This window comes from Zalophus californianus, chromosome 2 (genome assembly GCF_009762305.2).
Source record: "Zalophus californianus isolate mZalCal1 chromosome 2, mZalCal1.pri.v2, whole genome shotgun sequence".
NCBI lineage: Eukaryota > Metazoa > Chordata > Mammalia > Carnivora > Otariidae > Zalophus > Zalophus californianus.
The window spans coordinates 86,425,306-86,547,932 of record NC_045596.1 but is presented as its reverse complement, the minus strand read 5'-3'; the positions used below and the strand labels follow the sequence as shown (position 1 = coordinate 86,547,932).

Below are 122,627 nucleotides of genomic sequence, written 5' to 3'. Positions count from 1 at the left end.
TAAAATAAAAACTTTTTAAAAATGTAAGCATAATTACTTTAAGAACATAATTGAACATATATATATATATTTGGAACCAATATAGGGAAAAATTAAATATTTAAAAGCTTTATTAATATGGCAGAGGCAAGGGAATTTTTTTAATGAAACAAAGAATAAATACAATAAACAGAACAATAAAATAAGGTGATGGATAAAATTCCGAGTGTATCAGTACTCAAAGGGTACTAAAATGGAAATTTGCTTATTAAAGACGGAAATGATTACCTAGCTACTAGAAAAAAAAATGCTACAAGCTCCCTGTAGGATGCATATTGGGGGAAAAATCAACAACAAAGAATGGTTGATTACAGAGGAATGGAAAGTATATACACCAACCAAATTCTAATCAAAAGAAAGGTGATGGACTTCTGTTTTGGCAACTTAACATTTATTTAACCTGTAAAATTTTCTGCTACAAAATATCTGAAATTGCTAGATAAAGTATTATGAACATCATTTTATTTTATTTTATTTATGTTTTTAGAGCAGGGGAGGGGCGAAGGAAGAGGAAGAGAGAGCAGGTTAAGCAGATTCCACACCCATTTCAGAGCCCAGCTCAGGGCTCGATCTCACCACCCTGAGAACATGACCTGAGTCGAAATCGAGTTGGACGCTTAACCAACTGAGCCACCCAGGTGCCCCAAACATCATTTTAAATATATAGCTCTGTTTACAAGAAATACTCAGGAGCTTACAAAACAAGGAATAAGGAATAAAAAGCCACATGGTAAAATATGTGGCTCTCCCTGGACAAATCATTCTTCATCACCAATAACCAAAGAACTTGAGTTTCAGTCAGGTGAAAAGCTTAAATTCAATAAAGAAGGAGAGCTGGCGTACAGATTTGAAAACCCCACCATCTCACACAGAGCTAGAAACTAGAAGAGCCACACCCATTAGCACAGGGAGACAAACTAAAAGCTGATCAGTGTTTGGCCTGGACTCTGAACTGGAGTTTTCAAAGTCTCCCTTGAGAAACTGAAATTTCAGTTTACCCTCAAGCAAAGCTGGGGTTAACCTGAGAAATTAACATAAACTCTATCCAGGTGGCAATGCCCTCCCAAGGCCAAACGGGAGCAAATGTAAGACTATGTAAGACTTCTCTGGGAGTTTATGATGCTCCATACAGGACTGCCACAGAGATGCCCTACTTTAAATGAGGTCAGTCTTTTCACTGCTTCAAAGTTCAAAGATTTGAACTAGAGAGTTCAAATCTCTCTAGTACCCAGAACCCAGAAATTCTTCAACTCTACCAGGATCTCTGATTCATTGATCCTATCAGCTTCTCATGACCCCTCACCCCCTAGATATCCCAGTCACTCCTCTCCTTACCTGGCTTGAATCCCATGGGCAGACATTAAAATTAGGTATATACTGTTGACTGCATTGCCTCTTTCTGCCTTTAAGGTATTTGCTGGGCAGAACAGTGACCCTATTAAATCCACTTGTCTTCTCTGCACCTGCATGCTGCAGCTGAACATGGCTGAGAATAACACTGAAACATTGACTGGTCTCACTTTAAGATCATGATCTAGAACCTCAAGTGGCCCTTCGTACTACCAAGGAATCAAACTACACATCCCTAGCCATTCTCCATTCTTCCTCTCTTCTACACCAATGTTCTGTACCTTCTCTCTTCTAAAACCCTCAACACCTTCTCTCCCATCCTCTCAGATGATGACTTTGCTTCCTACTTCTCTGAAAGAATTGAGACAGTCAGAGAAACATTTCCACACACTTCCATCATCCTATCTATTCACACTTGTCAGATTAGCAGCCTTCTTTCTTCTCCATGTAGGTGACAGTTCGAACCCTTACTAACCCTTCGAATTACACACTAGACTCCATCTCCTTCTGATTATTTGAAGGCATAACTTCAGTAATCTTCCCTTTCCTCTCCTACACATCATTTTTTCTCTGTTCAGGGCCACTTTAAGTAACAAATATGATGCTGTCATTCCCATCTTAGAACACACACACACACACACACGAAAAGATCTCTTGACCTCAATTACTCCTCCAGATCCTGACCCATTTTTCTGAACTTTTGCAGTTAGACTCCTAGAAAAAAAAAAAATGTTTATTCTCACTGACTCCAATTCTCCTCTTACTATCAAACTTTTGATCCATCCTCTCCATCCTAACTATTCTTGTGGTTAGTTGTGGTCTCCCTATAACTAAATCCAAGAGTTGATTTTCAGTTCACATCCTACATTACCTAACTACAACATTTGATGCAAGTGGCCATTCCCACCTTCTGGAAACATAATCCACTGAACTCCAGGATTCCACTGTCTCTTGATTCTTCTCTTATCTCTCTGGCTTCTCCTTTTTGTCTTCCTTGCTAATCCTCCCTCTTTTACAGCCAACCACTCAACATTGGACTGCCCCAAGACTCTCTTTGGACTTTATTTGTACACACTCTCATAGAGATGTCCTCCAGTCTGTGGCTTACCATCATCTATATGCCATGACTCCCAGTTTTCAATCCCTAGCTTGGGCCTCTCCTGTGGATTCCATACTTACATACCAGCTGGTCCTTTTGAAATCTGCACTTGGAGGTCTAACAGACATCTCAAACTTAACATGTCCAATACTGAACTCCTCATCCCCCACCAAAAAAGCATAGCCTATGTGGTTACCTAATAGAAATTCCGTATGTAAAGTGGCCAGGCCACAAATTTTGAAGGCGTTTTTGACTCTTCTTTTCCGTCATACAGTACATCCAGTCTTCAGGGAATTTAATGGCTCTACCTTCAGGATAATTTATTTATTTATTTATTTATTTATTTATTTATTTATTTATTTGAGAGAGGGAGCACAAGCGAGGGGAGGGGCAGAGGGAAAAGGACAAGTAGACTCCTCACTGAACAGGGAGCCTGAACGCGCGGCTTGGTCCCAGGACCCTAAGATCATGCATGACCTGAGCCAAAGTCAGATGCTTAACTGAGCCACCCAGGTGCCCCTATAATTTTTATTTAATCAATTTTTATAATCTCTACTGGTTCCACTTTGGTTCAAGCCTTCATCATCTTTCACCTAGATAACTGCTGTAATTTCCTAAATGCCCTCCATGTTTCCACTGTTGGCCCCTTTAATCTATTTTCAAATAATATTCAAAGTCAATGTCCCCTTATTATGTCTTACAAAGCCCCACACAATCTGCCTACCCATTACACCCTCTACATTCTCTGACTTAAACAACTTTCCCCAAATTCTCTTTTCTACAGTCACACTGGCCTCCTTACTGTTCCTTGGAGATGCCAGTGATGCTTCCTCACGAAGTCTTGAAAAAACTCTTCTGGAGAGCCATGTGGCTCACTTTCTCACCTCTTTTAAGTCTCTGCTCAAAGACCTGCTCAAATACCTCTACACCCAATGTGGGTCTTGAACTCTCAACCCCTAGATCAAGAGTCCCTTGCTTTACAGACTGAGCCAGCCAGGTGTCTCTCAAATTCCATTTTTTTCAATGAAGCCAAACATAGCAGCTCATTTATTTTGCAACCACTCCCATCATTACTGTGGAACTAACAAATCCACTTGCTCTGCTCTATATTTTTTCTATTTTAAATCTAAAATTAGAGAGTATTTGGGATTTTAAGTTATAGAATAATTGAATAGAGACAACAAAAGCAGTTTTAAACTGATTAAAGACACAAAATAAGGGGGAGAAAACCAAATGCAAAGAATAAGAAAAGTGGTATAGTGTTATGAATGTCAGACATAATAGCATTTTATTATATAAGCATAAATAGGGAAAAAAATTCCACATAAAAATAAAAGAAACAATCCAACAAGATCATACTACATGAACTTGTCTGCACCAAACAGTATAGTTTTGAACAATTAAAAGCAAATATGTGCATAATCATAGGAAAATATTAAAAATTACACAATCATGGAAAGATTTTTATACATTTCTATTAAAGAAAAATTCATCAGGGAGATGAAAAGTTAGTTAGGATATGGAAGAGCCAAACAACAAAATTATCAGGTTTTATTGTATTTTTATATATTCTCTCTATTTTATATACTATTTATATTATATAATATTCTCATATATTTATTTATGCTATTTAAATTATATTAAATATATCTATATATTGATATTAATAGAATACAGTAATGTGCCAAATATTATATTACATCTATGCTATTTATATATATTTCTACATATTTACCTTAATAGAAAACCATGCACCCAAAAATAGCATACATGCATGGATCATTTTTTAAATTGCCACATACAAGACCGTAAACTGTTTTTTCAAAAAATTGATAAGATGCTTACCATAGTGTTCAATTTCAATGCAATTAAATATTTTTAAAGCTAAAAGTCCTGCTTAAATTTTGAAAATTAAATGTGGAAAACTTAAAAAAATAATCTATACAAATTTGTATGGGATAAAGAAAAAAAAAACAATGCAAAATACAACTGATATTGAAAATATTAGCTGTCATATCTTATGGAGTGCAGGTAAACTATTTCTAAGGATAAAATTTATAATGTTAAATACATTTCTTTAAAAACATCAGAAACATTTAAAATAAATTAGTTAGGCATTCAAATAAAACTATAAAAATAACAGTGAAAATAATTAGAAGGAAATAATTTTTTTAAATATAAGAACAAAAATTAATGAATAATGGATCAACCTTTAAAAAGTTGATCAATAAAACCAATACATTGTTTAAATATTAATAAAAATAAATTATTTAATACAACTAATCAAAAGAATGAAGAAGCCACAAATAAACAACTGTAGGAAAAAATGAAAAAGATGTTTTTAGTCAAAGAAAGCACACTGAACAACCCTATGCTAATAAATTTGAAAATGTTCAAATTTTATTTTTTTCTAGAAAATACATATGATTAAAACTGATTCAAAAAATTGATTCAAGAAGAAATAAGGTATAGGGGCTTCTGGCTCAGTAGGTTAGGCATCTGACTCTTGATTTCAGCTCCAGTCATGATCTCGGGGTCATGAGATTAAACCCTGTGTGGAGCCCTGCACTGGGTGTGGAGCCTGCTTAAGATTTTCTCCCTTCTGCCTTCTCCTTCTGCCTGTCCTTTCTTCTCTCTCCTTCTGCTCGCCCCTCACTCCACTTGCATGTGTACTCTCTCTCTCCAAAAAAAAGAAATAAGGTATAAATACCAATAGCCATTAAAAAATCAAATCAGTAGTAAAAAAATATCTCTTCCGAAAATGAAACAAGGCAATGATGGTCTTACAGGTGATTTTTACCAAGTCTTTGAGAAAAAAGATGTTCTACATCTTGTTTTTAAACTTTTTAAAGAGTAGAAAAAGAAGGAAAATTACTTTGGTTACAGAAACTGTCTGAAGACAGTTCCAGAAAAAAGATGACTCAGCAATCTCAGTTATGAATGTAAATGCAAAATTCCTAAATAAAGTATTAGCAAATACATGTCGGTTGTTTATAACTAACAGTGATAATACATCATGACCAAGCAGGGTTTTCTGAGGGATGAAATGATATCTAAACATCAGAGTTTATCAGGGGCGCCTTGGTGGCTCAGTTGGTTAAGCAGCTGCTTTTGGCTCAGGTCATGATCCCAGGGTCCTGGGATTGATTCCCGCATCAGGTTCCCTGCTCAGCAGGGGAGTCTGCTTGTCCCTCTTCCTCTGCGCCCTACCTTCCGTCCGGCTCGTGCTTTCTCTCACACACACTCTCTCTCTCTCTCAAACAAATAAATAAAATCTTTAAACATCAGAGTTTATCAATATATTGCCCCTCATTAACACATGAAAAGGAGAAAAGACAAAAAAACATTTTAATTGAGCAGGAAGAGTATTTATTGGACTATATTGGATAATCATTTATGCTAAACTAAAACCAGAAGAGAGCTTCTTTAATTTGTTTAAAAAAAAAGTGTCTACCAAAAAAACTTAAACACTGTAATTACGGTGAAACTTTATAAGCATTTTTTTTAAACCAGAATGACTGAAAAATTATCCGAAACTTAGAAATAGGCAAAAGAGAATAGTAGATGCTCTTTTAGTGCAGAACTGGGTTCACACATTTGGTTGATTTTTCTATTGGCTATGCTCTTTTATGGTTGTATAGATGCAAAGGTTAACTTGTAGACATTTGTCTAGTGCAGATGAAAGTAATTTCTGTCTAGTGACAATTATAACCCCAGAGTATGGTTTATGCTCTGTAGGATGTTATAGTTCTGGATATAACCCAGCAATCTTATCCTAAAATTCCTTTATTAAAATGTCTATAAGTAACTTAACTCTAAATATAATGTATCCTGGTTCCCTCATTCATTAATCAGTTGAATAAAATCCTTGGCATGTATCCATTCTCTATGTGCATGAGAGTCATGATTTACCCTTTTGACAAATACTCTTTAACAAGAACAAGTCAAGGATGGCTGTTATCACTGCTTCTATTCATCTTATACGAGAAGATGTAAATAAATAACTAGTAAAAATGAATAATATGTCTAAGTATTAGGACAAAAGAAAAAAACTTGTGATTTTCAGGTGATATGATTCTCCAAAAAATTTAAATTAATTTTAATTTGCTAAATACAAAACTGACATAGAAAAGTTAATAGTCTTACTGTATACTTAGCAATAATGATTATAAAAAGTAATTTGGAAAGATACAGTTTACAAAAGCAGGAACAACCAAAACTGTACCTAGGAATAAACCTATTAGAAGGTGTGTAAGATCTCTTTAGAGAAAATTACAAAATATTATTGAAAGATTTGAAAAAGACCTAACTACATTACAAGATATATGATGCCAATAAATAGGAATACTGAATATCAGAAAGGTGCTTATCCTCTGAATTATTCTGTAAGTTAAATTAAATTTCATTAAAATCCTACTAGGATATTTCTTTGTGGAAATTGATTGATTCTAAAATTTATATGGGACAATTAAGCATAAAGAATATCCAAGGGGTGACTGGATGGCTCAGTCAATTAAACGTCTGTCTGTCTTCAGCTCAGGTCATGATCTTAGGGTCCTGGGATCGAGCCTTATGTCAGGCTCCCTGCTCAGCAAAGAGTCTGCTTCTCCCTCTCCCTCTGCCTCCTCCCCCTCGTTCATGCTGTCTCTCTCTCTCTCAAATAAAGAAATAAAATATTCTTTTAAGAAAAAAAGAATATGCAAGACAATTTTTAAGGACTTGTCTTACCAGATATCAATAGGATATCATAAAACTTATAAGACAATGTGACATTGGCTCAGAGACAAACAAATATATTAGTGGAATAGAATAAGGAGTCCAGAAATAGGAAGCATATAAGGAATTTGATGTATCATAGAGGAAGCATTACAGGCCAAAGAGAAAAGGATGTGATTGATTGATTATATGAAAAAAATTAATTTCCCTAAATTACACCTTAAGGAAAAATAAATTTCAGGTGGATTAAAGATTTAAATGTGAAAAATAAAACTTTGAAATTATTAGGTTTGTGAAAAAGGAGAATGTATTTATTACATTGAAGTAGGGGTGAAAAGTAACTAAGACAAGAAAAAATGACTACTGTACAATGAAGAACTTCTAAATAGTAAAAATTACCATAAACATATCTAAAAGATAATTGTCAGACAAGGAAAAGACATTCACAACATAAAAAATGAAGGATTGATATCAAACATATATAATAAGTTATTACATGTAAATAGAAAAATGATTTAAAAATCTACCCTCCCTCCCCCAAACCAGAGTAGACAACAGGTAATGGATATGATAAGGTAAGTCACTGAAATCGTAGAAAACATACTGATTTTTTTTTTAAGATTTTATTTATTCATTTGAGACACAGAGATAGAGAGAGAGCATGAGCAGGGAGAGAAGCAGAGGGAGAGGGAGAAGCAGGCTCCCCATTGAGCCAGGAGCCTGATGTGGGGCTTGATCCCAGTACCCTGGGATCATGATTCAGCAGAAGGCAGATGCTTAACCATCTGAGCCACCCAGGCACCCAGAAGAACATATTGATTATAAAATATATAAAAAGATAGTCATGTCAGGAGTAATCTGCACAAGTGTTGAAATGATAATGAAGTAACATTTTGCATTCATCAGATCATCAAAAATATAAACATTCTAATAATTCCAATGTTAGCAATGGTATGGACTAATTACTCTTTTAGATTTTTGGTGAAAGTATAAATTGACACAAGGTATAAATTGGAACATCTACTTTGGAAGGCAATTTTATAATACATAAAAATTTGAAAATTTGTAGAAGGGAGTTTGGCAATATCCCGTACATTTGAAAGTGTGCATACCCCGTTACCAGCAATTTCTTGTTTAGGCTTGTTATCATAGAAGACTTCTCACAGGAGACATTAACAGGTATTTATTGAAGTATTGTTTAATAGTGAAAACTGGAACCAATGCAAATATCCAGTAACAGGTGACTGCATAAATAAGATATGGTATCTTCCCACGATGAAAACCTATAAAGCAGTTAGGATGAATGAGGTAGATCCATAAGAATGAATACTGGTAAATGTCAAGAACACATATGTTGAGTGTCAAAAGTAGGTTGCTAAATGTGAAATACAGTCTAATTCTTTCTGCATACATTTTTAAAACTATACAAAACAATACTATTTTAAAAAACTTGGTTTGCCCATTTGGTAGACAATGATACTATTTGTTTCTCAATAAAAAGAGGAAATTGGCGATTATGGAGGATACGCAATATAAATAATTTGTTTATTGCAGGTGGCGTATACATGGATCCGAATGCTTTTGTGAATTTTTATGATAAAAATAGAATAAATGGATGAAGGAAAACTGCATAATAAGTGCAAGTTAAGAAATCGAATCATGTAAGGTCTCTTGATAGCATCATTTCTTCTCACACATTCAACAAATATCTGAGATGTTTAGACTTCCCTGGCACTGAACTGCATAGGTATAGACTGGCATAAAGGATAGATAAAATTCCTGTTTGAATTTTTAAAAGGATACAGACAAGTAAATTAATAATCACAACACCACAAGAAAAGTGTCAGTATAGAGAAGCCCATAGTACTTATGCAGTACTTAAGAGGACCACTGCGGGGGCGCCTCGGTGGCTCAGTTGTTGGGCGTGTGCCTTCAGCTCAGGTCATGATCCCAGGGTTCTGGGATCGAGTCCCGCATCGGACTCCCCGCTCAGCGGGGAAGCCTGCTTCTCCCTCTCCCACTCCCCCTGCTTGTGTTCCCTCTCTCGCTGTGTCTCTCTCTGTCAAATAAATAAAAATCTTTAAAAAAAATAAAATAAAAAAAAGAGGACCACTGTGTTGGTTAGGATACCTTTGGGTATAAGTAACAGAAACTTGCTTAAACAATTGCAGGGATGTATTAGTTCAAATAACTTGTAAATTTAAAGGGAGATCGGGGTAGATTCGATTCAGCCGCTAAAAAACATTATCCTACAGCAAATTTTCCTTCCTCAATTCTGCAATCCCTGGGGGTCAGTCTAATTTCATTCTACTGTTGGCTCCCCCTTGTGGTGTCCAGTGGTTACCAAGTACTCAAAGTTTAGTGTTTCCCTTGTTCATGAACAGGGAGACACAGAAGCCTTTTTGAAAGAAATGAGGAAACCTCTTTCTTTAGAAGGCTCTAGCAAATCTCTTTTTCTGAGGGCATTTGTACTCCTGGGCAAAGTGAAAGCTTTTAATTAAGATCTGCATCTCCACAGATGATCAACTCACAAAACATTCAACAGGATATCAAAAAGCTCAATGTTTATAAGGAACAAAGTACTCTATATAAATATTAGCAAATACATACTAATTTATTCACTTGTTTTCTAAATTTGCAGCTTTTTTTCTGGAAGTATTGTCTTGAGTTCTCAGATGTAGCTTTTTAAATATTTCTCATTTTGAAAGTTATAATCACAAAATATATACTGTTTTATTACTTGGAAATTTACAGTTATTTGATAGAAATCAAATATGTAAGCAAGAATATTTTTATCATAAATATGAAATCATAGTTAAATGAAAGATGGGATAATAAAGTACTGGGGGGGATATATGGTTAAGTCATTTCATAACTTGGTATGAAATGGTATCTAGGCCTGACACAAAAATCAGAAACTATAAGAAAGGTAAATTTAACTACATAGAAAATAAAATATCTGTACAGTTGACCCTTGAGCAACATGTGGATTACGATCACTGACTAGTTGAAAATCCGCATATAACTTTTGACTACCTAAAAACTTACCCATTAAGAGCCTACTATTGACCAGAAGCCTTACTGATAACGTAAACAGTTGACTAACACATATTTTGTATGCCATATGTATTATGTACTATATTCTTACAATAGAGTAAGCTAGAGAAAAGAAAATATTAAGAAAGTCATAAGAGGGGGCACCTGGGTGGCTCAGTTATTTAAGCATCTGCCTTCAGCTCAGGTCATGATCTCAGGGTCCTGGGATCGAGTCCGGCATTGGGCTCCCTGCTCAGCAAGGAGTCTGTTTCCTCTCCCTCTGCCCCTCCCCACTGTTCATTCTTGCTCTCTCTCTCTCTCTCAAAAAAATAAATAAAATCTTAAAAAAAAAGCCATAAGGAAAATACATTTACAGTACTGTACTGTATTTATTGAAAAGAATCCACATAAAAGTAGACTCATATAGTTAAATCCATGTTGCTCAATGGTCAACTATACATAAAAAATACTCTAAATAAGGTAGATACAGAAACAATGAACTGGGAATTAATATTTACTATATATATATGATTGACAGGCTATTTGCCATAAATTACAAGAAATACTAAAAATCAATATCAAATAACTAAATAGAATAAGAAAGGGCAAAGGTCATAAAATATAATCCATAGGAAAAAAAGTATAAATAACCAGAAACATATGAAAAGAAGTTCCATCTGACTACAAAAGAAAGAAATGCAAATTCAAACAATGAGATATTTTTCTTGGAAAAGATTAAAATGAGTGATGATGCCAGTGATGGAAACAGACCATTTTAGGAGGTGGGAGTATGAGTTAACACACCTCACTGAAAGCAGCTGGAAATACCTATTTAAAGTAAAGTCAATTTCAGAATTAAATATTGATAACTTTTGGTTCTGATATTTTAAGAATTTTTCCTGAAGAAATAGTTGCACAGTTGTAGAAAGATATATGTACGTAAGTATTCATTGCAACTCTGTTTCATGTAAAAAATTGGAAACCACCTAATTGTCTATCAATTTAAATCTAGTTAAAAAGCATGTAGCAGTCATCTTTTGAATATCACACTATCGCTAAAATAAAATGTTACATCTGTACATATTGAAAGATAACAGATAAGTGATTTTTTAATTGCCAAAATATATATAAACTGATCACATTTTTGTAAAATACGTGATATTAATCTTGACATATATTTTTTAAAAATCCAAAAGAGTGTACATCAAAGAAAACCTGTAATTATCTCTTGGGAGTGGAACTATGGAAAAGTAACCTTCAATTTTGTATATTCTATATTGCTTAGGTATTTTACAGTAGGCATATAACTTTTTGTTACCAGAAAAATACACAAGAGTTATATATCTAAAAATATGTACTACATAATTTTTCAAGACAGATATCAATACTGTTAAATAACTATTATTGATGTATTTACCTGACATTCCAGTGACACCTAGTAGAGTAACTCAAAATTGTTTAAAAGTTCATTTCAAGTTATTAGCTAGGTGTTATATTAGTAGACAATATGTGGAGTGTTAGTAAAGAATAGTAGAAAGATTTACATGAAGGGATAAAGCAATAAAAATGGAATATTGAAGAATGGTGATTACTTGGGAAAGGGTAATGGCTAGAGAATGTGACATTCGCAGTTCTTTGTAACATCCATGTTCAGTACACCATATTTTGCTTTGTGGTTGCAATAATCTGATGATTCTCAAAAATGTATAAAATTCAGCACAAATCATCCTCTGTGATTCTCTCTGATCACTACCAATGACCCATATTTCTTGTATCAAATAGAAAAAAGAGTTTTATTTAATGACAGATATCACAGAAAACCAAAACTAGCTGGGTACCGCTCCCTGCCCCACCCCCAGAAACAAACAAACAAACACAAAAACTTGATCCTTTTTTCCTCTTTCATCAATCTTTGATTTAGTGCCTGGGGCTGAGAATCCAGAGATAAATTATGTGTGAACATGCCTTCTTGGGAACTTGAACTCTAGATGAGAAGACAAACAAATGAATATTTAAAACACACACACACACACACACACACACACACACGCACAAAGAAAATAGAAATACATTTCAATACATTGAAATTAGGTGTCAGTTAAGGCAGAGTCTAAATAAGATTCTTTGTCCTGGGTGTGTTTAAAAATAAAGCTGGCCTCCCTGTAATTAAGGGTGGAGATTATATGTCACTTTTGTGCATATTTTCATTCTGTGACAAAATGCTTAATGTGGTTGTCGTCCCTTACTTATATATGTTAGCGTGAATACACTTAAGGAAACTGGAGTTTGGAACTTTTGTGAAGGCCCCAGAAAGAGAATACTGTACATGGTGCAAGAGTTAAGAGGATCAAGTCCAGGAGTGATGGGGGATGTCTCCGTGAGTGGTGGGACCACAGGGGACCCAGGTACACTGAGTGGTTGACATTGCAAACTTCTCTAGATCTGACAATTCTGACCTAGCAGTTGGTTGAGCTTTGAGGAAAAATATTTCAGCCTGGATATAAACTAAAAAGTGATGACCTTGGTGCTCAGCATTGACCCCCTGGGGCCTGGCCATCAAACTAACCCGAGCAGGTTGTTCCCGTGGTATATGCCAGTGACCGAACAAATCTTCAACTGATGACAGCATGAGCTGATAAGAATAAATAGCATGAGTGAGTTGGAGTGTGGGCTACACACCTCTCTGAGGTGCTTGGATAACTAGGGGTGACAGAGACTGATAAGCATGTGGAGACTTGGGGATTGCTTGCAAAAATAAAACAATGTGATCACATTTGCAAACTGGTTGCATGCTTGAAGAGTGTTCAAATAATGGCAGAAGTGGGCAGCCGGAGAATAAGGGGATAACAGTGGAGTGAAGAGTTTTGAACTAAGAGTTGGGAGATTTGGGATTAAATATTGCATTTTTCAGTACCCTTATGCCCGTTTAAAGATGAAGGACTAGAAGCTCAGAAAGTTAACTAAGTCAACCTAAGAAACCCAGCTTCTGAGTGGCAGGAATGGGATTGAAATCCAAATTGCTGTATGACTCAACTGGTATTTCTCACTGTGTATGTCCAACTGCCTTCTTGATATATTCCCCTGAAATTTAACAGACATCCTAAACTGGACTAGACAAAAGAGAGCTTTGGATTTCTCTGCCTGCCCTCCAAATTCAATTATCCACAATTTTCTCAGTCTCAATTATGGTATCTACATATCCATCCGGTTGCTCAGTCTCCAAACTTAAGAGTCATCCTGATTCTACTCTTTAAACACAACCTCATTGAATTCATCAGTAGGTTTTATAAGCTCTATCTCCAAAATATATCCTGCCATTAATATTGTTCAGCCATCATTTTTTGCCCAGACTGTGGCAATAACCTCTAAATTGGTTTTCTAGCAGAACAAATCTTTCAAATAGTGACATCATGTACTTCTGAGAACTCCCGCCTCCTTAATAGTCCATCCTCCATACAGAAGCCAAAGTGAGTTTTCTAAAGTATGATTCAGATCATGTCACACTTCAGTTTAATATCTTAATTTCTTTTTTTATTTTTTATTAACATATAATGTATTATTTGTTTCAGTAGTATACACTTCAGTTTAAAATCACCCAATGCCTTTTTTTTTTACAACCAGAAAAAATCCACTATCCTTCTACTGCCCACCCGCCCTACATGATGAGATCATTGCTGATTTATTTGTCGTCATTCTCCTGCCCCCTGTGTTCCCTTTTGTTTCAAATTCTCCACTTCCATTGGCCTTGCTGCCTCTTAGACACACCAGCTCCTTTCTATCTCAGGGCCTTGGCATTTGCTTTTCCTTATGTGTGGATTGTTTTCCCCCCCGGATCTCCATGTGTCTGCCTCCTCCTCCTCATTCAAGTCTAACTCAAATGTAACTACCTAGAAGTGACTGCCTTAGTTAAAGCAACCCCCTTACTCTGAATGGCATTTCTACATCTTATCTTCTTAGTTCTTCGCACTTGTTGAAATCCCTACAAGAGATTAAAAGTTCATCGAAGACATGGACTCTGTTTTATATACTTCAGTATTCCACTGCCTTGAATACCGCCTGTGCATACTTGGTGTTTAATAAATATTTACTGAGTGACTGTATTAATGGGTCATTTGCATCCTATGATAGTCTCTCAGAAGTGATGAACAAATTTGTCAAACAATAGAATGTTTCCTTTCTAAATAATGGTAAGTTGTGAGAAACCCTCTGTTGGACTAATATCTATGGGAATTCCACTAAGCTTGCCTGTGATTGTTCAGAACTAGGAGAAAACAAACATGGGAACACATAATACCATATCACTCAAATTGCTACTTAGATTACAACCATATCAATACTTAGGTCTTGTAGTAAAGTCCCCCAGCACCAAGAATAAATCACAACTTTATAACAACTTTCATGATTTGAAAGGTCAGGATCTTTTACTTCATTTCAAAGTCAGAGCCCCAGAACACTAAGACTGAGAACTCTAGAAAACCTTCTCCGGAATTCCAAGTGAAATACGCTGTTCACACTCTACGTTTGTAACAATTTACTGAAGTTCATAATTTTTTCCACACTTCACTTTCATATGAGGTTAGGCTGAGCAAGGAGTCACCAGCTTTATTATTTTCTTGAATTCAGAAACAAAAGAAATGGAAGTTGTTGCAGCAATTGCTGCCGTAATGGATTAAGCCAATGTATGTATGTATGTGTGTATATATACACACACATACATATACACACACACATATATATTTTAAAGATTTATTTATTCATTTTAAAGAGAGAAAGAGAGAGCATGGGAGGAGGGGCAGAATGAGAGGGAGAGAGAAACTCCAGTAGACTCTGTGCTGAGCACAGAGCCCCACGTGGGGTTTGATTTCAGAACCCTGAGATTACGACCTGAGACAAAACCAAGAGTCCACCATTTAACCTACTGTACCACCCAGGTGCCCCCCAACTTATATTCTTAATAGACCCTCTGTTTTTGATTTTTGAGACACTCTCCTAATCTACATACATTATACTCTCTTCCTGTCTTCTTTACCATGCTGATTTCCACAGCACCTGCTAGTAGTGGAAATACAAGATAGCGTTTGGGAGTCGTAGAAAGTGAGATGAGAAGGACAAGGCTGGACTAAGTCTTGGGGACTGAAGGATCTAGCCATGCTAAGGAACTTGGACTTATTATGAGGCCTTATTTTTTTTGGGGGGGTGGGGGAAGGATAAAAAGAAGAGAAGGGAAAGAAGAGAAGAGAAAGAAAAGGGACTCTTGCTTGCCTGATGGTTCATTCTAGCCGCTATCCGATTTCTCTCCCTCTTTTTGCTGCCACGCCTCTCAAATGAGTCCTTTATCCTGAGACCTATGTAACAGGATATTAAAGTATTTTCTCGGTTTGGGGTTAGATTGTAAACTGAGAACAAAATGTTCTATTACCCAAAAACTATATAAAGAAAACCTTTATATAAGAGAAGACTCTTTCTTCAAACCAAGGGCTGACTCAGAAGAGGCAATCTAAAAATTAACTGAGGGTTCTAGAGGGGAGGGGGGTGGGAGGAGGGGTTAGCCCGGTGGTGGGTAGGAAGGAGGGCACTGCGTGGAGCACTGGGTGTTATATGCAAACAGTGAATCGTGGAACACTGCACCAAAAACTAATGATGTAATGTGTGGTGACTAACATAACATAATAAAATAAAATTAAAAAAAAAAAACGAATCAGGTGATTCAGCCTTAACCTACCTTGAAGATATTTTAAGGGGAAGTTTGTAAATTAATGGACATGGCTAAGTAGTACTACTTAGAGGGATAAATGTGACAGATTGAATATACAAATGGACAATGACCAGACCATGTATGTCAAAAGAATTCCAACACACATCCTCTGCAGCGGTCGAAAGCCAAACCACAACCTCTGTAGCAATCGGATAGAACAGTTAGGACTTGGTCAATGACTGCCAGCTTCCCTATTTTTTGCCCCAGCTTCCAACTCGGGACCAGCCAGAAAAAGCCAAATATGCTTCTCAAACCCATCATCTAAGAGGCTCTGATCTAGTTAGCTCTCCTCCAACTTCCCCACGCCAACACCTGCAACCAGAGCACACCTGAATGCTTTCCTTTCTTAATACTCAAGCTTTCCTACTCCCCTGACTGCCTTTGAGTCTCCGCCAAATGAAAATGACGGTCCTGACTCCCTTCCAGTAGAGGCTCTGATGACACAGCTTCAGTTCTTACTTAGCTTATCTTCTTTTATTTCCAGATCTTTGCTATGACATTTCCCCTTCCCCTGCCTGGGGACAGAACAAGGTTGCTTGGCCCTTACCTATAGCCAAAAGCCCTGGGGACTGACACTTTATTCAATTCCAACAGATGTTGAAAGGGGAGGTGGGCTGAAGGGAGCTGGGATGGCTGAGGAAAGAAGAAAGAACAAAGAGGAGACACTTTGGTAGGGCAGGGATGAAGGCAAATCACAGGGGCCAAGTGTGGGTCACTTGGGCTGTCTTGAAAGGGACTCTCCCGAGATAACTTCCTAGGAAGGTGAGCTGACCCCAACTGAAGGTCTCTTAAAAACAAAGAAAATCACCCAATGAGAGAAAACATTAGCTTTTTGGCAGGCCAAATGGCAAAAACTATAGGAGCTCAATCACAGTGTTTCTGCCTTTTGATTCTTTTCCCTCCAACCATAGCATCTCTGAAAAAGCCATGGGCAGCACAATGAGTAGGAAAGTAATAAAATTTTCTTATCCTCTCAAATTTGGATTATTTCAAATATTATTATTGGATTATTTCTTTATGCAAACATATATATATATTTTTTTGCCAAGGCTTTTGAAAGAATCACTCAAAAAACTACCTTGGATTTCTTTTGCTATGACACTCTTCTTGGTTAAATAATAAGTAAAGAAGCTTTCTATAGGATATTAAAAGTTCAATATTAGAGATAAATTTGACCAGTCTGCTCTCTCCCCTTGAGTTGTAGTTCTAGTGCAACACTCCTCTCAAATTGTGAACCTGCTTTGGGAGACCAAAAATAACTTGTAATTTTGAAAAAAGGTCTGTGATTTGCTCCCTGGGCCATCCATTAAACCTCTACTGATACCAGAAAAGAAAAAAATGTTTCACTAGAGTTCCATTGGGAACCTTTGACTAGGTAGCCCTTCAAGATTTCTCATTTTTCTCACCTTACACACCACCCAGGAGGCAGGCCTCCCCTTTTGTAATTCATTGTGAGTTCATGTCCCCATTCCTATCTTTCCCTACCACTCTTCCCATTCTATTCCTGGAACTTCCATCTCCTAATAACCACAACCACATACAACTTCAGAGGTTTTACAAAACAACCTGCTTGCCTTAACTTGGCCATTGTTCCAAGCTACCCTCTTCCTTATGGCTTTTTCAGGTTGAAAGCTCTACATTCTCCTACTTGCTACATGTTTCAGAAATACTGGATTATGGAGCATTTTTCTTCCCTCCTCACAAGTTTTCACCATTATATTTATCCAGCTACACTGTCCAGTATAGTAGCCTCTTGCCACATGTGGCTACTGAGCACCTACTACCTGGCTCATCCAAACTGAGATACACTATAAGTGTAAAAAACACCCCAAATTTTGAAGACCTAGCATGAAAAAAGCATTAAAATATATCATTGATCATTTTTATGTTGATTGCATATTGAAATGAAAATTATTTGGGTATATTAAGTTAAATTAACTATATTACTAAAATTAATTTTATTTATTTTTAGCATTTAAAATGTGGCAATAAGAAAATTTTAGATTACTTGTGCAGTTCGCGTCATATTTCCATTAGAAAGAGATGGGGATTACATAACCTTACTAAAAGAAGAAAAACTTCCGTGATTACTTATTTCATGTACTCTGGGGCTGCTGTGTAGTAGGCATTGATCTTGGTACTGGCGAGGTAGCAGTGAGTAAAGTCGTCGTCATCATGGAGCTAACACTATTGTGACAGGAGACAAACAACATGTACACTAGCAAGTACATACAAAATCAGCAGGATATGGATAGTGCTGTGGTAAAAAGAGGAGGGAATGCTGTCGGTGAGGGGAAGAGTTAAAAGAAAGCACCAAGGAAGTAGGGAGAGCTTGGGTGTGTGTGTGGAGGGGGGGCATTGTATCATGTAGGGCATTGGAAGGACTTTGGTTTTTACTTCAGATGAGATGAAAAACCAACGGAGAAGTTTGAACAGACGAGTGATCTTATCTCATTTCTATTTTAAAAAGATGACTCCTTAAAAAAAAGGGATTGGGGGGGGCGCCTGGGTGGCTCAGTCGGTTAAGCATCTGCCTTCGGCTCAGGTCACGATCCCAGGGTCCTGGAATCAAGTGTCATGTTGGGTTCCTTGCTCAGCAGGGAGTCTGCTCGTCCCTCTGCCCCTCCCCCTGCTCGTGCTCCCTCTCTCTCAGATAAAGGAAGTATTTTTTTAAAAAAATAAAAGGATGACTCCTGCTGTCACATTGAAAAGGGAGTGGTGACCGATAAGGACTGATGAAAAGGAGACTACTATGTTAGCACAGCCAGAAGTGGATAGCAGCTGGACAACAATGGGGAGTGACAGGGTGGGGGGTTGGAATTACGGATATATGTTGAAGATACAAGCACTAGGATTTGCTGGAGGATTGGATATGGGAAATGGGAAGTAAAAAGGAGCCAAAGAAGATTCCGAAGCATTGGCTTGGGCAACTGGCAGGCCATTTGCTGAGAAAGAATATGTTGTGAGCAGTGGAGGAGGGAATTGGTAGTTGATTGTTCATGTGAGGGGCAAACACCAGGTGCTAATATCCACAAGAAGGAGGTAGAGACTATTTGCCTAAATATGTCAGGGAAGGTTCCATTGTGTACATGTTTTTAAGCTTGCCTTAATTTATAGATGAAGTTTTCACAGATGAGAGAGAAAGGAGTGCCCTTCCCTTTAAGCAGGAAGAGCAAAGGCAAAGGAAATGGAATGCTATTGTTTGCAACGGTGATTGTTGTAATTTGGTTGCAACATATGCAACTGTTGCAAATTGCAGAGAAATAGGCTTAGAAAAGTGGGATGGAGCAAGATGGTGACAGCCTTGGATGTTCAGTTAGTTTAGACTTGACTTGACTTTTGAGAGTCTATGACTCTCAAAAGACAGCCCACTAACTCTAAAATAAGATGTATATAGCCTACTTTCTCTCCTTTGGGCCTCTTTTGGCATTAAGAATTATACACAGTCTCAAAACGTTAATTTCATTCATTTCCACATTTTTATTGAGCCTACTATGTGTCAGACATTGTTTGAAGCACCAAGGATCTGGTACCTAAATGCCTCCTTCTCTGTAGGTAGAATGCCCTTAATGACGGTGAAAGGAGTTAGGTTTTCAGTTACATGGGGAGATGCTAAAAGTTGCATGTTAAGTTTCTGATCACGCATCAACAGAAAGGAGAAAATATTACTACAAATGTGCAACAAGAGACTCCTGGAGTGAAACACAAGACAAGGTTTTATGGAGCACAGTTTGGAAAAATCATGCTCCTTTGGAGCAACACTATTAATCACTCACAGAGACTTAGCCATAAGTAGCCAGAATAAAGAGACCTACTTTTGATGAATATTGGTACCTCCCTCTCCGCCCCCTCCAGCATTCTCCTGATCAGTAAGATTCATTCTATAGAAGTCAGTGAGCAAGATAACATTCATGGCTTCCAGAATAGAAAATCAAATAGCAAGCTTGTTGGAGGACACCAGTCCCTATTTGGAGAACTAAATTTGTTACAGACATAATTTTATCCCTATCTCTACCTCCCTCATCCTTGCCCCCTACTACAAAATAAGTCAAAACCCAGCAAGCCAAGCTGCAGGGATTGGTGATAAATAATTTCCTTTATACTTGGTCAGCAGGCTCCTCAGGCAGGATTGGGGCTCTGGAAAGAGAATATAAATATTTATTTTCTTCCCACAGGCACTCCTATCTGAGAAACAAAAATCAAAAGACTATTCAGTTTTCTGAGGAGAAAAATGCTTATCCATTAGTTTTGTTTTTGGTGATGTCTGGTGTCTTGGTCCATTCAGGTTGCTAAAACAAAATAACACAGGGGCGCCTGGGTGGCTCAATTGTTAAGCGTCTGCCTTCGGCTCAGGTCATGACCCCAGGATCCTGGGATCGAGCCCTGCATCGGGCTCCCTGCTCAGCGGGAAGCCTGCTTCTCCCTCTCCCACTCCCTCTGTTTGTGTTCCCTCTCTCACTGTCTCTCTCTGTCAAATAAATAAATAAAATCTTAAAAAAAACACACACACAAAATACCACAGACTGGGTAGTTTATAAACAACATAACAGATATATCTACAAACAGATTTTTATTTCTCACAGTTCTGGCCACTGGGAGTTCAAGATTGAGGTGTTAGCATGGTCACATTCTGGAGAAAGCCCTCTTCCTGGGTCATAGCTGGTACCTTCTCACTGTGTCCTCACATGGAGGAAAGGGCTAGCAAGCTCTCTGGGGCTTCTTTTATAAAGGCACTAATCCCACTCATGAGGGCTTCACCCTCATGACCTAAGCACCTCCCAAAGCCTTCACCTCCAAATACCATCACATCAGGCATTAGGATTTCAACAAATGAGTTTTGGGGTGACACAAACATTCGTCTGTAGTGGCCAGTGACTTTTGAAAGAGGGCACACCATCATGAGAACTCTTCCAAACAATTAAAATCACTAAGAAAAGAAATGGTGAAAGGGCTGAAATGAAGAGTAATTTCAACCTTATGAGGGAAAAAAAGAATTCATTAGACAAATCATTCTCCTCTTCTGAAATAAGGAGCTGATTATAGACAGGGGCCCTTAGGATTCACGTTAGTTTACCCAGTGCAAGGTGGTTACATGTGGGAGGGTGATCCCTGATTTTACTGATGGTGACAGAGGTTTGGCAAGGTCAAAGGTTTGGGGCTCTGAACACACTAAACTCTCACATTGTTTGAATCAGAGGCATCTACTTGCTTTCTAGGGAGTTAGGACTCTTAGTTGCAAGTGACAGAAATGTAACTGAAATGTGAACAATAAAGAGGATTTGTAGGCAGGGTACTGGTGAATCTCCCAGAGCCAGTGAAAGATTAAGCAATCACCTCTCCAAAAGACAGGGATTAGTGCAGCTCCAGGAATTCCAGTAACTGGAACCATCAACTCTCCCTCTGTGCTTCCTGCTCTTTCTGCTTCTCACTGTTGCAGACAGGTTTCTTCATATTGTAGAGTGGTGGGGACATGGCTCTAGATTCATATATGTATTACGTACTGCTCCAGTTTTGACAATCCCGGGGAAGGTCTCTGACTGGCCTAACTTGAGTTGTGAACCCGTGTTTAGCCTTCCCTAGCCACGGAGACAAGACCACACAGCTTCCTTCAGACCATATGCTAGAGTGGGAGGGGGCACAGAAGAATCAGTCCTTAAAGAAGAGGAGTATCAAAGACTGACTACTGGGGAGATCCCTATAAGCCAAGTGATCACACCAATTAATGTCTACTACATCTATTTCCTGAAGAACCTCCAGATTTTTTCTGACTGGAGGAAACTTACCTTTCCAGGCTGAGATAATTCTAATACTCAGGGAAGAGGAGAAGAAAACTCTTTTGGGGTTCTAAAGAAACACCTGTAATACCTGTAAAACCTGAGTTTTAGACTATCCCCAAATGGTCCCATCCAACTCACAGTGAAAGGAATAAGGCAGGAGAGTTGGATCCCGGCTGAGCCACTGGCAACCTGAAGACTTCATTATCTGCTCTTCACCCACCTCTTGGAGAACTAACCAGAGTGGCAAATATTTCCTCAGAGGCAGATCAGAAAAATCTGTCTGTTATTTATAACATCTACTGCTTTCCTAAGAGGGGGAGGGCGAGGAGTGTGATATCAGAGTCTGATAGCTCGAAGGCCTTTTGTTTACTTGTTACTTTCATGGTTGGGAATGTAGGACTTTCAATGTTTTTAAGGACCAGCTATGTCCTTGTGGTTCCTTTGCTCAATATTTCCTTCAATTCTACGCAATATCTTGTCAACTAATTGCCATTTTTTCTTAGATTAGTTTAGGTTGTATTCCTATCACTTATAACAAAAGCATAGAACTAAGACCATGGATTATCTCATTCAGTTCTTTCAGCAATCTTTTGTGGTAGGTACTATTATTCCCTTTACACAGACGAGGAAACCAAGTTTAGAGAGGTTCAAATCTTGCCCAGATCAGCAGCTTATGAATAACAAAGACTGGACTCACACCCCAGCTAACCTCAGCCTTCCCTAGCCATGGAGACAAGACCACACAGCTTCCTTTGGACCATATACTAAGGTGGGAGGGGGCACAGATACTTGGGTGGCTTCTAAAACAGAGGATTAGTGAATTATGACTATAAGATAAAGAATGACTTTTCAAAGAACAAATTAGGACTTATGCATAGTAATAAGTATTTTTTTTTTTGCTTGTCTAAAGAGGATATATATTTTTCAAAGATGTTCAGTGTATTGGTTAACCATCATGCAAAACAAATCATCCCAAAATTCAATGACATGAAACAATAACGATTTATTATTTTTCATGCATCTACAGAAGGACTGAGGGTCAGCTGATCTAGGCTGGGCTCAGTTGAGGTAGCTCTAGATCATATGTCATTGGCTTCCTCAGACCAGTGGACTGGCCATAACCAAGGCATAGTCTTCTCATGTTGATGGCAGAGAACAACCCCAAATATGGAAGCTCATTTTATGCCTCTACTTGTGTTATATTTACTAATATACTTTAGGCCAAAAGAAATCACATAGCTGAACTGACAGTCAAGGGGGTCGTCAAATATACTCTGCCTCAAGGAGCTGCAAAGACACATGGGAAGGGCATGGAGACAGAAGGGATGAAGAATTTGGAGCGATTAATGCCATCTACCACACAGACGGTTATCACAAATGATTTTTCTTAGTGACAGTGTTCTGGTTAATTATCATGGTGGATTAGAAGCTCAGAAAAGGCTCACCTAATGGTTCTGGCTCATGCATCTTCTCAAACAGCTGCAGTCAGTTGATGGCTGGAGCGGAACAGAACGAACTTTGAAGTGGATGGGTGCTGCCTGGTATCTCGCTCTCAGAGACTTACCATGTGATCTTTTGACATGGGTAAATTTGGGCTTCCTCACGACATGCTGACCTTAGGGCACATGGACTGCTAACTTTTAAAACAAGGTTTAAGAGCAACTAGCCTAGGTCATGAAGTTGAAGCAAGCCTTGGAATTTCTGTAACTTCACTTCTGCCACGGTATTCCATTAGTTACAAGTGAGTCACAGCCTGCCTAGACTCAAAGGGAGGAGTAGTGGATTTTACTTCTTGACAGAGGTGTGGCAAACTTCTAGAGCACATGGAATGGAGATTTTAGTTTAGAAAATATAATCTGCCACAGGCAGTATGATTGAGCAGAAAATTGGACCTGTCTTCTAGCTCTGGTTTGCTGTTTACTAGCTACGTAACTTTAGACATTATCTGATCTGATATTTAATATAAATATCAAATGAATGAATGAATGGCATAGAATGACTTCTTCAGGCTTCAGTTTCTTTCCCTGGGACTAATAATACCTAAGGAAAGTCATGAAGAATCAATGAGATGAAAGGATTGAAGATGTTTTGAAAATTTGAAAGGGCAAACTTCTGTGGGTATTATCTTTTTTTTCAGAGCCTATGGCATTCTTTTTGGAATATTCTCAGTAATGTCAAATCTTTGTCATCTGAATAATTTGGTTTTTGGAAAGATGTGAAGGTCATTTCGAGTAGGAAAAGGACATATGATTTCACTGGGTAATAACATTTTGGGGTCTAAAATGAGATATCATTATAACATGATGAGACTGATATTTTTAAAGTGGCTGGTAACCTGGTCTGGATGACATTTCCAAGAAAACATTACTGGAAGTGTTTTGGTAGAAGGCAGGGGAATTGAAATAACCGTATGACAGCTGCAAATGCAGGATAAATACTCATTTGAGTGTTTAAGAATGGGATTAAATGCTTTATCATCTCTCTTGCCCAGTGTCTGAGGAAAGACTCAAGCTTCATTTCTGGGATGGGGAAATTTGAATTTTACTGGTGGTCAGTTAAAAGAAAAGCCAACAGGGATTAAGTGAGATAATTATATTGATAGCTAAGGACCAGCTGTAGAATTCCAAAAGTCATGAGAAAAGCACTTTCAATTGTCACTTTTATATTTATCTTTTACAGTTCAATTACCAAGATATTATTTTTTATGTACACATTTTTTTTTCTTTTCGTAATCTTGGAGACAGCTAAAGGGAAGTTATTTTGTTTTACTTTCCTTGAAGTTTTCTTTTATTTTCAAAAAATAAATGATTTCTTAGTCCTTGAAACAAAGATAATTAAAAAGAAGGAAACTGGGTGCCTGGGTGGCTCAGTTGGTTAAGCGACTGCCTTCGGCTCAGGTCATGATCCTGGAGTTCCAGGATCGAGTCCCGCATTGGGCTCCCTGCTCAGCGGGGAGTCTGCTTCTCCCTCTGACCCTCCCTCCTCTCATGTGCTCTGTCTCTCTCTCTCATTCTCTCTCTCAAATAAATAAATAAAATCTTAAAAAAAAAAGAAGGAAAGTGATTTCAGCAAATGGAGCTAATCAGTACCAGCATTTTCTTTCTTAAAGGCATATGGTAGTGGTTGTTCTTCTCTAGGGAAACCTCATGTGATAAAGTGGATAGCACTGTGACATCAAAACCAGCAAAAAAGAGTCTTAGCAGACTAGTTAGGTAATTTTGATATTATTTTCATTCGGAGTAAAGCTTAGGGGAAAAAAGTGTTTTAAAGGAGAGAAAATGTAAAACAATAAGATAAAAAGTGAAATTATATATAATAAATAATATTCCACATAAGCTATATAAATAGGATACATATATTTTATAAATATACACACTAGTATTAGGTCAGAGCTTTTATATAAGTAGTATACTTATATAAAGTATAAGTATATATCCTAATATATATATATGTGTATGTACTAGAATTATGCACAGGATTAACATTCTAGCTGATTGCATACTCTCCTAAAAAGATCGCTAAAGACCATTATATACCCACTCAATTCTTGTCAAACCTGAAAGGCAGTGAATAGCTACCAGAGATACTTGAGTGGCTTATGGTCTCTTTGACTTTGTGGGCAAGGCCTCCATCTTTTTTCTGTTGCCCATTCCCCTTTGCCCTTCTTCAGATGGGGCAAGCCTCAGTCCTAGGCAGCTCAGACAGCCCACATGTCACTGCTCATCGAGAGGCTGGCTTCTCCGGTAGATAAAAAGGATCTTGTTGGCAGCAGCCTGATATGCAGTTTTGAGCCCCAACCGGTCTCTTATGAGAAGTGCTGGTGAACACAGGACCCATTAATCACTGATAACCAAAGCTGGTTTCCATAGCATGAATAGGACATGTAATTGCTTCTTCCTTGCTCCAGGTCCTTCAAGAGTACACATCCTAAGCTCTAGGACACCTCTCCTTGGGGCGCTTCTAACCCGAGAGCCAGATAGGTCTGAGGAGAGTTATTTATTACATAAAATTTATTATCTCCAATTATGACTACTGCCATCAGTCATTAAATTTTTGCCAAAGCAATGCACAACAAAGCTAAAGGCTTCTCATTCTAGTTTGCCTTTTTCTTATTGTTAACAGTGGTTGAGTATATTTTTACATGTTTATTGATAACTTGTGATTTTTCTGTGACTTGCCCACTTTTGTCTCCCACTCGGTTTTTTATTCGGATATTTTTGTTTTTATTGATTTGTAAAGCTTCTCATAAAACCGAATATTGTGATATCCATGGAGAGGGACCACTCAGATCCCCTTCAAGGAGGAACTTGTTCCCCAGCTGCCAGGAGCACCGTTAGCAGAAAGCCATCAACTGTTAGTCTCTTCGGGGATGGCATCAGCTGCAGAGCCACCTTGCCCAAGATCACACCCTCTACCATAACGGCTAACATCCGTATGTAATAGAGGACTGATGTAATAGAGGAAAGGCTATAAGGATCCAGGCATTCTGGCCCATTAGAAGCAATTCTGATAGGCCATTTTACCTCCAGACCTCCCTGTGTGGTCAGCTAAAGCTGTTGTTTGGGTCTGCATTGCAACTGGACTTTTCCCTCAGCCAACTCCTGAGTCCTTCCCCTGCCTTCCACAGGGATTGATCCTAGGAGTATTTTCTAAAAAAAAATATTCTGTCTCAGATTCTGCTTCCTGGAGAATCCAATCTGTGAAAAATATATATTTTATATTGCAGCAAATATTTTCTTAGAAAATTTTCTCAAGCAAATTTTGCCTCAGGACCTTTGCACATTCTTTTCCCTACGTCATTTTCCCCTTGGCTCTCTCCTACTTCCTTAGGTATCAGCTAAGATGTCATGTCCTTACCAAGGCCTCCCCTGATCTTCAGCCTAAATCAAGTCTTATTATTTTCTGTCATGGCTTCTTATATTTTCTTTCACAGCACTTATCTCAGATTTTAATCTTATCAATAGATTTATTTGATTATTTGTTGAATGCCTGAATCCTTTACCAGACTACAAACTCCATGAGGGCAAATATGTTTAAAAATGTTTTTTCATCATTCTTTATTCAGTTACTATCATAGTTCCTGACATATAGTACATCTTTAGTAAATTTTAGTTCAGTGAATGAAGGGATGAATAAAGCGGTGAAGGCAAGAATGAGTTCTCTCTCTAAAAACATGATTTTCAAACAAGGAAAACTCCTTGGCTACTGGGTTTCTAACACAAACATCACCAGTTGAAATTATGAAACTGTTCTTCATTCTTTTTTGGGGTCCTGAAATTCTTCTGTGGTGTGGGCCTGAGGTTTGGTTATAAATTAATCCTGTCCATATTTTCTTGCAATGGAATCCTTGAAATTTATTTCAAGGGATTGCCTTTGGAATCCAAGGTTCTTTTGAATGCAGTTTTAAAACCATTATTCTGTGTAATTAGAATATTATAAATGAGGGAAAAAATAGGAGTTCTATGGTTAAACCATTTAAAAACAAAATTAATTCCCACTGCTCAAGGCCTAAAGGGAAAATCTAGAAAGTGGGCAGAGAAAATGGGTTGTCTCATTAGATTTTGTTCAGGACCTATTATTACCAATTTAGTAGCTCACCCTTGAATTGGATTAGAGTATTACCATGATTACTATATTTATAATATTACAAGGGATTTATAATGTGTCATTTGCAGCTGAAATTTCTCATGATTATTTTAGCCTAGAAGCAGTAATAATACTTAATCAAGCAAAACTTTCTATTTTTTATGCCATTTAACAATGTGTAGTTAAATCACATGTGATTCTTGTATGATGGATGAATTTTATTACATCCAATTTTGTAACTAGCCAGAAAGACTGAAAGCTTAATACCAAATGTATTCTGCATATCATTGGGACTTGGTTAAAGACAACTTGGTTGTCCTCTTTCCTTCTTTTAAGAGATATATGGGCCTCAGAACATGGACTTATTGTCACATATATACCTATAATCATTCAGAAAAGAATTTCTACATGCTAACAACAACTTTTTTTTTCCCCAGACAAGGGGGAATAAAACTAATTTCTCATCTTTCAACCAATCATTTTTCTATTGGGTGAGTCTGCTTCCTGGGTCATTTGTTTCATCAAAACTTGGATCAAAATATCTTTTAAAATCAGGAAGAAAAACATTTTATAAAATAAGTAAAGGACAGATAGATCTCTTATCTGTTCCTCAATCATGACAGTCTTTTTTTTTTAAGATTTTATTTATTTATTTTTCACAGAGAGACAGAGAGCACAAGCAGGGGGAGTGGCAGGCAGAGGGAGAAGCAGGCTCCCCGCTGAGCAGAGAGCCCCAGGCAGGGCTCCGTCCCAGGACCTGGGGCGGAAGGCAGATATTTAACCAATTGAGCCACCCAAGTGCCCCAATCATGACAGCCTTTTTTTTTTTTTTTAAGGATTTTATTTATTTTATTTGAGAGAGAGAGAGAGGTAGCAAGAGAGAGCAGGAGCAGGGAGGAGAGGGAGAAGAAGGCTCCCCGCTGAGCAGGGAGCCTGACTCAGGGCTTGATCCCAGAACCCTGGGATCTTGACCTGAGTTGAAGGCAGCCATTTAACCTGAGCCACCCAGGCGCCCCCAATCATGACAGTCTTAAAGAGAAATCCAGAACACCAACATACCTTTTTCTTTGTCCTTTATTCTTCTGTTCAGCTCTTAGCCATCCAACAAAGTACTTCTAAGGACAGCAGGGAAAGAATATATACCCCTTCCCTTTACTAGGTGTTTACCACCAGGGGTTCTAAGGGAGGATTTAGGGGGTCAGTAAACTTGGATTTTAAAAAAAGATTGCATCTTTATTTTCACTTACTTCTAACTAACATTTAGCATTTATAAATCTAGGCAACAAACCCTACAGCAGTGTGAGTACTATCTATGCCTTTATTCTCCAGGAGAAATGATATATAATTGTTATTTCATTTTCCCAATGTTACAGGTGTCTCTCATTTACATCCATCACTACTTCAAAATGATGGTAGTTATTAGATCTGCTGCTGGATCTAGTCACTTAATGCCTCAGTGAAGAAGCAAGTGTGTTATTAGATCACAGCATTTTTTCCCCCAAAGTATTTTTGTAGATATATTTCAGTATAGTTGGTTTGCTCTTTAACAATGTATTTTAAGTATTTACCAACATAACTTTGAGAAGTGTTTTATAGGCTTCATAAGGCTGCTAAATGGGGTCCATAGAACAGAAAGGGTCAAGAACTCCTAATGCAGTTATTTTCAAAGTTATTAGACTTAACTTTCCCTTTCTTTAAGAATTGAGGTGAAATTCACATAACGTGCAATTAACCATTTTAGAGTGTACAAGTCAGTGGCATCTAGTGCAGTCACGATATTGTGCAATCACCACCTCTATAGTTTCAAAACATTTTCATCACCTCAGAAAAACACCCCACATCCTTTAAGGAATCATTCCCCGTTGCTCCCTTGCCCCATTCTTCTAACAACTGCTAATTTTTTCCCTGTCTTTACAGATTTGCCTAGTCTGGATATATATCATATATATATCATATAAAAGGAAATCATACAACATGTGACTTTTTGTGCCTAGCATCTTTTGCCTAGCATTAATGCTGTTGATGTCCATCCAAGAATGTATCAGAACTTCATTTCTTCTTATGGATGAATGGATAAACTAAATTTTTCTTTTAATAAGAAGTCTTTTGTGTTACTCTCCTGAAATGAAATTGATAGATAATAAAACCTACTACACATAATTTCAAAAAATCAGTGTAATAATTATAAAGAAAACACAAAAGAAAAATAATTTGTAATAAAATTATGTGTATTTCAATATGAAAATGCTCAGGCACTAGTACTAAAGATATATTAAATAGTCATATGCTTGCATCCATATACAGAATCACCATGAATTAAGAGCGATAAATGTAGATTAATACAGTGTATAGTATCAGAGTCTTAAATACCATGCATGTATCTTAAAACAATGTAAAAAAATTCTTTGTGTTCTATATGAAATGTCATTAGTTTTTGGGCTGACATAATTTTTTATTTATTTTTATTTTTTTTAAGATTTTATTTATTTATTTGAGAGAGAGAGAGAATGAGAGATAGAAAGCACGAGAGGGAAGAGGGTCAGAGGGAGAAGCAGACTCCCTGCTGAGCAGGGAGCCCGATGCGGGACTTGATCCCGGGACTCCAGGATCATGGCCTGAGCCGAAGGCAGTCGCTTAACCAACTGAGCCACCCAGGCGCCCTGACATAGTTTTTTAGAAAACAGATTTTACACTTACATGAAAGTCTGATGGGACATTTCAGAGCAATGAAGAACACGGGACAACACTTCCTTGGGTAGGGTTGTCTTATGTGTTGTAGCATGTGTATCACTAAATGGCAGTAATGCTCCTTGATCACTGTGACATCAGAAAACACCCTGGCAATTTCAAAAAGGCCTCTTTGGGGGCAGTAGTGACCCACAGAGAACATGTGACCCAAAGTTTACTCCCTGAATCTTGACATTTCTCTGAAGACTCATGTTTTATCCCTAAAATTAAATGCATGTCTGTTTTCTGTGATACAAAGGAAGTGTTCCTGTTTGAATATATATGTAACTCTCATGTATCTGAATTGCATGGGGGCCAGTCTGAGTATACTACATCTTCCTAAAGCACAAGTCTAACTCCAAGAGCCTTCAGGGGTAACATAGATGTCCCTGTAAGCTTCAAAGGAAGTCTTCACCTACAGCAAAACTTCATTACAATCCATTTTCAAACTCTGTTCTTTTTACAAAGTCCCTCTTTTTCCCCACCCAAATATCTGTCCTTCAGCTTTTCCAGCCAGACTGGCTTCAGATCTTTCCACAGTTCTCTGTAAATCTTGTGCCTTAGCACACTCCACCAAACAGAAAAATCATTACACAGTAAAATCCTGTGATCAAGTTTCCTGGTCCCTCCCTCCAGAGGGGTGCAGACTCTTCTAGGAGGTATCTTGATATTTGTTTCCTTTTGTTGTTTCCTGGTAGAACAAGGCATTTGGGCACCTGGGATTTCATTTTTGAGGCTTCTGGGCTTTAGGAACAGACTTTAGGAACACACGGGCCCTGGAATCTGCCCTCTGCAGCCCAGCCCCTGGCTTGTTCTAATGCTCAAGCCAAGCCGCTGTGATATTGACACCCCACAGTGCTTTTCTCCAAGTAGTTGCTTAAAAATTGCTTTAAAACAAACAGATTTGTTCTCAGGGACTCTTCTGAGAGTGGAAAGTCAGGTAAAGAACATTGAAACTATGTCACTTCAGAAAAAAAAAAATATACAATTTGCTGTTAGGCATCCTAAAGGCTGAACCACCAAGAGTGAGGTTGCAGAGCCCGGCCGCCATTTGCTCTTGGTCAGGTGGTGAGAGGTGTCAGGCCCAGTGGGAAATTCTTTTTCACTTGGACCAAATATATAGTATACTTTCTTGATTCAAGATACCGGCGCTATGTCCTAATATTTGAGTTGAACAATCTCCTTGAGAATTTTCATAAAAACATCCTGCTGAATTACATACAAGTGTGGATCTGGCAGATATATCTGATATTTGTGAAATATGAAGAGAAAATGATTACCAGTGAACTATTGCCTATTCAGAAGCCCATCCTATCTATATTGAGAAGCCTTCAAAGTGGGAGCTAAAATTTGTTGCTCTTTAATAGCTGTATATCTCGGGAAAAAAATGTGTATTTCCAAGTAGGTATTCAGTAAGTCTTCAGAAAAGGACCTCTGAGCATTTAAGCTTTTCAATTAAGATAATGGAGTTGGGGGTGGTGAAAGAGGTGGGTAAAATTATTTAAGGTAAAAATTAGATAGGACACTTGCTTAAAAATAAAATGATACAAAAATGCCCAATAACAATAAGGAAGGGTATGCAGGATCTCTAGAAGAGCAAAATTGTCCATGGGATGCCCACAGGTGAACCTACTTCCACCTAACATAAAATGATTAATGATTTTGCAGACTAGCCTACAAATGTACCATTTTATGCCCAAGCTAAAGCAACAAAAATTCAAGTTAAGAGCAAACGTTATAAATACTAAAGGTACTAATGACACTCTTATAGGCATTATTAGTTAGGAAGTTAAAATAAAACATGATTTTCATTAGATGATAAAGAAAAATACAGTTAATAACAAAAGAAATTATATATTTTCTTAAATTACCACGCTAGATATTGTTTCAAAGTTTTTGAGATGTCAAGTCTCCTGGAGTCATTTTTATTTTGTAGAGCAGATTTAGGTTCACAGCAAAACTGAGCAGACGGTACAGAGGCTTCCCTTTTACTCTCTACCCCACACACATGCACAGTATCCCCCACTATCAATAACCTTCATCAGAGTGGTACATTTGTTAAAATCAAACCTACATTGATGCATTATTGTGACCTAAATTCCTTAGTTTACATTGGTATTCACTCTTGGGGTTGATATTCTATGCATCTTGACAAATGTATAATTGTTACAGAAACCCAAGTTCAGCTAGCTACCTGTTGCTCAGAAAGCCAATACTTAAGATACGAGTTTTCATTGGAAAGGAATATGAGCTTTATTCAAGACACTGGCCACCTGGGGAGAAGGCAGACTCCATCCAGTGGCCAACTCTGAGGCTTCTGAGGGCCCCAGGGGTTTTACAGGAGTTTAGGGCAGTTAACATTTGTACAGACTCAATGGTACAAGCTACAGACATTATCTGAGTGCTTGGAGGTTGTGCCTGGGGGGTCTGATTTCTGTTTTGTGATGTGCAGAGGTGCTCTAATTCTTTCTATGAAAGAATGCATGATCTACAAAGAAAGGTTAATTAATCACGCAGGTTAAGGGAGCTTGCTAAGGCTGGAAGGCCACTAGGTTGGCTGGAGGGGCTGAGGTGGCTTCATAATGACATGTAGCCATCATTACAGAATCATACAGACCAGTTTCACTGCCCTAAAAATCCTCTGTGCCCCACCTGTTCATTTCTCCCCCCACTCCCAATCTCTGAAACCACTGATCTTTTTACCGTCTTCATAGTTTTGTCTTTTCCAGAATTTATACATTTGGAATCATATAATATGTGGCCTTTTCAGATTGGCTTCTTTCACTTAGTAATATGCATTTAAAGTGTTTGCATGTCTTTTCATGGCTTGATAGCTCATTTCCTTTTTAGCACTGTCTGGATGGACCCTTATTTATTATTATTATTATTATTATTATTATTTTGGACCACAGTTTATTTGCCCATTCACCTCTTGAAGGACATCTTGGTTGCTTCCCAGTTTGGGTAATTATGAATAAAGCTGCTATAAACATCCATGTGCAGGTTTTGTGTGGACATAAGTTTTCAGTTCATTTTGATAAATACCAAGGAGCATGACTATTGGGTTGTACGGTAAGGTAAGAGTATGTTTAGTTTTCTAAGAAACTGCCAAACTGTCTTCCAAAGGTGCTGTAGCATTTTCCATTCCCGTGAGCAATTAATGAGAGTTCCTGTTGCTCCACCTCTTGGAAGCATTTGGTGTTGTCAGTGTTTTGGATATTAGCCATTTTGAGTGTAGTGATATCTCATTGCTGCTTAATTTGCATCTCCCCAATGACAAATGATGTGGAGTATCTTTTCATCTGCTAATTTCCCATCTGTATCTCATCTATGGTCAGGTGTCTCTCGGAGCTTTTCCCTATATTTTAAATTGGGTCATTTATTTTTTTGTTGTTGAGTTTTTAGAGTTCTCTGTGTATATTTTGGATACCGGTTCTTTATTAGGTAAGAGTTTTGCAAAAATTTCCTTCCAGTCTGCTTAACATTTCAACTAAAATTCTCTTTTAATATCATTTCAGTTGGTTTTTATAGTTGAACTTACTACATATTCTTTCTTACTAATAGAAGTAACTTAATTTAAGTACTTCATAAGTAATAGTTCATGTAATATTTTCACAACATTTTGAATGAAATTATATAGGTAGTAAAGAGGGGCTTTCAATTAGTGAGAATTTCTTCTAACATATTTTCTATGAAAGAAGAAAATGAAGATTAGAATTAAATTCAGCTGGGAGAGAAAACAGAAACAAACAAACAAAAAGAATACTAGTGGCTAAACAAGATAGATATTTATTTTTCTTTCATGTAGAAGTTCAAAGGTATGTATTCTGGAGCTGTCTGGCCACTTGGCTCCACAAAGTCCTTTGGGGTGCAAGCTTCTTTCAGCTCAAAGTTCCATTCATCAAGGGCATGGCCCTTATCTTCATGGACAATGTAGTATCCAAGTTCTAAATAACAGAATGTAAGAAATGATGAAGAGGAAGAGATAAAGGATGAGCTAACTGCCTCTCTCTCTTCCCCACCCCAGCTTTATTAAGATATAATTGACATTTAAGGTTGTGTAAGTTTAAGGTGTACAGTGTGATGACTCGATGCATGTAATACTGTAAAATCATTACCAAAATAATGTTAATTAATAGCTTCATCACCTGACATGATTACCTTTTTTGCATGTATGTGGGGTGAGAATATTTAAGATCTATTCTCTTAGCATGACTATAGTCACCATGATGTACAGTACATCCCTAGAACTTACAACTGGAAATTTGTACCTTTTGACCAATATCTCCCTATTTCTTCTACCCTCTAGTCCCTGGCAACTACTACTCTACTCTGTTTCTATGAATTCAGCTTTTCTTTCTTACTTTCTTTTTTTTTTTTTAATAGTCCGCATATAAGTGAGATCATGCAGTATTTGTCTTTCTCTGTCTGACTTATTTCACTCACTCTAATGCCCTCAAGTTCCCTCCATGTTGTTACAAATGGCAGGATTTCCTTCTTTCCCATGACTGAATAAAATTCTGTTGCATAGATACACCAGATCTTCCTAAGGAATGTTCCTAGATGTCCCATTGGTGGACTTTAGTTACATGGTCACACCTATTGTAAGGAAAGCTGGAAAGTACAGTTTTTATTTGGAAAAGTCAAAAATTCTCCCGCTATAAAAGAAGGGGAGTACTGATGCTGGGGGGGACAACTAATAGGCTCTGTCACCCACAAACTTATTTAATCACTTTGCAGTATCTCGCACTACTTTGTTCTTTCTTTCTTTTACCCATTTTTAAAATTAGATTGTTTATTTCTTATCTTTCATTTTTAAGAGTTTTTTGTATATTTTGGTGACAGTACTTTATCAGATATATCTTTTGCAAATATTTTCTCTGATCTGCAGCTTCTCTTACTCTCTTGAGGTATCATCACTTTTACAAAAATAAGTATATGAATACACAACAGCATTTAATATATTTCAAGATCTAAAGTTCACAGACAAAAATCCTGTTGTTTTGTTGCATTGTCATGATAATAACTTTGTTCTTCAGTAGAGTAATAGTCAATATTTAAGTGAGAAATGATCTGGAACTTTGACGTGTATGTAGAAGGAAAATCCGTGGCTCACAAACAGAGGATGAACAGGAACTCTAGGTAACATTTAGAAATACTTTTGTAACATTTATTTGATAATATGACAAATGTTTTAAATGTTTGGTAGCAGGAAAATATTTTCAAAGTTGTCCTTTAGTTAAAGTATTCAAAAAGCCAGTGAAATATTTTGTGTCTCCCTGAACAGATAAATTAGTAAATGTTCAAAATTATTTTAAAATTCTCCTTACTTTTGTTGAATCCTACTATATTTCATGGCCCAGCCCCTAAAGTTAGCCATTAGCTAGTAAGTGTGAGCAATGGCAATTAGCAGATTTTTAACTTTGTTTATTTATCATGTTATAGGTAAGGAGAACAATTAATTTTAGAGACATATGCTGCTTTTACAAAATATCACACATAAATGACTACTCCACAATTCCAAAATAATTTTATTTCCTAACAGGATAATCTAGCATTTCAGAAAATGACAACTCTATCCAAGTTAGATTTAGTGTTACACTTACCAATGCTAAAAGAAGAAACAGAATTGGGATTCACTAATTATCTAATTTTTCTCTAGCTCCAACTCCTATCTCTACCACAGTTTCATAGCTGTGGGAGATGCTGGTTTTGTGCCACTTTTAATGAAAGACTTTTGCTTTAGTTGTCAGCCTTCTCAGGGATGGACTTTTCTGCTTTGTCCATGTCATGCCCTTTCTAGGGAAACCCATATCTGATCACTGGGGTTATAAAGGCCCAGTGATTTTGGCCCTATCCCGGACAACTCTAGCTTAAGCTCTAGAATATTCTGCTGGGTTTGGTCTTACTCTAAGAATCTGTAGATCATTAGAAATTAGCCCACAACATTGTCTCAGTAGGGTTTATTTTATTGAAACATCTGAACTTCGAAGGTGAATAGAACAATTAAGCTTTTATTTTCCTACACGAGGAAATAAAATTATATAGCCACTATGATACATGCACAAAAGAAATCCCCCCGCCCACCTTTATGGGAGAGTCTGCCTTACAGTTTAGCCTAATCAAGATTACACATTACAAATCCTCCACTGTCGACAAAAACATTTTAGGATCTGCAATCTAAGTAGAATCTAAGGGGTTACTGACAATATCTCCTACGATCCTTTCTGGAAATTGGATAGACCAGGCTCTTAATTTTAACTGTCATGAAATAATTGGCAAAATTGAAAGAACCCAGGTGCCTAGTTGGGAATAATGTGAACCTAGTTCACAGTTGGAGTAGAAATATGTAGAATTCTCACAGACCTTTCCAAGGAAGTTGGACTATATAGGGAAAGAAAATGACATTTGTGGCAGACAAATGTCTCGTTGTCCTCCAATATTCATTTTTTCTTTTTCTGTAGTAGTATGGCATCTAGTTTCTATTTGGGCCTCTGCTGACCCAGAAAAATCAGCTGCTAGTTTATAGTTAGTTGTGGCCAGTAGACCAAGTGCTGCCCAACACAATGCAAGTAAAAGTAGGGTTACAGTTTCTGGGATGTGTTCTTAAGGGAAGGAGCACACCCTTCTTTTCTTTTTCTTTCTTTCTTGATTGCTTGCTTGCTAGGTGAAATGAGGATGTGATGGTTGGAGCTGTAGCAGCCATTCTGAACTATGGGGGTAACCTTAGCAGTGGAAATCAAACATAAGAGCAACAAGACAGAAATAACTTGGTTCTCTCACATGGGAGATCCCTGTATCACCTACCTCCAGACATTTATGTTGATCAAAATCCTGACCACCATCTAGATATAAGTACTATTCTCTCTATATAAAGTTATATGATGGCTATAGAGCCATCTTAGTAAGATTTCTGCTGGCAGATTTTTGTAAGTAAAAGTTTGTTCCAACCAATTTTAAAAAATCTTGTCTATCTTGTTAACATTAAGAACCGGAAGATGTAATTTGTAGCTATGGAACAGAGAGAGGCAGAAACTAGTTTAGACTAGAATCAGATCCATAATCATGACTTAATTGATATAAATTAATTAATATAATCTTTGCAGGGGGGCACCTGGGCGGCTCAGTCGTTAAGCGTCTGCCTTCGGCTCAGGTCATGAACCCAGGGTCCTCGGATCGAGTCCCGCATTGGGCTCCCTGCTCAGCAGGAAGCCTGCTTCTCCCTCTCCCACTCCCCCTGCTTGTGTTCCTTCTCTTGCTTTGTCTCTCTCTCTCTCTGTCAAGTAAATAAATAAAATCTTTAAAAAATATATATATATATAATCTTTGCAAAGACGTTTGTCTTTTAGTTGTAAGAGTCAGATTTTAAGTTAGAGTTATATTTTTCATGAATTTATGTATTCATTGTGCATATTAACATTTCACTGAGAAGCCAATTTTTATTACAGAACTTTAAGAGATTATTTAAAACAGGCCTCCTCTTTTAATTAAAACCATTTCACTTAGTTTTTGCAGAGAGCATGTCAACTTTTTTTGCCTCTTTCTGTAAAATTGCTACTATTTTTGCTTTCACTTTTAGACTGAATAACAGATATTTAATTTTCTTTAAAAGTTTTAATTTCTAATGAAAAAAATCTTTTTTACTGCTTTCTTCTGGATTCTCTCATTCTGATTTATTGTGAGAATTAAACTTCATATTGACTGGAGGTCATTGGTGATCTCAGAAGGTGGAGGAAGCTCATTTGAATTGAGATGGGGAAAGAATATGAAGTGGAGATACTTTTCTGGAAAGTGGATAAACAGAATTTCTTATGCCAATAGAAAAATCTGGTAAAAGGGACTTCCAGGAGCAATTTAACTCCACAACAAAGGAGCCATTATTATATGCTGGGCATGCTGCTACATCCTGCAAGGATACTAAATCTTAATTCCTGGGTGTTTGGCTCATTAACAATCCATTGGGTTGGTTGGGGTGAAATAAAGAACATGATAGGTTCACAAACATATAGGTACGGTACCAAGTGCCATTGTAGAAGTGAAAATGTAAGAAAAGAAAGGATAAATCACTTCTAGTTGTGTAAAATAGGAAAGGCCTCACGGAGGAAATAGCATTCGAAGAAGTTACCTATTTGTTGCTGTTGTTGTTCTATAAATCAGTGTCAAGGTAAAATCTTCACAAGGAGTTCTGTTCATGTCTTATGATGTTTGTGTATGTGTGTAATGCTTGTCTTCTACATTGGACGGTATCTAGAGCAGTGTCTGGCATAGAATAACCGCTCAATTTTATATCATTATAATAAAAATAATATGATAGTAAATATTAACCGTATGAGTGAAGTAGTGAATGCATATTTGCATTAATAAGTGGCCGTGAGCTCCTCAGGGGTGGTGGATGTTATCTTGCTCATCTTTGAACCTCGGCCTCGCTTTGGAGAGCGCGCGTCACTGTCAATTCGCTGGGCGTTTTGTTTTCTCTGATCGGTCTCCAGGGCGGGCCCGAGACGGGCTGGGGCGGGGATCTAACTCCAAGCCCCGGAAGGGAGTGATGGCTCCGGCCAGTAGGGGGCACCGGCGCGCAGCTGGGCCAGGGTCCCCCAGCGCCGCCCTGCGCGGAGCCCGACTGCCGTCGACGCCATGCGTGCGCTGCTGCCGCTCCTGCGCACCGGCTGGGCCTGGCGCGCGGGGTCCCCCGCAGCCGCCCGCTTGCCCCGGGGAAAGAGTGCAGGGCCGGGGCCGCACCGCGCCATGGCCTTCTACCGCACGGAGGAGCGCGGCCAGCCCTACTCCCCCGATTACCGCCTCTTCTTCAGTAAGTAGCTCGAGGGGCCCCCGGCGGGCGGCGCACCAGGGGGAGGCTCGGGGTGGGGCCTGTGCGGTCCGCGCGGCCTCCTCCCTCCTTCCTTCAGGCTTGCGGTGGTGGCGGAACAGGCCAGGCCACCTCCCCGCATGCGGGGGGCCCGCGCCGAGGCACCGGAGCTGCCAGCGAGGGGGCGGCGCACTGAGCCCCCGAACGCGGAGCGCAGAGACGCAGGGTGATGGGCGGCCGGCGGAGCCGCGCTGAGTCCCCCTGGGCGAGGCCAACCGCCCTCCCCCAGCGGCGGTAGACGCTCAGGGGCGCCCGCCGTCAGCGCGCGGCGGCCCCGCAGCCTTAGGCCAGGCCCTGCCGCGACTCAGGGTTCTGGTAAGTTCGTTGTGCGAGGGAAGGGCAGAGTCCGCTGCCGGCCGGCTCTCTCGGTGGGCGTAACCACGCTCCTCCTAGTGAGGGCCGCCTACAGTTGGAAAGGCGGGCAGAACTTTGGAGATGCCTAGTCCAGTGGATCTTTTTTGGGGGGGGGGGGATAGGGTTGGGGGGACTCTGGCGAAGGATCTCCCAGAAGCATGAATTTATATTCACAAGTGTGCACTTTGAATGCGATGCTCGATTAAGAGCCTAGTTGGCTCCGGCTAGCCCTGTCTTCTCACATTGAGCAAGCCCCAGAGGGCGAAGCGAATTGCCGGGCCCTGAGCTGGCCGGCTAAGTCAGAAAACGACCCAAGTCTCCGTTATTCTCATTTTTCTTTGCACCCACATATTTCACTGTGTAGGTGAAAATAGGGAGGTTGGTTGAGTTGCCTTCATGCCTCATTGACTTCCGAGCCGTGAGGGGGAGTAGTACCTTTTTTGTAAAGGCCTTGCCTTTCCGCCCGTCTCTAAAGAGCACCAGCTTTGGAAGCCTTCAGATCTAAGCTCGAATCCTGGGTTTTTTAGCTCTTAGCTCCGTGACCCCGGAGGAGTTTCTTAACCTGCTACGCCTTGTTTTTTCTTATCTGTAAAACAGGGCGGTAAGAATTTCGTGATAAAGTGTATATAAAATGATTAGTCACACAGTCTGCAATATAAATTATTATAAATAATATCTGTAATCATTATTGATATCTGTAATTTATAAAATGTTTACACGTATCTTACATGAACTTAGGGTCGAAGAGTATTTTATGGGAGAGAAAACTGAGTTAGTTTAGTTCTTGGATTATGATGCAACTGATACTAAAATAGCTATATTCTTCAAAATTGGTTGCTTTTTTTTGTTTTTCCTCTGTGCTGCATATTCTTTCCCATCCTTGCTTAGTCAAGATTCATCAGGTGGAGAGGAACCCTTAACAGGAAGTCCCAAATTTTGAGTGGATTGTGTTCCAAAAGGTTATGTATGATGTGATGATTTGGGGCACAGTTTTCTATAGAGTGTTATGAAATGGCAGTTAGGTTTTTGAGCAGATAAAAGCTTGTCTAAACGCATAACATGGTGAAAATATTCTAGATTTGCAGTAAGCACGGTAGTAATAGACCAAGAAAGTCAATAAATATTTATGAAGTGTGCTAGATACAGTTAGCCATGGCACTGAGGAGATTTGAGTTACGAGCCCTGCTCTCAAGAGAGTCATGATGTCAGTATAGGTAATTAGGGAAAAATATAAAAACACTGAAAAATATTTTACTTGAATGTTAACTGAGAAAACGTGGTCTCAAGGAGCCTGGGGCATATGGGATAGTTGACAGAGCATAGGCTTTGAAATGGACTCCTAGGCCTTCATCCTGACTCTGCCCTGTGCTCTCACTGTGTGTGATTTGGGCAGGTGATTCCTTCCATTTTTACAGGGCGTTTTTTTTTTAGCTGTGGTATAATACAGTTGACCCAGCAGTGATCTTCAAGGTTCTTCTTGGTGCTGATCTTCCTTGAAGGCATTGGATAAATAGTAGATATTTTAACATTCTCTACTGGGACAGGGCCTCTATAAGGTATTTCCAAGGCTATATTGGCCTTACGCTGTGGTTTCTTTCTTTAGCTACAAGTGTATTCAGACTCAACGATTTTTCTATAACTAGAATGCCAAAAATGTCTTTTTTTTCCACTGAGTTAGGATAAATGATAAAAAAGAAAAGAAAAGGTTTTACTGAGGTAAATGGGCAAGAACTGGAAGAGTGTGGTTTGGGAGAGGGGGCCAGGTGGTGAGATACTGAGTGGAAGGTATGTCAGGTTAAACAGTTCCTGATCTAAAACGCCAGGTGGCATCCTTGGCCCAGGACTGTTTGCTGCTTGCTGGCAAGGGTAGGGCAAAGTGAAAGGAAGCCCCTTTCGGGTAAGGGAGTAAGAGGAAAACAGTGAACAAATTGCTTCTTATAAAAATGGTCTCAAATTGGGTATTTTGAGCGTTGGCAGTGTCTACATGCAGTACTAGCGTGTAGTTTTACGTCACTTCAAAGAAAAACATGAGTGTAACACTACTTGGCTGAAAAGTGTTATTCAGCATTATTACAGTGGAATCATTTCCCACATTTCCAAATATATCCCAGTCCTCTAAAATACTACTGCACTGGGAGGTAGACCATTTTTGAGCTTCATTTCTGTAAATGGTTTCTCTGTACTGCCATTCAGAAGAATCAGAATAAATGATAGGTTTAATATTTTTTTTTTCCTTTTAATTAGTGTCAGACTTTGTAGAAACAGTACAGAAGTGAGACGGGATGATATGGGGGAAAGAACATCCTGGCAGGAATCATCAGTTCTTGGTACCAGCCCTGGCCCTTTATTAACTTTTTCTGTGGCCTTGACTGAGTCATTTAACTTACTTGTATCTCAATTTTATTACACCATGGAAAGAGGAGATGGGAATAGATGGTCATTTCCAAACTGTGCTGAGTTGAACACAAACATACCTTAGTATATTATTAGGTTTTCTTTAAACAAAGCACTTCATGGTTTAATAAATGAGCAGAACACTTCCCATTTTATCACCTTCTTGGAGAGTCACAGTGTGCATATTAAAGTTCTGGGAAATTCTGATATAAAGTAACTTGTCCTAAACTTCTGAACCCCAGAGCCCTTATTTTTCAGAACATTGGTTAACATCTTAGTGACTCTAGAGTTTCATGGAATTCAGCTGGGGAAGCACTGGGTGAGGTAATTTCTGAAACTTCCAAAAGCAAGTGTGTCAAAGAAACAGTTCTAGACTAGCAGTCAAAACACTTAGATTGTAGGCCTAGCTTGACTGTCTGGGGCATCAGTTGACATCCCTCAGCTCAATTTCTCCCATCTGCAAAATAGGGATAGTACTAATGATATTACAGAATTGCTGTGGCAGTTAAATGAGATCAGGTGTGTAAGATTATCAGTGTGTCACACGTGACACATGGTAAATATTTAATATATGTTATTTCTTTTTTCTTTTTGACTTCAAGACATAAGACCAAAATTCTTGTCATATTCTGTGAAGGGTGAAAATAACAGGAGAAGCAGATTCCCTGCTGAGTGAGGAGCCCCAGGCAGGGCTCAGTCTCACAACCCTGAGATCATGACCTGAGCCGAAATTAGGAGTCAGAGGCTCAACCAACTGAGCCACCCAGGCACCCCCCCCTAGGTCTTAGTTTTAATGGATATTGCTCTGCAGTCTTTTGATTGTGAAATCATAATGAGGTTAGACTTGTTTATGTGGGACCAAAGACAGCACTGCAAGTCAATATTCCTTGGATAGCCTGCATTTCTTTGTTTTGTTAATAACCTGAAAATTCATGGGCCACCTGGGTGGCTCAGTGGTTTGAGCCTCTGACTCTTGAAATCATTGATACTGGCTCAGGTCATGATCTCAGGGTCTTGAGATGGAGCCTTGCTTAAGATTGTCTCTCTGTCCCTCTGCCTTTCCCCTGCTTGCACACAATCTCACAAAAAAAAAAAAAAATTATTTTTGTTTTTTTATGTTTTCTCAAAGATGAGTAGAAGCTATGCTTTTCATAGTTTGCATTTTGTTACTATGGGATGGGTGACTGATTCACTTAGAGTCACTGTGCTGTAGGTAATTTATGTTGCTTTTATTTAGAATAAAAATGAATCATACAGTTCTTTAACAATGAATTTGTTTTATCATTCATAGGATATCATTTGAGGAGTAGGTGATGGGATGTGTCATTGACTCTACCATACATTTGGACTTAAGAAAATGTCCTGTGAATAATCCACACAATATGTGTTTGAGTCTTAAATATTTGTTCTTGTAACCTTTTTTTAAGTTGGCTTATATCATAGAATTTGAATTATATAGAGGTCATATAGAACATCATGGTTATTGTTTGAATATTGAATATTGAATATTGAAAAATTATTTGTATTTATTTGGTGCTTGTCATTGCTAAAGCTTCCAGTAAGAATCTCTATAAATGGTTTAGTAATAGTATACACCAGATAGCATACAGGTAGCTATTTGGTGTATACACATATTATCAAATACAGGTTTTGTACTCCATTCAACTTTCTCACTTGCTAATACCATTAATAAACTTTGGTCCTAATACAACTTGCTGTTATGAGAGAAAAACATAGGTAATTTACAAACTAATAGAATAAAATCTCATTTCAGTCTAGTTGAAGGGAAAGTTTTGACACAGTTTGGCCATGTCCAGTATATATTGATGGGCCTGAGACAATTCATTAGTTTATTATTTTTGACAAAGCAAAATACTGAGACAAAGTGGCAGGGTGACTACAGTTGTTTGTCTGATCTGCCGCTTAGTGAATATTCTATTAGAGTAATAGTAAGTGAATAAAAAAGGAGAATCCTAAAACAACAAATAAGGAGGACCCATCAGAGCTGGAGATTTCAAAATATTTATAGAACATAAAAAGTTGGAGGTATGGTTATTGATGAAACAGCTTGGAGGAAGTCCCAGCGTGTAAGTGTATGTGCTGAGGGGTGTATAGACTAAAAAGAAGCCAAACTGCTGTGCAGAACCTCGGAGTGGTTGTGGGTATGTGGACGTGAGAGCAGGAAGTGGAGGTTAACACAGGGGGGTTGATGTAAGTTTTATTATGGAATAGCACACAGGTGTTTTCATAGAGGCTTGGGACTTGTGGAATGGGCTGGTTGGTTTCTTCTACAGAAATTGAAGAAAGTGGAGGGACGTAGAACACCCCGCTGGTGTTGCTGCCCCAGCAGAGCCCTCTGCATTCTCACTTAGGAAGCCCCCAGTGTAATGGCCCACTTCTTACCCCTGTGTCTCCACGGGAAGCTGACCCTTCAACAAGCCTTTCCTGTGTACACATCAGTCTTTCTAGTCTCTTACTCTTAAATATCAACCAGATTGTCAAAGATCATCTTCAGTCAGGCTTTCACTCCTACTACTATTGCTGCTACTCTACCAAACTCTTTTGTCAAAAGGAGACTTGCATGTGACAAATACAATGATCAGTTTTAAGTTCTTACGTGAATGATCAACAGAACTTTTCACAGTCGATCTTTTGTCTTCCTTGAAACTTTTTTTTTTTTCTTTTTGTCTCTGGGACAACACTCTCTTTGATTTTGATGGCTTCTCCAGCAGTCTCCTTTGCTGGATCCTTGGATTTCTGAACTTTTGAAATGCCCCAGGGCTCAGTACTTAGCCCACATCTCTGTTCTCTTTCCAGGGCTAGGGTTGGCTAATGTTTCCCGTGTAGGGCCCCGATAGTAAATAGTAGGCTTTGCAGGCCGTAGGTTCTCTGCCACAACTACTTAACTCCGCCTTTGTAGCACAAAAGTAACCAGAGAGAGTAAAAGTATGAATATGGATTTGTTCCAAGAAAACTTTATTTACACAAATAAAAACAGGCCATGGGCCAAAGTTTGCTGACTGTAGCTGTTGCTCGAGGTGATCCGGTTCAGCCCCATGGCTTTAGATACCATCTGTGCCTCCCAGATTTGCAACAGCCTGAATCTCTCTCTCTTTTTTTTTTTATAAAGATTTTATTTATCTGACAGAAAGAGAGACAGGGAGAGAAGGAACACAGGCAGGGGGAGTGGGAGAGGGAGAAGCAGGCTTCCCACAGAGCAGGGAGCCCGATGCGGGGCTTGATCCCAGGACCCTGGGATCATGACCTGAGCCGAAGGCAGACGCTTAACTGACTGAGCCACCCAGGTGCCCGCAGCCTGAATCTCCACCTTCTTTAACTTGAGATTGACACATCCAGTAAACATATTCTCTCTTCCCACCTAAATGTCTCAGAGACATCTCAAGGTTAGCATTCCTCTGCCCACTGGGTTGTTTCTTTCTTTCCTCACATCTGTAACCAATAACTCAACAATCATTCTTGGTGCCTTTGTTACTCTTAACCCCACTTCTAATTCAGTACTTTCTCACTTCAGCTGTGCTTTTGAAATGTATCCAGAAGACAGTTACTTCTCTCCGCTTCCACCCTTGCCACTTTATCCATCTTCCACCTGACCAATTGTAGTAGCCTCCTGATTCTACCCCCTCCTGCCACCCTGATTCCCCTGTAGTCTGCTTTCCACACAGAAGTCACCTTGATCCTTTAAAATGTAAGTCAGATCATGTCCAGGCTCTGCTCCAAACTCCAGTGGCTTTTCATTTCGCTCAAAATAAATTTCAAATATTCACCACAGTATACAAGGTCCTGTGTGACTAATACTGGACTTCCTCCCTGAATCTGTCACCTGCCACGCTTCCTTTTGATCAGTGTGTTCCGGCCATCCTGGCCTCCTTGCACTGTTCCTCCCTAGACATCTGCTTCCTCACTTTATTTTGGTCTGTGCTGAAGTGTTACCTATCAGTGAGATCTTCCCTGACCTTTCCATTTGAATTTTGTCTCTTCCCTTATTCATTCCTTTCTTGCTCTCATTTCTTTTCCTTTATGGTGCGTATTGTACCCAATATAGTAAGAACATACTCTATACCTGCCCCCCCCACTAAAATATAAATTCCATAAGAACAGGGAATTTGTATACCCAGGACTTAATGTGTTCAGTAAATATTGAATGAATGAATTTAAGGAAATCTTATAAATTAAGTAGAAAAAAAGAAGTAGAAGAGAATTTGACTTTTAAAAAGTCCAGTGAGTGTCCTCTGAGATTTTAGAAGCTCTTGTATCCGTTAAAAAGGAAGAGGAAGCTATGAAGAAAACATAATCACAGGCATATTAAAATATTGCAATTGTAAAGACAAAGAACTCAGGAGAAGGTGTAGTGAGACAGATGGTGATCTGTTGTTTTAAGCCACCAGGTTTGTGATCATTTGTTATGGCAGTCCTGGAAAACTAATACAGAAAAGTTAGAATATAAGGTAAAGAAACCTACCAGAAAAGTTAGAATATAAGGTAAAGAAATCTACAGAAAGTAGAAAAAGATGTCAAAGAGATAGAAAAATGAGGTAGAGGAGACATGGAGGTTTAATCTAGGAAGTCCAATATTTGATTAACATGAGTGCCAGAAGGAATGGAGAGGTAATTATCAAAGAGATAGTAGAAGAGATCTAAGAATTTAAGGACCCTAGTGTTCTGAGTCCCAGACATACTGCAAAATCTCAGAAAACTGAGGCTTTTATAAAGAAGATCCTGAAAGTCTTGGGGCACAGGGCAGGGGAGGGAGGGAGAACAGGTCACCTTAAAGGAATGAGAATCAAACTGGTATTTGACTTATGAGCACAAAAGAATACTTAAAGCCTTCAAGATCCTGAGAGAAAATAACTTTCCTCCTAGAACTTACCCAGGCAACCATCAATCTAGGGTGAAGACCAAATAAGGACATTTCAGACATTTAAGGACTTGGGAAATTTACCTCATATGCATCCTTTCTTACAGAACACAAATTAGGGATATGCTCCTGCAAAACAAGAAAGTAAACCAAAAAAGATGAATGCATGGGATCCAGAAAACAGATCTGAGCTGGAGACCAAAGAAGCAAAGTCTTAGGATGCCAAAGAATCATCTCGTCCATGTTGCAGCAAGAGGATAGAGATTTCCAAAGGGAGCTGTTTGTGTGTAGAGAGAATTCCATAGTCTTTGTGGAATCTGTGAGACATTTGAATAATTTATAGAAATGATTATGACTGACAATGGAAGAAACATGATTAGAAGTACAAGTCAAAACAGAAGCTGAACAGGAGAAGAAATTTAATTATAACATTATACTTGGCTAAAAATCAATACATAGACAATGCTTTTCAAACTTACTTCAGTGTAAGAAGTGTTCGTGGGTCCTTGCTCAAAATCTAGGTATCCAGATTCCTCTTAAGATTCTGATTCCCTAGGTATGGGAGGTCCAGAGAACTGTTTAACATACACTCCAAGTTTTTCCTATCCTTAGAAAAATTTTGGAACTATACTAATAGGAAGAGCATAGAAAATTCAGTGTGATTATAGAACATTTATCCACCTTGAAATGAAAAAATAAAAGTGCAAAAGATAAAAAGGAGAGAGAAGGATGAGGGGACTGAAGTAAAAAGCCAGTTAGTACAGTCAAATATTGTATGTGTTTGGTGGAACAGGGACTAAAGCTATAAATTGTTAAGATTGGTCAGTAGAGAATTTGAGAGGAATAGGTTGGGGGTCAAATGAACTAAACTTATCTCTTAGAATTGGAATCAGTAGATAATCTCTAAAATTGATAAGGTAAAAACTAATCATACAAATATATTATTTGGAGAGATGTAGATAATCACTAGACCTCAGGTAAGTTAAAGAGGTGAAAAATTTTGCTCTGACAGTGGATCTGGATTGGAGAGAGGTGGAGATTGATAGAGGTTTTTAACCATGTACATAAATTGCTTTGTTTAAACAGCAAAACAGGTATTTTAAAAAGCAAATTGGTGGCAGCAACTTGGTTTCAAATCTAAAGACACGACCAGTCTGAGCTTCGAATAATGAGGTTCTGACTCAGGATTTATTACTGATTTATTCTGAGCCTCTGAGAAAGCGCTGTCTATACCGTGTGCTTCAGCTCTGTCGTCTTCATAGAGTGGTACATGTTGCTCCAGTGCTTGCCGCATATACCACATCTCTCTATGACTCGTATGTAAAATACAGATTACCCGTTTCATTTTGTAGAGGATCAGGATAAACAGCACTTATCTATACATCTACCTTTGGAGAGTCTTAACACTCTTTATATGGAGCATGCTAGCAATCTACCTTTGGAGAGTCTTAACACTCTTTATATGGAGCATACTAGCATACTAATAGCACTGACCCTAGAAAACTTAATGGGTTCTCATCCTGTCTTCACTAGATCAATGATTTGCTTGCTTTCTTTTTTTTTTATTATTATGTTACGTTAATCACCATACATTACATCATTATGTTTTTGATGTAGTGTTCCATGATTCGTTGTTTGCGTATAACACGCAGTGCTCCGTGCAGAACGTGCCCTCTTTCATACCCATCACCAGGCTAACCCATCCCCCCACCCCCCACTCCTCTAGAACCCTCAGTTTGTTTCTCAGAGTCCATAGTCTCTCATGGTTCGTCTCCCCTCTGATTTCCCCCCCTTCATTCTTCCCTTCCTGCTATCTTTTTTTTTTCTTTTTTTACATATAATGTATTATTTGTTTCAGAGGTACAGGTCTGTGATTCAACAGTCTTGCACAATTCACAGCACTCACCATAGCACATACTCTCCCCAGTGTCCATCACCCAGCCGTCCCATCCCTCCCACCCAATGATTAGCTTTCTGATTATGCCAAGAGGACTCCTTTGCCTTTATACTTACTGGATGATGCTGATGCGGATGATGTAGTACATGCCCTATCTGGGCTGTGGCCATACCTCACTTTTTAGCACTTTTGTATTCCGGCATCTACTACATTACCTTTTCAAACTAAATTACATATTGCTAATGGAAAAAAAATGAGAAAATTAAGTTTCAGAGAAATTGAGTGACTTTATCAAGCTCAGTAACTAGAAGTCAGGCAGGCTCTTGGTCTCTGTATTCATTGCTCTGTGTGAGTTTTTGGTATATTGCCCATCAAAGCTCATTATCTGACATCTAAAGCCATATTTATTTTTACTGTTGCAGATATAATTCTATTCTTTTTTCTTCATTAGTACATTTTTATCTATACAATTTTGTGACCCAGATGGCTTCTAGTAGGTATTGGTTATCTGAGTCAGACCATTCACTCACTAATACTCTTTTTACTTTCCAAGATGACAATTAGATAACAACTTAAACCCATGTATTGGCATTACCATAGTCTTTGAATATCATGTTTAGATCCCGATTTAAAGAGATAGCTACCTCAGCACACTTCATAAATCTTTAGCTTTTAGAGATCACAGCTTAGGCTGGTCCCATTTTTTCCTCAGGCTTGAGTAACATGCTTTCATCCTAAATCTTACTAAGTTTGTTGGGGCTTGTCTCCAGTTAACAAGAACATTGGAGCTTTAGAGAAATTTAACACCAAATCAATGTGTTAGAGGTATCATTTATTCTTAATTACAAAGGCAGGCCAACTATTCTGTCAAATTTCCTATACTTCCATAATTGTAATAATGAAGTTCCCTGGTTTACTCAGCTGCCGGAATTCTTAAAGCTGAGATTATTGTTAATTCCCATCACAGTGATAGGTCCCAAATGTAATAATTGACATAATCTTCCAAAGGATTGTATTTTTCTCAAAACTACGTTGTCTTTGTGACTTAAAGCTGAGAAAAGAATCACAGATTGGTGACTGTTCATTGGAACAAGAGCAAACATTTATACTTTAATACATATTTTTCTTAACCTATTTTTTTTGCTTCATATTTTTAAACTTATATACGGTAAAATTCAGTCCTTTTTTGTGAACAGTTCTGAGTTTAGATAGAATATAGATTCGTTTAAACACCATCACGATCAAGACACAGAACAATCCATCACTCCTTAACAGTTTGCATGTGGTCTCTCAAGTCACCTTCACCCTCTACCCTCAACTCCTGGCAGTCACTTCTCTGCTCCTAATGCCTGTAGTTTTGCCTTTTCCAGAATGTCATCCAAATGGAATTGTTTAAGTCTAGCTTTTTTCACTTGGCATGATACATTTTAGGTTTATCCATTTTGTTGTGTGTATCAGTAGTTCATTCTTTTTTATTGGTTACTAATATATCATTGAGCAAAATACCATTATATGGGTGTAGCAGTGTTCATTTATCCATTTACTATTTGTGCATTTAGTTTGCTTCCAGTTTTTGGTGATTTTGAATAAAGCCACCTGTAAACATTCACTTAGAAGTTTTCCGGTAAACATTAGTTTTCATTTTTCTTGGTCAAATACTTATTAACAGTAGGATTTCTGGGTCAAATGTTTAACTTTATAAGAAAATGCCAAACTATTTTCCAAAGTGGCTATATCATTTTCAATTCCCACTGCCATATCTTAATAGAAAATAAATGTTACCCATTTAAGTATCTATTACTTATAGAAAAGTAAATAATCATGCAGCAAACTGATAATTTTGTTCTTGCGTTGCTCCTGGATGATTTTAAATTCAGGCAGAGAATTTGAAGTTTGATCTGGTATGCCAAAGGTTTTTTTTTTTAAGGTGCATTTTTTAAAAAACTAATGAAAAAGAACTTTGTAGATCATAGCAAGATTGTATATACTTTGCCACTTGTGTGCTCTTTCTCTTTATCCTACCCTGTGAATGGGTCCTTCAGGAGTTACCTTGTTCCCAAAGTGGGAAAAGAAAAATTTCATGAACTGCTTGGAGGGAAAAATGAAATAGTAATAGAGATATATTTATTGAATGCCTACTAAATTCTAGGTACTTCCTGGATGCTGGGGACCCAGTGGAGAGTATAGCAGAATAAACAAAAGCAAACAACAAAACCTTCCTTGGAGAACTTTAGTAATAAGTGCTAAGGAAACCTACACAACACGAGAAGAAGAAATTCTATTTTGGTGAAGTGAGGGCCATTGTTAAGTTACCTGCTTCTAATTTTAGTGGGCTGAAGCATGGCTTGTGTTTGTTTAAATAAACTGTATTTTGAAATAATTTTAGATTTGGTGAAGCTGCAAAGATTGTACACAATTCCGATATATCTCTTTCCAAGCTTCCCCTAATGTTAACATCTCTCATTACCGATGTGCATTTGTTAAAACTAAGAAACCAACATTGGTACCTACTATTAACTCCTCATTTTATTTGGGAATCACTAGTTTGTCCACTAGTGTCATTTTTCTGTTCCAGGATCCAGTTCAAGGTACCACATGGCACTTAGTCGTTATATTTCCTTACTGTCCTCCAGTCTCACAATTTCTCAGTATTTCCTTGTTTGTTTTATGAGCTTGAGACTTTTGAAGAGTATTGGTTAGGTATTGTATAGAATGTCCCTCAGTTTGGATGTGTCTGCTGACTTTCTTGTGATGAGACCGGGGTTATGGCTTTGGGGGAAAAATACAACAGAAGTGAAGTACCTTTCTCATCACAGCGTATCAGGAGGTGCATGGTATCAACATGACTTTTCACTGGTGATGTTAACCTTGATCACTTGGCTAAGGGTACTGTTTGCCAAGCTTCTCTACTGTAATGTTACTGTTTTTCCCTTTCTGTGTTCTATTCTTTGGAAGTGAGCACTAAGTCCAGTCTATGCTCAGGAGTAGCAGAGTAAGCTTTACTTCTTGGAGGGGGACATCTATCTATATTGCCTGGAATTTTTCTATAAGGAAGGTTTGTCTTTTCTCCCTCGTTTATTTATTTATACAATCATTTGTATTAGTGTGGTCTCTGTATATATTTATTTTATCCTTTAGCTTGTAATCAAATAGTCTATTATCTGTTGCTCAGTTTGTTCCAGCTTTGGCCTTTGGGAGCTCTTACAGATTGGCTGCATTTCCTTTTCACGTATCGCCAGCCTTTTGTTTCTTTCAGCACTTGGTTGATTGTTGGTACTACAGGACCCATCAGGTTTATCTTGTATATTCTTTGTCCCAGCCTTAGAATCAGCCCCTTCTTTAAAAAGCTCTAGTTCTTTTTTATTGGAGAATGGTATTTGAAAACCAAAATTTGGATGCTGAGTGTACTCGTCGTTGCTATTGGGCTGTCAGCCAGTCCATGTTTTATTTTGTTAAAATATTTTTAAAGTCTAAATCTGAAAATTATGCCAAAGAGGTAGCAGGCCAGAAATAAAACATACCCTGACTTAGGAAATTATAAACTGAAAAAATTTTATGGCTCTATTAAGCCCAGCTTTTGGAAATAGATGCGTTCCAATAAAAGTGCATATTAAGTTGTTTTTTATTTAAGATTTTATTGAAAACTAAAATTAAAATATTTAAAATATGCATTTCAGTATGCAATGAAGATGAGACAGTTTCTATTATTAAAGTTCCTTTTTGTTTTAAGCTTACCCTAATATAAGCATCCTTATCACTGAGTGGGAACCAGTAATTTGTTTCTTTCCTTTTAATTGAGTAGAACATTTAAATCTTTGTTCATGTGAATTGTATAGGCAGAAATTGGGAATTCTGTTGCTAGGTTTCTCCTAGCAATCTCCCTTCTCCTAGGGAAATTGACATCAGTTTTAATCCAATCACTTATTAATGAATCTCTTCAAAAGTGAGATTTTTCATATTTGGGTGATAGTTTCAGACATTTTTCTGCTTTGGATGTTTTAAGCTACAGAGATAAGTCCAGTTGACCCTTGAACAAGGCAGGGTTAGGGGCACCTACCCACCACACAGTCGAAGATCTGTGTACAACTTCTGACTCCTTAAAAACTTAACTACTAATAGCTTATGTTGACCAGGAGTCTTACCAATAGCATAAACAGTCAATTAACAGCATTTTTGTATGTTATATGCATTATGTACTGTATTCTTAGAATTAAGTAAACTAGAGAAAAGAAAATGTTATTAAGAAAATCATAAGGGATGGGGCGCCTGGGTGGCTCAGTTGTTAAGCGTCTGCCTTGGGATCAAGTCATGATCCCAGGGTCCTGGGATTGAGCCCCGCATCGGGCTCCCTGCTCGGCGGGAAGCCTGCTTCTCCCTCTCCCACTTCCCCTGCTTGTGTCCCTTCTCTCTCTCTCTGTCAAATAAATAAATAAACTCTTTAAAAAAAAAAATCATGAGAGAAAATACGTTTACAGTACTGTATTGTATCTAAAAAAAAATCCATGTATAAGTGGACTCATGAAGTTCAAACTTACGCTGTTCAAGCGTCAACTGTAAATTATTTTGGCAAACCAAAATATGGTTTATGTGGTATGTATTCTCTTTGGTCATCATGTTGGGGCAAATTTTAAAAGTTGAATTAAACTTTAAATTTGGAGTTAAGGTTAATTTGAAAAATCTTTAAGCACTTTTTTAAAAAGTTTAAAAGTGGATAAGGATATAATTGTTCTGAAGAATGGGATAGTCTAATGCTTTAATTCTGTATTTTTATTTTTGTTTTTTTCCTTTGCAGAGAATGTAGCTGGTCACTACATTTCCCCCTTTCATGATATTCCTCTGAAGGTGGACTCAACAGAGGTATTGTTTTAACTTGCTTTGGGGGTGAATATATATACTTCTAATATCACAAAATGCTTTTTGGAAGCATCTCAAGGAAAGAATGCGGTTGGAAGTCAAGAAGGACAACAGAGTTGTCATAACAGGATTGTAAGCCTCTTTCATGAATTAGAATTAGTATGAGAATAGGATCCTTCCAGGAGGAAGATTATGGAACACTGATGTGGGATTTGTGCTGCTTCCAGCCCTTCAGAAGACTGGACTCTCAATATCATGGCAAACAGGGAGAATAATAGTGAAGATTTATTGAATGCTCATGGTGCTTATCCAGACACTGTGCTCAGAGCTTGACTTGCATTTTCTGAGTGGCTAGGGCTACTGTTATTACCCTTACTTTGTGAATGAGGTCCAGTGCTTTGCCCATGACCACAAATCTGTTGTCTGTAGTGGGAGGTGGGATATGAATTTAGGTGCTCTAACTCCAAAGGTTGCATTCTTAATTGCTCTTGTGTAATCCTTCCAGCTCATTAATTCTAAGTAGTATTCAGCTACAGGACAGAAGAGAAGGAAGCCAAAGAGCAGAAAAGAACTCGTGTGTGTGTGTGTGTGTGTGTGTGTGTGTGTGTGTGTGTGTGTGTGTGTGTGTGTGTGAAAAGAACTCTGTGTGTGTGTGTGTGTGTGTGTGTGTGTGTGTGTGTTCCCCCCAGAAAAGAACTCCCGTGTGTGTGTGTGTGTTCCCCCCAGAAAAGAACTCCCGTGTGTGTGTGTGTGTGTGTGTGTGTGTGTGTGTGTGTGTGTTCCCCCCAGAAAAGAACTCCCGTGTGTGTGTGTGTGTGTGTTCCCCCCAGAAAAGAACTCCCGTGTGTGTGTGTGTGTTCCCCCCAGAAAAGAACTCCCGTGTGTGTGTGTGTGTGTGTGTGTGTTCCCCCCATGTGTTTTGTTCTGTTTTGGCCAATGAACAGTCCAACCCAAATATCTCATGTCTCCTAACACCTCTCCTTGCTTTGGGCCAGAAGTGCATGCATTCATTTATTCATTTATTAATTTATTCTTTCAATAAACAATCATTGCAGCATTATGAACTAGACAGCATTCCAGGCACTAGGGTTGCAATGGTGAATTAGATAGATGTGAGATCTAGTTCACACTCAACTGGAGGAGACAGACAACCAGAAAACAAGTCAACAATAATGTTAAGTGCTATAAAACTAGAATAGGGTAATGAAAGAAGGAGGGGTTGGTTGGTGCTTCTTCATGTGGGGGTGTACCATGACAAAATCTGTTTACTTAGCAAAATAATAATATTTTTGGGAATCATGGAGTAGGTAGGGGTGGAGCTGGAGCAGAGTGGACTAGAAACATCCCAGTGGGCATGATATTCTGCCTAAGGAGAATAGGGTTTGGGGAATGTGAGATTGGGGTTAGGCAAAGGTGAGAGTGGGGCAGGGCGAAATAAGCAGGATAAGCCAGTAAATTCTGGGCATGTGGAGATTGGTACACACAGTGGTTGTGTGGATAGGTTTCCCCCATCCTCAGCCATGATGGTTGCACCTTGTACTTTGGGATGTGGTATTTTTTCCTCCATTAGTGGCTTTTTTGGTGTGTAAAAGTTACATAGAAGTGTGAGCATTTGTGAATGGCATAATTTTTCTTCCCAACCCATCACATACTCAGTTTTAATTTGAAAGTGCTTGATGGAGGCATAGTAATCACACCTTGGTGGAATTTACAGGCAGGAGGTGCAGCTGAGTACTTTCATGGCTTGTTAGTCACGGTCCCTAGAGTTTCATTTCAATAATGAAATGACTGTTTTAAGTGTAATCATTGGAAACTGACAGTCTTTCCTTAAAGACCAAACAGAGCCTTTGATTGTTTTATAAAAACTAGGAAAATATACTTGAAAGAGATCTAGCTTTTCTGATTATTTTATGAAACACTTTAATGCTCATGCACTGGGGATGCAAATGCTGAGAGAAAAGGAACTGGGCATTTGGTAGGTTCTCTGTTGAATCAGGTTTCTGGGCAGCCTTTATAGTGGAACGTTTCTGTAGTAGGCTTCCTTTCACTGCTTTGCAATGCCGCTGTATTCTTTGCTGAAATATTAAAATTACAAATACCATCTTTTCTTTTATAGGAAAATGGCATTCCTACAAAGAGAGCACGAAATGATGAATATGAGGTATATCTCTAAAGGTTTTTATTTTTGTGAGTCACTTCTGTTGTCCATTAAAGACCTTGATGATAGTGCGTTTGTAAAATGCTTCCAGAGTTTTCTCCCCTACAAGGTTTTTGTGTGCATTCTTTTTTTTTTCCTTCTGGTATCTGTTTAAGGCAGCTAGGGATGATCTTACTGTTTCACCTTTTTTTCAACTTTTTTTTTAAATTTATTTATTTGTTAGAGAGAGAAAGCACAGCAGGGGAAGCAGCAGGCAGAGGGAGAAGCAGGCTCCCCGCTGAGCAAGGAGCCCGATGTGGGACTCGATCCCAGGATTCTGGGATCATGACCTGAGCCAAAGGCAGACGCTTAACCAGCTGAGCCACCCAGGCATCCCTCACTTTTTTTCTTGTAAAATATACCTAAAATAAAATTTACCATTTATTGCACAGTTTTTAAAGTGTACAGTTCAGTGTAATTATAATACTTTCACTTGTGCAGCCATCACCACCATTCATTGCCAGAACTTCTTCATCTTCCCAGACTGAAACTCTGCCCAGTAAACACTAACTCTCCATTCTCTGCTCTGCCCAGCCCCTGGTAACTACTATTCTACTTTGTTTATGAATCTGACTACTCTAGGAACCTCCTTACCATTTCATTTTATAAGTGAAGAACCAGAGAGAATCAGGAAATGAACCCAGATTTTAGTAGCAAGTTATTTATCATGGTAGATAATCTAAAGTAAAGGTACTTTATGAAAATTGGTCAGTTTATCATTTTTTTTATTTTAAGGGAAAAGGTGGTTTGAGAGGCTGTTTTAGAATTCAGGAACAAGTCATTTGGGGATAGAGGAGAAACAAAGTTATACCAGCTATACACTAAAATAAATGTGTTCTAAATATATCTTTTAAATATGTGACTGGCAAACCTTTAATAGTTCTTGACTTAGGACCTGAACATTTGATTGATGCCTGTCATCCCATCTCATGCTGTTGATGCCTTTTTATCTTGCTGATACCAGTTTTTTCTGCCACCTTCCTCAGCCTTCTTTTCCCTTTAACCTTATTTCCATTTTTTCTCTACTCCAACTAAAACTTAGGACCCCAGCCTTTGAATCTACTTCCAGAAATAGCTGCGAGTGCTGTTTAATCCCTACCAGCTTTGCCTGCCATCCATATTGTATTTTCTTAAATTGGTGTCTGTTAAAATGGTCCTTAAACCGTCTATGTTGGAATAACATAGAACACTTGTTAAAATTTCAGATTCCAGGGCTTATTCCGTATCTACTAAATCAGAATCTGCTTGATGGGGACTGGTTAGTCCACATATTTAACAAGTGTTTCAGGGCATCCTCTACACACTGAAGTTTGAGAACCACTGCCTTAGATGGGAGTGAATAGATACTGATGGCTTCGAGACTTTGTGTATTATCCTAGAAATAGTTTTTTTTTCCGGCGGAAAAAATGTATTCTGAGTCCATACAGCCAACTTAAAATTTAATTCTTAGAACATGGATCATATGTCAGAGACTGCCTGATTTGAGTCTATAGTTTGTGTGTTTATTTATTTATAATTCTCTCCCATTTTTTTCCAACCCCAAGCCCTTGGCAACAACTTTTCTACTCTCTGTTTCTGCGAGTTTGTTCCTTCTCTCTCTCTCGCTCTTTCTTTTTCTTTCTTTCCTCTCCCCTTTCCCTTCCCCATCCCTTCCCTTTTCTCTTTCTTTCTTTCTTCCTTCCTTTCTTTCCTTCCTTCCTCCCTCCCTCCCTTCCTTCCTTCCAGATAAAAGAGGTACAATGCAGTATTTGTCTTTCTCTGGCTTATTTCAGTGAGAATAATGCCCTAACAGTCTTTCTCATGGCTGAATAATATTCCATTGTATATATTAAGCATATCTTCTTTATCTTTTCATCCAATTACGGACATTTAGATTGTTTCTGTATCTTGGCTATTGTGAATAATGCTGCAATGACCATGAGAGTGCAGATATCTCTTCAACATCCAGTTTTCATTGTCTTTTTTTTTTAAAGATATTATTTATTTATTTGACAGAGAGCAGGAGAGCACAAGCAGGGGGAGCGGCAGGCAGAGGGAGAGGGAGAAGCAGGCTTCCTGCTGAGCAGGGAGAGGAACGCGAGGCTCCGTCTCAGCACCCCGGGATCATGACCTGAGCCAAAGGCAGATGTTTAACCTCCTGAGCCACCCAGGCGCTCCTCATTTTCTTTGGATAAATATCCAGAAGTGGGGTTGCTGGATTATATAATAGCTTTGTTTTTCTTTTTTTGAAAAAACTGCAATTCTGTTTTCTGTAGTGACTGCAGCAATTTACATTCCCACCAACTATGCACAAGCATTCCCCTTTTTTCACATTCTCACCAACACTTGTTATTTCTTGTCTTTTAATGATGACAACCATTCCAGCAGGTGTGAGGTGATAACCTCATTGTGGTTTGATTTGCATTTTACTGGTAATTGTGATATTGAGCACCTTTTCATGTACCTTTTGACTATGTCTCTTGGAAAACCATCCATCCAGTTCCTCTACCCATTTTTTTTTTAAGATTACTTATTGTAGGGGCGCCTGGGTGGCTCAGTCGTTAAGCGTCCGCCTTCAGCTCAGGTCATGATCCCAGGGTCCTGGGATCGAGCCCCACATCGGGCTCCCTGCTCAGCGGGGAGCCTGCTTCTCCCTTTCCCACTCCCCCTGCTTGTATTCCTGCTCTCGCTGTTTCTCTCTCTGTCAAATAAATAAAATCTTTAAAAAAAAAATTAGAGAGAAAGAGGGTGTGCATGCATGTGCTCACATAAATGGTGGGAGGGGCAGAGGGAGAGAGTCTCAAGCAGACTCCCTGCTGAGTGCAGAGCCTGCCGCCAGGCTCATTCTCAGGACCCTTGAGATCATGACCTGAGCAGAAACCAAGTCAGTCACTTAACTGACTGAGCCGCCCAGGGGCCCCCCCCGCCCATTTCTTAATCAGATTTTTTTTTTTCTATTGAGTTGCATGAGTTCTTTGTGCTTTGGGTATTTATCCGTATCAGATATATGACTTACAAATATTTTTTCCCATTTATAGGTTACCTTTTTATGTTGTTAATTGTTCCCTTTGCTGTGCAGAGGTTTTTAGTTTGATGGTTTAGCTTGTTTATTTTTGCTTTTGTTGCCTTTGCTGTCCAAAGTTTATTTGATCTTTTAAGAGTTAGAGGAAAGAAGGGTGATTTCCTCCCATTTTTTCCCAAAGTATATAAAATTTACTGACTTTTTTCATGTCTTAATGAGTTTTTCTTTTTGGTTTTGCAATAAAAATAGAAGGGAAAAGTGGAGAGAAAGAAAACCCCTGAAGGAGGAGGTAAATGGTTCTTGCTCGTACTGAGCTTTCTTACTTGAAATATGTCCCCTCGTATCTTTGTGATTTTCCAGTAAATTTCAGCAGACCATTACTGGTTTATAATTAACAGTAATCTTAGGAGAACAAGACTAACATTGGCTTTAAAAAATTACAGGCAATATGCATTTTAGCTGGAGAGAAGAAAAGCAGGCTGGAGATTGGCTCTTCATAGATCAGGAACAAGTGATGAAGGAGAGATGGTTTGCAGGCTTAGAATTCAAACCTTATCTTTTGTTCTTTTGGCCTATTTCAAGTCTCTGTGAGTGGTTTTGGTAGGTGTCATTGTGTAAAACAGTTGTGACTAGCCTGGTCTTCTCTGTCACCTCTTGAGGATTCATCTGTATGCATTTGTTCTCTTATAGCCAGGCTTTCAGGGATGAATAAATTATGTGAACATCTGCCATTTACTTAGGTTTTTCTTTTTAACAGCTACTTGAGACATATTTAAGCAGGTGCTGGGGTACCTCATAAAGGAGTATAGAAAATGAAACATAACAGCAAGACTGTGTATAAGTTGCTAAGATAGGTATGAGACATACTTCTAAGGAGCAGTTGTTGAGAACTCATTCTTGGCTTTGTTCTTTATCTGATTATGGATATGTATTTCTGTCATTGGTAAACTTTAGTCTTAACTAGAAAACAACCGTCATTACTTTTGTGGCTCAATTTATATTTATATTTAATTGTGTAAATGGCATTCTTTGAATTAATAGCGTACATGTTTCACCAAGCCCCCAGATATTGTTTAGCAGTGCTGTAAGCCAGAGGTTTGCAACTCTGGCTGCATTTTAAAATTGCTTACAGAGCTTTTAAAAATAAGCAGTGCCCTGGCTCCATCCTAAAACTATTGAGTTTTATCTATCAATGATAGATACAAACTATCAAGTATGTGGGAGGTGGGCTCTAGGAAACCTTTTTTTTTTTTAATCGATCAAAGCTCTCCTGTTGATTTTGATGCATAGCACAATTGAGAATAAGTATATTTAATCACTGCTTTCTCAGATGATCTGTGCTAAAGGATTAGTTTTTTGGTTTATTTCTGATCTGTTGTGAACTGATACTTTTAAAAATACAATAAAAATGAATTATTAGGGAAGTGTAATCAACAGACCTAAAAATGACTCTGTCAAATTGCTATAAATGTTTCTAAATGAACCAGTAGCAATGGACTTACAGATTAGCTCTGGTTCTTGGCCACACTTGGTGTAGCCCTGTTACATTGCTTTCCTATGGTAAGTTGTTAGTTACTGATATCCAAGTGGCATGCAAGTCAACTTTAACCTTGAGACTTCCTCTTTGTAAGGCCTAAACTATAGGAAATTATAGACTTGTATTCCTAAGTACTGTAGACAATTATTTTTACTTACCATTGACCTAGAGTCTCTTTTGCTTTAAATACTGTGCAAAGTTCAAAAATGATAAAAAAAAAAAAAGCAGTGGTCCTTTTGTAACTTTAGGGAATCAGAAATCCTAGATAAGCTAAGTGTAGAAAGGCATCAGTCTGACTCTTTTTAAACTTGATACTTACCTATGCCAAAAGCCTTAATTTTACATTATGATCATAATAACTTGTCTTTAAATATTGCTTTGTGATTTTCAAAATATTTTACTTCATAATTTTTTGTGTATTTTCATTTAAATTATATAATTGATCTTTATTACAACCTTGTGAAGTGAGTAGGACAGATTATTGCACTTACTTTACAGGTTGGAAAAATGAGACTTTAGCTTACATGATGGACCCTGTCTCTCACTTCTGTTTTAGTTGGAAAATAAAAATTGAAACAGGTTCCCTGACTCCATTCTAGTTCTGTTGCTACACTGCGAAGGTGAAATATAGCAACTTCTATCAGTGCAGTAGTGTTCATGTGACATGATGGCTTAAATCCTGCTGTGGTGTAGACAACTTCTCTAATTTTTCCGAAGAAATTTAAGGCATATGCAGATGTATGATGTAGTCTCCACACGTTTTTGTGGGGAAAGAAACTGCAGCAGTTTTGCACAAGAGATAACTGATAAAGAATAGGTAAAACTTTCAAAATTACCTGTTTTTTGTGTTTTGTTTTGTTTTTTTTTAACTGCAGAATTTGTTTAATATGGTTGTAGAGGTACCTCGGTGGACAAATGCTAAAATGGAGGTATGGATATATTCTTTTACTATCAAGTGGAAATTATAATTAATGATATAAAAATTTTGTTTGGCAGTATTTTGAAGTTGGGATGGTTGACAAACTTCTTTATGGTAAAAACAATTGAAAACATTTTTGTGAACTTTGAATCTAATTCTCAAATAGCACAATATTATTCAAGGCTGAATTTACACTTTAAAAAAGAGTGTTTTCCATTTTTGTCTCTCTGGTTTGTTATACACATATTTATTTAATTTTCTTTGACTCCTCTGTCTTTGAAAAGAACAAACATTTTCAAGGTTTATTTAAACAGATTCTGAGATGTATTTTGTTCACAGATATAATTGAAACGTATTTATTTGGGACTGATGGCAAGTTTAGTTTCTAAGCACTAACCTGTCCTTTAGATTTTACTGTACCAGAAATGAAAGCATTTTCCTGGCCAACTCTTGATTTGTAAGTGCTATCTGAGGGCATCTGCTGTTCCCCTGGTTACCTTTTTTTTTTTATCTTTTCCTTGAGATATGAGCCTATCAGGAACTTCCCTTTTGCTCTTCAGAATTTTTATTGTTCCATCTTCAGTTAGGTAAGATTCCTTATAGTTCTGAGTGTAATTTAATTTATGGCACTTAGTTTCTTTAGTTATTTAAGTCTTATCCTGTAGCTTTGGGTGTGATGGCAAGTATTATTTCAAGTATTTTATTTTTTTAAAAGATCCTATTTATGTATTTATTTGAGAGAGAGAACGTGCAAGCACCCACGTACATGCACTCAAGAGAGCACATGCAGGCGGGATGAAGGGCAGAGGGAGAGGAGAGAATCTCAAGCAGACTCCTCGCGGGGCTCAGTCTCAGGATACTGAGATCATGACCTGAGCTGAAATCAAGAGCTGGGCACTTAACTGACTGAGCTACCCCAGACACCCCTCAAGTATTTTAATTAAGGATTGTTATATAATAGATGTATGTTTTTCAGGATTTATGTTTAGAGAATTGCCAGTAATTTCACCAGGTCCTAGTAGCATTTTTTGGTTAATAATAGGGAAAAGTAAAAGAAATAGATTCTTTTTTTGGTCTTCCTTCAGAATATTTCAGCATTCTGGCTACTTTCTATCTCAGGTAATAGAATCAAGAATCTGTGAGATTCTACCTAATTTAAGCAGTGTTTATTCATTCAAAAATGGCTTCAGTTATACTTTATGGGATGATTTTTTTTTTTTTTTTTGCAAGGTAGTCTGAGTATATTTGATAGAAAGGTAACTGAAATGAAATGACTCGGTGAAAATCTTTAAGTTAAACTTATTATCATAAGATTGATGGTAAGACACCCAAATTAGTATCAAAAAGCAAGTAGGTTAATCTTTATCCTTTTGCCATTTCAGTCATTCTGTTATTTGTGCTAGAAATGAGTGCATATATAATAGAGTGCCTAAATATATAATCCGATGTTTTCAGACATTTTTTTCTTACACAGTACTTATAAAGTAGAAATAAGAGCTTAATTTATCTTAAAGTATCTTTTTTTTTAAATTTTTTTATTATCTTAAAGTATCTTTGATCACTAAGTTGGAACATAAATATTTAGCCTGATAATAGCAGACAGATTTAAAATACACAATTTGAATATAGGATTAATCATTGCTCATCCTCCTCTCCCCTTTTTTCCGTGACCTGCTTAGATTGCCACGAAGGAGCCGTTGAATCCCATTAAACAAGATACGAAGGATGGCAAGCTACGCTTTGTGGCGAATATCTTTCCTCACAAGGGTTATATCTGGAATTATGGTGCCCTCCCACAGGTAACATTTTTGTTATAATGGTAAAACTTCTCTGTCTTCTAAAATATTGCCTTGTAAATCCTGTGAACTGTTTGAATTTAAATTGGTTCTGAGGGCATGTCAGTTTGAGAGATTGGTAAATTTAAAATTTTTTAATGTGGAGTTTTATTGTAGCAATAAATTTTTTTTCAAACTCTATATATGTCTGTACTCAAGTTCTTGGAGTTAGGCATATAGAATACTTATATTTGGCATTTGAACACATTTCTTTTTCTGGGCTTGGCAGTTAAGAGTCAGTGGAAAATGTTTTACCTGCTTTATCTTCAGTCATTCCTTTGAATGTGACAAGTTATGTTTTTATATATATTCATGTATGATAGCATCCTATCTTATCCCTTTTTGTTTTCTTCTCATGTTTCCTCACCCCGGGGAAATGGAATCTCCTTCCAGATTATTTAGTGAGTGAAAAAACTCAGAGTACGCAGAATCAAAAGTCTAGGTTTAGGAGACATGGAGAAGCATCTGTCTTTAATGATTATAAAAGACATCCTATTAGACCATCTATCTGGATATTTAAGTTTTATATTTTATTTTATTAATTTTAATATTTTGCATGAAATTCCAAAATGCTTTTGGGGAAATAACTGAGAAAAAGGAGTCTGGCTTTATCCCACTCAAAAAAAAAAAAAAGCTGCCCATGTAGAATAAATATTTACAGGAAAAGAAGAAAGAAAATTGTTTTCTAAGGGGTCAGCCTGCCTTTGATGCATTTAGACCACCCACATGGATACATTCTTGGTTAAAACATACACTTCTAAAATGATGTACTAAGAATGAGAATGTCTGTTGAAATAATGAAGGCAGGTGTTCTGACTCCCCAGGTGCCTAAGTAGACATTCTGTTTGACCTAGCAGTAAAAGGGTAAAAAAACAGTTTTTTTAAGCTTAGGGGATTGTTCGTAGGAGAGGATGTATGGATGAGGGGAAGGCCGAAGAAGCAGTTGGATTGGAGTAAGACAAAAACAGCGACGTATAAAGTAGAGTAGGCAGGGGATAAACTAAAGTTCATATATTTGTTTATTTCATGAAACATTTATTAAGGATTTTTGTGCTAGGCAGTGTATAGGTGTTGGATATGCAAAGAAAAATGATATACATACATAAGATCAAGGCAGCATAGTAAGTGACTGAGAATGTGGGTTTTGGAGCAGATTGCACTTACTAGTAATGTGACCTTGGGTCAGTTACTTTGTCCTTCTGTGCCTCACTTTCTTCCTCTGTTAAATAGAGATGATAAAGTACCTAGTGCATATGGTCATGTTGAAGTTAAATTATTGCACAGTGATCTTAGAAGAGTGCCATGAGAATAGTGATCACATTATTATAGCTACTGGTACTTTTATTATATGGTCTTCCCTCTGAAGGAATTTAGAGGGGGTTATCAACAACTAAACCACTGGTTACCATGGAGCATGATAAGTTTACTAATTCATCTACTAATTCTGAGCTTTTGTAGTTTTTCTATCTAAAGTCTTGACAAATTTTGTACTCCTATGGATGTGTTTGAATTTTCAAGGTGCCCCTACCTACTATTACAGTAGTCTGTTAGGTACAGTAGTTTTACTGTAGACTCTAGCAGTCTCTTAATGCATCCTGAACTATTGCCTACCGAAATTTAATAACCATCTAGCATCCAAAATAGCATTTTAAAACTTAAATCTACTAATGTTTTGCTCATATGAGAACCTCTTAAGTGGTTTCCTATTGTCAAAAGGATAAAATATAATATTCTTTTTTTAAAAAGATTTCATTTATTTATTTGAGAGAGAGAGCGCACAAGTGGGGGGTGGGGAAGAGGGAGAAACAGACTGCCCGCTGAACAGGGAGTCTGATGTGGGGCTCGATCCCAGGACCCTGGGATCATGATCTGAGCTGAAGGCAGATGCTTAACTGACTGAGCCACCCAGGCGCCTCAGAATATAATATTCTTAGCATGGCTCCTTAACCCTGACTAATCTGGTCTCTGCTTCCTGTTCTAGCCTCCTTTTACAGCAATTGTCTTTCCTTGCTTCCCTTCCACCACAGTGACTTCTTTAGTGTTTCTAATTTCCCTTGTTTCTATACCGAGGCATCACAGAGCTGTTCCTTCAGTACATACTATATCAGTGCCTGATGTTTGCCAGGCAATGTTGTAAGTACTGGAGGTAAAGTAGTGATAAGAATGACAAAAATCCTTCTGGGTCTTTTATTCTGGACAGAGTGACCGACAAAAAAAAGAGTAATAAAGTGTGTAGTGTGTCAAATGGTGGTAAGTGTGTTGGAGAACAGTAAAGCAGGGAATGGGACTAGGATATATTGGGAATGTTGCAATTTTGGTAAGGAGAAGCCCTCTGTGAGAAGGGGTTATTTGAGTGAAGACCTTCAGGAAGTGAGGGGACAAGTTCCATGCACTTCTGGGGGAATCCAACAAGAAACAGGAAGTGTGAAGGTTCCGAGATGGAAGTAGGCCTAGTGTTTGAGTAACGGAAAGACCAGTGTGGCTAGAATGGACGTGAGGAGGAGGAAATAGACCTGTAGTCTCTCTGCCATTTTTAACCGGAAATCTTTACCATCTTTTTAAAGTGTGTGTGTTAGTCTAAAGCAAAAGAATACACTAGATTGCATAGAAGTTATTTACCAAACAATAAGTGAACTGACTTAATGTTTAAGAAAAATTGAAATTAGGCCAGTTGTTTATGGGAAAGGATAATTGTACCTAATGTCTTTTCGCTTCATTGTCACTATCAAGACAGAATAAGTCTGTTAAAATGATAGCCAGCTCCTGGTCCCGTTTATATTTTTTATTTCATCTCCAGCTTCTCATCCTTCTTTTGCTCCCTCACTCCCACACTGGCCTTCTCACGATTACTCTTGTTCTCCAGGTACACTCAGGCTGCAGGTCTTCATCTTTATATGTCCTCCAGCTTGGAACAGGTTTTGCCAGAAATGCACATGGCTTACCTCCTTAAATGTTTGGTCATAAATCACCTTCTTCATGATGCCTGCCCTGAAAATCCTTTAGAATTTTAACCCTGCCTCCTGCTTCCCTACTTTTATTTTTTTCCCTTTTTTATAGAACCTACCAACTTCTAACGTGTTCTGTGATTTAGTTACTTATTATGTTTATTGTTAATTTCTTCCAGCTAGAATGCAGACTCCAGGAGGACAGGGATTCTGTCTTTATTGTTCATTGACGTCTTCCAGCTAACTGCCTACCTTAGTACCTGGCACGGTGTTGGTGATTAACAAATATTTGGGGAATGAATGCATGTGTGTATTACATTTGTTTCATATGTGTGTGTGGGTATTAGATTTTGCTGTTTTCTTATGATTTGTCCTGTAACAGAGGGACATTTGTTCAGAACAGTTACCAAGCCAACCGTGCTTGGAAGAACATTAAGCAGCAGAGGATTGCTTAAGTAGCAGTCTTTCTTCCTCAGCTCGTGATTTGTCAGTGTGCTGTCATTATTTCAGATCTTTAGCTGTCTAGACTGTTAAACCTTAATAACTTTTCCCTTCCTAGCAGTAATGCCTTCTGCAAAGTTTGGGTTTGGCCTAAGCAAAAATTTTCTTTGCTCCCCCCTGGTTATATTTCCTGGTATAGTGGATTACTCAGTGTTATATCTTCTGAGTGAATATTTAGAAGACCCATTAATGTTAACGGACTGGATAATGTTAAAGGACTAGAATCACAAAATTTAAGATTTCTTTAATCTTTTATTATTTTTTGTAATGCGACATTTTTTTTAATTGAAGTATAGTTGACACACAATGTTATATTACTTTCAGCTGCACAACGTAGGGATTGGACAACTCTGTAGTTTATGCTACACTCACCACAAGTGTAGCTACCATCTCTTACCACACAACACTATTACAGTACCATTGACTATATTCCCTATGCTGTGCTTTTATCCCTGTGACTTACTCATTCCATAACTGGAAGCCTGTCCCTCCTCCTCCCCTTCATCCATTTTGCCAACCTTCTGCCTTCCCCCTAAGATTTCTTCAGTCTTAATGTAATACTGTTGTGTTTTTATTTTGAACTTCATTATAAATTTGGTTCATTGACCGCACGTAGCATTTAGTACCACTTATTAGCTTTATAACCTGGGACCAGTGACTAAATCTCTTGAGGCCTATTTGTACATCTATATCTTCATACCACCTACCCCACAAGATTCTTGTCAGTATTGAATGAGATAATCCGAGCAGTGTTTAGCCCCATAATGAGTTCTCAGTGATGTTTTCTCGACGGTGACACTGCTGGCACTGATGCTAGCTGCTAATAGTGAGACGACTGGCAGTGGCTTTTGCTCCACATGAATCTGTTAAAAGTATAGGTAGTGGCTAGGTGGATCCTCATTCCCTTGACTTGGTTATAGGAATCCTGATTAATCAGGAAGTAGTTCTCAAGAAGCACCTGTGTATACAGCTCTGTACAATTCAGTTTTTTTTTTTTTTACCTAAGGACCAGAGCATGGTGATTACAGATGTATTGATTAATATTTGTAGATTGTAAGGCAATGATCTCAAACACCTGCACAAGGATGAGAAAGATTTGTTTTAGGCTAGATCAGTAATCTGTGTATTCTGATTGATTTATTTTCATAGCTTTATAGCCATTCTTTGTGTGAGATTAACATTATTTATATTTCTATTGATAGTTTCTCTCTTTTTTATGCTTTTCCTGGGTCCATGCTAAAGTTTTTCTTTATACATAGCATATATAGGTATGTACTAGTAGGCATATACCTATGAGTCAGATTGCTTAATTGTGAGCTCCACACTTTTTTTTAACTCTACTAGGTATGCCCAAATTGCTTACAAAAGAAATTGTAACAATATACACTCCTGCCAGCAGTATATAGTGTTCCAGGTGCCTTACATCCTCACCAGTACAGTTGACCCTTGATCATGAGTTTGAACTGCATGGGTTTGAATCCAGTTATATACAGATTTTTACGGTACAGTACAGTAAATGTATTTTCTCTTCCTTATGATTTTCTTGATAACATTTTCTTTTCTCTAGCTTACTTTAAGAATACAATATATAATGCATGTAGCATACAAAATATGTGCTGTTCATATAATTGATAAGGCTTCCTGTCAACAGTAGGTTGTTAGTAGTTAAGTTTTTGGGAGAGTCAAAAGTTACACTCAGATTTTCAACTGTGTAGGGGTTCAGTATTCCTAACCCCAAGTTGTTCGAGGGTCAGCTGTATTTGGCATTAATCAGATTTTTAGGTTTTTGACATAGTGTCTCATTATAGTTTTAATTTTTATTTTTCTGATCAGACTAGGTATCTTTTCATATATTTATAAGTTATTCATGTTTCCTCTTTGAATTACCTGTTCCTGTCTTTGGCCCATTTTGTATTGGGTTGCACTTTTTCTTACTTACTTGTAGAAGTTATTTCTAAATTTTGAATGCTAATCTTTTTCTTACTTTTGTGAAGCAAATATTAAGATTTGGAATTTTCCTCTTGTGGATATGGAGCTTTTTTAGTTGTTCCTCTGGCTAGCTATCCAGTTAAAGCTCCACAAGGGGGCGTAATCAAAGTTCTAAATTTGTCAAGATTTCCTCTCCTGGTGCTTGCTTAAAATTATACTATATTTTCAAGTTAAGTTAGAAGTCATTTAGCATGAATCTCTTTTGTAATCACAGTGGAGGCCTGTGCATAAAGTATTAAAGGCGGGACTGGAACTAGAACCATTCTGGTGTTTCTGCTGTAAGGGAAATCATGAAGAACTTGCCGTAAAAGTATCAAGATTGTATAGCTTAAGAATTTTGCGCTTCTGTACTTACTTCCTTGACAGGAGGAATAAATTGGTAGATAATATTGAAAGTGGAGTTCTGAGAGGAATATAGACCAACCAATTAATAAATGAGAAATACCCACCAAAACCAAATGAAGTATAGCTTATATGAAGACTGTTTTTGCCTCAGTTCAAGGAAGGAGTTTCTTAAAATTACTGCTGATCAAAATGGACTAAGTTATCTCATGAATTTGTAAGCCTCCTTTTCATTGGTAGTATTCACGTGGATGATGAATGACCACTAACAGTCTTAGAACTCAGGGCTGGGACATATCTAGCAATTGTCTTATATAGGCCATTTTTTTTAATGGGTGAGGAAACTGAGATCTGGATGTTTTGGCCAAGGTAGTTTGTGATGGAGGTAGAACTACAGTCTAGGCATCTCCCTTTAGGTCAGAATGACTTTAGCTAACACATTTGTCCCCTTCTGAGGGTGGGAGTAAAGTTAAGGGAAATTCAAGAGAGGCTTCTTGAATCAGGAAGGAAGAACCTCTCAGATATTTTCTGATTCTGCTTCTAGGTTTTCTTATCTCAGTCTTATCTCAGTCCCATCTTGGTTTCTCCAGCACATCAAGATTAATTTTGTAGCATTTATGACAAATGCTGTACCATTTACTAACTTGACATTCTCCACAGTGTTGACTGTCTCCTGTTCATCTCTGTTCCTAACTTCTGGCCCAGAGTAGGTACTCAATAATATTTGCTGTGTGAATGGCTGCCTACTTAGGAGATTCTGTGAGTAAGAGAAGGTATTTAAAAGAAGAGAACCATGAGATAGAATAAGGTTATATCTGGAAGTAATTGCCATTCGGTTGCTGTCGTTATCAAAACTTGGGCATCATAACATAATGATGAATACCTTGAGTTCTCATCCCATTGCCACCATTTAGAAAATGTGAGCATTGGGCAAATTTAAATTCTGTGTACTTCAGTTTATTTGTCTATAAAATGGGGTCAACAATGGTACCTTCCTCATGGGGTATAGGTGTGTGTGTGTGTGTGTGTGTGTGTGTGTGTGTGTGTGTGTGTGTGTGTGTGTGTGTGTTTCACTTAGAAAGTGTCTCTCCCCTGTAACCAGTATGTAAAGTTAACAATTATGTTTATTCTTCTTATATTTTATTATTAATATTAGTATTTGAGGTAGTGAAATGTAGATTTACTGATTTTTTTTTTCAAGGTGGGGTTCAGTTTATTCCTAAATATATTGTAATTTGGACCAGAAGGAAATTATTGGAGTTTGTCTAGGGTTTAGCTGTAAACAAGAATATACTTTTAAAATTATCAATATAAAATTAGAGGAACCAGGTTTGAATAATTTGAAATTATTTCTACATAACAGTCTTGAGGTGACGCAGTCTCTGTGCATCTTGTAATGTATATCTGAGGAAAATAATTTTAGGGAACTTCTACAGTTCCATTTAGAATCAGGTAATTATGAGGCTTTTTGGGAAGGATGGTGCCTAATGGATATTTAAATTTGATAACAAATTCCTGGTATGCTGTTCATTTATAGAAATGCTCATGTGTATATTTTGTAACCAGCAGGGTATAATCTTTTCAGTAAACTTAAGAGTTGACATCTTTTCATGCTTTTGTGAAGGTCTTGAGATTTGATGGCAAAGTAGCGGGTTTTTTAAATGGAATGAAGTGAGACAAAAATAGATTTTTCTTTTATTTGGTATAGATTCTGTCATGTTCTTCAGCTTATGAAGGGAAAACTAGGTTTCTTCTAGTAGAAGTTGTTATTGTTTTAGACACAGAGAGCCAGACCTGATGCTGTTACCGTGTCAAAGGAAGCAATGAATGTTGGAAGCAGCAGTTTAGGCAGCCTGTGGAAGTGACGCAGACAGTGGAAACTTCTGAACTGAGACTTGAAAAGAGAGCATGGATTCACATGCTGACTCAACTTGGAAGAAGAGTATGTTTGGAAATACTGCCCACTTTCAGATGTGATTATACAGAAAAATGAGAGACCAGAGGGAGGAGATACTATAAATCTGTCTTAATTATTAAGATGTTTACGGTTGTACTGGCATGTTGGTGTGGAGCCTGTGAAATTTCTGAGAATTTTCCCTTTGGATTATGACTATCTATAAAACTTCTGTGATCACGTGGAAAGAGTGAGATACATTATAGTGAGCATTAACCTACATTTCTGCCTCCCCCTCCCTTTTTGTTTTTTAGACTTGGGAAGATCCCCATCAAAAAGATAAGAGCACAGACTGCTGTGGAGATAATGATCCTGTTGATATTTGTGAAATAGGCTCAAAGGTTTGTTTACTGAACCTGTTATTCTAGTATGTGTTCTAGTTTGTTCATGCCATACAATCTCAGTTCTCTTCAGAAGGCACCAGCTCTTCAGCTCTTCCAAGGTCTGGCCTGTTGCTCCCTCTGATAGGAGTCCCTTTTTGTATCTTTCTTTCCTTCTCTTAGGCTAGGGGTTGGCAAACTGCAGCCCATGGCAAGTGCAGTGTAGCGCACCACCTGTTGCTATCAGTAACACAGTTATGCCCATTCACTTATGTATTGTCTGTGGCTGCTTCTCTCCCAAAGTTGAGTAGCAACAGGGACCATACCATCCACAAAGTCTAAAGTAACTACTGACTGACTTTTTACAGAAAAAGTTTGCTGAGTCCTGTCTTCAGCTTCCTTGCCCATTATCCAGACAGGAAATTCAATACTGAATAAAGCCAACTCGGATTCTTATCTTTATGTCTGCTTCCAGGTTTGCCAAGACCTACTGGGGAAGGACAAAACTTGCAATTTCATAGGGTGCTGCTACTTATAGAATTCTTGGTGTTTTTGGTCCATTTTTCTATTTCCTATTGCATTTCTTGCTAATACTTGTTGTTCGCTGTTGACATTCAATTCCTTGCACTTTGTTCTAACTTAACAGCAGAACATTTTGTCTTTAAATTTTGTCGAGCCCATAGGAACCAGTGGGTAAAAGCTCCCTCATCTTTTCTTTTTGGACTACCAAACTACCTGGGTTTGCAACATTATTTTTTCCCTCTCTCCTCTTAACTGTGAGAACTGTCTTTCTTACGTAAGACCTGGGCTTCCACCTGTAACAGTGTTTTCTCACCCCTTCCCTGTTCTTTATCCACAACTTCTCTTTCTTTATTGGCCGCCTCCGCTGTGCCTTCTTCCCCTTCACATGAAGACTCATAAAAAGAGTTTTCAACACTCGTCTGCATCTCCTACTTTCCACGTGATCGTCAAACCTCTTTCAAAATTGTTTCCATGCCCCCAGTATTTCCATGAAACTGCTCTCAGAAAGGTCCCTGCTAACTTCCTTTTAGCCAGATCTAGCAGGCCTGTTTCCTGGGCTTTGTCCCACTTGAACTCATTGTGGCACTTTATACTGTTCACTCTTCCTTCTTGAAACAGTCTCCTCCCTTGACCTTGATCGTATTATATACTACCACGGCTGTGCTCTAATTCTGCTTCTTTCTTGGTTTCTTTTCAAGCTCCTCTCTCTGATTCTTAAGTATTGTTTGGCTTGCGGGTTGGGCCTTTGTCCAGCTCTTCTCTAATTGGATCTCCCTTCATTTTTCTTCCTTGGGAACAGGTTTTTTTATTTTTGCCTAGTTTTATTTTTATCTTTGACCTAAATTTCTTCAACATTTGGGACTTTTTATTGTTTAAGAAAATTGTAGTTATATTATGGAAATAAAATCAAGCATAAACCTTCCCTCACAATCCTATCCCAATAAATCATATAGTTGTTGTTTTTTTTAAGATTTTATTATTTATTTGACTGAGACAAAACACAAGCAGGGGGAGCAGCAGAGAGAGAAGGAGAAGCAGGCTCCCTACAGAGCAGGGAGCCCGATGCGGGGCTCGATCCCAGGAACCTGGGATCATGACCTGAGCCGAAGACAGATGCTTAACTGACTGAGCCACCCAGGCGCCCAGTCATATAGTTTTTATCTTTCCATGTTTTCTTCTTCTTGGGGTAAATATATAAACATTTTGATTTTGTTGGACATTTTTTCCATTTTATTTTTTGTTATACAGTTAGTATAATGTTAAAGGTTTTCCTGAATGTAGCTTTTCCTTTTTAATTTCTTTTGGGAGAACTGGATATGGGAGGCAGGGTTTCTAGAATGGCCTCTCAAAGATGTTTGCCCTAATCCCTGGGATCTGTGAATATGGTAATACGTCACTCCCTTGGTTATATTATTTTATATAGCAGTTTACTTTAAAGAGGGATTATCCTGGATTTTCCATGCAGATCCAGTGTAATTAAATGAGCACTTGAAAGTAATGAACTTTCTCTTGCTGCTGGAAGAAGAGGAACTCAGAGGTTCAGAGTGTGAGAAGTACTGATATTTCATTGCTGGCTTGAAGATGGAGAAGGGGGCATATGAGAAGGAATGCAGTTGGTTTCTAGCTGCCTAGAGCAGTCCCTAGTTGACATCCAGCAAGTTGGTGGGGACCTCAGTCCTACAACTACAAGGAACTGAATTTAAGTGGATTCATTTTTAGAACCTTCAGATCAGATCCCAGCCTGTGCAACACCTTGATTTTCGCCTTGTTAGGTTGTAAACAGAGAAGCTAGTAAGCAGAGAATCTAGCCATGATGTGCTTGGACTTCTAACCCGTGGGAACTGTGAGACAATAAATTTACACTGTTTTAAGCCTTGAGGTTTGTCATAGTTCATTACACTACAGTAGAAACACGGGATAACAGGCTTTCAGCAGTTTTACTTTCCATGGTTTCCTCGTATGGATTGGGTCCAGCTGGTTTTACCTCATTCAAATTCAGAATCAACGCAGAACTTTTGCTGTAGACCACTGTTCTGCTCATACCAGGCCCCTGAGAAGTTAGCAGTTGACAAGTGTGAGCTGATAAATAGCTGTAGAGCCCAGAGAGAAAAAGAATAGTAATATCTGTAGAAGACCTCTTATGTTCTCGTTCATGTATGTGTTACAGCCTTTGTACTTCAAGGAATAAGTGATATAATCTCCATTTCACTGTTGAGAAACCAAGTTCTAAAATAATTGCATGAAGTAATTTGCCTAATGTCACCTTTAGGAATGGTGGAGAAAGAATTCAGCTTCATAATATTTATGACTTAAAAATCCTATCTTTTGAAAACTTTCCATAATAGCTAGAAAAGTTGGTAATAACCCTAGGCTGATTCTGCCTAAAACCTTTGAGGCAAACCTACATTGTTTCAGAATCTCAACTCATTTTTCAGTGATAGACTCTAATGGACACATTAATTTCCTTGGAGGGGGTGGATTGATAGTTTATAATGAAACTGGGAAAATAAGTTTTATCTTGCAGCCAGTGCAGTTTATTCCTTTAGTTAATGAGACCTGAAATAACATTTAGTAAATATGAAATCAGTGTTAATCACCATCTAATAAAGAACAGGTTGGCTGTTGTTGGTACAGTGCTCCTTTCTTTTGTGTCTGGCTGTGCGAAGAGTCCTTAAATCATCTAAGGAACATAATAGTAGAAAGCGTCTTTGAACACTATGTTGTAAATGGACAAAGGGAAGGGAGCAAAGTCCTGGAAGTTGATAATAGAGTTAGAACCACATATATAGAAATTTAAGGTTGTTGAAATTCCTTGAGGGAATATTGTTACTCACTTGATGTCTAACACTCTGTTCTGCATACATTTGTTGAACTGATTTAGAATAAATTGAATTGTAGAAGGTTCATAAGAATTTTACCATTTGTTCTTAAGTATCTCATTCTGAGTTTTTGGTTTGCCTGAGAGTTTCCTTTCCAGTCTTTAAAGGTATTATAGCAAGACAGTGGTTTATCTAATCCCTTTCTGTTGCTTATGAGATCAGAGAGCAAGTATCATTCTGATGAAACTTGACAATCCCCAGACATGCTTCCTGCTTGCCCTTGTAACCATAAATATCTCAAATCTGCTCTTATGTTGTATGAAGTTTCAAAGTAAATTATTTTTGTGAATAATAATAAAATTTACAACGTGCTTTTTAAAACTACACATGATTCCTAGGAATTCTGATAAGACACCCCTGCTACCAAAGTCTTCTGCAGGGTCCTCAATTGGAACTGTTGACATTTTGGATGGATAATTCTTTTATAGGGGACTGTCCTGTTCAGCATCCTTGGCCTCTTCCCACTAGATGCTAGTAAAACCTCCCCATTTTTGACAATCAAAAATGTTTTCAGACATTGACAAATAGTCTGTAGAGGGCAAAATTGCATCTGGTTGAGAACCAGTGATCTAGTTTATCACTGAGTTAACCAGTGTGGCCAGCCTTACACTGGTAATTATATGATAACTTCAAATTTGAACATTTTTGTTTTATAAAGGATCTCCTGGCGTGAGGTGTGTAAGTCTCCCCAGTAAGACTGGAAACCTTTGAGAACAGAGGTTCTTTCTTTTTATATACATAGTATTTAATATAGTGATGGGTATTTAATAGAGCTTAAACATGTGAGTCTGGCTAATATAATTGTGCATATTTCCCTAAAAGGGAGATTTCGGTTTACTTTATAAAGTCACACTAATCTTTTGTGTAATTAGTTGTAACTAATTACAAATTCATATAGATTTATATTAAGATTTTAGATTCATTTTGCAAATGTTCTGAAAGGATTTATTTGACTTCATGGTTTCAGATCTGGGTTTTTTTTTTTTTCCTTCTCAAATTTCAAGACATAAAAGTGACTTTCTTTGCATACCTTGCTTTCCAAATGTAAAGGCTGCATTTTGAGTCATGAAGGAATTTGTTCGGAAGCATGTGTTCAAATTTTAGCTTGCAGTGAAATTTTGTAGAGCAAACCAAACCTTTAAAAATAAAAGGATATAGAAAGAATGCATGCCTATAAACTTGTCATTGGCAACTTGAGGGAAGCACTGAAATAAACTTTCTTCAACACACGGAACATCTGCTTCAACATCATGCAATTTCTTGGTTTCCTTTAAAATCTTTTTAAAGCATTTTGTGAAACCTGTTTTATCTGTATTTTTAACATGTTAATTCTTTCATTGTCATTCATTATCTTCTTAAGGCTGTATTCTAATATGTTAAAAATTTACTTTTTCACTAGTAACTGAGAAATGTGGTTTGTAAAAAAGCAATTTAGAAGGATTCTCAGGTCTCTTTTTTTATCCCTGAGCAGCAAAAGCGAGGTTTATACTGTGCAGTGATATACATTGGTTTACTTTCTGTTTAGTATGAGTTTTTAGGCCTAGTACATTAAATTGCAAGATCTATAAATAACTTCAGTTTCCAAAAGGGATCCAGGAACTTAATCTAAAAGGAATACCATAAAAGGCTTTATGACTGTTTTTACATTATCTTTAATTATTAAAGCTTTATTGAATTTCAGTCTATAGTGCTTTTAATCTTTCACATGGGTTTTTACGATGTATGAGTAAATTTCTCCAAGGCCTTGCAAATGCTGAATTTCTTTTCTCTTTAAAGGTTCTTTCTTGTGGAGAGGTTATTCATGTGAAGATCCTTGGAATTTTGGCTCTTATTGATCAGGGGGAAACAGATTGGAAAATAATTGCTATCAATGTGAATGATCCTGAAGCCTCAAAGTTTCAGGGTAAGTCTGTAACTTTCCAGAAATAGAAGTAAATCGGTGTGGCATTGAAATTCTTAGAATTTAAAAGGGGCTCATCTAAAATACAATGTGTATATTTGGGAGTTAAATTAATGTGTTTTATTTTGTTATGCTCTCTCCATCCACAGAATATAAAGGGCAGTCCGTTATGATTGTGTCTGAGTTGTGTCATATTGCTGGGAAGAACAAAAAAGAGAAAAGGATATAGACAGACAGGTGGTACTTTATACTAAGAAAGTACATACTTTGGGTTTCCTTTCTCCTTCCCTCTATTCATTCCTTCCATTCCTTCCCTCCCCCTTCCTTCCTTCTCTTTTTTTTTTTTTTTCCCTTAAATCTCTCTTTTGTTCATTTGGGTAACAGGAAGAAGACTAAGGGAGAAGTGTACATCAAGGACATAAGGTGTTTCTATACCTAGTTTTTGTTCTGTGTTGCAAAAACGGGGGGAAAGGTAACTGTTCTTGGACAAAATTTTGATGTCCCAGAAATAGCTTCGTATGATAAAGAGTTGACTTTCTTTGGAATTGGACAGACCTCAGTTTGAGTTCTGTACTACTTCCTACCTGAGTGACTTTGGGTAGATCATTTAACCTTTCTCAATTTCACTTTGGTCACCTGTAAAGGGAGAGAGTTATACCTACTTGTGAGCTTGTTGACAGTAAGAGATGATTTACTTAAAGCATCTGACTGTCACATAGCGAGTGTTAAAAATATGACTACTATTATTATTCTTTGACTGTTTTCCCCCCTATTTATCTCACCTTTTTTCTTTCAGTTTCATTCTTTTTCAGGTTCCTGGTTCCCTCTAGACCTCAGTTCTTATCTGGAAGATATATCATTTCTGAATTGACTGAAACTCATTAACACTTATGTGTTAACCTCTCTTAATTTATGTGCATTTAAAACCTTTTCTTGCACATGGAACAGCCAGAGAGAGATTTTATGCCATTCTTGCATGTAATTGAGAAAAGAAAGGGTCTGATAAGGTGAAGTACAAGTAACCTCAGGGGCAAAACTAAAGCATAAAAACTACAATTAAAATATGAGACACTAGTCCATACCCATGTATATTTCTTGTCTGGCTTATTATTTTACCCTGGATTTCTTTATTACCATATTTCTCGGATATACGTATGTAAGGAGAGTAAAATACACAGTTAAAATTTTTTTAATGCGTTAACTGCCTCTCAGATGAGAACTGATAATATAATGGTGCCGCAGCCAGCCAAAACAAATCCGCTAACTAATCGATTTGTGATGTGACACACTGAAGTCATGAAACTCTGCTAAGGGATTCCCCCTTTAAACTGGAAAGGCTGCAAGCCTGAAAGAAACTGTTTATTAGGTGGAATATACTATTCTTTAGCCCAGTCCTGTTGGAGATGTGATTTAACATTTTAAACTCTCACCATATGCAAAGCACTAGTAGCTGTTCTAGTGCATATTATTATTCTTAATCTAAAAGGTGCTCCAAGGATTTAAATAACTTGCCCAAGTTTGCACATCCATTAAATAGTAGACCCATGATTTGAACTCATTTCTGTCTGATTATAAAGTCCATTGTCCACCTATGGTACTGTACTGAGCAATTCATACTTGATTATAGTAATATGGTTTTTGTAACTAGCAGGATTGAAACCAGATTACATAAGGCTAAGTACCTTACCTCCTTCTTGAGTTTCCTAAGGGTTAGAATGAAAAATTTTAACTCTTTGGACTTTAATTTTGCTTGTATCCTGAATGGAGATGACTTTGCCCTTTGGCATCTTCTAAATTCTTTTGGTGTATGCTTGTACAAAAAGACACGCAGAAATTCTGAAGCTTATTTAGGTTGAGGTGACATCAGACTAGAATAATTACAACAAGAACTTGTTTTGAAAGAAAAAAGGGACTTTTTTCCATTCCACTAGAAGGAACACATACCTTCATCATGAAAAATACAACAGTGCTTCTTCATAATACGTTTTTAAAATCCTAAAATTAAAAGATTAGATGAGTGTTATTGGCATATTTTGCTCAGAAATGGTATGCTGACTTTTGTTTTTGTATTTACTTCCTGAATGAGTAAGGTATACAGAGGGAAAATGGATTATTATTTACTTTAAGAATATTTGCATGTTGTTCACTCTGGAAAGTACCTGAAGTAATAACTCTCAAATATCTAGATTTTGTAAAGTAGGTTTTATAGTTTTAAGAATTAGAGGTGTTTTCTTTTATTACTTCTCATTCCTTTTACCTTCACATTATTGTGATATATTCTACATATCTTCATTGAGTTTTCTTTTCTCTCTTATTTTACAGTGACCCAAGGGAAAAATAGATACAGGTACAAAGTAAAAGGCTGAAAAAATTGTAGTATAAGTATTTTTTTTTTTTGAATCATGGAATACTAGATGACCCTACGTAGGAGCCTTTATTTTTAATTTAAACTCAAGTTTTGATTTATATTTACTGTATCTCTCAAACATCATCCAGCTGATCTCTCAACTATTTCAAACAAAAGACAAGAGTTCTTGTTGTCTTGCTGCTTAAGCAGATGTTAATGGACAGAAATCGTTCTTAATCTTAACTTTTTTCTTCACTACTTAGCCTGGTATTGTCTGTGTTTTCATTAGCACCTACTAAAGGGGGGTATTGGGGATGAGAACGGAGAGATGGTCAGGAATTACAGGGGTTGAAAGCTTCCTAAATTTGTGTAGGAATTTTTTAGAAGATCAGTTTGTATAATTTAATTATACTGTGTAATAGGTTTTTCTTATAATAATTAATCTATCTTCTAAAGGTACCTAACATATAATTCAGGAGGAGCTTAAGACCTTGGCAGGGGGAGGGGACCTTAGAATAAAGGAATCATTTCTTGATTTTGAGGTTAGATGAATTGCCTGTTATAACAACCTATGATTTTATGACAGTAAGATAAAAATGTATATTTGGATTCATACGATTAAATAAATATTAGCCAACAGATATTAAAAATTTATTGCTGTTCTGTCTCTACTGTACATCTTTGAAAATTAACAATATTTAATCTCGGGTGCCTGGGTGGCTCAGTCGTTAAGCGTCTGCCTTCGGCTCAGGCCATGATCTCTGTCAAATAAATAAATAAAATCTTTAAAAAAAATTAAAAAAATAAAAAAAATAAAAACAATATTTAATCTCACATTTGGTAACATTTAAAAATTTTATTATGTGTACCTTTTAAAATCACGACAACAGGATTGTGGATGGCATTTTTAATTATAAAAATAATCATATACTTGGAAATAAATACTCATAAGTGTAATAAAAAGGTATATGAAATAAAAAGTAAAATTCTCCTTCCCCCTTCTCACCCCGTCTGACTTCTCATCTCTTCTTCCTTCTGTTTTTAGTTCTGAGTGGTTGCTTCTCTACTCGAAGCATTTTACACCTCTCTTCTTAATTATTGTTTTTTTCCCTTTTGACTCAGGTTGCTGCTTTGAAAAACCAAAGGAATTTAACTTCTTAAACATTTAAATTTTGTTACCATATTTCATCTTTATCTTAATAACTCTAAGTAATACACTTTGAGCTCTATTTATTGCTTCATTAATTTTGAACAGTAACTTGTGGTTGCCCAGTATAGAACCAGGGCATTGAAGTTTCTGTTATTTCTCTGTCCTTTACAGACCAGCTTCTCTGAATTATACGTTAGCTCTGTATGTCTAAATTTATAATGTTTAAATTCTGTTCTTTAACTGTTTCTTATGTTTGGTCTCTTGAATCTGAAAATTGAAAAATAAAATAACAACTAGCAGTTACAGTCTTTATGTGAATATTAGTTACCTCCTTTATCATACTTTTTATTAAAAGACCAGGTATGGATACAAGAGAACAGCTTGCTGCACAGCGACCATCATGGGGTTTCTTTTCATTGCCCTGGGTTAGGAGTTCTGTTTTTTCTTAGATTCTTTCATGTCCTCTTTTTTGTTTTCCATTTTCATTGTTGGCCAGTATGGATTTCCCCAATTTTTTTTTACAGAAAATGCATGGGAGATTGATTCTGAGTCCATACATGTTGGAAATGTCTTTTTTTGGTCACCTTCTCTTTAATAATTAACTTTGGTATATAATGCAGTAACTTAAAATACAAATTAGTGTGTGTGAATTGGTATTTTTAATCATAGAGGAGTAAGTGATTTTATAACAGTTTAAACATTTGTTATCTATACTTCTTGGCATTTTTATTAGATGGATCAACAGAAGGAAAGGTTAAAACCATGTAGGAAAGAGTAGCTATCTGGAATTTTTTTAATTCTGTAGTTTTCTGAGGATGTGTGTAATACAGAAATTCATAGAGAATTTTTTATTTTTACACATTTTCATTGTTAGGCATTTAAAAAATAAATCCCTCTTGTTAATTTCCACTACCTTAAGAAAAAGAAGCTGTTTTTTGACATGATCAGTACCTATTTTTTCTTTTTTGAAAGCAGAGAAGTCTGTTTCAATTTATAGACAACATATCCTTCCATATTTTCATATATATTTTTAAAATTATTTTTTGCTATATTAATTCATTTAATTATGATTCTGCAAGGACGTTTTAGGGTTATTTTATTATAAAATAACTTTTTTGATCCAAATGAATGTATGTGCAAACTTTGATACAATATCCTGTTTTAATATTTATAGTTTTTAACTTTGACGTGACTAAACTAAAACTAGCCATTGCATCAGAGAACATGTTTCACTTAGAAGCTGTGGTTGCTGGCTATATTCCTTTAAGTTTAATCTTATTTAAATCTTGAAGTTTTGCCTTCTGAAACTGGAGTAGCCGCTGTGAAAATCTAAAAATAGTCTTAAAATAACATTTAAAAACAAATTCTTTGTACTCCCTGATAGAAAATCGGTCACTTTGGCTGGAGCACTAGGACCATTTAATACACTGTAATTAGGTTCCAGGCTCTCATGCTCTTAATGGTACCTTAATGGCCTGAAAGAGTTAATAAGACTCCCAGGGCTCCGAAATTGTTACTAGAGAATGCCTTGGCCATTAGGGATAATAGCATTTGGTTATGAAATAACCAAGTTCAGAGCTTTTTAAGAAGATTAAAATGCTAGGGCATGTGTAATTTCTCCTTTGGCTAAATTAACCACCTTCTATAATGTAGAGCCTCACATATTCTCCAGACAGATGTTTGAGCCTCTTCAGACCTGCCAGTGATGCCTAAGGACCTTATGTCAGGTGACATAACATTATAGGAGGTTATTTAGGCCCAGAAGCCACTTCAATTTTCAGAGTGTTAAATAAATGAAAACTATTGTCTCTTGTCCTCTTTTTAAATGTTGCTTGTGCAGTGATACTGTTTTATAAAATGAAAAATTAGGAAACAAAAATGGAAATCAGAACAAGTATATTGATGTAGATACATTCTGGGATGAATAAATCGCATGAGTGAAAAGGGATTATTTAAAATGAGGCGGTTGGGAATTTTTCAAAGGCCGGCATTGTACTTTTCTTAGAATTCTCATAATTTATATATATTTGATATACGTAGAATTTCAGCTTACATTTAGAGAAATTTAAAAAGTAAAACTACAGAGTTCCCTTTATGTCTTTCAAGACAGTAATAAACATGTGAAAACCAAATCTGTTTGGCTCAAATTTTCATTTGCTAAATGAACATCTGGTGTCCCTATAATTATTATTTTAAAAATAAGCAAATTAACATGGTGTTTGATTTCCGTACTTTCTAAAACACAGTTTAAATAGTGTTATTTAGGGGGAAAAATAGAGAATAGCATAGAAATCTTAAGGAAGATATTTGTGTTAACCTTATAACCAGATGGACTAGAGCTCAGTTTGCTTTTCTGTGCATGTACTGTTTGGGACAGAAAGGGCTTGCGTGTCACCATTGTCATCCCCAAAGCTCTAACATTTCTGCAGCAATTCCTGTGTGTCTAGTAACTATGCTGAGTGCTTCTTTTGGAGTATCTGTTTAATGTTCACACAAGCTCAAGCAAACTGTGGTAATGTCCTTCCCCTCTTTTTTTTTCTTTTTTTCCCCAGATTAAGAAACTAAGGCACTGCTGTGAGAGGGGCGGGTTGGTTAGTAACTTGTCTAAAGTCATACAGGGAGCCACTGGAATCCATTTGGGCTCCAGAGCTCATGCTGTTCACTGCATTCCACTACCCCTATGAAGAGTACTGGAGTAGTCGAATGTATCCATGGCCTTGGACAGTGTTGCTTTCTGGGAGTACTGACCATTTGCTCTTAAATAATTTCACATCAGCAGATACTTAAGATTAGAGGTCCCAATAAAAAGATGGCTTTTTTTGATCTTCATTCCTTTGATTTCATTAATTGGGATAGGCATGGGTGTGTAAGGATGGGGTGTGGGAGGAGGTAGTTTGAGGAACAGGGATGAATTGAGTGAAATGTACTATAATTAAGAATAGAATTAAATTACTGGGAATCTTTTCCCTCTTTTTGAAACCTTGACCTCTTTCAGTGCTTTTTAGGTTTTAGTCATATTCCTATGATGTGGTGAAGAGTAGGGGAGGCCGAAATTCTAAAATCCCTCTGTGTAAGTTACTGACCTTGGAAACGTCGTGTAATCTCTGGAAGCTTTAATTTCTTCATCTCCAAAGGTGCAGGAATGATCCTGTAATGGGAAAAACCCTAGGGATCATTTACCAATCTCTAAATTTTGGTTGTTCAAGGAAATATTTTTAATTCATTATTTTCAGCCTTCTTTTAAAGTAGAAACACCTAAATAAATTGTCTTCAAAGGTAATGCTGAAGGAAACAGTTTAAATTAAAGGATTATGAGGTAGATTTCTGGGGGACATTGGCACATCTTTTTTCTTTTTTTTTAAGATTTTATTTATTTGAGAGAGCGTGCATGCACAAGCAGGGGTGGGGAGCAGAGGGGGAGGGAGAAACAGACTCCCCACTGATCAGGGAGCTTCAGTCCCAGGATCCTGAGATCAGGACCTGAGCCAAAGGCAGACACCCTAACCCACTGAGCCACCCAGGCACCTGGCACATCTTTAAGTACTCTAGGGTAGCTTTTACATGATGGAGCTGTAACTTCATTGATGGTCTTTCCAACCCAAAACTGGAGTATTTAGCCACTTTGTTACATGTTTCAAATTAAAATTAAATTAGAAAACTATATGAATTTCTACCACATACAAGGCACCTGGAAGGTTTTTATTTTACTGGTCATATAAAGTTTATTGTGAAATGGCAATGAATATTTATATTTTCGGGAAAAAAAGTCTACCAGCTCTTTTCCAAGAGGTTTTTCTGATACAATACAAATAGACCTCTGTGTAGAATTACTTTGTTTGGTATAACCTATTTTGATGTGTGTTCACTGCCATTGTTTTTCATGATATTAATATATGCTGGTACAGGTGTTGATAAGAGTAGAATTGGTAAAAAAGGGTAATGGAGAAGGAAAGGTCAACAAAATCGGGGTTACTGCCCCTCCGTCTGTGTGCTATTAAGCATAGATGTGTAGAGCTGTGTGAAAAACAGTCTTTTTAGGGATCTGAGTAAACATAAACTATTCAAACTATTAAGTCACTGAGTTAGAGCCTCTCTTTGTGATGCAGAAGATACAGTGCGTGTTATGGAATTGGAACTGTTTCTTGTGAATGTTTATAAGCTATCATTAGAAACATATGTTCATGCTTCCCACAGATTTTGTTTAGAGGCCAGTTGTACACATATTTAGCTCTATGAGTGCAGCAGCTCTAGTATTGGAATGAGAGCTTTGTGCGTTTGCATCATTTCCTTTGGTAAAGTCCCATAGAATTGGGAGCTCTTTTTTCCTTTTTTTTTTTAATCCTCTCTGGACAAAATTTCAAGCATGTGACCATTTCCTAGTTTTTTTTTTTTTTAATAATATGAGCAAAGAGATATGGTATTACATTTATGTAACTGATTTTTATCTAAAAATTAAAAAAAATTCTCAGCTGATTATATGCTTCCTTCCCTTCATGTTATGGTTTGGTGGAAATAATCCAGATAAAAACGGCATTTTAATTTTTTTCTCCAGATGTTCTTCATGGAGGTACAGGTGGTTCTCAGTTTGGGGATGTGGATAAGGAAGTAAGAAATGTGCATCTGTCTAAATAGTTTGCTAAAGCTCCTTGGGTGATTCTGATAGATTTATCCAAGTTGAGAATCATTCTATTAGCTTATCCTCTGCTGGTTGGATATTCAAGTCTTGAATCTAGAATAATTGATAATAGTTTTGATATACATTTAAGTGGGAGATGTAATCACCTAATCAAATTTGAGGATATCCCTCCCCCACCACACACATACCTACAGGTGTCACCCCGTATTTAAAGCTATTTTATTGAGGTTACTCTGTATCCTTTGAGATCCTGAGTAAATTTTGTAACCCCAATTTCCTAATTTATATAAGGAAATAAATAATGCCTAATTTACAAATTTTGAAGCTTCAATGACCTATTACCGAGCATTTAAAAAATTTGTTTTGCCAGGCTGATAGATGAAAAATGGTATCGTCATTTAATTTTGCATTATTCTACTTAATGCTAAGTAGATGGAGTGTCTTTTTCATATATTTATTGGCTATTTGTATCTTCCTTTCTGTGAATTGCCTATGCATATTACTCACCATTTTTCTATTGAGTTGATATATGGAAATTGCTTGGATATTTTGGAAGTTAATTCTTTATTAATTTAGGTTGCAAATATTTTCTCCCCATCTGCAGAGATACTGTTGCCTTTTGGCTTCTAGATATTTCAGTTTTGATGTATTCCATTTTATCCATCATTTTTATACATGACTTTAACATTTTGATTCTTATTTAAGGATTTCTTACCCCATAGAAAGATGTTTTTCTTTTTATTTCCATTTTGTTCTTTTGTATTTTAATTTTTTTTACAATTGGATCTTTAGTCTTTATGGAATTTATTTTATTTTTTCCATATGTACAATTTTCCCATCACCATTTAACAGACAAATCTGTTCTCTTCCCAGTGTTTTGAAATGTCTCCTTTATCATATATTGCATTCTTATTTATACAAAGAGTCTGTTTCTGGATTCTGTTTAGTGTCAGTGATCTATTCCTGAGCCAGTGCCATATTATTTTATTTTAACTACTATAGCCTCATAATACAAGACAAATCTTTCTCCTTTTGTTCTGTGGAACAAACTTGCAGACTTGTTTGGTTTTTCTTATGCTTTATTCTTTGCAAAATTTGGAATCAAATTGTCAAGGATTTCTGCTATCATTAAAATATTAAATGCATCAATGAATATATATATATTACCATTTATTCAGGCTTTCTAACATTTCTTTTAGTGAAGTACTTGTAGATTACTGTGAAGATCTTTTACATTTTCTGTTAGGTTTGTGTCTAGGTATTTAATACTAATTTTTCCATTACAAAGCTTGGTACAGTGCCTGGCATGTTATAGGTGCTCAATAATTTTTTAAAATTGATGAATAAGTGAATATGCATATAGTTATTGATAAATCAAAAGATGTGTGTATTGAGCAAAGTCTGAAAAGAACTCCAAAAGTGAATTTTCACTTATTTTGAAGGGAGAAGATATTTATACTTAAAAATTCTGGCATTTTTTAACAACTGCAATTTTCTTTAGAGTCGTGTACATTTCTATACATGTACATATGTAGTCTTTGCTTAATGCTTTGGAGATTCATGTGTATTACTGTGTGTAATCAGTATAGTTTGTTCCTTTTGATTACTGAATAGTGTTCCGTTTACAAATATACCACAGTTTATTCATCTCCTTGATGGAAATTTGGGTTCTGGCTTTGGGCTAATACAAATAAAGTTGCTATGAACATTTAAATACAAGTCTTTGTGTGAGTGTATGTTTTCCTTTCTCTTAGGGAAATACCTAGGAATAGGGTTACTGGGTCAGATGATAATTACATGCTTAACATGGTGAGAAATTGTTAAACTGTTTACCAAAGTGGCTGTATCATTTTGCACTTCTACCAGCAGTTCTGCGAGAGATCCTCTTCTTCACAGAACCTCTCTCTATTCTTTGTCTTAAATAATAAAATATCTTTTAAAGAAACTAGAAGAAACACACACACGTGTAATTTTTTACATTTACCCACATATTTGCCGTGTCCATAACCATATATTTTGTTACAGAAAACAAAAAGAAGCTGAAGATCTGTAGTTTCCATTTGGTGTCATTTACCTTCAACTTGAAGACTTCAGCATTTTTTTGTGGTACAGTTCTGCTGGTGATGAATTCTCTCTATTTCATTGATCTGATACTGTCTTTTCTTGCCTTTGTTTTGGAAGTGTAGTTTCACTGGATATAGAATTTTGAGTTAAAGCGATTTTTGTAAAGACGTTCCATTTTCTTTTGGTCTCCACTGTTTCTGATGAGAAATTAACAGTTAATGTATTGTTACCCAGTATATAATGTAATGTTTTCTCAGACTGTTTTGAAGATTTTTCTCCTGTTTTTGGATTTCAGCAGTTTTTCTGTGATATGCTAAGGTGTCCTTTCCTTAATATTTATCCTGCTTAGGGTATATTGAACTTTGCAGATCTTCAAGTTCATGTTTTTAACACATTTGGGTAAAACCCAAATTATTTACCATAATTTTTTTACCCCATTCTCTCACCTTCATTCTGAGACTTCTGATACACATATTTTAGACCACTTTTTATTGTCTCATGGGTCACTAAAGCTTTTTTTATGTCTTTACAGTCTTTATTCCTTACTCTTCTTCAGACAGGATAATTACTATTGTTTTTGTCTTCTACTTCTGTGATTTTTTTTGCCATATCCAAATTCTATTAAATCCTTATCTGATTTTTCATTTCATATACTCCCTCATATGGTTTTTTTTGATAGTAAAGTTTTTCCTCCTTAACTGAAATTTCCACTTGTTTAATGCTTCATAACCGTATTTTTTTGAAAGTCCTTGACTGTATTTGTAGTAAGTACTTTAAAATCCTCATTTGCATGGGTCATCTCAGGATTGATTTCTGTTGGCTCTTTTTTTCTCTTGATTAGGAGTCCCAGAAATATTCTAGTATGTGCAATAAATCATATGGTCATCTTGCTTTTACCTGACAGGTATTTTTGTTCCATATTGAGTCTGCAAGGTGCTTATCTTGTTTTTGAGCATTTTTGGTGTTCTATTTTTATGTTTTCTGTCTTGGTGTAGTTAAACCTGAGGGAGTTTGTTGAAACATGAATTCACTCCCTCATCTTTGTCAGATGTTTCTGTTTTTTGTAAAGAGAAATGCTTCAGATAGTTGGGCATTGTTTTTAATTGATAATTTGGGTAATGTACTTGAACTGAGTGAGTCTCGCTCTAGAAATAAAGGAATTTTATTTATATATTTCCTCTCTGTTCCAAATGTTTTAAAAAATGGTTGTTTAGATTTAACTTAAACATGGTAGAAATGAAAAAACTTTGTAAGAACTAAACTGCAGTAATACTAGAAGTAAAGGTAAATGTGTACATCATTAAATAAGAGATTAATTACAAATTCATTTGAGGCCTGACCTTTACCATAAGAAAAAGTACGTTTATAGAAAAATGTTATGATTAAGTACGCGTTTGTGTATGTGTGTGTATGTCCAGATGCCTTTTATGTTATTTTTAGTGCTTGTTTACAGGGTTTATATCAATACCTAGCTTCTTCGATTTCTCAGTAGAGTCATACACATTAAACATAAAGTAACTGTCAGTATTAATGAAAATATGTTCATTAATTTTCTAAATTATTAATTCATATTTATTAATTTTTGAGCATCTAAAGATGGCTCTAGGTTTCCCTGTGAATATAACTGTGTCTACATTCCATGGAAAAGGCTTTAGGGGATTGGAAGGACGATAATATTTCTTAAAACTATCCCTTATTTTTTTTAAAATGATTTTTAATATGCTATCTTATTTAATCCTCACAACAACCATGATTTTTCCATTTTGTGTTTGAGGAAACACACAGACTAATGTATTTTCCCAAGATGATGCACTATATGAATGCCAGAACTGGAGTTTGAACTTAGTGCCGTCTGATTCCAAATGGGGTGTTTTTCCTGGTTTACCTTATTTCTTCTTAAAAACTTTGAGTGTTCTTATTTTCATTATTTTCTGAATATTCTTAAGAGTTTTTATTTCCTTTTGGGCCAAAAAAGGTTTTCACTAAGTAAATAACAAAGTATATTTTTGTTTTGTTTTCAACATCCAATTTTTAATTATACAAAAAGTTGAGAGGACTGGGTGTGGTTCTTTCTTGGTAGGCAAGAGAATTATTTAAAATTTTTTATTGTTGATCTGTAGATTTATTGTATTTGCTTACCAAATGTGTTGTCCTCATTTTCTCATGCTTAAAATTTCTTTATGTTCGTTTGTTTTTAGTACATAATTTAATACATCATCTTTATAGTTCATTATTCCTTAAAATGTCTCTAGATTAAAAAGATCTCATACTTTGTTTCTCATTCTTGATGAGCTGTCTGTATAAAATGAACCTTATCAGCTCAAGTTTTCACCTCTTTTACATCGTTTATTTCTGAAATCTGGGTAAAATTGAAGTCTAGGCAAGCACATGTGACTAGAAACTCCCCCTTGTGTGAGAGTGTATTTTTAGTAAAAAAGAACAGAAGAAACTTCACAAACCACTTCTTTTTTTCTTTTTCCTTAGTAGATCACAATTTGTGACATTCTTTTAGGTTTTAGAAACAAGTGAATTGGTTTATACTGAAAAGAAACCAGATTACATGAAATGTATACCAGTATCTCTGATGAAGGAAAACGATAAGTCACAAAAATTGCTTTTAAAAATACAAAGTATTACGGTCCTCTAATGTCTACAGAGAGAATGATTTTTTTTTTTAATTTATTTATTTGACACAGAGAGAGTACATGCAGAGGGAGAAGCAGGCTCCCTCCTGAGCAAGGGGCCTGATGCGGGGCTCCATCCCAGGACCCTGAGATCATGACCTGAGCTGAAGGCAGACACTTAACCATCTGAGCCGCCCAGGCGCCCCAAGAGAATGATGGGTTTTGACTAAGATATTTTAGATTAATTTCTTTGCTTTTATAAATTCCTAAATCAAAATTAGTTAAGAAAAACTAAATTAAATTGGAAAGCGCTGAACTTGGAAAAGCCAAATTGAGCTTTAGAATTTGTTATTACATCATTTTCTGTTCTGCCTTATAGCTAGCGTTTAATAAATTTATAAATATTCCAATGGATTTATGTAGAACTATGATTATTCATAAATTATATATCTTTAGTTTTAATATAAAAATTCTAAGGAAACTCCATATAATCTTTGTTAATTAAATTTTCAGGTTTGGAAACCGCTTTGTTATAAAGTAAAACAATGTAACAAAAGTAAATGTAATGTATATATGTAACAAATGTAATAAATGTAACAAAAACAATGTAACAAAGTAAAACAATGGCTGTTCCTACTTGTAAGAAGTATGATACCTTTTATGAAGCTTTTAAAAAAAAACTAGGGTTATAAATATTTAGGTGACTGCTTTTAATTGTACTATAATTTAAATTGTTACTTAACATTGCCAATTTTTCCTTTTTAGTTCTTTGATACCTTAAATTTTATGTAAATCTGATCTTTACTGGGTTTTGTTTTTAATTTTTTCTTTCATTGGTAATTCCTCTCAGTTCTGCTTTCTAAAAATATCTAAAATTGACCATTTGTCACCACCTCCATGCAACTACCATTTATCTAGACCCTCATCATATTTCATCTGTATGGATTCTTCCTGTAGCTTGTTGCTTGATTTCCTTCTTTTACTTCTTCCTCTACACAGTCTTTTACCTACACAGCAGAAAAAGAGCGATCTCCCTAAAACCCATACTCCTCAGTCCAGAACCCTCTAAGGGCTTCTCATCTCAAGAAGGATGTCCCTTAGAGTCCTTTGTGACTGGCCTATGGCTGCTTCTCTCATTTCATCTCCTAACACTCTTTCTTCACTCTGCTTTAAACACAGGGCTTTCTTAGTCTTCCTCAAACATTTTAAGCACACTCACAAACAGAATATTGGCACTTCCTATCTTCCTCTCAGGACTCCTCCTCTTCTAGATATTTGAATGAGTTGTTGCTACACTTCATCCAAGAATTTGCTAAAATACATTTTATCAGAGGCTGCCACTGACCTTTCATATCTAAAATACTCTTTGCAGAGCTAGATACATAACTAGATTTTTATGTCTTTTTCTCGTCTTTAAGAATTTTTTTACTCAGGCCTAATTTGACAACAAATATTTTTTAGTAACATTTTATTGAATTCTTTCAAAACATTCAAATTACTTTTGCAGAAACACAGTCTTTTTTGTACTGGTAAAATCATTGCCTTATATAATATTTTACTAATTCTCATGATTATAACTACTGATACAGTTGGCAAAAATGTTTTGGGAATAAACATACCTGATTCATGATAAAGCTAAAACTTAACTGGTACAAGTGAAGTGTGGACTTCATTCCAGGGTTGTCTACCAGACTCAACATACAGACCACTATGGACATTAGTCAGAGAATATTTTACAGAAGTGGAAAGTCTTTGCTAATCATCCAGGGAGTTGATCAAGTAGATCTCAGTTAAAAGAGTTTGATTTGTAATTAAAAACAAACTGAAGTAAGTTTAGCTTGATTATATAAAAGAACTCTTCTAGATTATTATTTTATTGTTGGGTTCATCTTGAAAATACATTGTATAATTGTTATAATAGAAACTTCCATATGAAGTTAACTCCAAGAATGGGAATAAGTAACTCCTAGAGAATTGCTGCTTTTCTTAACATATATTGTAAAAAAAAATACATCTGATGAAAAATTCTGGAAGTGGATGAAAGTGATGGTTATATACAGTATTGTGGGTGTACTTAATGCCACTGAATTGTACTCTTAAAAATGATAAATTTTATGTTGTGTATATTTTACCACAATAAAACTAAAAAGTACATCTACACTTACACTCTTTTAACATAAAACCTATGACAATGTAACTCTACAATATAGAAGAAAAAGCAGAATTCATGGAATTAGAAGACATATTTATATGATACCAATTATGCCATGAATGTATTGGATAAAGTTTGGCAGTTCTTTTGCATTTTCTTAGCTATAGTTTTCTTATGTTTAATATGAATGTACTTCTCAGTTTTATGAAGAACAAATGAGTTATTCAGTTTATGAGGAGCAAATGAGGTCTTTTTTAAACTCTGAATCAGATTATAGATTGTATGTGTAATTTTTCATATTTTCAGAAGGATAATTAATTGAACTGGCTATTGGTATTGGAGATTTTTGGCTTGAGGCATTTGCTGTTGAGATTTTTAAAATGTTTAAGTTGTGTATTTTGAATTTTTTGCTTGCTTTGTTTTTCTGTGTGAAAATACAGCTTTTTCCCCCTAGGTTATAATTAATTGAGAATGGAAATGTTTATCTTATGTTTGGAGTGTTTTATTGGGCATTATTAAATTGTCAGGGTTTCTGTTATCGGTATCTTTGCCTAACAGGCCTTCTGTATAACGTCTGGAAAGAACGCTGCCTAAGCCGAGTTAGATATTGGATAACTTAGCTTTTCCGTTCTTATTTGAAGTGACTGAGTTGAAAAAACATTCACAAAAAAATAAAAATTGCAGTGGGATAGAGAACAGTAGATTGGGTAAGGTACAATGATAAAGTCATTAATCAGATTTAAGTAATAGAAAATTATTTATTTTGAACCATTGATTAAATTGCTTTTCTCATTCACCTTCAGTGAACTTAAAAGATTGTTTTTTCCCCCTCAAAGAATGAGTGGGAGGAACTCAGTTTAAGAGATATTTTGCAAAAATACAGAATGTGGAAAAATGATTAATAGAAAGCCACTTTAGAAAGCACTTTATACGATAAGAAGAAAATCAGAATTTGAAGTGGAAACAATGAGTATTAGATGAAATATATATTGAGTGTTCTATTTTGGACATAACAACTCTATGACCTAAGATATAATGTATAATACTAAAAAGATCTTAGTCTTTAGAATTCACTATCTTAAACATCTTGCATTACTTAAAAAGTATGTATTGACGGTGATTAATAGAGTAGGTGTGCCCTGTGTTCAGTTTCAAGTGATTTTTTTCCCTTAGTTGTAATATTTCTGTTTTCCCCAGAATTACTTGAGATAGACGTGTGGCCCATTGATGTATTTAAAAATTTTTAATTTGATTGCCTTAAGGCAGCATACTCAATCTTCCATTTGCCATGGTTTCTGCCATTCTTACGCTGTCTGCCTTATCACACTCATTTCACTTATGTGAAACATCTGGCTTCTGGAGACATGTGTAACTATTACTAAACCCTAACAGGCAAAAGGCAAGCACAACAAGCAAAAGCATAATTCCTGTCTAACTCATGTCTGCAAAATGCTTACCTCTCTCCTTATCATGCCCAATGAAGTGGGGATTCCCATGAGATTGGATGAGCAAGTCTGAAACCAGTGATCTTTGAATTATCCCAATGCATTGTGTCATCTATTTTTAGTTATAAGTTCTAATTCTTCAAGTGCTGTCAAGTCTGTTATATTGTGCATAAAGGACTATGCTAAATTTCCCGTAAGTCAGAGTCTTGTGGAGAGTAAAGGTTTCTAGTTTTAACTAGTTATTCTTCATACATTTTTTGAGTTGATATTTATTGGAAAGGATACATTCTTTGGAGACCTCTTGGGGAAGGGTCTGCTATTAATATAGTAATATTTTCAGTTATATTTGAATGAATGTCCTCAAAATGTGATGGTTGAGCTGTTTTTGTGGTAATCGAACTTAAAAATAAATCCTGGAAATCATTACAGAATTTGAAATGATCCATCCAGATATCACTCTGTTTAAAATTGCCCTGTTTGCACTCTCTTTTGTACTCTGCTTTATTTTTCTTCGTCAGACTTTTACCACTTAACATTTATATTTGTTATCTGTCTCTTCCTACTATATAAACCATGAAAGGGGCTTATTTCTGTTTACTGTTCTACTTCATTGCTTAGAACAATGTCTGACACAGAATGAGAAACTATTCGGTGTGTAAGTGTGTAAAACCCTTCTCATCTGACTTTAATATATTTTCTTCTGGGGACTGTCCTCTCCATCTTATCTCTAGTGGTCCTTTAGCTTAATATTTCTAAAATACAGATCCTGATGTAACTTACCTTACTCTAGGCCCTCCACTGCTCACAGAATGACATCAGTCCTTAAGCATATCTCACTTAATCTTACTGCGTTGTTGTCTCTTTCCTTTAATTAGACCTCTGAGCTCCTTGAGGAAAAGAGCTTTGTTGTCTTCATCTGCTTATCCCCTGTGCCTAACATAGTATCTGAAGGTGCTTAAGAGATGTTTGTAGAATGAAGGAGTAATATTTTACATATGAAAAAAGTCTCAAGTCCAGAGGTGGTATGTGATACATGGTGATTATGCTGCACGTTAGCTGCAGAGGTGGATTCCCTCAGTCCAGTGCTCTACCACACAATGAAGGGGGGCGGAAATCGGAAGGGGAGACAAACCATGAGAGACCATGGACTCTGAGAAATAAACTGAGGGTTCTAGAGGGGAGGGTGGTGGGCGGATGGGTTAGCCTGGTGAGGGCATGTACTGAATGGAGCACTGGGTGTTATATGCAAACAATGAATCATGGAACACTACCTCAAAAACTAATGATGTAATGTATGGTGATTAACATAATAAAAGAATCAATTTCAGTTTTTAACAAAAAGTATTTTGTTTCTTCACTTGCAGATATTGATGATGTTAAGAAATACAAACCAGGTTACTTGGAAGCTACGCTTAATTGGTTTAGATTTTATAAGGTGCCAGAAGGAAAACCAGAAAACCAGTTTGCTTTTAATGGAGAATTCAAGAACAAGGTGAAGATGATAATCTTTATTTTAAAACGTACTTGTGATACTTATATGATACTTCTTTTAGCTTGGGAGGTTTCTTATGTGAATATTTGTATATAACATGGTAACAGAAGTGCTTTATACTGACTTTAAGGACATTATTTTATCATACATATTTAAAAGGATTTTTTTTTCAGGAGATCTAAGTGAATTAAGTTTTGATACGTATATATATTCATCTCTTTATCTATTGACATCTCCCTCATCTCAGAAAATGAAGGATTTCCATGATCAGTCTAACTGCAAATTGTGTTTGAAGAAGAAGCTTCCATTTCCTATTCTGGAGAGGAAAAAGTTACTTACTTTACTTAATGTAAATCCAGAGGGGCTTCCCCTTAAGAGTTCATTCTACCATGACTGACTTAGGCTGCTTAACAAATAAGAAAACACTTGAATATCTTATTGCCATAGGATTTTTCTATTAGAATACCACAGAGTTACCATGAAGTATCTCTAATATGACACAAATGGAGAAAATGGGCCAAAGACATCAAGTTTAAGTCATGGAATATTTTTTTAAAGTTATCACCACTATATAAATTACACATTATACACCAACACTTAAGCGGGTACTAAGAAGTATGTTTTATAAGTAAAATAAGCCATGTTAATGGAAACTTAAAAATTATAATATCTTGCTATATAAGAATTTATTGCTTGACCTAGTATTTTTGAAAAGGAACATTCAAAGAATCCTTAAGATCTTGAGGGCTTTGTCTAAGATTAAATGTAGATATAAAACTATTATTTTCAAATAGATACTCTTACTTAAAAATAAAGTATTGAAAATTTTTAAGATAAATTATTTTTTATCTTTTTCATGTAAAAATATTGTATTTTATATTTTGTTTGAACTTTTGTGGCTCCTTATTTCCTGAAGGTAAGATTGCTAAATCATGAATTTATAGAGTGAGGTGGTTTGGGGGTGGTTGTTTTTTTGTTTTGTTTTGTTTCCTTTTGCTTGATTTTGATAAACACTAATTTTTTCTGAACGAAGACTAGATCATTGATAGAACCTGGTTTCAGAACATAATTGTCTTATGCATTGCTTTTTACCACTTCTGTTTAAAACACATTGCCTAACTCAGGAAAATTAAGTTTTATCTCTTCACCATGTTTGAAAAGATGACTCCTGTGCTATCTAGATTTTTCCTCCTGACCCCTTTAAGCAAGTGGAAAAGTGATTCTAAATATTCATAATTATTTGAATGATTTGGTTAAAAATCTTTCCTTATATTATCCGGACAATAAATTGGCTTTTTTGTCCCATTTCTTCTTCTTTTTTTTTTTTTTTTTTTTTCCTGTTCGGACATCTTAGCTCTTTCCATAGTATGGCTGTTGTGGTTTTTGTCCCATTTGTTAAGTGGAACTCCCCAACACCACTTCATTGAACCATACTCAGGCAACAGTAGAGCTGAGAGAACTTTCTTTTTTTCAGAAGTAAATTTCTCATTACATCCTGGTTCCCAGGATTCTTTATTTTCTTCATTTCTTACCATATGTGTTTAGTTGTCATTGAAGGAGAAAGGAGGTAGTATGAATTGGTTAATATATAAGGACTCTCCTTAAGGAAAACTAACAACATTTGGGGGGGTGGGCATCAAAAGAATTCGCTGCTTTGGAATAACAAAGCAAGTGTTCCTTTAGATACGTATCTAGCAAGAGGCGTGTATTGTTGATTTTGCATTTTGGGACACAGTATGAATTTATACTAAAAAAAATTTGAGAATGTGTAGGAGGTTTACTTAGACAGCGGATATTCTAGAATGATTATACAGTTAGACTGCAGTTTTGATGATGAAATTAATAGGTATAAGCGTACTTATAGGCAAGGGACTAGACTAAGCACTTTGCATACAACTTATCCTTTCAACAGCTGGATAATTTAAACCAAGTGTTGGCAACTTTTTCTGTAAAGTACCAAATAGTAAATATTTTAGACTTTGTAGGCCGTATGGTCTCTGTCACAACTACTCACCTCTGTCATTGTAGTGCGAAAGCAGTCACAGGCCATGCACAAATGAATGGGCATGACTGTGTTCAGTAAAACTTTATTTATAAAAACTGGTGGTGAGCTAGATTTGGCCTATTGGCCTTAGTTTGCCAACCCCAAATTACATTATCTCCATTACCTTCTACTTAAAGATGAAGAAGTTAAGACTTAGTGAGATTAAGTAACTTGCTCAAAAGTCACACAGCTGATAAATAAGGATGCCAGAATTTATACTCAGGTTTGCCTAACTCCAGAGTTCATATTCTTAAAAATAAACTGTCAGTGAGAATAGTTCCATGCAAGTATAATGATGTGATCTTTATGTCTGTTTTTGGTTTGGAACTAGGCTTTTGCTCTTGAAGTTATTAAATCTACTCATGAATGTTGGAAAACATTGCTTATGAAGAAGTGTGATGGAGGGGCTATAAATTGGTAAGAGTCTTTCTGTGTAATGTTATTTTATTATTAATGGTACTAAACAACCATATTATGCTAGTCAGATCTGATTTTTTAAAGAGTTGCAGTTTTTTTTTTTTTTCATTTAAAAAGTGCTTATGGAAAGCAATACCAAATGCTGGACACTGTGAAACTAGGAATTGACATGGTTCCTTTTCCCAAGGGATTTATAGTTTAGTGGGGGATACTGTTGAGTAAACAGGCATTTCAATTATAATACATTGTAATATGTGCAAAGATGGGGTAAAAAAAATTAGTGATTTTTCAGTATGCAAATGGTTATTTTGTTTATGTGTAACTAGCACATCATTTCTTGATGAAATAGTAATAAGCCTTTTTTCCAACATGATCTGGGTCACTAGCTGATTGAGGAAAGGGAATCAAATGGTAGTGACATACATAACTCAAACATTGTATTCCTTTTTTTTTTTTAATTTTTTTTTTAAAGATTTTATTTATTTATTTGACAGAGGCTCAGCGAAAGAGGGAACACAAGCAGGAGGGGTGAGAGAGGGAGAAGCAGGCTTCCACCTGAGCAGAGGCCCGATGCGGGGCTCAGTCCCGGTACCCTGGGATCATGACCTGAGCCGAAGGCAGACGCTCAACCAACTGAGCCACCCAGGCGCCCCTGTAATTCCTATTTTAAAACATTTAAATGTACCTTTATTTACTCCTCTTTGGATATAGTGCTAAGACCTTTTCTATATAGGTTCTAAATAAATTATATATATTCTAACATAATATTGAATAGAAAACCAAGAAAGATCCTCTAATCCTTAAACCGCTTACAGTTAAAAACTCATATAGATTTTTAGATTCTTTTTTCTAAACCTTTTTTACAGTTTTCTTTGACACCAAGTTATTATAGTGAGTCACCTTTATTGAGGCTTTTTAGCCTTAGTACTATAATCTATTCTCTTTCCACACTCCCTTCTTTGATGAGCATGATTACTGCTTAAATTATGAAATAGTAACAAGGGCAACTCACATAAACAGTTTTAGAAACAAAAACAGTGGGCTCTGATAAGCCTGACTGTAGGAAGCAAAACAGATAGTCATTCTATAGAGTACTACCCAACTTCATTGTCCCCTTCTCTGAATTAGGAGAAATTGGGAAGCTATTCAATCTCCAACAAATACTGATTTGAGGGTCTTCTGCTGGGGACTGTGCTGGTACTAGGATTATTGCTGTGACTACAATAAATAGAGTCCCTGCCCTTTTGGAGCATGAAGTCTGGGAATCAAGAGACACATTAAAGAAATCACTAGAATAGGGGTGCCTGGGTGGCTCAGTCGGTTAAGCAACTCTTGATTTCAGCTCAGGTCATGATCTCAGGGTTATGAGATCAAGCCCCATGTGAGGCTCTGCGCTGAGCATGGAGTCTGCTTGAGATTCTCTCCCTCTCCCTCTGCCCCCCCCGCCCCCGCTCGCATGCTCTGGCTCTTAAAAAAAAAAGAAAAAGAAATGATTAGTGTAATCAGGTAGAGTAAGTAATTAGTCTAAGGAAATATTTTATCCATATCATCGAGAGGGTCATCTTGCCTACAACACAAATGCTTGCTTGGGCATTATACGTTCAGATTCTGTTCTCTTGTAAGTTCAAGTGATACTGTCAGTTCGTTGATCTTCTCCTTTCTTCTTACCTCTTTTGCAGACCACTCTTTTTTTCAGCATAGTCTTAAAATTTAGGTGGTGGTTTCTAATTTAAATAATACAGTTTATTAACAAAACTGGGTATAACTGAATGCCTTCTAGTCCTGACTATCCTAGTAATTAGTAGACCTAGGTATCCTTTATGATATTCTAAGATCGTCTAAGTGAGATATTCATGTAGTGAGCTCCTCTAAAAAGAAGGGGTCCCTCGGTGTATAAAGAAATATTTGCTTGCTGTTTGCTTTCGTCTTCTTCCTTATGGTACTTTCTGAAAAGCTTTTGCAGTCCTTGAAGGGTTTATATGTTTTCCAGGTTCCTCAGCTACACAGCTAGAGACTATTGCTTTGGTTAGTTTTTCTATAGCTTGATGTCATTCCTTCCATACTGAGTCTGATTACCTTTACTCTGAGGGTAACTTTATTTGTACTCTCGGGAGTCATTTTTCTGTAGCCTCCTAGGTAATGATAAGGATTATGTTAACAGTAAGAATTGCAATTTATTGAACTTTGTGTACTATCTTTGAAGTGTTTAATATGTGTTATCTAAATACTCACAAGAATCGTATAAGATACATATCATTGTCTCCATTTTACACATGAGGAAATTGAGACCACATAGAGATTAAGTGATCTGTCTAAGGTCACACCGAGTGGTAGAGCCAGGATTTAAGCCAGATTCCAAACTTACTCTCTTACCAGCTATATTCTACCTCTATCTTTTCAAAGAAATACAACTAAATAATTTTTTTAGCTTAAAAATTTTCAGGGCATAAGTTTCTGGGCATAAATTTTATGCATCTAGATACTTTAAAGTCCGAATCTTCAGATTTTAACTCATTTTGTCCATTTTCTTATTTTTATCACTACTTGATTTGTAAAAATATATTCATAGTAGTAAAGATTTTATTTCCTTTGTCTTAGTAAATTGCTTCTTTCTCTTAATTCCTTAAAATATACACTGTTACTGATTAGCAACCTCCCCCCTTCCTTTTTAGCCTGTTTTCCCTACTGAGTTGAGTTTAGGTCCACTTTTTTTTTTTTTTTTTTAATCACAGCATTTCTCTCAAATCATGTATAGTGTGTTGTAATTACGTCAGAAAACTTGGAAAATTCAAGTGCATTGTCTTCTTCTTTAAACCTAGTGAATTAGGATCTCTGCGGAGTAGGGTCTAAGCATCTGTATGTTTTAAAGCTTCCTTCGTAGGTGCTTCTGATAAGCCTCTCTGCTTAAGAACTGTAAAGTCCCAACTTCTAATAGAAGAGCAAACAAGTCTTCTAGGATTTGGCCTTGCTACCTGTCTGCCCTCATTTTCCATCACTTCTTGCATCTTACTTCAGTTCCAACAACTTAGAAACACCTGTCACCCCGCAAACACCCCGCTCTGATTAACCTCCAGGCCATTCATGCTGTTTCCTCTGCCATGACTGTCTTCTCATTTCTTGAACTCGCTAACTTACTCCTCTTTTTGAGACTTAGTTTTGACTTCTCATTCTCTAGGAAGCGTTCCCTCAGACTAGCCTCGTGCTAGCTGGCAAGCCACGGACACTGTGTTTCTTGCTCCCTGTGAACTTCTGTCATTGCATTTACCAGTTACTAACTGCTTGGTTTATGAATTTGTCTCCTCTTCTGGAACATAAGCTTCTCCAAAGCAGATGAATAAAGCTACCTTATTCATCTTTATATTCCTTATGCCTGACATGTGTTAGCCACCCAGTAAATACCTGTTGGAGTAAATTGTTGACTAATATTTTAAAACCAACAGGTATTTGTTGTTTCTCAAATCTAGTGCAACTCTTCTTCCAGGATCCCTGCATGTATTAAATTCTGTAATTGATACTTTGCGTAGTCTTTTTTATGTTGTTATTTTTATTCTTTTTTGCCATTGCTTAGTATTTACTCTGAAAGCTACATATTCTTTTAACAGAGAGAATTTGATTATTTCTATTCTCCCCTAAGGGAACTTTCCACTGTTTTGTAGGAGAAACAGAGTTTTTGCCATTTGAGTTTTACTGTCCAGCTCCTTTTGGTCTTTCTTCCACCATGGCTTATTTATCTACCTTATTTTTAAGAAATTAGAAATGTACTCTTCATTTTGCCTGGTTATTTTATTTCACTAACTATTATTTATTCAGACCCATCTATTTTCCAAATTTTTCAAGTTTTGATGGATTCCCGGATGCACTTCTAAAGCATCTGAGTTTTTTAATTTAATTTTTAATTCAGTTTTACTTTAACTCAGTTACTTGTCATTTACTCGTAAGTTGTTTTATATTGCAACTTTTCTTGTTTAATGTACTCTATATAGTACTGTCAGAATTATCTTTGACAAATACAAATGTGATTGTCATTTTTGCTTAAAAATGTCTTGTGGCTCCCTTTGATCTTGGAATATAATCCACTTCTTCTATATGTTAAACAGTATGTCCAGACCTACTTTTCCAGCCTCATGTTCTGTCCCCTCCTATCTCATTCTCTTTCCTCCATGAATGCCTGCTCATTCTTCAAGAAGCAGTTCTGCAACGAGTTTTTATTTCTTTTGGGCAGGATTACCTATACTCTCAGATGATTGCTATATACTCCTCTGTGTAGAACTTGCAGTGTTTTATTATTTTTTTATGCTTTAAATTGAGTTTGTATCTGAGCACTTAGTGACAGGACTTGACACATAGTAGTTGATACGGGCTTACTGAATAACTGTATATATTACCTATATACAAATGTGTTCTACAAAATTGTGTAGGTCTTAAAATTGTTTCTTTTTACCTTTCTCTAGAGGAAGGTGTACTTGATCTGTGTATGGAGAGTTCCAGTTCTTTTAGCTTTCTCTAGGTTTACTTCAATGTCAGTTTTCTCCTGTAAACTCTGGAGGCTGTGGTCCAAAATCATTGTCATTCTTATTTCCTTGAATTTTTTCTCTCCTTTTTTCTTGACTACTTTGCTTTAGAATGAAAAGCCTTGGTAAATCTATATTCTGGACACGTGTCTTTGAGGATTCTCATGACTTTGATTTGAGATTGTCTTGAAGAAAATAATTTTCTCTTTACTAAAATGTTCCATATTGTTTGCCTTATAAATTTCATCTTGTATGTGTCTATTATTTGCAGGTAATTTTTTATTTCTATATCTTTTCATTTAGTCAGTTATTTTGTACCTATTATGTATCTATTAAGACACCTTTTTATTATTTTTAAATGCAGTTTGGTCATCAACAACATTTTTGGTATTGCTGATCATCTGATGTCTGCTTATTTTGGTCAGCAAGATTGTGTATAGGCTATATAATGTTTGTAACTTTAGAACAAAATATTTAGTATCTTATTATAAAAAGGAAAGCAGCACATTCTCCTTAGTCCTTATTTTAAATCTCATTTATAATAGACACCTTCACCTTAGTCATCCTTCCTTTAAATGATTACACTGCTTCTCCTCTTTCAGGCCATAGTCATGGTTTAAGACTAAAAAGAACCCTAAATATTATAACCTCCACAGGGGCTCCATGGTTCAGTATTGTATCCCCAGCATCTAGACATGTCCCTAACATTTAGTATAAGAATAATTTTTTGAATCAATAAATATGAATCAGTATTAACTATTTTTACGTAAGGGCCAATTTAGAGAAAATAAAAATGTTTCCTGATAACATGCCTTCGAACATTTAAAGTACATTAAATCCTGAGGGAAATATATTACAACCCAGATTGTATACTTTAACTAAAAGGATGTCGATAAGGAAGTTGGCACTGTTTTTTAGCTAACAAAATGCTAATAGAAGAGCCAGTTGGAGAAAAAGTAAACAAGAGGCTTTGTGATCTCTCATCTTTATATTGGTGTGTCTTGCAAGAATCTCTTAAGTCTATTTGTATATACCTTACATTTCATTCTTGAAACTGCCATTACTAATAATTTGTCCAAGGTGAAAACGGCAGAGCCTCTTGGCTTTCCTCAGTTCCATTGGTTACTTGTTGAGATATTTTACTGGAGATATTTAAAAACTTACTGAGAATTTTAAAAATTTGCATTGTTGGCTTTAATATTGACTCTTTTCTACCATATCTGTTGATGGTTTGCTTTGTCGTAAGGAGCAGAGGGTTATTTTAGAAATAGGTTATCAGATTTAACATAAAATACCAGATACCCAATTAAATCTAAATTTCAGAGCAATATGCCTTTTTAACATAAATGTCTCATGCAATATTTGAGACATACTTATATTAGAAAATAGTTTGATCTTATTTGAAATACAAATTTAATTGGGTATTCTGTATTTTATCTGGCAGCCCTATTTAGAGAAGACTCCCCTGTTCTCTTACCATCATTTTCCCAGAATTTCTAAGGTATGTTTTACTTTGGTTTAGTTATAATGTTAAAAACATTGTATATGGCATACTTAGCATACACCATGCTTTCCTTAGAGGACTAGCACTTAGGACTTTGCGGTGTCTAATTTTTTGCCTTGTTCTTTTAAAATTTAATTTTGACATTTTTTAGGGAAACATCTGACTTTAAGGCCTTACCTTTTTCAGTTTTTAGCCTACTTAAATATGGGCTGTGGAAGAGAGAATACAAAATAGTATTAAAGATAAGGCCAACTTGCATCAAATTTTATTCATGCCAAGAATGAAAATAAATCCCACATTGTGAGTCTGGATAGAAAGCAGAACAGCCACTTAACTGTAATTGCTATTACCCAATGTCTGATTACAGACAGATGTAATTACAAAGATAAATAAATAACTAGACAGATCTCTTTATCAATATATCCCAAAATATTTCACAAAAGCCATTATGGAAATGCATTTGATAGTACATATCTCTTAAGTCTACTTGGAGGGCAAGTATGTGTGTGTGTCTGTGTGTGTTTCATCTTCTTTAGGGATCTGCTAATTACTTTTTCCTTTGGCTTTAACTCCTCTACTGCCTCTTTCTGTATCCATTTTAATCTGATTTCTTTGATGAAATTTAAAAAAAAAAATCATTCTTAGTATGTTTGGGAGGAATGATGCCTCTGCTTTCATCCAGGAAGTAGGAAACACACAATGGGCGACATGCTTGTGGAGACAGCCTGTCATTCCCCATTGTGTGGGAAGGCTTTGACCATGGAAGGGGCTCCTGCCTACGCCTTCCTGACCTTCCCTCCTGTAAGAAAACCGAGTTTGCATATTCCTTTGCTTTCCTCTCACCACTCTTGGTTTGCCTAGCCTTCCACACCTGTCTGAGAAAGAGCTACCATAGCATCTTTCCCTGGCCAGTTACAGTGTTCATCACCTCACTTAGATGAAAATTCTTCCTTAGAGTCATCATTCGTGGGTCAAATTTGGTTTTTCTTTTCCTCACTAAAGGCGAAGTGCAGTTGTGGTGTACAGTCTTTTATATATACCAGATTATTTAAATTTGTATACTATTATTTAAATTTAAAAAAATTCTAGAATGTGCAGTGCTGTGGCGCACGATATTTATAACTTTGCCTGAAAGAATGTACAAATATCTCAGTTTATATTCATTCAGGTCCTTTTTCACTGGCTGGAAATAAATTACTGAAATTCTACATTCAGTGTGGAGTATTTGGAGTTGGTTTCCTTTTTTGGTAATTGCTTTTTTTTAATCCCAATTAATAATACTGTCTTTTCCTCTCCAGCACAAACGTGCAGGTATGTGACAGCCCTTTCCATTGCACTCAAGAGGAAGCAAGATCAATAGTTGAACTGGTAAGGGGCAAATATTCAAAGCATCCTTTAATCTTACAAACGTCACAGGGAAATCTAACAAATTCTGAAAAATCTAGCAATGAAATGTATCAAGTCTTTTGGGAAGCATAGTTAAAAAAATAACATTGGAATCTATTTTTTTTTTAATCTGGAGAATTGAAAATCTTTTAGTTGAATTTTTAAATTCTGTTTTCTGAAGTACATTAACCACATTGGGGCACCTAGGTGGCTCAGTTGGTTTAAGTGTCCAACTCTTGCCTTCAGCTCAGGTCATGATCTCCTGGTCATGGCTTTGTGCTCAGCAGGGAGTCTGAGGATTCTCTCTCTCCCTCTGCCCCTTCCCCCCACTCATGTTCTCTCTCTCTCTCTCAAAAACAATTTAAAAAAATAAGGTATATTAACCACTTAACTAATTTCATATGAAGCTGCTTTTCTTAATATCACCAATTTATTGTTTATATGCATTTACTCTCCTTGTACTGTCCTGTTCCCATGAGTGACCCACCATCCAGTGTCAAAATTATGATTGGCTGCTGGTGCATGTGCATTTTGGCTCAAGAAAAATGAAAGAAGTCTATTTCTCCTTTTTTCCCTCATTTATGGGCTGTTTTGCAAGCTTTCCTTCTAGCTAAGATGATATCCTTGGATTTTTACGTATCTTAGTGATAAGGCTGCCTGGAGGCAACTGAATTTATTAGGAAATTAATGCTTGATTTGGAGACCACTAAATAAGAAAATTCATATTCAGATAATCAGGTAAAATGTTGCTATATAAAGTGTGTTCAGGATTGGTCATAGGCTAGAAATCCCATTTATAAATTAAGCTTTTTCTTTTTAATCTTAAACTAATTATGAGATTGAAACTAGTGAATTTAGATCTTTACTTCAGGAACAATAAAAATATTTACTCACTATGGCTGCTTTGAATTTTTTTCCCCACTAATTCATCAGCTGTTGAATTAGTACCTGCTGTGTGTGCGTAAGATTCTGGGTACTGGGGATGCAGTATTAAAGAAAAGACAAGAAAAACCCCTGCCCTTATGTAGCTAACATTCTAGTTGGAAAAATGGATAATAAATACAAGGAAAATATATACAGCTGACCCTGAACAATGTAGGGGGTTAGGAGTGCTGACTCCCCTGCATAGTCGAAAATCCATGTATAACTTTTGACTCCCCAAAAACTCAACTACTAACAGCCTACTGTTGACCAGAAGCCTCACTGATAACATAGTCAGTTAACACATGCTTTGTACGTTATATGAATTATATATTGTGTTATTACAATAAAGTAGAGAAAAAATGTTACTAAGAAAATCATAAGGAAAATAAATACATTTATGGTATTGTACTGTATTGAAAAAAAAATCCACTTATAAGTGGACTTGCACAGTTCAAACCCCTATTGTTCAAGGATCAACTGTAGTGTGTCTGAATGCAATAAATGGTATTATGAAAAATGGGCAGGGCAGAGGGGATGAAGTGCCAGGAGTGGGGTTAGAGTTGTAGTTACTAAAAAGGGAGTCAGGGGCAGCCTCACTAGGAGAAGACTGACATGATTCAAGATTTGTAGAAGGTAAGAGTATTAGCCAAGTGACCATCTGAAGGAAAAGCATCCCAGGCCACAGTCCCAAAGGCCATGAGACAAGAGGATGCCTGACATGTTCAAGAAATACCCAAGGAAACACAGTGACTGGTGGAGTAGAGAGAGTCTGGGGGAGACAGGAGGAGGTGAGATCAGAAATGTTTGGATCTGGGGGGTGGAAGCGGTGGCAAATTATTATGAAAGACCCTGTAAAATAGTCTGTGAAGACTGTCTAAGAAATTTGTTTCTTATTCTGAATGAGATATGGAACCACGAGCTAGTTTTAAGCGGAGGAGTAATTGACTTAGATTTTGACAAGATTACTCTGGCTGCAGTGGTGAAAACAGATTATAGGGAGGTAGGGAAGATCAGGGAAGCCATTATTTGTAATGCAGGGTACAATATCAGTTTATTTTCCCCAGGTTTTCAGTTTTGTATATATGTAGGTTATATTCTGAACTTAGTTCTCATCAATATTTATTATTACTTCTTTAAGGAGAAAAATAAAGGAAAACAAAAAACTTTTTATCTTTGCCCAAGTAGTCTCTCTCTCTCGCTAATCTCAGATTAAGACTATTCCATTTTAGTTTGGGATTTATAAATAATAGGTATAATAGATTCTTGTTTTAAAATTAGCTACAAGATTAAAGTTTCTGTCTTACATCCTGTTTTTTATTGTCTCCTATCATATTAGTAGGAAAATAATCCTCTTGGAAAAAAGAATAATTGGAGGACATGGATGTGATTTAGATAGTTAGATCTGAGGTAAGATTAGAATTCAGAAACATTAACATCCAGCTTTAATTACTTGGTGTGGTAACTTTGTTGTGCTTCATAATCATGAAGAAAGTGCAAAACTGATTATTCAGAAAATCCAGATGCAGAGAAATCAGTCCTTCTTCACTTCTTCTAATGGAGCATATCGTATATGGGATTTCACCATTTAAAATGTGTAAGTCGAAGAATTGCTCTATTAGCAGCATATAGTGATTCAGGAACTCAGATTAGGTAATACTTTCTTGTGAAAATTTTACCAACTTACAATAACGAAGTTCTTTTTGACTTGGCATTTCATCTCTTCAGAACTACACTGAGATGTTTGAATCAAAATTATTCAGGTATATATTCCCAGATCTCTCTGTTTTGCTATATACTGAGATTGCATTGATGTCAAAGTACTATTAGTTTTTGTTTGCCCTTTGGTCGCTCAAAATAACTTTTAAGACATTGAAGTTATCCGTCAAACTTGTTCACATTCTGACCACATCAATCCTGGGATTATGTGGAATCAAATTATAACCCCAAAGTTTATTAGTGGGCTTATTAGAATGAGTGAATGCATCCTAACAAGTTTAATCAACAAGATCTATATTGATAGAATATAGGATGAGTTGATTAGGTGAGATTTTAGGATAAATTAACTGTTTTGGCGAATGGATACTTTTATTTTTTTTTATTTTTTTTTAAAGATTTTATTTATTTATTTGAGGGAGAGAATGAGAGAGAGAGAGAGAGCACATGAGAGAGGGGAGGGTCAGAGGGAGAGGCAGACTCCCTGCCAAGCAGGGAACCCGATGCGGGACTTGATCCCAGGACTCCAGGATCATGACCTGAGCCAAAGGCAGTCGCTTAACCAACTGAGCCATCCAGGTGCCTGCGAATGGATACTTTTAAAATACAAAAAGAAAAGATACGGATTAAACAGTGATTAATAGAACTGTTACAGGAAGCATATGCTTGTGAATATGTATTGAAAGCATAATTAAATGTAAGTGGCATTGAGATATTAAGAAAAAAATCATTAAGTAGTTACCTGACAATATGTACAGGTCATAGGAAGAATATTGTCATTATAACCAAGAAAAATAAAAGCCAACAACCTGATGAGTATTATTTGGAAGCATTTGAGAAACAAAACAAAATAGCTGTAGAAGTAATTTGTCATGCATAGGTCTACAGGTCTTAAGAAGGATAGTGGATCTGAAGAAGATAAGGCGAATTGAAATCAAAAGAAATATGGGATTTTGTTTTGGATGTAGATGTTTGAATTATTTACAATCATGAAAAGGCAAGGCTGTGTCAAAAGCAAGACTTGTGCAGATCTCAACACACTGGGGATCCACAGAGGCAGAGAGCACTGCTCTGTTACTCTGGTAGTCGGGCCACAGCATGGATCTCTGGCAACAAGAGTAACAGTCTGTAATAGTTCAACCATAGGACCACCTAATTACATGTCTGGGGATATTGTGTCTTTTTTTTTTTTTTTTTTTAACTTTTATGTAACTTTAGAGCCAGAAAATATGGGACTTTGCAATTCTTGAGGATGATGTGACTAGAAATTGGAGCTTTATTTCCAGGAGCAAGATTCAGAGCATTTATAGGGAACAAAAAAATGTGTGTTTGTGTAGGTATGTGCATACATTATGTGATTTACCTTCCAGATATAATATTAGTTGCTTTTGATGACAATTTGACTACTGGGATTTAAGATGCTACTTTTAGGATCCTTTACTGTATGTAAATATTTTTTGAAAATATGTTGAGTAGATTGAAACAAAGTTTACAAGCTTAATCTTACAGACATATATAATTAGAGAATGCATCGTTTTTTTCTAGTACATGTGGACACTTCCAAAAATTGAGTATTAGTCCACAAAAAGAGTTGCAAAAAAAAAAAAAAAGCCCAAGAGTTGATGTCATGGAGACAACATTCTCTTGTCTATAGTATAGTAAAGTTTACTTATCCCTTATGAAAATATTAAAAGAAATAACCCCAAATCCATATGTTTAGAAACTAAAAACACTTCTGAATAAGTTATACCTCAACAAAACAAATTGTAAGGAATCATAAAATCCTTAAAATTGAGTGACAGCTGGGTTGCTATATGTCAAAACTTGAACAATGCAGCAAAAACAGTTTTTGAGAGCAGTAAAATGATATAGCAGAAATGAAAATTGAGAGGCCAGATTCTGAACTCAACAGTTACTCTGTTCTTTTTCTTCTTTTAACATAAGAAAGTAAGTTACAAAGAGTAGAGCAATTTTTATTTTTTTTAGTGGGGGAAGGGACAGAGGGGGAGGGGGAGAGAGAATTTTAAGCAGGCTCCACACCCAGCACAGAGCCTGACAGGGTTCAGTCTCATGACCCTGAGATCATGACCTGAGTGGAAATCAGACGCTTAACTGACTGAACCACCCATGCGCCCCTACAGCAGATGTTTAATGAAAGAAAACAGATAATGGCAAGGATCGATTAAAACAAAAGCTGGGTTTAACTTTTTTTAAGAATAATAATATAGACAAAACTATTATAGGAAGGATGAAAGAGAAAACAAATGAAAATGTCAAGAATTAAAGACATAATTATGGACATAGGAGATATTTAAATAAACAGAAGGGAATACTGTGAGATGCTTTTGGCAATACCTTTCTAAACACAGATGAATTGAAAATTTTGTTTAAAATATAAATTACCAATATTAAATCAAGAATAAATGGAAAAGTATGAATAGGGAAGTACAGCATAAGGAGTTTTTTAAAAAATAGATGAATATGCATAATAATGAAAATGGCCATTTCTCCCATATTAATTAATGAAGTCACTTGATTTTTAATCAGGATCCTACAGGGTTTTTGATTGAACTTGACAGGATGATCCTAAAATTTATATGGCGTAGTAAAGGCCGGGAATAACCTAAAAAGAATTGATAAATTTAAATGAAGTTTAAAAAAAAAAAAACTGAACAGTTACAAGATACCATAAAATGAGGTAAAACATAAGCCATTGGTTGGGAGAAGATATTTGCATATAAATGACAAGATTTAACAACTTATTCAGATCAACAAGAAAAAGATAACCTAGTAGGGAAAAAAAATGGGCAAACAATATAAATGGACAATTCACAAAAGAGGACACTTAAATGGCCAGTAAACGTGAAAATTTGCTGTATCTTACCAGTAATCAGTGAGATCAAACTAAGGCACAATAGGGGCACCTGAGTGGCTCGGTCGTTAAGCGTCTGCCTTCGGTTCAGGTCATGATCCCAGGGTCCTGGGATTGAGCCCCACATCGGGCTCCCTGCTCAGTGGGAAGCCTGCTTCTCCCTCTCCCACTCCCCCTACTTGTGTTCCCTCTCTCACCATCTCTCTCTCTCTGTCAAATAAATAAATAAAATCTTAAAAAACAAACAAACACAAAACTAAGACACAATGTAATTTCATAGTTACCGTGTTGGCAAACGTGTAGAAATCTGTTTTCCAGGTGTTTTTAAGCAAGTGGGGAAAGGAGACCTCTCATACTTGTTGATATGTTTGATGGGAGTATAAATTGACACAACTACTTTAAAGAGCAATTAAGTAATTGTAAGTAAAGTTGAAGATACTTAGAATCCACTACTCAGAAATTGCTCTTCTTAGTACACATTCTACAGAGACACTACTATGTGTGTTTATGTGATCAGACATGGCAAAATTGGAAACTGACTAAAGTCTATGGCTAAGAGCTGGGTAAATAAACTATAGTATATTTATGTGGTAGAGTGCTGTGCCACAGGCAAAATATGGAAATTGGAACTGTGTGACTCTACATAGATAAAACCTGAAAGTGCAGTGTTGGGCAGGAAGGTCTTTTGCAGCAAGACATAATGCATAGTATGCAAAACACCCAAAGCAGTACCATATATTTTTATGGGTACAAACTGATATGGTGTTCACATTTTAGAAACATAAATAAGAACGGTAAACAGTGTTAGCATGGTGGTTACAGGTTACTTCTGAGAAGGGAAATAAATACGATTTTAATTTCTGATGAGTAGGGAGAAAAAGAGACTTCAGCTGTAAAGTTTCTGAAATAAGAGAAATAACAACGTTAACTCTTTTAAAAGTGTAGGGAGTAGGTATGTGTTATAATTGTCTGCATTTTCTGCATGTTTGAAGTATTCATAATTTAAAAAATTTGAACGCCTAGGAAAACAACAGAATTAGTAAAACCAAAAGCTAGTTCATGAAATGATCGATAAAATTGCTACCTCTTTAGCCAGAATGATCAGGAAAGAAAAGAAGACAAATTTTCAGCATCAGGAATGAGAAAAGTGACATCCCTGCTGATTCTACAGTTATTAGGAGAACAGTAGGAAAATACTATGAAAAACTTTATACCAGTAAATTTGACAACTTGGATGAAATGGACAGATTCCTTGAGATATGTAAATTACCAAAGTTCACTGAAGAAGAAATAGGCATAAACAAATTAAATGTGCACTTAAAATCTTTCCATAAACACAATACTTGGCCTAACTGACTTCCACTACTTTTATTCAGCATTGTAGGTTCTAGCCAGTGCAGTAAAAAGAAGGAAAGGGCATCCAGCTTATAAAGGAAGATGACATGAATGTCTATGTAGAATAGTCAATAAAATATACCTGAAAGCGACCAGAATAAGTAAATTTAACAAGTTTGTTGCAGGATACAAGATCAATATACAAAAAACAATTACATTTTTATATGCTAGAAATAAACATTTGGAAACAAAGTAAATATATTTATCATGGCATCAAAAATATGAAACACCTAGGGATATATCTGGAAAAAAATATGTGAAGAGCCTGTTAAACTAAAGCATTGCCAACAGAAATCAGAGAACTACATTAATAGATATATTTATAAACATAGTAAATACATCATGAAGACTCAAATTATGTTCTTCTCAAATTGATCTATATAGATTTCAGTGCAATGTCAATCAAATTCTAATACACTTTTTTATAGAAATTAACAAACTCATAAGTACCAGAGACCTAGAATAAATTAAACAACTTTATTAAGAAGAAAGTTGGAATAGTAACTTCCTGATCTCAGGACATTTTATAAAACTACAGTTATCAAGAGACTTTAGTAATGGTGTAAAACTAGACAAATCAATGAAACCAAATCCAGAAATAGACCTACATATATGTGGACAACTGATTTTCAAAATGATATCTTTTCAACAAGTAGTACTTGAACAGTTGGTTATTCCATATGGTACCAAAGAAACCTCACTTCAGTCCATACCTTGCACTGTATATATGATAATTGTCTAAAATGTATCCTAGACCAAAATTTAAAACATAAAACTGTAAACCTATTTTGATCTTGGGTTCATTAGACAAAGTTTTTTAGATATGGCACTGAAAGCATAACCCATTTTTAAAAATGATAAATGGAATTTTATCAAAATTAAAAATTTCTCTTCTGTAAAAAATACTCAAGAGAATAAAAAGCCACATACAGTAAGAACATATTTGAAAATCATATACCTGAAAAAGGGACTTGTCCTATATTATATAAAGAATTCTCACAATTCATTAATAAGAAAATGAAACATCCCCTCACCCCCAAAGGAAATGTGCAAAATATTTGGTCACTTTGCCAAAGACGACATACTGAAAACACGTGAGATGATGCTCAGCTTGACTAGTCATTAAGGAAATATAAATTAAAAACCACAATGACATACACACTTCTTAGAATAGCTAAAAATATAAAAGATTGGCCATTCCAGTTGCGAGCAAGTATGTGGAGGAACTGGTCATTCCATAGCCTGCTGATGGGAATGAAAAATGATATAACCACTATGGAAAAAATAATTTGGCATTTTCTTGAGAAGTTAAGCATAGACCTACCATGTGATCTAGCCATTCCACTTTTAGATATTTACGCAAGAGAAATGGAAGTATATGTCCATACAAAGACTTGTACACAAATGTTTATATCAGCTTTCTTTGTAATAGACAAAAAGTGAAAACAACCCATATGTCCATCAACAGATGAATGGATAGATAAATTGTGGTATATTCAGACCATATGTTCAGCAGTGGGAGTACTCAGCAATAAAAAAATGAGTATTTGGTACATGCTTATAACATGGCTGACAATTTTTAAAAATTTAGAAAATTGGGTATATAAAGGCAGACATACACATTATATCATACCATTTATATAAAATTTTAGGAAATGCAAATGCTCGTGTATAGTGACACAAAACATCATTGGTTGGAGAGTTTGGGGGAGAGCCAAGGGAGGAAAGATTTCATAGTTTCTTTTACAGGGACAGGAAGAAATTGGGGATAGTGGGGAATATGTTTATTATCTTGATTACGATGATGACTTTGAGTGTGTATATATGTCAAAACTTACTAAACGATACTATAAATACAATGTGCACCATTTATTTTATGTTGGTGTTAGTCCAGTGAGTTTCATTATGGAAAAAAAAAAAAGTTCCAGAGTCAGACCATCTAGGTCCAAATATCAGGTCTTTCATTCATAACTTAAGACAAATTATTTAACTTATTTATGCCTGGTTTATTTATAAGATGGAGCTAAGAATACTATCTTCCTTATAAGAGTTATAGAGAATTGGATGAGATAATTCAGGTAAAATGTGAAGCAGCTAGAAAGTACTCAATACACGTTGGGTTTTATTATCACTATTGGCATTAATGTTGTTGAATTAAATGGACCACAGAGAGAAAAATCCCTTCTATTCCAGCTTCTTGAATACTTCCAGTGATGAGGATGTCACTCCTTCATGGGATAGCCCATCCCATTGTTGGATATTGGAAAAGTCATTGTGACTAATTTAAATTATTCAATGAGAATCAGTCCTATATTCAGAGACATGAACAGAAAGGGAAGAGGAAAGAGAAGTTAGTTTCTACAACATAACTTATTCTAATACTTAACCACTTTTCCCATCTGGGAATTTTTTCCCCAGAATTTTCCCACATGCTTCTATTTAAGCACTTTCCTTGTATTCTGCTCTCTGAGGAAATGGAAAATCTCTAGGCATCATGCGAAGTTGGGGAAAGTTTGAATTAGGTAATTTGTAAGGTTTTTTTGTATTTGGTGACTGTAGTCATTTTGCTGGGGGAAAAAAAAAAAGAATTGACCTTTGTGAGGTTGCACACACAAACTCAGTGCATGTGGGACTGAGAAAGAACCACACTCATTGCTAAAGAAATTCCCAGACCTGTCTCAGGCCCTGCACAGCCTGGTAGCCTCAGGGATTAAAATTCCTAGAATTTAGGATTCAGGACAAAGAGAATAAGTAGCACACTCCTACTCAGTTGCAGTGCCCAGTCTCATGATACTGTGAACCTTTAGCTCACAGGAGTGGTGGAAAGCACTAGAAACTTCTGGAACTGGGAGAAGAGAGTACCTCCCAGAGAAGTCTCAGCAGCAGCAGCAGTCTGACTTTGTTTTTGCCTTCCCTTGGCCAGGTTTCCCCTAAAAGCAGTCTCAGGCAAACCTGGAGCACACAAAGCTCAGAGATGGCCGTGATGATGGTTCATAGGGTCATGAGTAGTGCGTTGAAGGAGAAGAGTAAGGGGGAAATTTCTACTTTAATTAAAAATGTACTGACTACATTTGGTAGACTTTATTTCTTTAGTGAAGCAGTGATATCCGCAGTGTTGTGTGAAATTTGGAATGGTGATTTTGTATTTGATGTCAGGACTCCTCAGCTGAATGTTAAAGGTCAGTGCACTAGAATCAGATCCTGATTTATCAAGAAAAGACACTTTGAAAAATTTTAATAATTACAAAGATGTTCCTTTTTGACTTCTTAAAAGCTCACTCTGTATCACCACTCAAAGGTGAACAAAACAAATGAAAATAAGGTCATTTTGTTTGATTCTAGCCAATTATATACATTATTGAAAGGAAGAGGAAGTTGGGTGCCTGGGTGGCTCAGTCGTTAAGCGTCTGCCTTCGGCTCAGGTCATGATCACAGGGTCCTGGGATCGAGTCCCGCATTGGGCTCCCTGCTCCTTGGGAGCCTGCTTCTCCCTCTGCTTCTCTCTCTCCCTCTCTCTCTCCCTCTGTCTCTCATGAATAAATAAAATCTAAAAAAAAAAAAAAAAAAGAGGAAGTAGATTAAGCTTACATAACCTAAAATACTCTACATTTTGTCTATGGATAACTAAGAATTGGTCATATTTTGCTGGCTTTCTAAAGCAAAAATCAGAAAAGAAATGTAAAAGTAAAACTAATACACAGCAATTGCCTTATGAACTGTGGAAATATAATGCAGGAAGAGAATATTCAAGATAATTTAATTAATTAAATCAATTTAATTAAATCAATTTAATTAATTAAATTAATCAACTACAACCCTGCTATACCTGAATGAAAAACCAGGAACTTTTTTTCCCTTTAATTTTGAACCCTTATAATAAAGTGAAAGAATATCAATTCTTATATAGGAAAGCACAGTTTTATACTGTTTCAGTCAGTGTATCACGTTAGTTAATTAAGTTGAACAAATGTAACCTGCAATGGAAGATGCTTATAGGGACCTGGTGGCGTTATATGAAGTAGAGGCACTAAGTACAGAGCAGTTGTATTAATGGTTCATATCAACTTAAAATGCAGTTTAAGCATGAATCGGGACAGAGGCTAGAGTAAGCTTTCTTTGGTGGGTAAAAGAAAGAGGAATACTTTGGTACTGAAAACTCCAGATTCGTTTATGAAAGTATTTTTGGAGTGGGAAAAGGAGAGATGGCATTTTTAGAATAAGAATATAAAATAATACTGTTTTGTGGAGAATTTGTATTAGATGATTAGAGGGTGCCCACATTTTTCCTGTAAGTAACTGAAAATGCTTTCTTCATTTCTTACCATGAAAACGTCGTGGTGGTGACTTCTGACAGAGTTGGGATTGGGTCACTTTTAGGTGCTCCTCTGTGCTGCTCTTAGTTCTTCCATTTTTTTGTAAGCAGGTGTGGTTTGTTGTTACATTTAAGAATCAGGAAGCCATTGAGGGCGCCTGGGTGGCTCAGTTGGTTAAGCGACTGCCTTCGGCTCAGGTCATGATCCTGGAGTCCCGGGATCGAGTCCCACATCGGGCTCCCTGCTCAGCGGGGAGTCTGCTTCTCCCTCTGAACCTCTTCCCTCTCGTGCTCTCTCTCTCTCTATTCTCTCTCTCTCAAATAAATAAATAAAATCTTTAAAAAAAAAATCAGGAAGCTTTTGACTATAGGTGCAGAATTGAAGAGCAGATGTGTCTCATGAACCCCTTGTTCTCAGATTTAAATGTTGGTCTCTATTCTGGCATATGTTAATATGGAAAAATGTAAAAAAAAAAAAATGACCCCCAAACTATAAGAGTTCTTATCTCTGAGCATTTGACTTATTGGTGATGTTTGTTTTCTTTTTTTATAAGGCTTTGTACACACTGAATATATTCTACTAACCAAGAAATATATTTTAAGGTTGAAGAAATAAGGGGGTGCCTGGCTGGCTTGGTAGAGCACATGACTCTTGATTTTGGGGTTGTGAGTTTGAGCCCCACATTCTGTGTGGAGATTACTTAAAAATAAAAATAATCTTTAAAAAAAATGAATGAAGAAATAACATTCTGAAAATTATTTTTTTTAAGATTTTGTTTATTTGAGAGGGAGAGTGCAGGGGGGTAGAGAGAAAGAGAGCACAAGTCGGGAGGTGAGGAGGGGCAGTGGGAGAGGGAGAAGCAGACACCCCACAGAGCAGGGAGCCCAATGCAGGGTTCGATCCCAGGACCCTGGAATCATGATGTGAGCTGAAGGCGGACACTTAACCGACTGAGCCACCCAGGCGCCCCTGGAAATTATTTTTAAAATAAAACGTAATGGTAAGTGTTTCAGCTAGAGTAGTTTGTTCGTTTCTGTCCTGTAGTACTTTTTTAGGTTAATGAGAAGTTGCCCAATTATCCTGTTTTGTACAGGCATGCCTCATTTTATTGCCATTCACCTTATTGTGCTTCACAGATGCTGCCATTGTATACATATTGAGGTTTGTGATAACTGTTAAGCAAGTCTATTGGCTCTGTGCCACTTTTCTAAAAGCATTTGCTCACTTTGTATCTCTGTCATGTTATGGTGATTCTCACAATATTTCAAACTTTTTTATTACCATATTTGTTATGGTGATCTGTGATCAGGGAGCTTTGATGTTACCATTGTAGTTGTTTTGGGGTGCCACAAACCACACTCATAAAAGGCAGTGAAGGTAATGGACAAATGTGTGTATTCGGACTGTTCTACTGTCTGGCTGTTCCCCATCTGGCCCAAAGAGAGTCTTTCCTATTACCTGAGACACAACAATATTGAAATTAGGCCAATTAATAACCCTACAATGGCCTCTGAGTGTTCAGGTGAAGGGAAGAGTCCCACATCTTTCATTTTAAATCAAAAGCTAAAAACGACTAACCTTAATGGAGAAGGCACATTTTGAAAGCCAAGACAGGCCCAAAACTAGTCTTCTTGCTTCATACAATAAGCCAAATTGTGAATGCAAAGGAAAAGTTCTTCACTACTCCAGTGAACACCCAAAGTGATACGAAAGCAAAACAGCCTTATTGCTGCTATGGAGAATGTTTGAGCGGTGTGGACAGAAGATTAAACCAGCTACAACATTCCCTTAAGCCAAAGCCTAATCCAGAGCAAGGCCCTAACTTTTCTCAATTCTGTGAAGGCTGAGAGGTGAGGAAGCTGCAGAAGAGAAGTTGGAAGCTGGCAGAGGTTGGTTCATGAGGTTTTAGGAAAGAAGCTGTCTCCATAACATAGAAGTTCAAGGTGAAGCAGCAAGTGCTGTTGGAAAAGAAGCTGCAGCAAGTCAGCAGAAAGTCTAGCTAAGATGATGAGAGAGAAGACGCTAAGCAATTGATTTTCAGTGTAGATGGAACAGCCTTCTATTGGAAGAAGATGCCATCTATAACTTTCATAGCGAGAGAGCAGAATTCAGTGCTTGGCTTCCAAAGCTTCAAAGGACAGGCCGACTTGTCAGGGGCTCATAAGCTGGTGACTTCATTGCCTTCCCATAAATCCTTGGACCCTGAAGAATTCTAACTCTACTCTGTCTGTGCTCTGTAAATGAAACAACAAAGCCTGCATGACAGCACATCTGTTTACAACATGGTTTACTGACTATTTAAGCCCACTGTTGAGACCTAGTATCCTTTCACAATATTATTACTCGTTGACAATGCATCTGGTCACTGAAGACAGTTGATGGTGATATACGGTGAGATTCATGTTGTTTTCATGCCCGCTAACACAACATGCATTCTGCAGCTCATGGATCAAAGGAGTGATTTGGACTTTCAAGTCTTACAACTTAAATACCTTTCATAAGGCTATAGCTGCCACAGATAAGTGATTCCTCTATGGACCTGGGCAAAGTAAATTGAAAACCTTCTAGAAAGGCCTCACCATTCTAGACCTAATTAAGACCATTTGTATTTCAAAGGAAGAGGTCAAAATATCAACGTGAACAGGAGTTTGGAAGAAGTTGATTCCAACCTTCATGGATGACTTTGAGGGGTTCAAGACTTCAGTGGAGGAGGTAGCTGCAGATATGGTGGAAATAGGAAGAGAACTAGAATGAGAAGTGGAGTTTGAAGATGGGACTGAATTGCTGCAATCTCATGGTAAAAGTTGAATGAGGAGTTGTTTATTATGGATGAACAAAGAAAGTGTTTTCTTGAGATGAAATTTGTTCCTGGTGAAGATGCTGTAAAGATTGTTGAAATAAAGGATTTAGAATATTACATAAATTCAGTTGATAAAGTAGCAGCAGGGTTTGAGAGTATTAACTCCAGTTTCGAAACAAGTTCTACTGTAGGTAAAATGCTGTCAAACAGCATCACATGCTGCAGAGAAATTATTCATGAAAGGAGAAGTCAATCGATGTGGCAAACTTCACTGTTGCCTTATTTGTTTAAGAAACTGCTAAGCCACCCAAACGTATGGAACCACCAACCTGATCAGTCAGCAGCCGTCAACATCAAGGCAAGACCCTCCACCAGCAAAAAGATTATAACTCACTGAAAACTCAGGTGATGGTTAGCTTTTTTTAGCAGTAATTTTTAAATTAAGGTATTTACATTTTTATTTTAGATATAATGCTATTGCACACTTAATAGAGTGTATACATAACCTTTACTAGGAGATCAAAAATTCATTTGGCTCATTTTATTGCAATATTTGCATTATGTCAGTGGCAGAACCAAACTTGCAGTATCTCTGATGTATGCTTATATACCACACATTTCCTTCCTCTGAAATGTTTGGCAGCTCCAGCAAGAAACAGCTGCTCATTTTGAACAGGAAAACTAAACAGCTAACTTTCCAACAAACTTTGTAATAGATGTCCTGCACAATTGAAAGAGCATACCAATTTCAAAGAATAAAGAAGTTACTCTATCTTATTGTCTGTGTAGTAAAACAGCCATCAAATCCCAGAGGCCTACTCTCAAATGAGTATAATTTTTATACTGGGAGTCACTTGCACACCCAGGTTTACATAAGTTCTGTCATCCTCCAAACCAACCATCATTAAGCATTTTCTTGTGCTAGGAAGCTGAATAGAATTTTTCTTGATTTTTTTTTTTTTTGAAGTACTTGGAAATCTCAAGGATGTTTTATATAGAATTTATACAGAGGTTTTTTTGTTACATCATTTTTCTGTGACAGAACATAAAGTACATTTGATTAGCTTTTTTCTTAAAGAGTAGAAGGAAAAATAACTTTAAACTATTTATGATTCAGAGGAATGTATTAGGGTTCTCCAAAGAAACAATAGGTTGTATAGATATATGTAAAAAGTGATTGTGGAGGCTTAGTGAGTCCAGAATCTGAGTAGGCCAGCAAGCTGGAGACAGAGGGGAGCCAGGGATGCAGATGAAGTCCAAAGGCAGTTTGCTGGAAAATTTCCTCTTGCTTGGGGAGGCTGGTCTTTTTGTTCTAGTCATACCTTCAACTGATTGGTTGAGGCCCACCCACATTGAGGAGGGCAGTCTGCCTTACTGAGAGTTTACCTATTTAAATGTTAATCTCAGCTACAAACACCTTCCAAGTTGACGCATTAACTATCCAGAGACTATTTACTATTGCTGAAATTTAAGTTTTTCTTCCTACTGACTTGTTCTTATTTAGTACTGCCCTTAGACCTAAGCAAGGAGGGCCCTACTTTGCTTTGGCCTTCATCAGTTATGTCCCGCCCCATAAGGCAAGACCAAGGGACCAAAGTTGTGCATTCACCAGGAGCCAAGCCCCCGCATTCCATACCACCCTGTAGCTACTCAAAATCCTGGAATTCTTTGCCCACATAGCTGCAGGCCTGTTTCCAGGGTCTTCATGGGCATCTCCCCAAATCCATGCTCTTCCTTTGTGAACAGTGTGCTCGCTGTTACTTCTGCAGGGGCCATTGGGTGGCTGTTCGGAGGCAGGGAGTACATATATGTGTGGGCTGGAATTTCTGCCCTTGTGCAAGTGAGGCCCCTCAATACAGACTGGAGCCTGCGAATGGGAGAGAAGTGGGGCAGGATGAGGGCCACGTGCCTCTTTTCCTTACTCTGCTGTATTCAGGCAGTCTCTGGGGTGTCTAGAATGCCAAACGAGGGCTTCCAAGTCGTTACAAAAGTGTATTTCTCAAGATAGGAGGATGGAACATACTTTACACTCCATTCATCACTTTGTTAGCTTGATTTATAACTTTTAAGTATTCACATGTATGGTATGCGGTCTTCCCTATGTACCTTTGTCCCATACCTCAAAGGTTAGAAACAGATCTTTCCTATTGAAGGTGAGCAAAATCAGAGAATTAGAAGTTGATTATTAAATTTGAAATCTCAAATGTTTTATAAAATCAGGGTAGTGGTTATCCCGAGGGGAGAAAAAGTTATGATTGGGGAAGGGCCTGGCCTGTTCCATTTCTCAACTTGGGTGGTGATTACATAGATGTTAATTCTTGGGCTTGGTGCATTCCTCTCCATGGATGAGGGGTCTCTCAATAAAATGTTGAAAAAAAAAAAAAAAGAAACAACAACTAAAAAATGTATTGTTCTTAATTAGGAAAAAAAATCTGATATCTCAGAAAAGTCTTTCTTTCAAACTTGTCTATCACAGATTATACTATATTTGTTCTATAAATCTTGGCCCAGTCATGGAAATAAACAGAAAAATGCTCTAAAAGACAGCTAAATAAATTATATAATGTGTGTGTGTGTGTGTGTGTGTGTTTACGTACGTGCACGTGCATGACGTGTCTTTGAATGTGTATGTTGGATTTTTGTCCTCTAGTCCTCAGCCAGGGAAGCAACTGAAAGAAAACCTCTCTCTCTCCTCAGCATTCTCAGTAGTTCCCATGGGTTAATGAGAAAAATATTTTCAAGCATGCTTTTTTTATTTGACTCTACATCTGTGGTTTGTTTATCCAAAAGAAGAAGCAATGATAATTAGAGGCAAAGAGGAATACTTAACTTTTCTCAGGTGAGAGAACCATTGCGCATAACGTTTGTTCTATAGTTTCACGAAGAAAAAAAAAAAACATTGTGGATGTAGTTTCCACATCTAGATATTCATGACAGGGACTCTGTTTTTATCTTTCAGGTGTCATCATCATCAAATAAGGGAAGAAGTAAAGAAGAAGGTACGGTTTTGGTTCTTGAGGAGCTAGATATATAAATTTGTTTATAATGGTGGAAACCAGAAAAAGTACAATAGGTTAATTTAAAAGTTATATAAACCAAGTAAAATAGTTTTTAAAATAGTCTTTAAAATTTTCAGATGAAATCAATTATTTCCTAATTTCAGAAAATGAGAAGGGGCACATATATTACTTTTAGGCTAGAGTTAGTGACATTTTTGGTGAAGTACTGAAAGGTTTCAGGTACTTCTGATAAATTTAATGAGACTCCAGATACCTGAATTTGGGGGATTTTCTTTATTATCTTATCATTTTAATGAATCATTTTAAGTAAATATCTTAAAATCAAAATTTATAGGATTGAAAATACTGTATTTTTGTTAACCATTATTTGAAGCTGTTTTGAGAAACAAGTAAAAATGTGTAGTAAGAATTTCAGAATATAAGCATAGGCACGAAGCATTCATCTTTGAAACTTTGCAAAATTTTTGATCTTTGTTTTAATATAAAACATTAGAAGAGCATTCAACTTGCAAAATTGGAGGAAAATGAGAACTATTTACTGTGTCAAGTTCTACGATGTTTAGAAAAGAGCAGATCTGTAGACATTTCATGGGAAAGCAAGCTATATTCCTTATATGGGAAACTAACAGACTGTTTCTTTACAATACTATCCCATTTTGGGATATTTGACAGGCAAATTTTACAGTACAAGGTTTTCCTAGATCTTTCATGCTGTAGCTAGGACACTGACTTCTGTGTTACTCGGTAGAGACTAAAATGATCCAGAAAGATGAAGGGAATAAAATGGGAAGGCTCTGGAATTTTTAGCACAGTTTTATATAAGGCCTGAGCCAAATGAGAGAACTTAGGACAAGAGTTTAAAGGGGAGTAACCTGAAATAGGGAAATGTGTCATACCAAGCTTGTGATTGTTTTTCTAAATACTTCGTAAAGGTCTAAATTAAATTTGTCTTCTCTCCCTCCCCTCCCTCCCTCTTTACCCCTTCCCCGACACCCTCTTCCCCATTTCAAACACAGAGCAAGTGTGGCACTTCCTTGGCAAGTGATTCGAACATTTGAAGTTCTGCCATCAAGATTCCAATCTCCAAGGATTCCGCGACCCCCTCTCCCCCCAAGTGCTAGCAACAGGCAGATCTATGAGAATTGACTGACTTCCTGTTGAAACTTTTTTCCCCCAGCCTTTTTTGAGATATACAATATGTAAATAAAGACTGATATTTTTAAGTTATTCGGATATTTATTGATATGAAAAGATTTTGATTTCGTAGCAGAAATTTAGAAGCATTGAGTTTTGACCAGTTCTAATTTCTGTGGCTGAAGGAACCCATCAATTTTATTAGCTTTTATTTCTGTGGGTTAATATAGAAATTACAAATTTAGTAAGCTAATTAGATTACTGTGGATAATTATTCTCATTTTCATACCACATTATCTTTTTTCAAGTTGCTGGTGGGACCTTTCTTTAGCCAAACTCTGTCCTCTTATTAGGCCTGTGTATTGTGTTTATATTTATTAAGGCTCTTTCTTAGAATTTATTACTTTAGAGGGCCTAAACTCTCTGATTCTCATTCAGTCCCCTTAAGTCTCAATTCTCACCTCTCCGGCAATGATGCTGAAGTTTTCATAAGAAGCCCAGGTCTCTCGTGTGAGGT

The 122,627-nt window shown here is 36.7% G+C and overlaps 1 protein-coding gene across 5 annotated transcripts; it reads left to right on the top strand.

Moving 5' to 3' along the window:
- The first annotated feature begins 38,676 nt into the window (after positions 1-38,676).
- On the top strand, positions 38,677-122,203 carry PPA2 (inorganic pyrophosphatase 2). 5 transcript variants are annotated; one of them, XR_003520735.2, is made up of 13 exons: positions 38,678-38,894; positions 53,265-53,329; positions 55,443-55,487; positions 60,937-60,990; positions 62,660-62,779; positions 70,801-70,887; positions 76,044-76,170; positions 93,950-94,077; positions 96,453-96,538; positions 103,852-103,921; positions 120,654-120,795; positions 120,916-120,955; positions 121,993-122,203. XR_003520735.2 is itself a non-coding variant. In XM_027598628.2 (12 exons), the coding sequence occupies exons 1-12, from the start codon at positions 38,720-38,722 to the stop codon at positions 122,019-122,021; spliced, it is 1,026 nt and encodes a 341-aa protein (XP_027454429.1). In that variant the 5' UTR covers positions 38,679-38,719; the 3' UTR covers positions 122,022-122,203. The 5 variants fall into 5 exon arrangements, 4 of the variants coding, with proteins under 4 accessions (XP_027454432.1, XP_027454430.1, XP_027454431.1 ...); XM_027598628.2 differs by lacking the exon at positions 120,654-120,795 and having other exon boundaries at positions 38,679-38,894; XM_027598631.2 differs by lacking the exons at positions 103,852-103,921; positions 120,654-120,795 and having other exon boundaries at positions 38,677-38,894.
- The last annotated feature ends 424 nt before the right edge of the window (positions 122,204-122,627 follow it).

Excerpts from the sequence above, each read along its gene's own strand:
- PPA2 (XM_027598628.2), top strand. The coding sequence starts at position 38,720 with ATGCGTGCGCTGCTGCCGCTCCTGCGCACCGGCTGGGCCTGGCGCGCG. Across the intron at positions 55,488-60,936 it reads CACGAAATGATGAATATGAG|AATTTGTTTAATATGGTTGT; the intron begins GTATATCTCTAA and ends TTTTAACTGCAG. Across the intron at positions 120,956-121,992 it reads GGGAAGAAGTAAAGAAGAAG|AGCAAGTGTGGCACTTCCTT; the intron begins GTACGGTTTTGG and ends TTTCAAACACAG.